We start from the raw sequence: 126889 nt of genomic DNA, 5'->3' as shown, positions 1-126889 counted from the left end.
TCCTTGCTCCATTCGATTCCTTTAGGTTTTCATAACTTACTATGAGTCACCTTTTTATGGTTTTGTCCACTTCACAAAGGCAGGGAATCTGGGGGCTGGAAGTCTGAGATCAGGGTGTCAGCAGGGCTGGGTCCTTCTGAGGCTGTGGGGGAGAATCTGTTTCCGGCTTCTCTCCAGCATCCGTAAACCTCGGGCACACTGTGGCTCGAAGATGGCTGTCTCCACACTGTGTTTCCTCATCATTTTCCCTCCATGCGTGTTTTCCGTTTCCTGGCCTGGAGACTCACCACCCCGTCTCCGCCTCCACCTTACATGGCCTTCTCCCCGTGTGCATGTCTGTGTCCAAATTTCCCTTTTTCATGAGAACACAGATGTATTGCACTGGATCCATCCCAGGGGGCTCATTTAGACTCAGTCACCCTATTTCCAAATCAGGTCATGCTCGCAAATACTAGGGGAACACAATTCAGCCCGTCATGGACACCTTTCCATAGGTCACCTGAAATCTGCTTCCCTGTGGCTTCTGCCCCCCGGGACCACCCAGGGCTGCCCCGTCTGCCTCATCTGGCCCCCACAGCCCACAGACTGCAGAGCTGGTTCCCTGAAGACCTGCTGTGTACCCACCCAGCCTGGCTCCTGCCTCGGACCTGAAACACAGGGACCTAAAGGGACACATCCAGGTCACACAGCCAGCCAGTGACTTCATCCCAGGCTGTGGCCCCGTGCCTGTGTTTCTGGCCACTCTATCTCTGCCCATCGGACAATGATCACGTCGTGGGGCACGTGCGGATGGCTGGAGGCCACGCCGCCAGGCTGCATGCATGCACACTCCTAACCTGGCGACCTTGCCAGCCTGGGGCTGCAGGGGGCCACCTGGGCCTGGGTGGCCCCATGACAGCGGTGTGAGGGGCAGATGAGGGAGCAGAGGCGAGCTAAGCACTACTAACCACACGCTGCCCCCCCCCCAGCCCAGACTGCGAGTCCCATGGTGCACTGCGGTGTTCCCTAGACTCTGCTTTGCCCCCAGTCCACCGCTCAAGCTCCCCCACGGCTCCCCGAGAACAGTGCCTACCGTTTCCGGTAATGCTGCTGGGTGGTTTAGCGCTAACCTCGGTGTCCTTCCCTCCTCTGAGCAGCATTCCTGAGCGTGGCTTGGGGTGCATCCCGGGAGAAGTCTGAGAGCTGGCTGCAATCTGAGCGCGCGAGACAATTTGGCAGGCCAAACCATCCGCACCATCCTCACCTGTCCTGCCTTAGGCAGCTGCCGCTCACCCCGCCCCCAGCCCCCACCCCCACCTGCTTAGTCCCCCGGACAGGACCCCTGGGAGGACCCCGCATCGGGGCACACAGAGCTGGGTGCTGGCCGCGGCCGCTGCCGCTTCCTCTGGTCAACTTCCGCAGGGCGAGCCCCCAGCATCTACCCTCAAGGATCCCTGGTTTCCAAACAGAACCCAAGGACGCCAACCCACCTGCAGGGCAATGCCACTCTGAACATGTCCCATCTTGTCCTCAGGTGGCAGAGGCCTCGTTCCAGCAGCAGCAGGCAGGTCCCTGCGGGGTAAGAAACCCAGGCCAGGGAAGGCTGGCTCCAGGAGGACATGCGCAGCTGCGCGTCTACCCCAGCCCCTCCCACATCCGGGTTAAGGCAGGAGGCGGCGCTGTTCCCACGGCCTCCACGGGTGGGGCTCTGGAGGCAGAGGCGCTGCCCCGAAGCGGAGGGACGGCCCGGCCGGACCCGGCCACCTCTGGAAGGGTGGCGCTGATGCCAGAGAGGCTCACATCAGCCCCACAGAGTCACTGCATGCGTCTCTTCCAAATCCACGTTCAGTGACTTCATGCTTATAGCTTAAAATCGGCCACGGTGGGATCATTCACACCACAGAAACTGGCAGATGCCACAAATCAGGGCTCTGCATTCCTAGAGAGCCAGTGGTTAAATGTTTACAAGCTGACTGCTCCATGGGTGTGCATGTGTGTGCAAATGACATCGAATTCAAGAAGGGTGGTTCCAAAGTAAACGTGTCCAGCACTAGCGAAAAGTTGCTCGGTGTGAAAGCACAACCTTAGATTCCTTACCGAATTTCCAGACAGAAGATAATTCTCTGGCTCTAGCAGTTGGCCAAAAATGTATGGCTCTAAACCGCAACAATTTCACAAGGAGGCTTCTGTGTGGTAATTAACACCTTTTCCTGCACTGATGTAAATGAATCTGGCCAAATACTACAAAACCGTAGTTGGACCAGCCTTTCTGGGGGATCAAGAAAAATTATCCAAACCTTGGGTGTAAGGCATGCCTTTAACGTCACTCAAGGGGAGTCATTCTCAAACTCAAGTGAGAATCAGAGCCACCAGAGGGGCTGGTTCAAGCTCAGATTGCTAGACCCACCCCAGCTATGTTGTTCTGTTAGCAGAAGGGCCACACGCCCCAATCCATGTAGTGAGAGAGCTCCCAGGAATTCAGCTGGCACCATCGGGAAAGAAACATCCGGCACTCAAGGTCCATGTGAACCAGGGCTACTTGGGAGCCATTTCTTTCATTGTTTTTAAACTTTTATAATTATTTAACACCCCAATTCCCTCTGTATGACTCCCTACCAACTTCAGCTTACCTGCCACTTACAGGGGTGTTAACCTGCATGTCCAGTGACTGTGGATCAGCTCTGTCCAGGCAACCCAGCAAACGTCACCAGCCAAAAGGCTGCAACCACATTTTCAGCAAAGGGGTCTGAATCCCAGCCTTGGGAGGGGAGTTTTCCTTCCAGGTGTCCCTTGGGTACTGTCCTGCAGTCCTAGGGTGGTCAGGTGATAAGAGATCGCTTTATACTTTCAAAGCTATTCCCCTCTGAGTGATTGTTTATATGAAACAGTCTAAAACTCTTCCTTTTCGAATTATTGTGTGGTTTCTCTTTTCTGATTGAACCCTGATTGACACACCTTATATCCTGAAACCATGTTAAATCACCTATTAGTTATAGTAGCTGCTGAGAGGATCCCTCGTGGCTTTCTACATAAACAGTTACATGATCTGCAAATTAGACATAGTTTTACTTCACTTTTTTCAACATTGAAGCCTATTATTTTTCTTGCCGTATTGTGATAGCCAGGACTTCCAGTATAATTTGAAAGGAAGTGGTGAGGCTAAGCATCCTTGTCTTGTTTCTGATTTTAGGGAGGAATTTTCAATAGTTTGACCATTAAATATGTTATTTTGTAGATAGAGGAAATTCTCTTCTATTCTCAGTTTGCTTAGATTTTTTAAAAAATCATGAATGGTCGCTAAATTTTGCCAAGAGTTTATACTATATCTATTTAAAAAAAAGTGGATTTTCTCCTTTGTTCTGTAAATACAATGAGTTCTATTAATTTTCAAATGTCTAACCAACCTTGAATTCTTGGGATAAACTCTACATGGTCATGATGTATCTGTTTTATATTGCTTTACTTGATTTGCTAATATTAAGTATTTTTGAACATATCTTTGTGAGGGATATTGACCAATAGATTTTTTTCTTTGCAATGTCTGTCAAATTACGGTGTTAAACAAGTTGAAAATTATTCTGCTTCTGAAAGAGCATCTTTATATTTGCTAGAATTCACTAGGGAAACCATCTGGGCCAGGAGTTTAATTGTGGGAAGATTTTTTGAAATTTCAGTGTATTAAATATGTAAGATTATTCAGATATATTTAATTTTGTGTCATTTTCAGTTAAGTTGAATTATTCAAGGAATATGTTATCTCATCTATATTGAATTTTTGACATAAAACTGCCCATAATATTTTTTATTATCATTTTACCTTCTGTAGACCCTAAAGTGATTCTTGCTTTCTCATTCTTAATTTGTGATTTCTTAATATATCCGGCTTATGAATTTTATTTACCTATTCAAAGAACTAACCTTTGGCTTTGTTCACTTTCTGTATTGTTGTCTGGTTTTGTTATTATTTCATTCTTTATCATTTCTTTCCTTCTACTGATTTGGGTTTATTTTGATACATATATCAAATTGGCCCAGTAGGGTGAGAACCCCATGCCTGGACAATCAGCTGTGGCCAGCTGGGGTCAAATATATATACAGGCAGACCTCGTTTTATTGTGCTTCCCTTTATTGCATTTCTCAGATATTGCGTTTCTTACAAATTGAAGGTTTGTGGCAATCCTTCATTGAGCAGGTCTATCAGCATCATTTTTCCAACATTTGCTCACTTCATGTCTCTGGGTCACATCTGGTAATTTTCACAGTATTTCAAACTTTTTCAATATTATTATTTTTTATGGTGATCTGTCATCAGTGATCTTTGATGTTACCAATACCACTCCCTGAAGGCTCAGATGATGGTTAATACTTTTTAGCAACAAAGTATGTCTTTAATTTTATTTATTTTGTGGGGGAGGTAATTAGGTTTACTTATTTATTTTTTTAGAGGAGGCCCTGGGGATTGAACCCAGGACCTCATGCATGCTAAGCATACACTCTACCACTTGAGCTATACTCTCCCCCAACAAAGTATTTTTTAATTAAGGTATGTGCCTTGTTTCATTAGCCATAATGCTATTACACACAATACACTACAGTGTAGTGTAAATGTAACTTTTATATGCACTGGGAAACCAAAAATTTCATATGACTTGCTTTATTGTGGTATTCACTTTATTGCAGTGGTCTGGAACTGAGGCTGCAATCTCTCTGAGGTGTGCCTGTATATACAGTTTCTTAAGGTAGAACATTAGTCATTGATTTCAGGCTGTTCTTTTTAATTTTATTTATTTTATAAGCATTTAGACTTCCCTCCAGGTACTGCTTTGACTGTTTTCCCAAATGTTGATATTTTGCACTAGTGTTCAGTTCAAATTATTTTCTCTCTTCTGCTATGATTTCTTCTTTGACACCTGGATTCTTTAGAAATGTCACTCCTTTTTCTTTCTTTACAAATTTTTTCACATATTTGAGTTTTTCCTAGATGTGATTTTTTTATGACCAATTTGATTCCATTGTAGTCTTCACATGATTTCAATTCTTTTAAATTTACTAGGACTTGTTTTATGTCCCAGAATCTGGTCTATATTGGTGATTGTATCGTGTACACTTTACAAGAATGTGTATTCTTCTGTTGTTGGGTGTGGCACCCAAATGTCAATTAGGTCAAGGTGGTGGTAGCGTTGTTCAGATTATCTATGACTTTTACCAACTTTTTGTCTAGTTGATCTTTCGGTTGCCAAGATACAGTGCTATAATCTCCAACTACAATTATAGAAATTCCTTAAATCTGTTGTGGGTTTTTTACTTCATGTATTGAAAGTTCTGTTATTAGGCACATTAGTATTTAAGATACGTATGTCTTCTGAATAAACTAACCATTTTATCATTAAAAAGAGGCCGTCTATGTCTAGTAATATTCTTTGTCTTAAAAGTCTAGTTTATCTATTATTAATATAAACACCCCAGACTTCTGATGCTCACTATGTGTGTGTATATTTTTGCATCCCTTTACCTTCGACCTATCTTTATACTTAAAGTGTGTGTAGCTATGTCTTGCTTTTATATCCATTTTGACAATATCTGCCTCTTAACTGTAGCATTTAGCACATGAACATTGAAGATAATTATCGATGGAGTTTAATTTAGGTTTACCATTTTATTATTTTTTGCCGCCTCTGGTTTTTTTCCTCCTGTTAATCGTTTCTTGCCTTATTTAAATTTTCTGAATATTTGTTTAGAAGTCACTTTTACTTTATTTTCAAAGCTCTGTCTTTTTGCATTGTTTTTAGTAGCTGCTCTAGGGATTACAGTGTACATCCCTACCTTTCCAGTTCACTTAGGACGAATATTATGCCACTTAACACAGAAGGTAGAAACCTTGAAACAAGCCCCCTTCTGCTGTACTTAGTGCTGCAACTGTCGTATGCATTGCACCTGCATATATTATAAATCCTATCAGACAATATTATACATTTTTTCCTCACACAATCCTGTTTATTTCTTTTAAATTAAGAGGGGAAAGTACTGGTCTATATAGTCCAGATAGCTATCGTTTCCAATAGTCTCCATTACTTCCTAATTATCCAAGTTTCAATCTGTTGTCATTTCCACTACCTTGAAGAAATTCCTTTGGCATTTTTTTTTTTTTTTTTTTTTTGTAATCCAGATCTGCCAGTGGAAAAAAATTCCTTGGTTTTCTTTTACAAAAAGTTTTTTTAATCTTCATTCTTGAGGAGTATTTTTGGTTGACATAGAATTCTGGAATTTTCCCTCCTCCCTCGGCCTTTTACTGTTCCTTTATTGTATTGAAACAAGATTATGTTCTACTGTCTTTTGGCCATCATAGCTTCTGCTGCTAAGTTGGCTGACTTCCATCTTTGGTCTTCTGTGTGCAATGTTTCCTTGTTCTCTGGATGCTTTAAGTTTTTCTCTTTCTCTTTTGTTTTCAAAAGCCTATATAGTGTGTTTAGGTGTATTTTTCTTTGATTTGCATCCATCTTGGGGTTTGTTGAGATTATTGAATCTGACAATTTATGTCTTTCATCAAATTGGGGATATTTTTGGCTATTAATTTTCAAAAATTTTTTGTACCCTATTTTCTCTCTTCTCTGCCTCTGGAGCTCCAAATATGGGTGAGACATTCTGATATTGTCTCACAAGTCTCTAAGGCTCTGTTCATATTTTCCCAATCCTTTTACTCTTTGTTCTTCAGATTAGGTAATTTCCATCAGTGTAGATTCAAGGTCACCAACTCTTTACTATCATCTCCATTCTTCTACTAACCACAACCAGTGGGTTTCTTTTTTGTCTTTTCTTTAAGAAAAATTCAGGTATTGTTTTTGCTCTTATAGAATTTCCATGTTTTTTAAAATAATTAATTAATTTTCTATGGAGGTACTGGGGATAGAACCCAGGACCTCGTGCATGAAGCACTGAGCTATTACCTTCCCCCTCAATAATTTCCCTGCGTTTTTAATAGCTATATTTTAATTTTTTACTGAGATTTCCTATCTTTGCATTTACTTTAAGCACATTTTCCTTTATATATTTGAAGATGTGTATAATAGCTACTGTAACATCCTTGATTGCTGTTTCCAACACCCACATCACTTTAAGGTTGGTCTCCACTGATTGTTTTAGAGTGAGTTGCATTTTCTTGTTTCTTCGTATGATTAATAATTTTTAATTGTATCCTGGATGTTGTGAATATTATGTTGTAGAGACCTTGGCTTCTGTTATATTCCTCTGAAGAGTGCTGGGTTTTGTTTGCTTTAGCAGGCATTGAACTTGGATGGACTCAAACTGCAAACTCTGTACATTGGTAGCTCAAACTTCAGTTCAGTTCTTTTATCATTAGCTGGTGTCTGTCCTGCACAAGTGTGGCTCAGGGATCAGGCAGAAGTTTGAGCAGTTTATGCACAAAATGCAGGATCTCCCTGTCTGGCTCTCTCCTGTCTGGAATTCTCTACCCACCTTCTAGGGACTGTGGTTGTCCCAAACTCTGTCCTCTGTTTTTCAAGCCAAAAAGACCGTGATTTTCTATTGGAGATATAGCCATTCTAACGGAATTGCCAGCTTTGGGATGGCTCTGGTTAAAAGCCACATAATGGAAGATCATCCCACATCATTCACTTTGCCAAGTGTGGATGTCCCTCTGGGATCTGTCCTGGTTCATTCTGCAGTGCCTTCAAGTCACTGTTGATTTTCTGTTTGTTTGTTTACTTGTGTTCCTTTGTATTTTGTCTACAGTTTTTAGATGCTGTCTATGGAAAAGTCAAGTCCCAACAGAGTCATTCAGCCATACTGGAGGCAGAACACTTAGCTATACTAAGAATACATGGAAAAATTTAGATAGATAGAAGCTATTAAAGACCTTTTGTTCCTCTGCTCCATGAGGAATTTGGTATGTCTCCTATTCACTTTTTAAAAATTCTTTCTGTATATTGTTCAAAAAGGGTAATATTTTCAACTCATAAGCTGTACATAGGACTGGGGAGTATTAAACCTTTACACAAGTGACGGCACCTGTGTTGATCATTCTGAACTTTTCTCCCTCTTAGTATTGTATTCGGAGATCTATCCATGTTGAAACATACCGACCCAGTTTCTCCGTTTGAACTGAAGGACACTATGCAACCACATGGATGTAACTTTCACTCACCTGCCATTTCTTATACTGTTGGACACTCGGGCTGCTTCTAATTATCTGCTCTGCCAGCAATGCTGCAGTAACGCTCTGGACCTACCTCTTGGGTTCTTTCCCTAGACTTACAATTGCTGGATCAGCCTTAACCTTACCAGCTTGCTAAATTGCTCTCCAAAGTGACTGAACCAATTTACCGCTCATCCAGCAGCATATGAAAGTGCCCATTCCTCAAAACAGTAACAATGGCTATCTACAGGTGGTGAAAATTTGAGCAATGCTCACTGTCTTGTTTGCACTTTCTGTCATTGAATATTTTTTCCCCTCTGAGCAATTATTTGTCTTAAAACACTAAAGCTTTTTGTTATCAAACCAACAGCAAGGCTCTCTCTGCCTCTTAAACCCGGTCCCTCTCAGGGGAGAACACTACCCTCAGGGGCCCACACAGCTCAAGCCAGAAAACTAGGAGGTGCCTGGGACCCTCTTCTGTCTCCTGTCTCCCTCCCGCTCCTGCCTGTGTCCTGTGCATACAGCCTTAGCTCTAGAAAGACTTATTTCCTGTGTTTATTTATTTTCTCCCCAACTCTTCTGCAAGCACCTTGAAGGCAGGAAATGTATCCGACTCACCTCTGTCTTCGTGAGACTGACACTGCCTGGCATAAAGCAGGTGCTTAAAGTGGGGAAGGGTCTAGCTCAGTGGTAGACTGTGTGCCTAGCATGCACAAGGTCCTGGGTTCAATCCCCAGTACCTCCATTAAAGATAAATAAATTTTAAAAACCTAGTTACCTCCCCACCAACACAAAATAAAATAAATTTTAAAAATTAAAAAAAAAAAAAGCAGGTGCTTAAAAGCACACAGGGGACGGCAGCATTGTTCTCATTTTACAAAGGAGAAAACGGTCGGAGAACTTACCCCAGGCATCCCTCCGGTGGAGGGCAGAGACACACGCTGAGTCTTCTGACTTTGGACTCCTCCCACTGTACAAAATGACTTGCCTAGGGTCACACAGCCGGGAGTCTCAGCTGTACCAGAAGTGGGGTGCCCAGTCCCGGCTCCCCAATGACAGCAGCCTGGCTCTCTTCAGGGTAGACCAGTCACTTGCTTTGCTTACAGACTTTCCTGTTCTGGGCAGGATCCATTCGTTCCTGGTGGACGCCAGGCTACAAGTTCTGGGCAGCCTGCCTAATCTCTGGAGTCACTTAAAATCTCGGCCATTTCTGCAAAACTGAATGTTTGGACAATTTATTTCACACGTCCTGTCAAGAGAGACACCCTAGAGCCCTCATTTCTACATCACGTTTCAGTTTTAGGCTGATACGCACCGTGTGTGCTTCCAACACATTATCACTGTAATCGCTCTCTCGCTTTGATCCCAGGGAAGGTGACAGGGCCACGCCGTGCTCAAGCTAGGATTCCACAATTATCGTTTGTGAAAGGGAGACTGTTATCAAAGCAGCCACAGGAGAACGTCTTGGGGCCACCTCTCGGAGTCAGAAAATTTGAAACATCTATTTCACAAATGTGCTTTGCACTGTAAACCTCTCTGCATAATGCATGAGATTTGATTTAATGTCGTTGTTAATTCTGGTGTTCGCAGTGGTGTGCTCTTCAGGGAGACATCATTTTTATTTCGTTTTTTTTTTTTTTTCCTGGCAACAGAACTCTGAGGCCGCTTTAGCGTTGCTCTGAATTGTATGAGTAAAAGACACCTTCCTGGGGGCTAGGGAGCAGGTGCCAAGCCGCTTTTCCAGAGGCTGAGGCCAGGGGAGGGGACAGACGGCGGGTTTGCCTTCGGCTCCAAACTGAACTCCTCTTGGGGGAGCCCACTCAGGCCCAGTCTGGGCCCCCTGTGCCTGGCTGTGGTTGGTTGGAGCTGGAGGATTGTGTTTTAAAAAAAGAAAAAAGGATGAAAGGGGGAAAAAAAGAAGGCTTTGTAGCAGAATAGAAAAGAAATGAAACAATCATCACTTTTCAAGTTGTACAAGAGAATGATTCTGGCTGAGATTAGCTGTGAGGGGTGGGCTAGAAGGAACGGCAAAGACAGACAAGGAAGAGAGGTGGGGGGTGCAGAGAGTGGTGAGGAAGAGGGCACTGGGAGGGGATGGGTGAAGAGAAGCCTGTAGGCCATACCGCTCAGACCAGCAGAGCCTGGGGGCTCCCCAGATGCCCAGGACACAGGACAGGAGCCCGGCACTGGGAGGGCACAGGCTGGGGCCAGACAGCTCTGAGGCTGGCTCGGAGCAAGCAGGGTCTGGGGCCTCTGACGTCATCCCGCCCGGAAGGCTGCCGGGGACTCTGACAGCCTGAGTGCCACGGGTTCTACAAACCAGTGCCCTCTGCTCAGGGCCACTGCAGCCGCTGGAGGTGTCCCCGGTGGGCCACACAGAGGGAGGGGCAGGGACGGCCCTTGGGGGGACCAAGACCTGTTTTAAACCCAACAATGTAGACAGTTCCAGTACAACCAGGAAAAATCCAAAATACAGTGTGCAGCAGACCAACCTTTTTTTCTCCAGTTTTATTGAGAAATAGCTAAAGTACATCCCTGAGTGTGAGGTGTAGAGCATGAAGGGCTGATTTACATAACTTGTGAAGCATTTATCACAATAGGTTAACATCCATCATCTCAATACAGATACAGTAAAAAGAAAAAAATAATGTCCTTGTGATGAGAACTCTTAGGAGCTGCGCTCGGCAGCTTCCATGCAGATGGTGCAGCAGGGTCAGCTGCAGGCACGCCGTACGGCACATCCCTTGTACTCATTCATCTCGGAGCTGAAGTCTGTACCTTCTGCCCAGCGTCCTCCAGTTTCTCCTCCCCCCACCCCCTGCCTCTGGTACCCACAAAACTCCTTTTCTGTGAGGTTGGTGTGTTTTGTGTGTTTTGGTCTACATAGTAAATGATATCATATGGTATTTGTCTTTCTCTGCCTGACTTATTTCACTCAGCATAATGCCTTCAAGGTCCATTCACGTTGTCAAAGATGGTAGGATTTCCTCATTTTTCAGGACTGAATAATATTCCACTGTATATGTAATCACATCTTCTTTATCCATTCATCCATCGACAGACACTTACTTTGTTTCCATGTTCTGCCATTGTGGACACGGGGCAGATGAACCCTGGTGTCCCCACTGGATGGTTCACCTGTGTTCAGATAGGAAGCAGGCGGGTGGGACTTCAACCTGATCAGACGTTTGGTGGAGCTGATCCCAGCTCAGGCCTCATGGCTTCTGTGCTGGTGTCCTCAGAGCTGGAGGGGAGTGTGCAGTGTGACCACCCCCACCCTTGTACATGTGCTGAGACTGAGGCCCCATCTCTCCCTTTGGCTCCCACAGCACAGGGATGCACAGGCCTGAATCCCTGCTCTGCTGAGGACAAGCTGTGTGACTTAGAGCAAGGTCCTTCAACTCTCTGGGCCTTCCAGTCCTCATCTGTAGACCAGGAATGAGATGATCAGAGAAGACACATAGGCCTACCTGCGCCACGGGGAGAAACTTCATCAGGTAGGATTAATACTCCCGGCAGATGCTCTCCTGCCCTCAGTCTGCCTGGTCCTCAGCACAAGGGGTCACTCATTCACTGACAGGCACTGGGAGATGCTCGCTGGGTACACGTCCCCTCCCTCAAGGAAAGCGGAGACAAGCAGAGCAGAGGACTGCACACGACAGGTCAGGAGTGGAGTTAATGTAGAGATGAGGACAGGGAGGAGGTGAATGAGGCACCTTCACCTTCCAATCCAGAGTGAAGCCCCCAGCGACTCCAAGGGTCCATGCAGACACCCAGGTCACAGCTCAGTCAGGCACTGACACCCTATCCCTGTCCTGGACTGGCTGACGGTGTCCCCACAGTGGACATGTGTCCTCTGCTCCCTGGCAGCCCCGTTCTCTCTGCAGCCAGAGCGCGGGGGGCTTGGCAGTGCCTGACACATGGCTGACACTCTGTGGAGGGTGGCACGTCACTAGGGTGTTATTGCTCAGTGTTGTGGCCTGAGTGGCTGTGTCCCTCTGAAATCCATCTGTTGAAGCCCTAACCCCTAGTGTGGCTGTATTTGGAGACAGAGCCTGGACAGAAGTAGTCAAGGCTAAATGAGGCCAGGAGCGTGGTGGGGCCTTAATCCAACAGGATCTGTCTCCTTATAAGAACAGACCCCAGAGGGCGCTCTCTTCTGCCATGTGAGGACAGGGGGAGAAAGCGGCCACCTGCAAGCCAGGACGAGAGCCCTCCGGAACCCGACCAGGAAACTGACCACGCCAGCACCCTGACCTTGGACTTCAGCCTCCAGAATGGCGAGAACACAAAGGCCTGCTGTTTCAGCCCCAGTCTGCAGTATTTGCTGTGGTGGCCCCAGCACAATGACACATCGGGGGACCCCTCTCCTTCACTGCCAGGTCAGTGTGGGGCACACGGCTCACGCCAGCCCACCAGTGCACTTTCTGGCCATGGCGTTGGTCCAGGGTGGGCACGCGACCTAAGCCTGGCCGATCAGGGAAATTGGGGGCTCTTTGCTGGGAATGGAGAACCACGACTTCCTACCGCTCCTCACTGTATTTAAAGCTGGAAACACAGGGCCCATCTTGCAAGGCTAGGGGCCAGCCTGCCTGAGACTACAGGGCCAGAGCATGTCCTGGAGCCCTTGGGCAGGCTGACGGCTGCCCCAGTTCTCCACCTCCCCGTGTCCACACCCCTTGCCAACGTGGCAGAGCCCTTCCACTGTGACCTTGGCCCTGGCCATGAGACCTGCTCTGGCCAACAGTGTGTGAGCACAAGTGAACCACGCAAGCTCAGAGAGACGCTGCACTAGTGTCTGTGCCTGAGCCTTGGCCCACATTTCACGAAGCGCCTGGATCAGCCGACTAAAGGGAAATGCGACGCCTGCAGGAGATCTGAGTGTCCCCACTGACCTTCCGCCCGACTACACTGAGCAATCCCAACAGGACCAGAACTGCCCCGCTGACCTGTGGGCAACGACAGAGAGCCGCTGTTTGAAGCCCCTGGGTCTGCGGCGTGTCACACAGCGTCACGGCAGCAGGAGATGCCTGGTACAAGGCCCAGCCCATAAAGGCCTGACCGCAGTTAAGCCAGGTTGGGTTACGGTCCTCACAGACCCATCATCTTACCTCAGCCCTCAGTCAGGAACAGTGCGAAGGGCTGGACCCTCAGGACCATGGAATTCCTACTAGAAGGTTCACCAGAAGGCCATTTAATGCAAGTTCACACAGCACGCGCATGCGCAGGCTGACAGACTTCACCATAACACTCCCAGTGCTAGAGGGGTCTCCCAGCCACGGGCAGGGGACGCGGGGGCACGGGGGGCCTGGCGGGCCCCGCAGCAGCTCTGTCTCTGGTGTGTCCATCTCGGGCGGCCCCGCTGGCGCCGGGCTCCCCGTGTGTATCCTGGCTGCGGAAGACCTTTTCGTAGTACTCGATCAGCAGTTCAGTGAACAGGTTCAGGGGCACCAGGGCGCTCAGGGAGGAAGCCCCCTGGGATGGCCAGATTAAGTTCAGCCCGAAGACACAGGCCAGGTTGGAGCTGTTCATTTTGTTAAAAATGCTCTCCCGGGACACCTGGGTGAGAACACAAGGGGTGTGACCATGGGTTCTGAGCAGTGGGCAGAGCGCAGGCAGCCACCAGCCAGGGTGGCGACCTCGGGCAGCCACTTCCCCATTCAGGCCTCGGTCTCCCGATGCCCTGATGGGGCCCTCTGGCTCTGGTCTTCTATGGTCCCCTTCTAGAATCTCCACAGCAGCCCCCCATCTCCTCTTCCACTCTGGAGGACTCAGGCAGTCCCCTCGTGGTGGGGGCTCGAGCACAGTGTGTATGAGCCCAGCCTTCAGTGTCACCCAGCCAGATGACCTCTGACCTCCGTGCTCTGGCTGGTGAGTTGGACAGAGACCAAACCGGCTGGCACGCAAGGGTTCTTAGGGGGCTGACGAGAGGGCGTAAGGAGCCTGCTTCCCCGAAGGAGCTGCCCCCCATCTCAGCCAACACTTACGGGAAGTGGGGCGCCTCAAGCCTATTTTACAGAGGAGGAAACCGAGGCCCAGAAGGTCCAGGAGACTTGTCCAAGGTCACATGGCTAGTCAGTGGCCAGAGGGTCACCTGGGCTCACCTGAGGGCAAAGCCTGTTCTCTTCTCAGCTCCCAGGTCCCAGAACTTCTGAGAATCAGAAGCCACAGATGCCAGGGGAGAGAAGAAACTGGGGTGAGGGGGACACAGCCAGGTGACCCACACGGACCCAGAGAGGATGACCAGACAAGTCCAAGCATGCCTCAGTGAGCCAGCCGGTCCCCCTCCCAGTCACTGTCACCACCAGCCCCCACAGCCCCTGCTGGCGCACACCAGGGCCAGCATGCCGCAGCGCCGAGCCCCACTGGACGTATGAACGTCAGCAGCGTGGAGGAGGGCTGAGAAACAAATCTGTCACCAGATTATGAAAACAAAGGAGAAAAAGAACGTGAGGGGAGAAACTTTTAGCTGTTGACCTCTGAGAAACGGAATCAAGTGAGGGGGAGGGAGAATGAAGTGGTTTATTTTAAAACCAAGAGGTGGCATCAGCTGATGGAATCCAGTACGTGACACTGGCTCTGCCCGGAGGTCCCCTCCACCCTCACTGGTCATCACATCCTCAGGCCACTTGCCACGGAGCAGGGCTCCCACATGAGCCCCTGAAGACCCTGGGCAGGTCTCTTGGAAATGCTGCCGCCCTGCGGGTGCTCAGAAGCTCGGGGTCCCTGGCTGGCACCCACACAGCCAGGCACGGCCCAGTCCACGCCTGCGTCCACACTCCACCCACAAGGGAGAGGGGAGGGGATCCGGAAGCGGTTATACAGCGGGGAACGTGGGTCTGGCGGTGCCGGGGGAGGACCCATTTGGGGCTGTGGACATTCCCCATGTTGGCCTCACAGACTGCCGCTCCCTGTCCCAGGAGGGGGACCCTGAGCCCGGACCCAGAGCCGGGAAAGGTGCTCCTCACTTCCATGTCCTTGTCCTGGTGCCGGGGGGTGAATGGCAGCCCCACAAGAGAGACGCCCACCCAGAACCTGCGAAGGTGGCCGTACTGGAGAAAGGGTCTTTGCAGACGTTAAGGATCTCAAGGTGAGAGCACCCTGGATGACCCAGGTGGGCCCTAATCCAACGACAAGCAGCTTTATCAGATAAAGGAGAGAGAGACTGGAGACACAGAGACACATGGAGGAGGCGGTCAGGTAAGACGGGCCTGGGGGATGCAGCCACAAGCCTGGGGCGCCTGGAGCCGCTGGGAGCTGGAGGAGGCAGGAGGACCCTCCCCTGGAGCCTCCGGAGGGAGCGTGGCCCTGCAGACCTCGGTCCTTGATTTTAGGACCTCTGGCCTCCAGGATGGTGAGAGCTCACATTTCTATTGCTTTAAGCCTCCCAGCGTGTACGTGTGGTACTTTGCTACGGCAGCTCCCGGAAACTCATGAAACTTCACAGGAACGTCCTGCTGGGCCCACACACAGCCACGAGTCTCCTCGCCATCCCTGGCCTGGGCACATATCCCCGCTCCTACACTCAGCCCGGGTGGGCGCGGAGCAGAGGGACAGGACAGGGAAGGTCTCAGCACCGACCAGGGGTCCAAGGGGGGCGGGGGCGGGCACAGGTGACCCTGCCCAGCGGCCAGGTGGGTTTCTCAGCAGAGCTGTTGCCTGGCCAGGCCTTGGATGGTGTCCTCTGAGGCCTGAGTGGGCTTCCAAGCCCGAGGAGAATGTGAACCCAGACCCTGGTCTGTTGGGGCTCCGAGCGGAGTGCCTCCCCTCCGCGGCCCTGCCCGGCCCGCTCACCTCGTGCAGGAAGCCCATGAGGTAGCGGAGGACGGCGTAGTTGTGTTCTGGAAGCCTCTGCAGGATCTGGCGGCAGCAGGTCACCCGCAGGCTGCTCTCCACACCTGCAACAGCACGAGGGTCCTTCCTGCGTCCCTCCCAGGAACAGCCATGGGGACCGGGAGGAGGGCAGCTCGGGGCCCCGCCTTCTTCCCAGCTGGGCGGCTCTTCTCAGCAAACCCCTCTTCTTCGTGCTCCCCTCCCCTCTCCACGGGCACCGTAGCTACTCCCTCCCAGAGGGCCAGGGAGCCGAACCACTTCATACATGGAATGGTCCAGGCCAGCAGCGGCAAACTGCAAGCCGAGGGCCAACGGCCTGCTTCTGGCAATAAAGCTTTACTGGCGCAGACCCAAGCCCCTTCGTCCGTGGCTGCTTCTGCGTTCCAGTTGCGTCCGGCCCACACAGTCTAAAATAATGACTCTCTCGCCCTTTACAGAAAGAGTGTGCTGATCCCGCTCTAGACCAACTTAACCTGCTTAAGATTTGCAGCTCAGGTGCCCGCGCCCACCAGGGGCCTGGGTGGAGCTGACCAGAGTGAGCAGCCCCAGACCCCCCCATAACGACATCCTCCACCGACCTCCACTGCCTTCAAGTCAAAACTCGCCATCAGCAAGTGCACACCAGGCCCCCGCGGCAGACACTGGCAGACACACCTGCGCACACACCCACACGCACACCGCAGTCCTCTGAGCGCTAACCTCCTCCCACGAAGCCCTGGGCAGGGTTACGGTGAACGCTCTGTGCTTGACACACACAGCCACTGCGGAAAGACACAGAATTCCCTGCTGTGAACATCCCTGTTGGCTTTTTAATAAAAGTCATTCTTTCCGGAACTCAAGCTGTTGCTGGGTCATTTGAGCGGACAAAGAGTTTCCTTGGGATTAATATTTCCGAGGAACCAGCAGGCTTGGAGGTGGCCACCTGGCTGCCCTGGGTCTCTGCTCTCCAGCCTCCACGTCTTCTTTCTAGGAACTGTGGTCCCAGAGCAGACACTGGTGCCAGGTCCCCCCCTCCCCCGGCTCATGGTTCCTTGGAGAAAGAGCACTCCCTGGCGAGCAGGAAGGACCCACTTGCTGTCCTAAAGCTACGTGTATGCAGCATGTATCTCATGTATGCACAGAGCAGGAACCATGCCAAGCATTTTATGCACACTTAATCCTTAAAGCAGCCCCAGTTTGAGACAGGTGAGGAAACTGAACTCAGAGAGGTTAAGTGACTTGCCCAAGGTCACACAGCTAATGTGTGGTGAAGCCCAGACTGGAGTCCAGATCTGTTCAGCTCTGAGTCAGGGCTCTCAACCTCCCTGCTCTATACTGGGTGATTGTCCCTGTAGCAGTTTCCTTTCTCCCTGTACAACACAGGCCACCTGGAAAGCCCATTTCCTCCAGAGTGTTCCCTGCAGGGGCAGGCTTTTGCCTCCCTTCAGGAAGACATGCAGCCCACCTGAGCAGGGTGGCCAGGTAAAACAGGGGACACTTAGTTAAATGTGAATTTGAGATAAACAGCGAATATTTTTTAGTACAGGTACACTCTGTGCAGTATTTAGAATATCCTTATATTAAAAAAGTATTCACTGCATATCTGAAATTCACATTTAACTGGGCATCCTGTATTTTTATTGTTCAATCTGGCAACCCTACACCTGAGTCGCAATTCAGCCAGGCTGCGTTGTCAGACGACAGCCGGAAGCCTTAGTCTTCGGTCACATGGGCATGGGGGTTCTCAATAACCAGAACTGAGACTTAAAATTAGGGAGCAAAACAAAACTGGAAGTAGTCCTAGATGTTTGCTACCTGTAACATTATAAAGTTGATGGGATGCTAGGCAGCTGTTAAAAAGAATGAGTCGAGATGCGCAGGACGAGGAAAGAACTAAAAGATGTCTCAAGTTTAAAAAAAAAAGCAAGGCTCAAAACAGCGTGTGCACGAGGAACACTCCTGGAAAGAGAGGCAAACAGGCACAGACCCACTGCTGGGGTCGATGCACGCGTGGGACCGAGGGTGCTGCCAGGGGACCCCAGCTTCATCACAGACCCTTTCGCACTGTTCGATTTTTTTTCTTTTACTGTGTGCTCGTGTGATTACCATCATGCTATAATCTTCACAAATTCTCAGTGTCTGCCCCTCCCCTGCCCCTGCTTCCTGGTGCAAAAAGACCACATATTGAGCTTTATCCCTCAGAGGCTTGGTTTTTCACAGCCTGGCCTTTCCCAGGAATTGGGCGTCCACTGTGTTCCACGGGACAGAGCCCTGCCCATCAGCATCGCCCAGGAACCAGTTAGAAATGCAGGTTTGCGGGCTGATGTCCAGCCCTATGGAGTCAGAAACTCCAGGGTGGGGCCCAGGGGTCAATGTTTCAACCTGCCCCTGGGGGGTCGGTGGGGGAGGGAGTCCGATGCCCAGGAGAGTTTGAGAACCTCTGTTGCCCAGCCAGCCTCATGGCCACAAGCTCCCAGCTCAGTCACCCTGCCACACCTTTGCCACCACTCTTCCTCCCGCCCGGCAGCCTTCTCCCGTGTTCCTTCTGGAAAATACCTGTTGTCCAGGTCGAGAAACACTTCAACCATTTAACTCTGTCAACTCAGTTCAACTCTGCACCTGGCCCGCAGCTAGCCCGGCATGCCTTCTGGGCAGGGCCTGAAGGTTTCCTCCGCTAAGATCACCGCTGCCTGGCTCGGGGCTTGGCAAGTAGGTGCCGGCGTCAAAGATAAACTGGATGGTTTATCTGGACCCTAGTTATGGAGATCAGGATAGACTGCATTCAGTAATAACTACCCTAACAGGGAAGAATCTGGCATGAATGGAACCCTGACCACTTGTGCAGAGGTGGCTGAACATTGTAAGGGGGCGAGGGAGCTGGGGGGGGGGCAGGGGCTCGAGCAGTCAGGGAAGGGGATGTTTGCAAAAGCAGGAAGAGGGGGTTAATGTGACAAGGCCGTCTGGGTTTATTAATCAGAGAAACACACTTAGGCCTCAGGACAGGAGGCAGGTGAGCGATGCCCTCCCCCCCTCCCCCTCCGGGAGGCACGGGTCTTCCTGAATGTTTGCCTTTCAAAGGGATGGCTCCACGGCCCCTGAGAAGGCAGTCCTGGGAAGAGAAGATCTACATCTCCAAGCGGGCAGAGGCGGGCCTTATGACTGCACACTGTCTAAAGTCACTGCTCTGAGACGGGGCGGGCACCTCTATCACCAGGTTCTGTCTCTCAGGCAGGAACTGACTGAGTCTGGAGTCACCGTCCTAGGGGTGCAGCCTTGAGCTGTTAGAAAAAATGCTAGTGCTTATTCCAGTCTGTGTGTGTGTGCGGGGGGCAGGGCGTGGGCTGGTGAACTATCTGTGCCGGGTGTGCAGATTTCACAGGCCAAGGCCGAGGCCTACTCGAGGAGGCCCAGAGGAGCCTCACTTGAGTGCGGCCAAGGAGAGGCCTTGTCACACGAGTCACACAGTCCGTGCCAGCAGCATAACGGCCCACGCTGGGTATGAGGTTTCTAAATGGTTTTTTTTCTAATGATGTTAATCAGAACTCCTATCTCCTGAAGGTTAAGACAGTGAGCACCCTCCCTGATGGCCATGACACTGGGGGCCAGGGCAGCAGAGGAGACAAGGGAAAATCCAACTTGGCTTCACGACCGTGTGTCCTGCTGACCCCAGGGGCTCTCCGAGCGCGGCTCTGTCATTGAGGCAGGGCCCTCAGAGGACTGGACTGCAGCTCACCTCCACTCACAGGGACACAGGCGGTCAGAGACCCCTGCAGGGGTTAGCGAGGTATGGAAGTGTCTCTCTAGGGCACCGCCATCTCCCCTGCCCCGCCATCCCTGCATGGGGCCCGGCTCGTGGGTGGACGCCGGATGGGCAGCCTCCCTGTCTGTCTCCTCCAGCCAATCACCTCTGTGCACACGGTCACGTTTCCCTGAGGCCCAGCCTGACTCCAGCCCCCCAGGCCCAAGTCAGTCAGCTTCAATGTCACCCATCCCCACCTCCCCCTTCAGGCAGGGCCTGGTGCTTGGGAGGTGCTTGGCTGAGCCAGCCAACTAAATGGGTGCAAATTTCCATGGGGTGTGGGGTGAGGGGAGTTGGGGCCTCATATCCCTGAAGGACGGCCATGTGGTTAAGATCAGCGTCCAGCTCACCCCACCCCCTGTCCTCCCCAGAGGTCAGGCTCAACACCCCACCTCTAACAGCACCTGGTTGGTCTTTCCAGATTGGCCAGCCCCATCCTGAGTCACCTCATTAGCATAAACCATCAGGCCCCCATGAACAAGAACTTCTGTCACTTGGGAAATTCCAAGGATTAGAGGTTCCCTCCCGGGAGCCAGCTCAGAGGCCAGACCTCTTTTGGGTAAAACTGATTCTTCACTGCAAAACAGAGAAGACTGGTTGGGAGCAAACAGTTCAAGATTTATCTTTAAAATATCCTAAAATAGCTGTTCTGGAATTGATATAAAACCCAAGTTTCCGTCTGGGACTGCAGGGCTCCAGGAAGCCTGGTGTAGGCAGATGGGGTAGGGGGCCCTGGAGGAAGAGAACCAGGCCTGGCTTTCTTGACGTAAGAGAAGCCATTTTCGGCCTAAGCCATCTGTGATCCAGGCCTGACCACAGGGCCTGCACCTGCAGAAGAACAGGCCTCGGCAGTTGATGATTTTAAAGGAACAAAGAACGTAAGAGCAGCTCTGACCAGGTCAGGGAGGTAACCTCACCATATCGGAGGCAATAAATCAGCTGTCAAGCCCCCCAGGTCTGTTTCAAAGGTAAAGGTGAGCCTGGAGCACACTCTTGAGCTGTTTGGCAGGATCCAAGTCCCCGCAAGCGCCCAACCACCACGTCAACCAGAACCTAAGGGACGACGGCGCTGACCTTTGCGGACCCTTGTGACGTCAGTCAGCTGGAGCGTGGGCTCTGGCAAGCTCTGCCCCAGTTCTAGGCTGCATTCTCCTCTGCTCAAGCCCCTCATGAATATGCATATACCACCCGAGCCTCTGCATGAATATGCGCGTACCCTTAGCTTAAACCATCCCCGTTTTGCTGCTTGAGGAGACACAGCTTGGGGAAGACCCCTGGTTGTCCTGACTTGCTGCAATGGTAAAATCTGTCCTTCTCTTGCCCTTTGGCTTGGTGTGTGTCTTTTGGCCTGACACCCACCAAGAGGTGAACCCAATTTTGGTCACACTGGGGCTGGAGGGAGTCCTGTTTCCCATTCGAAAGTGACAGTGTTCGATTCTGTTGTCTCCTGGCACGCCCCAGTATCTCTGATATGTGAGCAGTGCACGCGGTCCACCCCAGAGCACCCACTTCACCACGCACTGTGGTCGCAGCTCCGGCCAGGTCTCCCCGGCGTTCTCCACCCATCTGGGGAGACACATGGTGACAAAGATTCTCTCCTCAAGCTCCAGTCAGGCACCTCTGAGTTCTTTTTTAACAAGGCCCTGACTTCTGGGCTTCTATGTCTGTCTCTGTGTTGTCCAGCTTTACCAAGGACCCTGCTAAGCCAGTTTAACAAGAACTCTGATTGCCCCTGGTATCTGACTGGGTTCCTCATCCCCGGTCCCACAACCCTAGGTGATGCTGGACCACCAGGCCTGCCTGCAGCAAGAATTCTGTTGGGTCAGGTTAGCCAGAACCCCCTCAACCCCTGATGTTTCCACCCAGTGACCACTCCCCAACCTGCTCCTTGGCTGTAAGTCCCCACTTTTGCTTGTTGGATTCAGACTTGAGCCAATCTGTCTCCCCACTGACACAGCCCACTGCCGGGGTCCTGCACCTCTCACAATGTCCCCCTGCCCCCACTGAATAGAGGCTGCCCTGCTGTACTTTAACAAGGGTCCCAAATAGCTTTGTCTTTAACAGCAGGCGGGGGTGGTTACCCCCTTTCCAGACGACGATGCGGAGATGCTGGAGGTGGGGGTTCCTCTGGAGCAGCACCACGAGGGGGTGGAGGCAGCATTCTGATCTGGGTGACGTGCCCCGTCTAGGATGCCCTCTGCCACCCTGATGACGACCCCTTACCCCATGTCCCCCCACCATGGACAGTAGCGGCCTGGCTGAGGCCAGCAGGGGTCCAGGTGGGGGCGGGCCCCTTCCCTGGCCCACAGTGCCAGATGGAAACAGAAGGAGGCCGGGCAGCCCCACCCCAGGCCGGCACCCGCGGCAGGTACGTACTGGTGATCCCCAGAATCTGCTCATAGGCCTCGAAAGTCAGCAGCGGCTGGGGCAGCTCCCGCAGGAAGGTCTTCAGGATCACGGCAGGGATGTGGATGTCCCCGTAGTCATCAAAGTTCACAGGCTTCCCTGGACACAGGGCATCGCACGTCTGAGATCTGACTCTGGGCTGGGGATTCCCGCTTTCAGACAGGCTCTAACACAAAATGGCTTTAAACCTCCAAAGGGGAAGGGCCTTATGCTGGACCACGTGTCTGGGACACAGCACCTGGAAATGGGGTGCCGCCCCACCCTCCCCTGCCTCTCCAGGGCACCCGCTGGAGGCTGGGCATGCTACAGATTCTCAGCTAGGTGACTCGGTCCTGCCTGGGATGAGGGTGCTCTGAGGTCAGACCAGGCTCCACTGTCCCCGGTGCCCGGCACACGGGGCTGAGACGGGCTGGCCCTGTCGCTTGATGAGTGAATGCATGGCTGTGGGAAAGACAAGGGTGCTCGGGAGAAGAGGGGAGGCCTCCTGTCCGCAGCCAACTGCTTTATTAACGTCACCGGTGGTGGGCCAGCTGTGACACCACGGCTCCCGGCCAGCAGGTTTATCCGCGGGCAGCTGAGGGAGCCGAGCCAGGCTGGCGGGGCAGCTGCCCGAGCAGGTGCCACGGGACAGTTCCTTACACTTCAAACCACTGTCCACCCGGCTTGAGAGGAGGACCCGGGGAAGTTAAGTGACACCGTGTGGCCACCTGCCCCTCCGGGCACAGGACTCACCTGGGCATCTCCCTCCGCCCTGGGCGATTCTAGGGGCTGGGGGCTGGCCAGGCGGGAGGCCCAGAGTCCCCGGGGAGCCCCCTCACCTTGGTTGTAGAGCCGCTGGATTTCACGGATAGTCTGCACACTGGCCGATTTCCGGAACAGGCCCTCGGTGCGGAGTCCTGCAGAGAGAGAGCCTTGGGGCATCTCACAGGTCCTAGCACATGAGGTTTCTAGAACACTGTGTGACTCCCTCTGTGGCTAGCAGGAAAGGCTCTTCCCCACGCTATCCTCCACCCGTACCTGTATTTACTCCTCTTAAATCAAACTTGTCCACACTCCTCAATCCCTTGTGATTCCCCACCTCTGTGGGCCCCAGAAAGGGAGAGGGGAAGAGACTGACACTTCAGGCAGACAGAACCCAGGTCCTTCCAACTCTGCCTCGCGCCAGCTGTGTGGGCTTAGGGAAAGCGCTTAGCCTCTCTGAGCCTCCGCTGCCTCGTCTACAGAGTAAGTCCACAGAGCCTCTGCCTCTGAGGGCTGCAGGAAGGATAACCCCTGGCACATGCCCGGCCCCCAGGAAGCCCCCAAACATGCTGCTTCCCTTTCTTCCCGTGAGTGCCTGGAGCTAATCTGTCCAACACAGGGGCCACCAGCTACACATGGTGATTCAAATTTCAGTTTAATTAATTAAAATTAAATAAAAGGAAAACTCAAGTTACCCACATTCAAGCACGAGCCACATATTAAAATACTCTACTAGGTGACTGCCACAAGTGCCCAGTGGCCACCATCTTGGACAGTGCAGATATAGGACATTTCCAAGTTCTACGGGACAGCAGTGGGCCTTGGACCCCCAGCTCTCCCCTCCCCTCCTCCCTCAACTCTTCTCCATCCTGAAGCTGAATGGAACATGTCTATCCGAATCTCATCAGCCCCTGCATGGAGCCTCTCCTGCCTTCATCAGCCTGGGAGAGCTGCCCATAAACCCTTAGCACCCACGTGGTCTGGCTGCTGCTGCCCCGCCCACATGGTCTGGCTGCTGCTGCCCTACTCTCCTGTCCCACAGCCCCTCTAGCCCCTCCATCTAGCCTCCAGGTGGCTCCATGCTCTGTTGTTTCCTCTGCCTGGAGGGCTGGTCCTTCTCTTTTTTGCTGAGTGACTGTAGCAGGCAGAATTCAGAGATAGCCCCCAAATCCTTGGACCCCTGGGATCTCAGATATTCAATCAAACATGAATCTAGATGCTGCAGTGAAGGGACTTTGCAGATGGAATTCACATCCAAGGCAAGAATGTGGAGATTATCTAGGGTGGGCCTGACCTAATCAGGTGAGCTTCTTAAAAGGGACCAAGTTCTCCTGGCAACAGAGATTCAAAGCATGCGGGCAGGGATTCGAGGTGTGGGAATTTCTTCAGCGAGGGGCCCAATAGCAAGGAAAGCAGGTGGCCCCTAGAAACAGACAGAGGCTGCTGGTGGACAGCCAGCCAGGAAGCAGGCATCTTAGCTGCAAAGAACTGAATTTGGTCGCCAATTTGAATGAGCGTGGAAGTAGAGTATTGCCTAGAGCCTCCAGAGAAGAACACAGCCTGGCCAACACCTTGAGTTTAGCCCTGTGAGACCCTGAGCAGAAAACCCAACTCCTGTGTGCCCAGACTTCTGACTTCCAGAATGTAGCAAATTCATGCTGCTTTAACCCCTAAGTTTGTGGCCGCTTGTTATGCAGCAACGAAATCGATACAGTGACCTCCCACCCAGGTGTTAGCACCCTGGTTCCCCTGATTACTATGAACGGCTCATCCCCTTCTGCCTAAGTCTGTGGTTGTGACAGTTACAGCTTTACGGACACAAACATAATGGGCTGTGAGTCCCTGGAACACAGAGGCTGTGAGCTGCAGTCATCATGCAAACCTCAGTGCCTGGACCAGGGTGGGTGCCCAGTGAGTAAATGTTTAATTCACATGTTCATTCAACAAATGTACACTGAGTTCCTACTCTGGGCTGTTTCTTTGTTTTGTTAAAATTTTTTTTAATAAAGAAAGGTATTAATATGGTAAAAAAAAAAAAAAGGAAGACTCCCATTCAGTTTCTGTGAAACTGTTTACTCACTATCTTTTCGTCTATCCCTGAAACACATTACGGAACGGGAAGTACTACAAACGACAAAGCAGAAGCAAATATCAAAGCAGAGACTCCAGTGACAACCACAGCTCCGCCAGCCCGAGCGGTGTTCCATACAACTCTTCACATTTGAACTCGCAGTTCCCAGGGCAGGTCGGGAACCACCAGCAGGGACCCCAGCGGAGGTGAGTCCCACTTCCTGTCTGAGCACAGCCCCCTCTGCAGCTCCTGCACCGACATCTGCAGGTGGCCACCCCTCCCCGGCATCCTGCTCCTCCGAGAGAACAATCTGCCTCCCGTTAGGGTAAAAGTGGCTTCCGCACACCTTCCCTGTGGATCTGAGCTCTGGCTTCGGGAGTCTTGGAGGAGCCACAAGGCTCACCCCCTCCAAGCCACTGAATGTACTCGTCTCACTGGCAGTGGCATCTGCAAACCAAGTTTATCTCTTGTACCAAAGGAGTCCCTTTTATGGGGGGGCGTCCTGTGAACCAGCGCTGTGCAAAGCACTTCCCAGTCATCACCTCACTTAGTCCCCATAACAACCCTGTGAACCAGGTACTGTTATTAATCCTATTGGACAGAGGAGGAAACAGAGGGCCAGAGAAGGTGAGTAACTGGCCTGAGGCCACAGAGCTAGTGCACAGCAGAGCCAAGATTCAAACCCAGACAGTCTGGGTCAGAGCCCTTAGATGGAAACACTGTGCATGAGCCCTGCCCATCCTGGTCACCCTCCCTCCCAGGTTCCAGTCCTCCAATTCCCTGGCCTGTGGGACACTCAGGACCCTGGAGCGGCCCCCAGGGGAGGTGTACCTGGCAGCCCTCACCTCCCCTGGCTGGAGCCAGCACTCACCTTTCTCTCTCAGGTACGTCACTGTGAACCTCAGAACAGGGGGGATGAGTTCACCTTGATTTTTATCCTTGAGGCTGAGGAGAGGAAAGAAAGCAAGTTTTTCCCTGGGCATGACGGGATGACAGCACAGGGCTCTAGTCCTCTCCACACCCCTGTGAAAACACAGGACCGCGATGACACACAGGGAGAGAGAGATGCTGCCTGGGCCCCAAGGAAGCTGGTGGTCCAGCGGCCAAAAGAGAGAGAGAAACAACAAAAATGATAATGCATTGTCTGCGGGCTCCACCAGAGGGATGACGTGTTACCAGGGAGACCTTGGGTTAGGGAGGGCTCTACACGGGGAAACTTCTGAGCTGGGTTTTGAGGGATGAGTAGGAGCCTGCAGAGGACAAAAGAGGGAAGTGCATTACAGGCAGATGGAAGCACACAAAGGGAAGCCTAGAGGTGAGAGAAGATCTGGCCATGAAAGCAGAACCAGGAGGCCTGGATCGGATGCTGATTAGTCAAAAAACCTGTTTCATGAAAACCTAGTATGTTGCCTCCGACAGGCTGTTAACACTTAGTCTCTCGTTGTGCTAATTCGATACAGAGATTCACATAAGGAAACTTTAAAATATGTGTACAAATATAAAAGAATGGCCTTCCCAGCCCCACCCACACACACGTTCACCCCCCCCCCACCCCCATCTGTCAGGATCTGAAGCCAGAGCCACTCACCATGACTCATCCTATGGACCTCTGGGCTCCCACTAAACATGTTTGTTTTTCTCTTTCCTTATTTCCTGGAATTTCTTACCCCAAAGACATCATATTTGAGCGACTGTGCTGGATTGCGGAAAAAGGGCTCTGAAGTCAGACACACCTGGCTGGAATTCTGCTCTGTCACTTTTTAACTGAGCAGAATATGTTTTGCTGTTCTTAGGAAGCGTGTCCTTTAAATGTCAGTTAGACTAATTTGATTGATTATGTTGTTCAAGTTTTCTTAGATTGTTGGTTTTGTCTTCTACTGGTGCTTACGGGATGCATCTGAAGCAGGGCTCAGAGAAACTTAGAGCTGTAAATGCCTGTATTGAAAAGAAGGAAGATCGCAGATCGACAACCAAACTTCCACCCTAAGAAACTAGAAACAGAAGAGCAAATTAAACCCAAAACAAGCAGAAGAAAGGAAACAATAAAGATTAGAGTGGAAGTAAACAGAGAATAGAAAAATAATAGAGAAAAGTCATGAAAACCAAAGGTTGGCTCCTTGAAAAGATCGATGAAATCGACAAGGCTGTAGATGAAATTGACAAGGCTGTAGATGAAATCGACAAAGCTTTAGCTAAGGCTAAGAAAAAAAAGGGAGGAGATTCAATCACTGCAATCAGGAATGAAGAGGGTCCATGACTAGTGACGTCACAGGAATCGAAAAGTGTAAGGGAGCACTATGAACAACTCAGTAAACAATAAGATCACTGAGATGAAATGGATAAACTCCTAGAGAAACACAAACTACCAAAACTGACTCAAGAAGAAATAAAAAATCTGAATAGAATGGCAAGTAAACAGACTGAGTGAGTAATCAAGAAAACTTGCCTCAAACAAAACCTCAAGATCAGATGGCTTCACTAGTGCATTTTACCAAATGTCCAAAGAAATCCTGCACAAACGCTTCCAAAAAATAGAAGAGGAGGGAACGTTTTCCAGTTCATCCTGTGAGGCTAGTAACACCAAAACCAGACAAGGACATCATAAGACAAGACTACAGATCAATATTTCTTATACGTAGACACAAAATCCTCAACAAAATGTTAGCAGAGCAAATCTAGCCACATATAAAAAGATTACATACCATGAACACATGTGATATATCCCAGGAGTATAAGGTTCGTTCAACATACGAAAGGCAACCAGTGTAACCACATTAATAGAATGAGGGACCAAAGTCAAGTGATCATCTCAACAGAGCAAAGGAAGCATGACAAAATCCAACACCTTTTCATGAAAGAAAAAAAAGCAACACTCAACAAAGCAGGAACAGGAGGGATTTTCCTCAACCTGATAAAAGGCGTCTATGAAAAACCCACAGCTGGCATCAGACTTAATGGTAAAAGACTGAAACGCTTTCCTTTAAGATCAAGAACAAAACAAGGACGTCACTCTCACTACTTTATTTTTTTTAATTATTCTTAATTTAAAAAAAAATTTTAATGGCGGTACTAAGAATTGAACCTGGGACTTTGCACATACTAAGCATGCATTTTACCACGAAGCTATACCCCCCATCCCCACCGTCACCACTTCTATTCAGCATTGTACTGGAGGGCATGGCCAGTGCAATCAGACAAGAAAAGGAAATGAAAGGCACCCGGGTTGGATAAGAATAACTATGTCCATTTGCAGATGACATGACCTTGGATGTAGAAAATACTAAAAAAAAAAAAAACAAAAACAAAAACACAAAAACCTATTCAAACTAATAAGTGAGTTCAGCAAGGTCACAGGATATAAAATCAGTATAAAAAATCAACTGTATGGCTATATACTAGCAATGAACAATCAAAAAATGAAATTAAGAAAACAATTTGATTTACAATAGCATCACAAAGAAAAAATACTTTAAAAAAATATAGCAAAAAAGTTCAAAACTGGTCCATTGAAAACTATAAAATATCACTGAAAGAAATTTAAAAGATTCAGATAAATGGAAAGATATCCCCTGCTCGTGAACTGGAAGACAACACTGTTAAAATGGCAATACCTCCCACATGGGCCTACAGAGACAGCACTGTCCCTCCTGAAACCCCACTGCTTTTTTGTTGTTGTTGCAGAATTGACAAGCTGATCCTAAAATGAATACGGAAATTCCAAGGACCCAGAAGAGCTGAAATCATCTTGAAAAAGAACAAAGTTGGAAGAGTCGCATTTCCCAACTGCAAAACCTACCACCGAGCTCCGGCAATAAAGACTGATGGCACCAGCACGCAGATCAATGGAACAGAATGAGAGCCCAGAAATTAACGCTTACTTTCATGGTCAATTAGTTCTTTACAAGGGTGCCAAGGCAATCCAGTGGGGGAAAACCTTTTCGACAAATCCCCATCTGTGTGGTGCCATCAGGGAAGGCTTCCTGGAGGAGGGGACTATGAGGGTGAATAACAGCAAAGCACAAATATGAGGGCAGCAGGAACTAGCTCGCATTGTCTGCACACCCTGTTAAGATCCCGTGGCCCTGGAGGGTGCGGAGGGCAGGGTTTCACCTATAGTTACAGGGAAAGAGACTGGTGTGAGAAGTTACACGCCAAGTTCGACTTCCCAAAGCTGGAAAGTGCTGGAGCTGGACTGGGACCTGTGCCCCTCCTCCGCTGACAGAGGCCCCTCCCTCTTCCCAGCCCCCTACAGCTGCCCAGACAGGGCCGTACTAAACACACACGTACGTCTTCCCTGTCTCTCTTCGGGACGGCAAGCAGGCGAAGGCCTCTTTGAATCTCTGACTTCCCCTTAATATGTTAACTTAATTAGCTTGTTCTAAGGTGATAGCTTCCTGTCTGTGCTTTTGAACTTCACTCAGTGAATTAACATTTGTGAATAGGATCTGCTTATGAATTTTAATGACATTCATTCATTCATAGTTCAAACAAATTACATATTTGGTGCTTTATTTAATGTGTTTATTGCCATTTTATTATAGTCATTCGCAATGAAACAGCATAAAATATTCATTTAAAGAGGCAATTGCATGGATTCTCTCTCAAAGCGGCACGTGCAGCATGTTTTTCAAAGGTTGCCCACTGGTACGCCTCACTCCCTAAAGACACAAGGAACTGATGTGCACAGTTACAGCCAGTCCTGGGACAGGGGTGAACCACAGCCTTCATAACAGACATCTGTACTATGTGCCTCCCATCTGCTGACAGCTCTGGGGTTCAAATGCTGCGTCAGCTGTTTTCAAAAGGCACCTGCTCGAAACACAAGGCTTAAGGTGCCCTGGGGAGCTTCAGAGGGCTGGGTTAAATTACAGACAGCCCCCTGCACTGTGCTCAGGTGGATGGCTTCAGAAGTCCACGAGTTGGGTGAGTTTCCTTTTTTTTTTTTTTTTTTTTCATTTTTTAAGCTTTGTTAGACGGTAAGGGGACAGAAGTGGTTCTGAAAAGGCAAACCAGAAGGCACCGCTAGTCCTCGGGCTAAGGGATTGATGATAGAAATGCCAGCGGCTTCGACACAGCCGCTCTGGAACCCCGTGTGTCAGGTCACACCCGCACGCAGAACCCATATTGGGCTGAGCACACAGGGCCGACAGCAGGAGCCTAGGAAACTCTGGGAAAATGGTCACAGGTGCTTGAAAATTCCGGCCCTGCCGACTAAACCTCCCTAGAACCCGCCTCTGAGCGCCGCGTTCTCGCCAGCGCCCCCCAGAGGGGCCCAGGGTCACTGCAGGCGCGTTCCCCAGTCACACCACACAAGTGGGTCACGCCAGCACATTTTTACAATGAGTGATAAAGGAAAAGGAAGTGCTGTTCGGTAAACTTCTCCTCCAGACACATTTAGGGAGATCATATTTGAACATACACTATACTCACTAAGCGCTTACAAAAAGCCTCTCTGAAGAGACACCAGACCCCGCAGTCCAGGGCCTCACGGACCCCCAGGCAGCCAGTGGGCATCTCAATTCAAAGCAGTTAAAGCTAAATAAAGCTAGACATTCCGTGCCTCACCTGCACTGCTCAAAAATTCACATGTGGACAGTACAGATCATGTCCACCACTGCACAAAGTTCTAGAAAGTGACAGTCCATCTTTAGCTGCTGGGACACACCCAAGGTGGCACTCCCGCCGCCTTCCCTGGCCTGGGCTCTCCCAGAGCCGCCTCGGTTCATAACCCTTCAGTGTTACAAGAACCAGCCTAGGTCTACAGGGCACCACATGCAAAGCACATGCAAGGTTCTGACCAGAAACAACGAACAAATGAAAGCGAGCAGACTGCTCCCTGGGATCCACGACCCTCCAGGCCCCGGTTTCCCTCTGCATCAGGCAGCTCAGACCCAAGTGCCTGATGGTGGTTGTGTGGTTAAAACAAGCCCTTCACCTTCCGTCATCCCAGATGCTGGAAGAAGAGGTGAGGAGGATGGGCAGGAGCTCGCCCCTGGGCAGGGGAGTCAGCAGGGGAGACTCCCCACGGCAGCCTGCTCAGATCGAGGCTGCCACAGAGGAGGGCCCTGTGGGCTGTCTGGAGCATCAAGGGAGGGCTTCTTGGAGGAGGTACCGTTGGGATGTCTTCAAAGAGACGAAGCTGGCCTGCATAGGTGGCCCCAGAAGCCTTAACAAGAAGTAAAGATCACATCATCCAGCTCCCTGACTGCAGAAATAAGGAAACAAGCTGAGAGGGGGAGTGAGTTCAAGGTCACATGGCTAATGGCTAAAAAGGCTAAGGTTGGTCAGGAAGGGGAGGCTACACTGCGGCAACAACAGTCCCTAAATGCTGGCAGCTGAGCCCAACAGAAGTTCACCTGTCACTCGTGCTCCCCATCGGTGTAGGTGTCAGTGGGAGACACTCTGTAGTCACTCGGGGACACAGGCCGGCTGGGCACCATGTCCAGCTGCTTCTGTCACCACGAGAGGCAAACCATGAATTGGTCCCCAAAGCTCCCTCCTGGATGTGACGCGCTCCATGGCCACTCCTATCTCCTCGGCCAGAGCAAAGCATGTGGCCACAGCTCACGTGGAAGGTGGTGGGAGGTGTCCCGGGCCATGGCCTGGGGGTCACAGGCCAGAACTGGCCAGTGAGCAGTGGTGACAAAAGCTGGACGAGGACCCCAGGTCCCTGATGCCTTCCCCGCCCACTGCTGGGTCCTCTGCACAGACACACATGGACACGCACAGCAGCGACGGGCACTCCAGCCTCAGCGACACGCTCACACTTCAGCTCCCCTGCAGGGTTAAGCTTGGCTGCTGGAGGAGAGGTCGGGAGAAGCTCCCAGCAGGCGGAAGCTCTCCGCGGTTCCAGCAAGCAGAGCAGACCACGTCCCAGCTCACTCACTATTTCAGACTGACTCCAAACTGCTGCGTGGGCAGAGGGGGCCGCGGCGGCGGCGTCTTGGTGGGAGGGGGCAGCCTGCCCGTGTGCAGGTTCCGAAGCTCCTCGTCGTGCCTGGGGACACAACAGAAGTACAGCTGTCACCATGTCACGTGCAGGGAGAAGCCTCGGGCCACCAAGGGCCGCCTCCAGGGGCTGTCTGGGGCCAGATGTCCCACAAATGTCTGCAGGAGACCTGAGGGTCTCATCTTCCAGGCCTGTGTGTCATACTGCTGTCTCGCATGTGCACACACAGACACACGCACCCTAGAGATCCCCGTAGCCATGGGGTGTTCACACAGAAGCCAGCAAGGGTAATCCAACCTCTATCCAGCATCCAGTCTCTCCTGCCAACCCCTGGCCAATATTTCACCCACGTGTCTACACAACAGCTTCCCTCTGCTAGAAACATCCTTCCCTGGCCTCTCGATCTAGCCAATTGTCCCTCTGAAACTCACTTCAGGAGTCACCTCCTCCTGGAAGCCTTCCCTGATATCCCTCCTCACTAGTCCCCTCCCCAGCTGGGTTCAGTGCCTCTTTCAGCTCCTACTGTCACTGACTCGTGGCCCCACTACCTGCAAGTGTCCTGTGGGCAGACACACTCCCTAACACAGCTTGATATCCCCAGAACCTGGCTGTGACCTGGCACCCAGAGGGAGCGAAACACTGTTACTCCTCCTGCAGGGCTGTGGATTCACCCGCATGCAGCTTAGCAGGGGCCCTGCTCCTTCAAAGAAGCCCCCCCAGAGAGGGAGATGCAAAGGGCGGAGGGCACTCAGGGAGGGCTCAGAGATCCGGCTTTGCCCGGAGCTGACAGTAGGGGGCCAGGGCCGACCACACGGCCCTCTGGGCCCTCTCAGCCCACATGACCCTACCTGAGAGACTGTCGCTGGGGGCGGGGCGGGTGGTGGACCACTGCCATATAAAACAAAGTAGCAGACACGTTAGACAGGCTTTCAGCCAGAAGCACCAGGTGGGCTGCTCTCCAGAGCACCTGCGATGTGCCGGAGAACATTCCATTCTGTACACAGCATTATCCACACTCCCTAGAATTAGAAATCCCCCTAATTTTCTGCTCAAAAGCAAAAATGGTCAACTCTAAGGCAGCAAACAGCATTCCCCATCGTGGCTTATTTTTTTTAATCAGTTCTGCAACGGTGGGTGAGGAAGCATCTCCTCTGTGTACACAGCCGTCCGCAGCCTCGTCTCCCTGCGTCAGCAGTTAGCATCTTTTACTGCGAATCTTTGTTGAGGCTGCAGATTTCACAACCAGATCTGGCTGGGCACACATTTGGAAATTAAGCCTTCAGTGTTCACAGGATGGGACGGAGGCTGCGGAAGCCCGGGGGCCCAGTCCCCGCCTCCTGGGACAGGGTCTCACCGCAGCACCTCCGGGGGGACGATCAGCTGGTCATCTCTGAAGGTGTTCACGGAGCTCACTCAGATAGTTGAAATAGGTGACTTTTTTCCCAAACTTGTGACTGAAAAAGCAGAAGCAAGAGAATGAAAACAAAAAAAAACAGAAAAAAAACCCCGATAAGATGGCGAGAGAGAGGCCGGGGGCCGGGGGAGGGGGCTGGCAGCGGGAGCACTGGAAGAACAGAGATGCTGGCATTTTTCATATTAAGAAAATGTAAATGCTGACACAACCTAAAGCCAGGATGTAACAGAGGCAGCGCACGTCTGCAGATGTTCGCTTTCATAAGATCTTGGATGCACCAAACACTCTGGAGAGTCTCATCTGCATAAAAATAAATATGTGCCTCCAGTTTGAATTGCGGTGAATTTGCACAGATGGAGGAGAGCGGGAGCCCTGCGCCGCCGGGGCAGGGAGGGGCACGGAGAGGGGCTCGTGGGGCCTGTGGCCTCTGGGGTCGCTGCTGGTTGCACATTTGAACCCCTCAGTCCCCCTCTCGGCGAGGGTGGCAACTACATCCAATTCCGTGTTACTGCAGGGACTGAACAAGACACACTGGGTCCCCCCAGGGGTCCACCATGGAGCAGGCATGACGCAGGTAAGTCCTAGCGGAATCCACTCGCCCACCTTTCAGGACCCCTGCCCCCCCTCCCTGAATGCGGTCGGTTCTCCTGCATAAATAGGAGGCTACTTAAAACAGTCCGCTGTCTGACACCTGGCAGACATCACAGTCCATGACTATCGTCATTAACGAGCCTCGGTTTCCCCAGCTGCAAAGTGGGGCGACCAGGAGGCGCAGATGGGTGAGAAGTTAAATGCCAGGCCCACGTCGGCACGTAGTGAATGATCACCACCTGACGGCTCCGTGGTATCCAGCTTTGTTGAAGTCTGACTGATATACACACAATTTGATGCATTCACAATTTGATCGTGAAATCGTCCAAGCTCGATGAGTTTGGACGTATGTATACACTGGGACACCAGCACCACAATCAGGTAGCAAGTATAACCATGCTCCTACAGGTTTCCCTGCGGCCCTTTGCTTTTTTTTTTTTTTTAACTTAACATGAGGGGTACCCTCTTAACGAGTTTTCAAGAGCGCGATACCGTATGGTTCACTGCAGGCTCTCCGCGGTCCTGCAGGTCTCTAAAACCTCTTCACCTTGTGTAACTGAAACCGAGCTGTTTTATCACTGACCTGGCGTGAGCCCGGAGCCCACGGGAGGCCGAGTAGCGTGCACCGGCTCCCCCTAGTGGATGAGGGGGAGTCAGACAGGGTGCCTGGACCCCTGGCCACCTGCACTGTGGGGGCCTCCCGTGATTCGTCTGCAAGGATACAGGTCCCTTGTGCCAACTCCTGTCATGCAGCAGCCCCCTTCAACTTTCTCTCTGAGTTTCTGCCTGCCCTCCAGCCAGCCAGGCATTTGCTGGATGGCAGGCTCTGCAGAGCAAACAGGGCCCTCCCTGCCTATCACACCCAGGAAAGGGCCTCTTGGCAGCCCATCCAGGGGACCCCAACGCGGGTGTGTGGTGGCATCGCCAGGCCTCACCTCCAGAGGGTCAGAGTCAGGCAGCACGTGGGCAGTGGAGAGCCCCTGTTCTTGTCCATGTCCTCCACTGTCAGTTGAGGACTCCTGGGCTCAGGTGGGCAGCCAGCCAGGTGATAGCCATCAGGCCGGGGAGTTTTAGGGCCCCAAGCCTGATCTCTGCAGACCGCTCATGGTATCTGCTTATGTTCCTGCCTGAGGCAGGATAAGGGGCAGGACCAGACAGGCTTGAGTTGGAATCCCAGCCAAGCCCTGACTTGCTGTGTGACCTCAGGCAAGCTCCTTAACCTCTCTGAGCATCAGCCTTCTCTCCTTTGGAATAAGGAAATACAGCTGACTTCATAGAATTGTTTGGGGGTGCCTTGCACATAAAGTACCCAATGTATTGTAATTAATTAATTAATCACAAAAGGATAATTAAAAAAATTTTGAACAACCTTAACAGCTAATAGTGAGTGCCAGCAGCTGGGCAGGCCCTGCTCAAAACACTGCACGGGTATTGAGTCAGCTCTTGTTACAGCGGCAGAGTGACTGAAGTAGCATTGTCAGCCACAAGGACACCGAGGCAGAGAGGTGGCATCTATTGCCGAGGGTGACAGATGTTCAAGGCAGCCCAGTCAAGCCAGGAGGTCCGGCTCCAGAACCACCCTGTCACCCGGGCGGCCATGCCGCCCACAGCAGGAGCTGGGGGGTGTTCTTCCAAGAAGGACTTTAGAGGTTTCTAGAACCCTTAGGGCTTTCCCAAGGTGAATGATGGCACCAATAAGCAGAGGAACATCTGAACTGTCCTCCCGGGCAGCGGGCAACTGGCACTGGCTTTCTCTCTCTGTCAGCTGTGGCCCCAGCATGCTGGTCCTGGTTAAGCAGCAACACAGAGGAACAAGACGCCAACCACGTGGTTCATGGCAGGGGCCTCGGACTGGCCTGTCTAAGTGACTGGACACTAGGCTCGCGCGAGTTTCCCTGGGTGCGACACTCTGCTGGGGCCAGACGTCATGGCTGGGAGACGGGGGGTGGCCTGTGAATCCCCCGGGGCGGACAGAGGGGGGCTTGGCGTGATCTGCCTGTTCTCCCCCTACAGGCCTTTTCCAGATCCCACCTGGCTCCTTCTCTGCAAAGACCGTATCTGCGAGTATAACAGCTTTCCTGGGTTCTGGGAGTCTTCGTGGGGAGTCATTAAACTTGACTGGTGGTCTTGGGACCCAAGTCCACAAGATGGGTGCTCAGGCCAAGGGGGGATTTAAAATATCAGGAGCAAACCTCACTGCGGTCGAGAGCCGGCACGCCTGTTCACGACCCCGGGCTGGGCGGGGACCCCAGAGTCAGGGCCTCCCCGGCGCCCGGACGGTGAAGGCTGTCCCACCCAGGGACATCCAGGCAGAGCGCACCCCGCACCTGATGAGGGGTCTGAGGATGTTCCACAGGACTCTGATGAAGTTGGTGGGGTGCACGACGTACAGGGCCTTCAGGTTCTTCCTGTGCCTGTGGAGGGAGGGGAGACGGCTTCAGAGCACGAGACGCAGACACACACTCTAAGCTGCAGAACCGCAGAGCCGTGGCCTTGACGGCAAGTCTCAGAACCTTCCGTTTTCTGGCCAATTTAAGGACACTGAACCAAAAGTAGGAGACTATCAGGACTCCATGGCCACCACCGCCAGTGTACACGCTGCACTTCACAGTTTGCAAGATCAGAGCTCCCACTGACAGGTGCTCACTCTGGGGCTGAGGCTGGGGACACACATTGGACAGCAACTTGGCAACAGCCCCACCTCTGCTGGGAGTCGGCCCCGGGTGGGGGACTTAGCTGTGTGCTCACATAGCAGGGACAGCCGAGCCTCAGCACAGCCACCCGCAGCACGAGGCGCCCATGTAAACGAGGCATTTCTCAGCTTGCTGCCCTCCGTCCTTCCTGAGTAATTCAGTCCAAAGCCACTGGGCTGAGCCCGGAAGGCTGGCATCCCTGTGCTGTTCTGCCTGCTGCATCTGAGGGGTGGAACGGACACAGAGGTGACAGCCGCCTGTTTCCTCCCAGGCCTGTGTCCAGCGGGGACACTGGCCACAGTGGCAGGAGTGTCACCACAGAAATCTGCAAATGTTATAAATCAGTCTCCCCAACCACCCGCCTCCTGGAGTCAGTGACTAAGCCGGCCTGGGCGGGGTGGGGACAGGAGCGAAGACAGCCCGAGGGAGGTGTCTGAGCCCAGGCAGGGTGGGGACAGCACCGGAGCCAGAGGCATGAGAGGAGACCCAAGGTTTGCAGCCAAGTGTGCAAGCCAGGAAGGCGCTGGGTGGGGGCAGGGCCGCCCGAGCAGTAATGGAGCCTCAGTGAGTGACAGGCGGCCACACAGGGTCGTCAGACACGTGGCAAGTCGGACAAGCAGGGGCAGCAGAAGCCAGTCTGTCACTGTCAGAGAGGAGACATTACAAATAGAGAAAGTGAGAAAACTAGAACAATCCGTGGGGTAGGGCTGGAATTGGTGTAGATGTCGGTGTGAAAGCATGGGTACCAGTAGGAATAGGTAAGTGTGAATGTGAGATCGAGGTTGACTGTGTGTGCGTGCATATGTACACACCCCCCCCCAACTGTCTACCGACTGGCCCAGGAGCCGTAACACCCCAAAAGCAACTAGCACATTGCTTCCAGGGCCCCAGGAGCACCCTCCGCTAAGAGGAACGGCAATTCCCAGGCTGGGCAGAGCATCTCCTGGTGCTAGAAAGTAATGGAAGTGCTCAGAGGGACGGGGCGTGTCTGAGGGACACAGAGCTAGGCTTAAGCCCGCTTGGCCAAATTTGAACAATTTGAGCATCAAGATAAATATAGTCATGGATTATAACCCACCAAATAAAATGGGAAATCACAAGTCCATACTGACATAAATAAACCAGAAGAGAAGGCTCTTTCTTACAGTAAAGTGCCAACCAGGAATCCCAGTCACCGTTTGGCACCCATCTTAGTAATAATCAAGCCGAGAAATGGCAACGGAGGTGAAAGCTAGCCCACACAACTCCCATGAGGAGCAGGGTATTTATAGAGTCTCCAAGTGTCTCCCAAAGGAATACTAATTAATTACAAAAAGACAGGCTTGCCATTCGGAACAGGGAGGCTACGGTGACTTTCAGGTGGTCCAAGGACCCAGAACACAGCTGCCATGAAGTCCATCCCTACTGGAAGGTGGCTTCCGTGAGATGCCCCCATGGCAGGAGCTTCTTGGCAGAGGTGAGTACTGCTGGAAGAGGGTCACGGACACTCCTGTGTGAATGGTTCTTCCTTAAAGGAGTAACCTGGCAGAACAGTCTGGAAGATGAGAAGTCAATAGCAGAGACAACAGAAAAGAACCCAGGAAACCCACTGGGGTGCAGTGATGGCAGATGGAAAACCCTTGTGTATAAATCTCATCTAATTAGATCTGGAGATCCACTTACATACCTCCAGTGATGGGGAACTCACTATCTGATAGCAGACAGTCCACTGTTGGCTGGTTTTGAAGCCTAGGCTTTCCCTCATTTTGGCTTCCATCAAACCTAGCTCTGTAACCCTATCCCCACCCACAGTCCACCTTTGAGGGGAGTGTGAGACACAGAACAAGTTAACTTCCTCTCATTTGACAATTTGTCTTTTTCAGTTCAAGACAAAGGTATAAACACACATCCTTGTGCTGTCAGCCTGAGCTTCTGAAAAGGGCTACTCTGAACATGTCATTTGCTTCTCCTCAAGAACCTTGCATGGCTCCCCACTGCCTCCTAGACAAAGCTTGGCATCCTTAGCACGCTCCCTACCCTTTGTTGCTTCCCTCCATGGTTCCCATGTGAGCCCACCAGTCTAGCCCTCCCACCCACGGAGCCTCAGCCCACCATCCTTTCTTGTGTCTGCCGCCTAGCAACAGCCTGCCCATCACTCCAGGAGCCACTCAGAGGCTGCCTCCTCCATGCAGCCTCTCTGATTGCCCCAGTTGGAAGGCTGGTATTTAGTGCTGGTCCACCTCCATCCTCCCTCCTCCTACCCAACATTTATGAGAGCCTGTCATATGCAGACCCTTTCCGACAGGCAAGGGATGCACAGATGGATCAGGGGATGCAGCCAGGTGCAGGGGGAAGACCTGGCCACAAATGCATGCTTTGCAGGTGTATCATTGGCTCAGGGACAGTGAAGCTGCAGGGGAGGGACTGCTGATTCTCCTGGGCCAATCCAGGAAGGCTTCATGGGGGAAGGCCAGAGCTGAGGCCTGGTCGCCTCTGACTCCCCTGCATTGACCGGTACATATGGTGCCAGATAAATGACTGCAAAATGTAGCAACAAAACTTTCCCCAAGACCCAGGGCAGGAAATCGAGAAATCCCTCTAAATTAGCTTCTCTTGACAATGGCAGCAGGACCCAAGAGGCAGTCGGGAGGGAGGGCTTTGAGAAATCAGGCACTGCCTGCCACCGTCCCACCGACTCAAACATCTGTTAGGAAGATTTAATTATAGGTTTGAAAGGACCTGGAAGAAGGAAAACCCGGAGTCGTCCCGGATTTCAACATTAACGCCCAGCAGCGCCGTCTGTGAGCCGAGTGCATTGCGAAGCCCACTGTTAACGCAAGACGTGGCAGGAAAAAGTCCACCAGCCCCCGGCAGTCCCCAAACAGTGCAGAACGTGGGTCTCAGCTGGGGTCCCAGCCCTGCCACGTGCCAGCTGAGGGACCTAGAGGGAGACACCCGTCCTCTGGGACCCGTGTGTCCCTGTCTGTAACACCCGTGCCCACCTCTTCGACACGAGACACCAGAAAGCCCCCTGCAGACTGAAGCGCTCTGCAGGTGGAGGGCACCGGGGGGACGGTTACGTTTCCTTGCCAACAACTCACTAGACCAGGGTCGGTGCTCTCGGGTACGAGTCTGGCCTGTCGCCTGCTTTGTACAGCCCGCAAGCTGAGAATGGCTCTATGCTTTTAATGGTTGAAAAAAATGAAAAGAATAATAGTTTGTGATATGTGAAAATGACATGAAATTCACATTTCCATGTCCATAAATAAATAGTCCTGCCTGTTTGTTACCCACGGCCACTTCCAGACTTTCCAGCAGAGTTGAGAGGTTGCGACAGAGACATGGTGGCCCACAAAGCCAGCATCCTGACTGTCTGGCCCTTTCAGAGTATGTGTGCCCACCCTGCCCCTCTGTGACAGCGCTGGGCAGAGGCCCCGGTCCTGAAGAGAGGCGCCCCTAACACCCCGCCTTCCCCTGGCATCCCGTCCTCCCCCACTGCAGACACGTGACCCCTCCTGTCACCCGAGCCTCCTGCACCTGAGGCTCCCCCCTTGAAGGCTGGAGGACACGCACCTCCTGTCGAATTCCTTGTAGGCGCTCTGGAACCAGCCCAGGGATGGCTTGTTCTGGCTGTTCAGCCCGTAGTGGAAGTAGACGATGGTGTAATCACTCTCCACGTACTGGTCCAGCGTGTACTGCAGATACCTGGGCGCAAAGCACAGGGCTCAGTCTCCCGCTCCCCATCATTGTAACCAAATGTGCTCTCCCCGTAACAGAAGCTATGGGCACCCAGTGGGAACATGTCCAGGACAACACTGAGAATCCACAGGCTGGGGGCCTGGTCCTCGTTTCTTAGATGACGACTGAGGCTCAGACACGTTAAGTAACTTACCCAAGGTCACACAGACAGTAAGTGGAGGGGGTAGCCTGAAAATGGCCCCCCAAAGACATCCATGTCAAATCCCCGTACCCATGAATGCGGCCTTACATGGAAAAAGGTCTCAGTGAAAGTGATTAAGACAATGACCTCGAGAGGAGGAGTTTATCCAGGAGGGCGCTACATGCAATACTGTATCCGGATAAGACAGACATAAGAGGGAAAGCCAGAGCGGGGAGACGGCCCTGTGGAGACGGAGGCAGAGAAGAGAGTGACGCAGCCACCGGCTCCGGGCAGGTGAAAGGTTGCCGACAGCCCCCAGAAGCTTGAAGAAGCAAGAGGAATTCTCTCCTGGACGGGGAGCATCTTCTGGTGGGTAGGGGGCCCTGCCAACACCACGCTTTCAGACTTCTGTCCCCCAGGACCGGAAGAGAATAAATTCATCGTTTTACACCACCTAGTTTTCGGTAATTTGTTATAAGAGCCATAGGAAACCAACAAAGAGGATGAACTGGGATGCAGCCCCGGGACTCGCTCGGCCCCTCCACCTCGACTCCCTGCTGCTCTGCTGCATCTCCAGAAGCAAGCAACTCCTTCTGCCCAGAATAGCTCTCAGCACCTTTTCTTTTTACTGTAAAGCACAACCCTGGCTCTGCTCTGCTTCAGTCATCTGACCACACCCCTAGCACAAGCTTCACAAGTCCCGAGATCACGGATCCCTCCCTCCTGGACACACCCATGTGGCCCACTTAGAACGGCCTCGTGTGGCCGCCAGTAGACGAGCTGCAGAAAGCCCATCCCTGAGCCCACCACCACGCTGGCGGGGCCCCTGACACCCAGCCGTCAGTACGAGCTCTCACACGTCAGGCTGCCAGAGTCATTCGTTACCTAGAAGTTCATCCCACAATTAACCCAGCCGGGCACTCCAGGAGCTCAGACCCAGTGTCTCTGAACACAGCGGCCCTCACTGTGAGCTGTGCGAACGCAGCCCACTGGAGCCCGGAGGTCCACTGTGCAGGCCGGTTCTCAGGTGGACAAGTGTCCCCAGAACCACTTGAGGCAAAAACCCAGGTAGTCCCCGCCACCGGCAGGCATGCAGCTGCCCCGCACGGCCGGAATACCGCAGGGGGTCATTTCCTTGCCCCAAAGGATGGCAGTTTCTCCTCTGCTTGTGTGATTCCAAACATCAGAGTGCCCTCTGCCCAAAGCACTGACCACATGAACTGCAGGCCCTTACACGGATTTGCTCGTTTAAATCTCACAACGACCCTTTGAGGCAGGCACCAATATGCCCATTTTACAGAGGAGTCAACAGAGGCTGGCAGAGGAGAACGGGTAAGGGGCCGAGACAGGATCTGAATGCAGCAGCCTGGCTCCGGAGTCCACTTTCTGACCCACACTGTCCTGCCCCCAGAAAGCCACAGGCCCCCACCTGCCATCTGCTCTGATGTAAAAATGATGCGAGTCTGACCTCACGTGGTACATGGTTTGGGCTCAGCAGCCGCGGAAGCAACTCCAACGCCCAGACACTCTCCAGTGCACTGTCCCCCAGATCCTCGGGACCAAGCCCTCGGGCATAATTCACAGATACCATGCTGCCTCGAGTTGCCCTCACTAACAGGACCAGATGGAGATCTCTGACTTCCCGCAGAGAGTCCCTGAGCCCGAGAACGCCCTCTCATTTCTGTAAGGATGGTCACTCTTGCATTTCTCAACTTTCTTAAGAAAGGAGAAATCAGAAAGCTGTCCTTACCAGCTCACGTGTCCACAGCGGACACTTGCAGTGAAAGCGGGCACGTTTTCCCCAGCCCAGTGTGCCCCCGGTTCCTTCCATAACGTGTCAAGTTCCTCTCAGTGCCTCAGCACATCTGCACGCCTGCTCAGCATAGGAAGTCATTAACTAAATCACTGGTTGAGCTTCAAAGGCTCGGACTTATTTCTTCCCTCGTTTCAAAATAGGAGCACACATCTGGCCACAGGAAAGCCACCCACTGGGATGGAGTGATGGAGGATAATATACATGGTGTTGATTTTTCCTGAAAAGCCACGGAAAAGACTATGTATTAGGGCTTATCAAGGCCGAGAAGCCTACAGAGCACTTCTGAGCAAGTGAGAAAAGGACGCTTCTTCCTCCAGGTAGACGCCTGCCAGCACTGGGTGAGGGGAGCACCTGCTGGTGCCCTTGTGCAGTGGACAACCTACACAACTGTTCATGGTGGCCATGCTTAACACCTCCATCCGGTAATGACGGTTTCTGAGGCAGGGCAGAAGAGCACAACATACCGATTGTTGTCAGAGGTACATTTTTTTGGATTGAGGTGAAATGCGTGACATTAACCATCTTAAAGTGAACAATTCAGTGACATTCAGTCCATTCACAATGCTGTGCAAGCATGACCTCAGCCAGCTCTAAAGCATTCTCACTGCCCCCAAAGAAAGCCCAGTAAGCAGGCGTTCCTCCTTCCCCTGGCCCTCACCCCCAACCACCAACCTGCTTTCTGTCTGTCTTTCCAAGAAAACACATCCTGAACTCATTCCTGGCACAGCAGTGGTACCCTTGGTGAGAGCTGACCCACAGGTCACAGATTACTTGATGCCACAAAAGGAATAATCTGGCAAGGGAATGTGTTTGATCTCGGAGGACCTCAGGATACAAGTGCTCTGAGTTCGGGCACCCCTCCCTCCCCACGTGCCCTGTCTACACAGAGTGGGCGGCAGACTGGCCTGGCTCCTCAGGGAGGCCAGCACCTCCTGGGAGGGCCGGCTTGCCGTCTGGAGGAACCCACTGCCTGGCACGCGGGCTCCCCTCGAGAACTCCACAGCCGATCCCAGCTCAAGACAGCAGAACTGGCTCTCTGGCAGAAAGACTCTGGGCCCCAGTTCCCAGCAAAGATTTTTGCCATCGCCATTATATCTTCAGCAGCTACTGGAAGATTCTTTAACAAGCCAGAGCGGACGCGTGGGTCAGGGGGAGCCTCACAGAACAACCAGCCCAAAGCTTCCAGGTGCTTCTGGGACCCAACTGTGCCTTTGTTCACTTCGAGTTGTGGGCTCCAGGCCCGGGGTGGACTGGTGACCTGGCAGTTGACGTGACATCCACCTGGGGACCTGCCCGTCAGTCTGTGTATGCTAGCCTTTGACCCCGAACATCCACTCGGTGCTGAGAGTCATGGAGGCATTTACACGGGGGGGGGGGGGTAGCCTACAGAGGGGATGTGTGCACAAGGTGGTGGGGGTGCGTGGAGGGGACAGGGGACAGGACTTACTCCAGCAGCCGCCTGTGGTTGAGCTCATGAGAGGGGGGCATCCGGCAGCAGCTGAACGTGACGACTCGTCTTCCAAGGCGGTCCTCCCCTGCAGGGGAGACAGCGTGAGCCTTGCCTCATGGCACTGACACCCAAGGCTGCCTTCCCCCACCACGCCCGCAGGCGATAACAAAGACCGGTAGCCTCCTGACCAGCCCACTGGGGCACAGGTGCCCAGGGCGCGGTGGATGCAGCACCTGAGGACGGGCACCCACCACCCGACGCTCTGTGCACCTGTGCCAAGTTCACCTTCACCATCTGCATCCCCAGAGCCCACGCCTGCTGCCCATGCCTGTGGCTCAAACGATGCCCGACACCATTCACTGACTGGCTGAGGGACTGACTGGGGAAGATCACCAGGACCCTGAAGGAAACACAAGGGAGCCCTTCCAGAAACGTGCCCGACTCTGAACCCACTTTAAGCCCCTTTAACAAGTATTCACAACTGTTCTCAGAGGTTTGCTTAAAATGAGAAGAACGGCAGCCCCGCCTCCTCAGCCCCGCCCCCAGCTCTGAAAGGCAAGATCCTACGTCGGGGGGAGGGTCGAGCTCAGAGGTACCGCACGTGCTCAGCATGCACGAGGCCCTGGGTTCAATCCCCAGCATCTTTGTTAAAAAAGAAAGAAAATGATCACACACGTGCCCACGTTCACACGTACACACACATGTGCAGGCACACACACAGGCGCACACATAGCACGTGCCCCTTGAGGTCCCCGCCCGCTGTCCGGCCAGGGAGCTATTTGTTATTTAGGGCACGTCTGATTCTCCCAGGAGCCTGGGAGCCACTCTGACGTTCAGAATTCGAGAGTTGTTTCGGTTTCCAAATAAAGCGGCCTTTTCACAGGTTGCTTGAGAATTCTGGTCATGGTTTCCGTTTGCTTAGAAAGCTCCCGCTGGGAGGGCTGCACTGGAACCCACACATTTATCTGCTCCCCTTGCCAGATGGGCGTTTTCCAGCACAAAGCCTTCCACGGCTCTGCCTGGACTGTTTTCCAAACAATGTTCCTACCACCCTGGAGGCCGGGGCTCCGCAGGAGGAAAGGGAAAAGGACCAGTCGGCTTCTGAAGATGTGAACTGTCTATGCGGCTACTGAAGGAGCCAGGAACTAAAAGCTGCTGGGGCTGAAACAGAAAGTCAACAGCCACCATGAAGTGATGGGGAAAATGAGCACTAACATCTGAATCGGACTGAACGGAAAGTCTTGGGGATGCGCTACTTTGGTGAACGGAAGATCCAGCCAACAAGCGCTTGCTGCGGGCCCACGTGCACTCAGCTCTGGAGAGAAGAGACCAGACACGGCTCCTGCCTGGCTCCTCAAGGGGTTCAGGAGAGACTAGATCGATAGCTTGAATAGTCTTGCAGAGCTGGCACACAGCATGTGCTCAACAAATGTGACCCATGACCACGTGCCAGGCGGGATGCTGGGCGGCTTCCAGGTGTGCTGTTCATTTCCAGGTGAGAAAACCACGGCCCGGAGAGGCCAGGGAGTGTCAGAGCTGGGTTCACCCCCGCAGCCGGCTGACTCCCAGGGTGGCACCCCCCCGCCCGGCCTCAGCAGCCTTCTCTGCTGCCAGGTCACCCACGTTCCCGGGGAGGAGGCCTTCTAACCTCCACAGCCGCCGGGGCCCAGCCTCCTCTGCAGCCCAGAGGAATCCCCGGACACCCAACCCTCCCGCTGATTGCGCAGTCGCTGGGCATTGGCGTCAACGACATCAGTCAAGATGAGTGAACACCCTCGGCTGCCCTCCGCAACACGGGCCAGCGTGTCGAGAACGGGCTTCCACATGATATAATACGGCGGGAAATGAAAACTATCAATAAAACGCAGACTGGACACGGCATCGGTTTAATTCATGACCCTTTTCCTCCCCTGGCTGTTTACAGCACAGCATCGTTCACTGTCTCCGAGGCGGGAGAAGCCCCGTTTATGAATAAAGAAATGATCCCCCGAGCCGCTGCCCTGCCACGCCCGCGTCGATCCATCATCGCTCTGAGAGTGAAGGATGATTAAAATGCGTAATAAAGGCAGCAGCAGCCTCATCGGGACCTACGTGGGGGCTTGTCTGTTTTGGTTTTTGTTGTCAGGTTGCTAACCTTCTTTTGCAGAAGTGAAAGGAGATCTGAAGACTCATTTTGTCTTCATCCTGCAGGGAAGGCCAGCTGGAGTCTGCATGGGCTGCGAGGAAGGCTCTGTCCTCCAGGGGACCAGACCCGGTGTCCCTCTCCCCTGCCACGCGCCTCAGAGATGACATGTCCCACCTCCTCGATCTCTCGGGACCCCCCTGCTCTCCGCAGGCTCATCTCCCCTCTGAGCTCCAGCCCCAGCCCCAGCCCGGAGCTTCAGATGACGACCACTCCTCAAAGTATTTAAATCAACTGTATTTACAGAACACTGCCTTAAGAGTTAAAATTCTACAAAGCTTCCATCTGGCCAAATATACAACCCCTAAAGTAATGAGAGATCCTTCAATACTATTTTCAAGAAGACTCTTTGGTTTCTGGCTGTGGTTTGGACGTTCAGCGCTGGAGGAGGTGACATTTGGGAGAGGAAAATTAGAGGAGCCCCTTCGCGGAGAGGGATGCCTGCTTACCCCTGAAGGGGATCCCAGAGTGGCCTGTGCCACCTCCTGGAGGAGCAGGAAAAAGGGTTCCGTCCCCACATCGCAGACCCACCAGACACAAAGGAGCATGGCTGAGTTGGGATGAGGGGACAACGCTGGACCAGGTGAGGCCTGGGAGGAGGGGTGGAGGACCAGCCCTCAGGGAGGGAACCCCGGAGCCTGCCCTCACCGGGCGCTCCAACTGGAAAAGCCACGCGCGATTTCAGGGACACTGATTTTTGCTCTGATGATTTTCTCCATCTTTAGCCACTGAGTCACCCAGGTGAGGCCCTTCATTCCCCTTGCTGTCGATCCATGACTACAAAATCCCGTTCGCTGAGTGTGGAGTTGGTCCTGCTGATTTCTTCTCCAGCTATCCACGACCTCTGAGGAGGGCCGGCGTTCTTAAGGATGGCTCGAGGCTCTTAGATGTTCTTTTTAAGACACTTAAACAGCTCAAGAAGTCGGTGTTTGAACGAGTGAGAACTCTAGTCCAAAAGAACCATCCGGAATCCAAAGATTACTGCCCAGCCTCCACCCTCCCAAGGAAACCTGCAGGAGTGCGGACACAGGCTCACGTGTTCAACTGTGACGGTTCTATGAGGTGTCTCTAGAAGGGCCTGAGCACAACCCCACGGCAGCTACAGTCCCTTAACGGTGCTGAAGGACCCACCACAAACCTTGGGGATGCCCACAGCCTCCTGCCAGGAAGGAACCGTGTCCCGCCGGCCCCCACCAGAGCAGCAGGTGGAGGTAAGGCACGTGAAAGAAGAGCCAGGGGGAGGGAAATAGCTCAGTGGTAGAGCGAGTGCTTGCCATGCCCGAGGTCCTGGGTTCAATCCCCAGTACCTCCATAACAGAGAAAAATTATTTAAAAAGAGAAAGAAAAATAAATGAATAAAAGAAGAGCCAGCCCGAGTCACTGCCCAGAGACCCTCGTCTCTTAATTCCACTTTTCCTTTTGCACCCAGGAGCCTCATCTCGTCTACGAGGGCCCGATCCCAGGTGGGACTCAGCAGGTCCTCAGCATAACATCTTAGAGTCTCTCTCAGCTCTAGCCGCTCCCCTCTCGCTGCTGCCACGTTCTTGCTCCCGTGCGTCTCCTTGCCTCCTGCAGCCGCCGTCAGCACCCTCCACGCCGAAGGATCCCCCTAAATCAGACCGGATTACGTCGGTCCTGTTCAAGCTTCCCCAGAGCCATCGTGACCAAGTGCAAACTCCCCAGCATGGCGTGCAAGTTGTCGAGAAGGTGGCTCCCCGATACTCAGCCCCCTTCTCAATGAAAGGCAAGAGCCAACGATCAGCTGTTTCTAAGAGACACGCTGCCCACGCAGAGACTAAGACAGGCTGGAAGGGGAAGGATGGAGAGGGCGTATCTACCAACAGCAACACGGAGAAAGCTGACACGGCTGTCGAGACGACTGTAACATCAGACAAATCGGGCAAAGAGGATGAATAAAAGAGTATGACGCACAGAAGGAGGGCCACTCCACAATGACAAAAAGGTCAACAGGTCAGGAAGCCATAAAAACCCTAAGTATATATGCCGCCCCTAAAACAAAGCATCAAAACACAGAACAAAAGTGGGCAGAACCAAAGGGAGAGGTGCGCAAATTCTAATCGTGGGAGCTTTGAACGCTCCCATCAGTAACTGATGGAAGCAGACACAAAAGTGATGAAGAAGACAGAAGATTTGGACAGCACTATTAACCAACCTAACCTAATTGAAATACACAGAACATTCCGCCCCAAAATGCAGAATATAATATACATTCTTTTTAAGTGCACAAGACAGATCATAGACAAGGCCACTGGTTCCCAGACTTTTAGGTCTCAGAACATGTCAATACTCCTAAAACTCACTGAGGACTTCAAAGAGATTTTAAATAACTTTTTTAATGTGGGTTATTTCTATAGAAATTTACAGTATTAAAAACCTAAAACAGAGAATTTTAAAATATTTAGTTAATTGCTCATTTTAAAAGAATAATAAACCCACTGCACATTAACACAAATAATGAATTTTTTACATCTTATTAAAAGTAACTAGATTTCCTGCTTTCCTGTGGTGAGCACCTGATCTGTGGGTCCACGTCCCTCACATCTGGACCAGTATCCCTCCCCACTACCTAGACATTAAAGGTTTTCTAAAGAGGACATTTGGGGTTACGTGAGGAGCCCGTCTCGTGCCACAGGACCCACGGAAGGCTGGCCCTGTCGGTGTCCTGGGGAACCACCCAGCTGGGACTCACCGGCCACCTGCAGGATGCCGTGTCTGGCCACGTCGTAGAAGGGGTGATTCATGCTCAGAGCAGGGTCCGGGCCAGCCATGGGTGCCACCGGGGTCCTTCTCACCGCGCCCAGTGCCGTGGCCTCCTCCTCATCTCTCTGCAGCTCTACAGCAGACAATGAGGGGGAGAGGAAGTCAGCTGTATTCCCGAGGATGGAGGACAGAGAGGGAGCCTCCTGAGGTCTTTCTAGGACACGCACCTTGTCTCAGCTGTGCACCCACTATGCACCCACCTCTGCTGCTCACCCACTGTGCAGCCACTCAGTGCATAGTACCATGGAGGGAGAAAAATGAGAGCCAAGGACTGGATATTGTCCTCTGCATGGTCAGGGGTGGAACTGAGGCTCAGAGCAGGGAATGACTCCCCAAGGTCGCACTACAAACTGGCAGCAAGGTGTGGCCGTGAACTCAGCTCCCCGGCTCTACATTCCAACGTGGGCCCTTCTTGAGAGATGCTGACACTGGCGGCCCCGTGATGTCCGCATCCCAATCCCCAGAACCTGAGACCAGGGGACTTTCCACGGCAAAAGAGACTCTGCAGATATGATGAAGCACCTGAGATGGGGAGATCAACCCGGAGTATCTGGGTGGGACCAACGTCATCACGAGGGTCTTTGTAAGAAGGAGGAAGGAGGGTCAGCATCCGAGGAGCTGTGAGGACAGGACAGACAGACAGACAGACAGGAAGATGTGGAGCTGCAGGGTGTCGGGGAGCCACAAGCCCAGGCACGTGGAAAAGCCAGGAGACAGCTTCTCCCCGGGAGCCCCCAGGGAGTACGGGCCTCACTACAGACCCGCCCAGTGAAACGCACTTCAGACAGCGTTGTGCCATGACACGAGCTCTGTGGGGCTGTTTCGGGAGCTCTAGGGAACTCATGCAGTTTCTGCCCTCGAGGACCAGCCTTCGTGCGGGGTCAAGAAACAGACACCAGAGGGATGTCAGGTGTGGGGGGCAAACGGAAGATTAAGCAGCCTAAGGGGGACACAGAGTTGGGGGCTGCATCAGGTTTGAGCTGGGGACCTCTAAGCAGAGGCATGAAGGAGGGAGGGAGGGAGCCAGGCGGCTGGAACCTGCCGGAAGGGAATCCGGGTGGAGGGAACGGCGCACAGAGGCCATGAGGTGTCAGCAGGGAGTCCCAGGGACAATCAGAGAAGATGGGTAGGAACCTGTCACCCTGAAGAGCTCCATCCACGGGTTTTCCCAGGATCCCTGGGCAGCTGAGTGGCCTGAAGGCTGCAGGGGGCAGGGGCGAGGGGCTGGCCCATCCCAGGCGGTTGGAGCAGGCTTCCTGGAGGAGCCGAGTCTATACTGAGTGCTCATGATGGACGGGTATAAAATAACAGAGGGGTGAGAGGGTAAGTGGTCCAGAGGGAGGAAAGGGCCCCAGCGGGGGAAGGGTAACAGACAAGCGTGGCCAGAGGGAGAACAGGGGGTACGCAGGCAGGGTGAGGCCTGGGGGTGGGCAGGCCAGACCACAGGGCCACGAAGCTACGGTCACGAGTCCAGGAGGAAGAGCAGGAAGACGGGGGCCGTAAGTGATCATCCTGGTCAGCCTCACACCAGAGACAGAGGGGAGCGTGCGGATCAGGCTGGAGCTGAGCGAGGCCACGTCCTGGGGACCTTCAGGCCGTGCCCCGGAGCTGGGCTGACCCATGTTCACTGAAAGTAGCCCACCTCTAAACCCGCCACATCCTACAGACACAGCCCCATGGAAACCCCCACAAACGCCCCACTTCTGGAAGTATCTTGATAGATGTTTATGACACTGGGGCACGTCGTGGAAAAGTCTGCTTTTCCTCAAAAGGTAGAACGCAGAATTACTACGACCCAGCGAGTCCCCCTTTAGGTGTGCACACAGGGAAAGGAGCACAGATCTTCAGACAAATCCACGTACACACCACGTTCACAGCGGCACCACTCACCAAGCCGAAAAGCAGAACCAGCCCAAGTGTCCATCAATGGATGGATAGATAAACAAAATGTCATCTGCCCAGACACAAAAGACCATAGAATGTACGATTCCATTTATATGAAATCTCCAAAATCGGTAAATCCATAAAGACAGAAAGCAGACTGATGGTTGCCAGGGGCTGGGGGGAGGGAGGGACGGGGAAGAGATGGCTTAACGGGTTTGGGGTTTCCTTCTGGGGTGATGAACATGTTCTGGGACCAGAGAGAGGTGATGGCTGCACAGCATTGTCAGTATCATAAAGACCACTGAACTGTTCGCTCTAAGATGGCTAATTTCATGTTAAATGAATCTCACCTCAATTTAAAAAGAAAAGTAAAAGCTGCTCCAGCACGTGGCAGGGACACCTGTAAAGAGACGACGAGCTGGAACCCTGGACCCCTTAAGGACGGCGGGAGAGGAGGGAAACAAGGACCCCTTCCGGGGACAGGATGGCCCGTGTCTCAGAACTACGTCACTTCCCCTAAAACTGGCACTACCGTCGTGCTGCCAAATCGACCCGAGCGAGAAGCGGTCTGAGGCTGCGTGCTTCTGCGTTAAGGGGCAGAAACTAGAAGGTAAAACTGCGGGTTCTCGGGAGCAAATCAGGCAGCACATGTAAAACCCGTCAGGGTTCCTCATCTGGGTGTCAAATGCTGACGCAGATGGAAAATCACTTATTTCAGCAGGTCCTTAGGTTCTGCCCTGGCTCCTGCAAACCTTGAAATCTGCACTTGAGTGAAATGAATAAGATAGTCTGGCGGCGCTGCACACAAGAACAGAAACAGCGCCTCACCTAAACACGCATATGCACGTGGCCTTAACCAGCTCCGTGAGCTGATGCCACGGAAAGGGGTCTCCCCACGCACCTGGATGACGGGCTCTCCTCCCATCTGGGCCCTGTCCCCAGGGGACCTCGGTATGCTTTCCAGTCACTCAGTCTCAGGCTGCTTATCTGTAAAATGGGGGTCTAGAACCCGGCACCCCAGCAGGGAGCGGGAAGCAGTGAATGAGGGTATTTTCCCATTTGGGCCTCACAGCACCCCAGCAGGATGGCCGTCATCACCCATGGGGGTGCAGGTGAATCTGTATTAAAAATTCTGGAAAGAAAAAAGTCCCTAATAGTTGGCCGTTGAGGGTGGAGGTGGGGATCCAGAGATGGGGTAGAAGGACAGCTTCACAGAGCACCTTCTTAGAGGGGTAGGGTTTTCTGAGCCATATCAATATATTACCTATTAAAAACAAACGCGCCCCAGGGATCTCCCAGGATGGGGCTGGGGGAGGATGCGCGTTACCTATTTCGGCCAGCTCCTCCAAGTCCAGCCGGGACATGCTCTGACGGGGGACAGGGTGGCCTGGGCACACCATCCGGATGCCACCGCCTGAGGATCTGGGCGTGGGGTCCTTCCGACGCCCTGAGGGAGAAGCACACGGAACCCGGGGGGCATTTAACACACAAGTGCACCGGGCTTAAGGAGTAAAGGAGCGCCCTTCATGTGACCTGCTTACTGTTTAATTTTCCTCCTTGACATTAAAAACAAAACACCTACATCTGATTCGCCGAGACTGCAGATCACTCTGGTGTTCGGGGTTCAGCCTGCCCAGCCCTCCCGCACCCCGTCCCCCCAACACGGGAGAACTGCCCCTCGATGAACAACTCACGGTCCAGCTGCACGGTGGCATCAGCCCCATGTTTGGGCCTCTACATGTGACCTCCTCCTCTGCAGGCACTGCCCACCGACCAGGGCACCCACGGGGCTTCCCCTCACCAACCAGCCCCACATCCCAGGAGAGCAGGGTGGAGGGCGGTGGGATCAGGGACACATGGAGTGGGGACAGCACTACAAGGACAGTCTCATTCCTTCCGAGCCACCCACCTCAGAGATACGCATACTCACTCCTGTACCCACTTTACAGATGGGGTGACTGAGGCCAGCAAAGCTCCATCTCAGCTACTCATGGCTGCATAGGGCTGGCAATCACAATCATAGCTAAGAGTTACCACATGGTCATTCTGTGCCTGGATGCTGCTTCAAAACCTGTACACATCTTTACAAAAATCCCCATTAGTAACTGAACAATGGAATATTATTTGTCCACGAAAAGGAAGGAAGTGCTGACACCTGCTGCAACCCAGGCGAGCACTGAAGACATGATGCTTGGTGAAAGAAGCCGCCACAAAAGATCACACGATTCCATTCATATGAAACGATGGCCTCACCCCTCACCTGCCACCCGCTCCGGGCAGGATCCCAGGGCCCCGACAAAGAGCAGGATGGATTTGTGCCTTCAGAAGCGCTCAGGCTGAGACAGGGGCCCAGACATGAAGTGACCAGTGTGAGGAAAGGACTGGGTGTCTACCAGACGCATGTGGAGAATGACAGAGGTAAGGGGCTTGCTGAGGCCACACACGGGCAGAGAAGCCGGTGTCAGGAGACCCCAACAGGCATCAGAGGCACGGCCTCCCCAGTCAGCACTGCTCACACTTGTGCCCAAAGGGACGATGCCACACACACAGGCTCCGGCCAGGGTCCAGGCCTGCGGCCCCACAGGAAGAGGGCTCATGGCTGGACTGAGTGGACACCTCTTGGCCACCGGCATCCTTTCCCCCTCTGCCCGTAACTCACCCACTTTCTCCCTCACACACACACACACACACGTGCAATCTTTCCCTCACCCACATGCACACACGCACACACACAGCCCTGCGATGGCGAGGGAGGCTCCACCCCCGGGACCTTTGCCTGGCCAATCACAGCACGAAATTCCCTGAGCCACAGGGAACGACTCAGGAGCGATCACACGAACAGCCAGTCCAATCAGAGTGACGTCTAAGACGTCCACAAAGCCACTGAAAGGAGATGCTTTTAAAATTTCTTCTGCTGGACCCAAACCTGAGAGGATGTGAGCCTTGAGCTAGCCAAGGTCACCACATGAACTTGAGGAAAATGAAAACAGAATGGCAGAAGAGAAATGTCCCTAAAACGCTGTGCACCTGGATCCAGCTGTACCTGAGTGTGAAGAGCCAATAAATCCGCTTTTCTCCTTAAGCCAGTTGGGGTTGTAGATGACCTGTCACTTCCACCAGAACTATTTTTTCCTTTGAAAAATCAGTGATACTGAAACACTTGATGAAATCTGCCTCAATATTCTCTTCTCTAAGAGAATGGAATGATCAAGCCCACTATTTTCCTGTTGATGGTGGTACAGGTAAACAAACTGCATTTCTGAAAACGCTCTGGGGGAAATCTGACTCAGAACAGAGCTACAACCGATGCCAGCCCTGGCCCTGCACACGACCCCATCTCTCCACTCCAGGACACAGTAAGAAACGGTAGCACCAGCGCTGACTCAGCAGGGCGCCTGAGGACGCTGCTCTCCCCTGATCCAAGCTTCTCTGTGCCAGGCAGATAACACAGCCTTGTAAGGAACCTGCTCTGCTCCACGTCGCTGTGATTAAGTCCCCCAGACCTCCCTCTACTCCGCAGTTCATTTCTAAACAGCAAAATGGTGTGACAAGCACACTGAAGGACTGAGTTTAAGGGGTTGGGGGGATGTCGCTCATGACCCTGTGTACAACTTTTATTTCTGCACATTTCCCTCCAGTCTTTGTCCGCACGCACCCATATTTTACAGCCACAATCAGACTGCACGTACATGTATGTTTTATAATCAGATCTGTCTGCTCACCCACCACCACCTCCATCAGCCCAGAGCACCCCAGACCCTGGAATATTCAGCCCAGTGCCTGGGCCACCAGCGGCACGGCCATCGCCATCTGGGATGGGAGTTGGCGCCTCTTGCTGCAAAGAGGAAGATGTGGGGGTCAGGAAAGGAGTGTGGACAACATAGATGGGTGCTGGACAACATGTGATGTGCTGGTGGCCACCCCGCAGTCAGGCAAGCCCAGCACCACGACTGCAGGACAGCCTGACCTCCGCACCTTCAGATGCATTGCAATATTGCCCAAAAGGTCCGACCCGAATCTAATTAAGCCTCCAGCTCTATTGTTCTAGAGGAAACACCCCAGGGAATCAAAGAACACAAGAAATAACACAATAATGGGGGAAAACAAGCAGAGAAACCCAGAATGAGAGCCATCCTACCAGGCAATTTATTGGCCTGGCCTCTTTAAAAGTTGATGTTATTTTTTAAAAAGGCAGGGGAGGCGTGGGGGTGGGGTGGGGTGGGAGCACTGTTCTAGACTGAATGGAGACGGAGAGACAGAACAAGCAAACGCAGCATGTGACCCTTGATGGAATTCTGGTTGATAAAGGAGCGGCGAAAACATCCCTGGGACAACTGCGGAAGCGTGAACGCGGCCTGAATGGACGATGATATTAAAGGAATTACGGCTCATTTGCTGAGCTGTGGGAATAGTATCAGGTTGTACAGGAGAACGTCTTTATGTTCAAACAGTCGGCAGGGAATGAATGGCGGGGGGTCCGCCACTTCCTTTCCAAGAGTTCAGCTCAGAGAGAGAGAAAGAGACAGAGAAAATCCATAATGAACGGTACCAACTTCCAAACCAAGGCAAAAAGTGTGTTTTCTTACATGTTGCTGTTCTCTGAACAATTTTCATAACAATGGTTGGAGACAGAAGGCGGGAAGGAGGGAGCCACTCTGTAGCCTCCCCATTTATCGGAGAACAAGAGGAAGGCCAGTGAGGTGCAGACAGTGGCTCAGGGTCACACGGTGACACGGCCCCAGGATGCCTCCTATTACTCCGATCCCTTTACAGTCTCTCTCACCTTGGCACAGATACACCTGGGGGTTTTGTGTGTCCCTTCTGACAGCTCTCCACTGTCTAGGGGCCATGTCACCAGTGACCATTTCCAGTTTCAACCAGCCTCCACCCCCTGCTGTGTCCCCCACCCCCACCCCGCCAGCACTCCCTGCAGCCCAGGCCACCTGCTCCCTCAGGTGGGCTCTGCGGCCACTGATAGCTGTGTCGCCTCGCCAAGAGTTGTGCCCTTTGTGCCCTCTCTGAGTTGAGATGGACCAAGAGCCTTGCTGGTTGCTGGTGGAAGACGCTGGGCAGAGCACACGGAGGGAGCCCAGGATGGGGAAGGCAGGGAAAGACGGGCAGAGACCCCCGGAGAGAGGGACCCCAGGGACAGGCAGGCGAGGTCTCAGGAGTCACCTGCACCACCTTCTCCACTTCTCTCTGTGTCTCTCACACACTCGCTCACACTCACACTCACACACACACACACTCTCGTCCTGGCTCCCCTGTGCCTACAGTTCTGGGCCACCACCTCCAGCAAGCGCCCTCACAGACAATTCCAGATCGGCCCCCTAACCACCCACACGTCTCACCCTCACCAGCGACTGGATCTGCCACCACCCCCGCCCACTGCCCCCGTCCCCAACCCCTGCACCCTCTGTGTTCTCCAGAGGCTGCATCTCCTGAGGGCAGGGGAGGCGGACGGGATGGCAGCTGAAGGCCGGCGGGCAGGGCCAGGTGCACACACAGGCTGGGGTTTGCTCCCTGCGGGACGTAGGGCACCGAGCACCAGGCAGGGAGGCCCGGCGCTGCCCCACCGCCCACCTCCTCCGCATCAGGACACAGCACCGTTTTCCACATCCAGCCTTCCCCAAGCCAGGGACCCGGGGGCAGCGGGGTAACACCCAGGCCTGGGACCCTAGAACCTACGCCTGGCAGGGAGCTCCCCTCTATCTGCAGTGAAAGTGAGAAAATAAACTCAATCATCTACACCCACAGCCCTGCACCAGCCCTGGGCAGCTGGTCCGCGAGGAGACCAGGCCGGGAGCCCGACGAGCTGCGAACTTGGCGCATGTCTGTCCTCAGTCACTCCAGGCACAGGGGTGCGTGTGAAGACCGCTGCCACCCTTGGGGGGCACTCAGTCCTGTGGGGGACTCACAGCCACCTTGTCATTCCACTGACCCCTCACGACAGGCAGGAGGGGCTCCTGAAGTTTGAAGAAGGTGGGAAGCCATCCTGTCCCCACTCCACCGCAGCTCCCCCCGCCAGCCTTCAGCCCCATGCGCCCCCTTTTGCTGGGCTACCCTGGAAAAGCCTGTTAAAGCTGGACAAAGAGCTTGGAGGTGACCTTCTGAGGACACCAGGGGCCCTGATTGGCCCACCTCCTGAGGGACCCACCCACCCAGGGGAGGGAACATGCCTGGAACATTCTTGCTTACAAGCCTCGCAGGCAGGCGGCCCGACTACCCGGGTAAACAATGGAAGGGCCCAGGCCTCGTCCTCAGCAGAGAGAGGACTCCCACCGCAGAGGGAGGACTCCCACTGCACGGTCCGGCAGCACCGCCCGGGGCCGAGAGTCTCTGAAGCCAAGAGGGCTTTGTTTTCCCTCCAGACTCTTCTTTAACCAGACAGAGTGATTTTTTTCCTCTTTTTGTTCTCTGCAAGCTCAAAACCTTTACTCCATCGCCTATCTCAAACAGCACAGGCAGCACGATTTGTTTTGAAGTTTGTACATTCAGGCCTAAGCGTGTCATCCATAATCTCTACTTTGTTGTGGCAACGGATGGCGAGTTAGGGGGTAACTGCTGGGGTGAGCCCTGTGAGCCCCCCACCCCGCAGGCCCATAATCGAGACTCACATGAGGCTCCCCCTTCTGCTCCTGCAGCTCCAGCCACAAAACCTGCCCATCTGAGCCTCTCCCAGACTCCACGCTGCTTCCGCCGCCCCAGGACCTTTGCACAGACTCTTCCCTGGGCCTTGTTCTTTCTGCTCCTGTACAGGGTTTTCCTCTAACAACAAACACGTCATCCCAACACCAACTCTCTGATGCCAAGTCCGTGTCCCACAATCTTATTCTTACGTAAACTACCCAGAGTTAGCAGCAGATCCACAAGTTAAGGGCTCAGTCCCATAAGACTGCCCCTGCTACACACACCAGTCCAAGTCCTAGGTCCCCAGCCAGGTGCACTTCTGTCTGAGTTGGCTACAAAGTCGGGGGTTCCCATGACCAGCCCTGCTCTGGTTCAATAATTCGCTAGGATGACTCATAGAACTCACGCACCTCACCTGCTTCCAGAACCTCTCACTGCCCAAAATCTTCCCTCTGGGCGGGGCTCTGTGGCCCAAGTGTGGGGGGCATGGGCACCGAGGAGCCACCAGCATCGTGAGGCCACAACGACAGAGACGTGGACCAGAGCTAGGGCAACGTGACGTCACGCAAGAGAGGTGTCGAATCACCCAACGGCTCTATTTGTAACTCACAGCAAAATGGTTTGTTGCTATAAAAACATACTTGCACGTTACCCAAATAGACCCTCACAGCAATCATCCTAATGTTGTACAAATTATCACCTGCTCACCTCGGGCAAATCAGCACCAGATTTAACTTGAGTGGTGCGGGCGCTGTGCAGGGCGTACAGAGGAAGAGCTCGCTGCTGTATCCGCCCGCCCGGCTCCTGTCTGTGAACAGGGCGTGCGGACAAAGGGCTCTGCGGGCAGGAGGGGCTGGGCTGCCATCCAGGCCTGGCCCCGCACTTTACAGGGAGGGCACCGACGCGAGAGGAGGGCGCCGGCACAGGGTCACACCTGAGGCAGGGGCAGGAACTCTCACTCCTGGCTGAGTAGGGGCCGCCACTGAGCTGGATGCCAGGCTCTCCCAGGTGCACCCCATAAAGAGTAATTCTCACCCTTTTGTCTCAGCCGTTTCACAAATTTATTGATAGAAACCCCTATGACCCACTCTTTAACACAAACACCCCTGGGTCCCCAGTGTTGGCGAGAAGGCGTGTGTAGACCGTTTGGTTTGTCCAGGTACCGGGGCCAGAACCACTGGAACCTGGGCATGACACCCGGGTGAGACACCCAAAGGTGGCAGCAGCAAGGTCCAGGTGAGCTGTGAACTGCTACACGGTTCTGTCAGAGGCCTGCCCACAAGTTCCCTGACACTCTGAAAGGACAAGGGGGTCTGTAAAGAGCTGCTGGGACCACCCACTCGCTTCTGTGGTTCTGGTAGACACCAAGCTCAAGACTCAGGGCCACTCCCCTCCCCAGCATCCCTGTGGCCCTGCCCGTGGTACCCAGGTGCCCCTCTTACCTGCACAGCCCTCCAGCTGCAAGGAGCTGACCCACCCCACCTCCTAGGACCTGCCGATTACCTAAGGGTAAGCCGATCTCCCTTTTCAAAGGTTTATTGGGGAAGTCAAGTTGAACCAATCAGCACCTAGCAATTTTCCTGGCCAATCGGATAGGTTCATTGAGGCCTGTGAGGGACCCTGGAAAAGTTTTCCAGAAGATCATTTGCTATCAGGAGATGGCCAATAGAGGAGTTTCTCACCACACAGCTGTGTATAAAGATGTGGCCTAGAATGGCTGTAGCCAATCACTGCCACCCTGAAGAGCCAGCAGCTCACAAAAAACACAGGAAATTGCTAAGCCTTGATCAAGCCATATCTGATCTCCATAGAATCCCCAGACCATTTTGGCTACACGGGCCAATGGGTCCCCTTTGACTTTGGGGCTAGTTCAGAGTTGGGTTTCCTGTTTGTTACAGTCAAAAGTGTTATGATGCCCCCAGATCCCCCACCCACCTCAGGCCGCAGGAACTTCCTCTAGGCTCTGGCAGCCCTCACCAGCCAACATCGCATGTCCATGCATCTCTCTGGACCCATGACTGGGTGTCCCCTGACAACCGGGGCCATTTCTGACACACACTTGAGTCTCAGCTCTCATCCAGGACATGAAAGGAACATGGGGTGCCTGCTGAATAGGAGAACAAGCAGAGCGCAACGACAGCGCCCGGCATTCAAGGCTTTCCCAGGCCCGTCTCACCAACACTCTCAGGTCACTCCCAGGCCACTTCCACTCCCACTGGCTCCACTGTCTGCCATCCTAGGCTTCTCTGTCCCAGAAGAGGACACAGTTGTGGCCCCTGCCATGATGTCCATCATCCACACTCAGACCTGTTGGGTGGGGGACCCTGGGCCCTCTCCTCTCCTCCCTAAGGGATATTAAATCCCACGCTCTCCACCCCTACACCCAGATCTCAGGCCCAAACCTCTCCCGGAGTCCTGGACTCGAATATCCCAACTGCCTACTCCACACCTCCCATGACACCCTCTGAGTGCAAGCAGCATCCTGCAGTTCTTGGAATAAAATTCGAACCCCTGCAGACACCTGAAAGACTTTTGTGGCCTGGCCCTGCTGCCCTCAAAAACTTGTCTCATATCACCTCCCCTCCACCCTTGTTCTTTCTGCTCCAGCCACACAGGCCTCAGGGCTGCCCCTCAAACACGCCAAGCTGTTCCCACCTCAGGGCCTTTGCACATGCTGTCTACACTACCTGGAACACATAGCTCCTGCAGGCGGTCAATGATCCATAGGTGGTTCCTATTACTAGCATTGGCTCAAGTCCAGTTCAATAATTCAGTCTGAATTCAAATCTACCTTCCACACTGGCCTCCTTGGAAATCAAAGTGGGACCCACAGGGCCCAAAACCCCTCTACCTTCAGATGTCTCTGTATGGAAAGATCTGGTTAGAGCTTAGCTGAGTCAAATAAAGATTTTCCCTCCATGTAGCCAGAGAGAAAAGCACCCCAGGTCCCTGGGGGAAGGTCAGGCCACCCATACCTCCCAGAGCCAGGGACCTGGTTCTGATCCCCTCTGCACCCCACCCAGAAACCCCTCTGTACCTCCACGCTGGCGCCGTGAGCAAACAGCATGGACGAAGAGTCAGAGGAAAAGGTTCCAGCCTGGGTCACCCCTACTCAGGGTACCTCCCTGCTGAGGTCAGTCTGCCCCTCTAAACCCCACTTCCCCGTCTGTGAAATGGGCACAAGCTCTGTCTGGCCAGTGCCTTGAAGAAGATCAGATAAAGTGACAGGTGTGACAGCACACTGAAAGGTCAGGCGCTCCAAGGCTAATGCATCGTAAGAGTCACCAGGGCTGTGGGAGCCAAGGACAGACCACTCCTCAAGAGGCGAGGCATGGTCAGAAGACAGATTAACCTTATTTTTATATTTGATGCAACTGGGAATCTGACTGCCAACTGGGTATTGGCTATTAAGGAATTACTGTTGTTTTAAGTGTGATAATAGTATTGTGGTCACGTGATATAAGGGGAGGCACACTGCAGTGTTTATGGAGAACAAGTATTACAATGATACGGGAGCAGGAGGCGGGGCTGAGCTGGGTGGGGGGTGAGCAGGTGGGGGAACGGAATGGGAAGGCGGCGGGAGGCAGTGGTTGACGCTGGGACGTCCTGCTCACTTCTGAATATCTGAAATTTTCCTTAAAGAAAAAACTTTGAGTAAATCCCCAAAGCCCCCCACCCTAGATGCAAGGTGCTATAACAGCACAGAAGCAAATGCGGTGACCCTGCAGCTTTAGGGGCCCGGGGGGAGCAGAGACCCTCACAGCTGCGGGGGTCTCGGAGGCACCTACGACTTGACAGAGACCACGGCCCAGAGAGGAGGCGCTTTCCAGAAGCCCCACACCTGCCCGGCTGGTTCAAGCCTCCGCCTTCTGCCTTCAGCCACCTGAAATGAAGCTTTTCTGTAGAGGACAAATGGCCCAGCCCAGACAGCCTCCTGCCTGCCAGTGTGTCCCTGGCTTCAGTTCCACGACCGGGTGGGGGAAGGGACGGGGCAGTCCCCAGGAGTTCCTGGACTCCTGACCTGCCAAACCAGTTCCTTTGGATGGACAGTCACCAGTCACGGGCTCTGACTGAAGCAAACTTCTCAAGCCTTACTCTGCCCAGGGGCACTGAAGAGAGAACCACTTGGCCCCAGCCCGGGCAGAACAGGCTACCCACAAGCTCAGTCCTCACCCGTCTCCCCTGGTTGGGGGTGATGGTGGGGGGGGGGATCTAGCACAAACAAATGTAAACACCTGTAAAGATGCCACAGCCTGTTTTAGGCACTTTATGCAAATTAACTCATTTGTTTCTCCCAATAACCCTATGATAGGAGATAACGTTGTTCATATTTTACAGTTGGGGAAACTGAGGCACAGAAGTAACTCGGGTCAGCAATTCAAAGTCGCATGGTCAGGATCCTGGCTGGGTCGGGGAGTCAGGCTCCAGTATCAGCTGTTAACCAGCGCACCGCTCGGCCTGCACTGAGCACCCACGTTATTTCCTCTGAGCCTCAGGACCACCTGCTGCTTGCGATGCCTGTCTGAGAGGTGAGACAACAGGGACCTGACTCAGCCAGGTCTCCTGCCTTTCAGGGACCCAGAAACCTGGACAGTGGCCAGGTCCAGCTGCCAGCAGCTCCACAAGCCGCACACGAAGGTGGCTGGGGCAGGACCCGGGAGCATCGTGTTTGCCTGCAGCTGAGCCCCACACGGCATCTCTGAGGCCATCCCTACTCCCACAGTGCCTGGGCCAGAAGGGGACCCTCAAAGGCACGCCTGGAGGCCTCGAAGCTCTGGATGCGTGGGGCACATCTTCTTTGAGCATCAATTTTAATCAAAGGAATTGAGGGAAAAGTTGAAAAATTGGTCTGAAAAAAACCTCTAGACATTTCTATATCGACATGCTAACTTCACAGAGATCTGAAGGCAGTCACTGGCAGGCTTGGAATGTCTCCACCCAGGAGGCAGACCTCAGTGCCGGTGGGGAGGGTGTGGACACTGCGGCTCTCCACTCACTGGCCGTGTGACTTCGGAAAGTCACCTAAAGCTCCCTGCCTCAGTTTCCTTATCTGTAAAAGGGGACTGTAACAGTTCCTGCCTCATGAGGATGGCGGGAGTGAGGAACGAGGCAACCAGTTGTGCAGTTGGAGCCTGAGAGCCATTAGCAAAAGGTGACCATGACCCTTTGGGGGAAGTACGGCCAAGAAGGTCACTTTACAGGTCAGGAAGCTGAGTCCCCAAGAGAGAAAGTGACCTGCTCAAGTCTCTGACTCTTCCTGCGGCTCTCACCTTCCTGCTGCCTGTTTCCCCATCAGTGAAAGAGGGCAAAATCAGAGAACAGATCTGTACCTTGGGCACCTCCACGGTGGCCTGAGCTCTTGCTGTCCTCTCTTTAACAGAAGCCACCATCTACGGCATGCCCCCCACCAAGTCAGCTGGAACTAGCTTGTCAGGGAGATGCCGTGTGTCTGTGAGATGTTTAGCCAAGTTTCCAGACCTCAAGACATCTCACTGAAGTGCCCATCAACAGATGAGTGGATAAAGATGTGGTTTGTACATACAATGGAATATCACTCAGCCATAAAAAGAACAAAACTTGCTATTTGCAACAACATGGTTGGACCTGGAGGGTATTATTATGCTTAGTGAAGTAAGTCGGACAAAGAAAGACAAATACCGTATGATTTCACTTTTATGTGGAATCTAAAAAATAAATAAATAAATATAACAAAAATCTCACTGAGGTTGCATCTCAATGACTCAAGTCATTGAGTCCAAGTAAATTCCTACCGCTCCTCCTGTCGGGTACTCCACAGGCATTTCCAACCCCACCTCACAGGTGGTTTATCCCCAACCAGCCAACTAAGCCAACCAGCCTGTGTGTGACCTCAACGTGCCACACCTCCTCTGCCTATCTCTCATCCATCCTCCAGCTCAATGGTCGCCTCCTCCAGGAAGCTGTCCCTGATCTCCTATAAGCCCCTAGTTTCCTTCTGTCGCACAAAGGCTAGACTCTGGGTCCTCTGTGGGCAGGGACTGGGGAGGGGGCTGTCCTCAAGGACTAGCTGGGCTCAGGTGGTGCCCCGTGTCCCTCTTCACCCCTTGGCCCCTGCCCTGGTGTTAGTTTGAGAAATAGTCATTGCATTAAAGGAGAAACTCATAAACAAGACCCTAAAACCACCAACAGAGACCGACCAAAGGATATTTACTGCTGAGTCTCATGTTCTGCGTTCTCACCCGGACAAACGTCAACACCACACTTCACGGACAAGCAGCGCCGCGCTCTCTGGAATCCACACAGCCTCTCACACAAAACTTCAAAGTCTGCACCACCAGACAGCCAAGGCCGGGTCCCCACCCTCCCAACTTGGCCAAATAAGGACTCAGGAATTCCTCCCCTCCCACCCTGCTTGCCTCTCCAGGGGCCTGAGCTGCCACTCTTCACACACCTGCCCGGCCCTGGGCAACCCTCAAGCCTGTGCTGTTGACAGTGGCCCCATGCCTGGTTTTGGGAAAAGTGAAAGCAGTCAGGGCCTCTCCCCTAACTAGCGATTCTGGAGGTTGATTAGCCTCCGGATTGAAGTTTTCGGCATATTTGGTCTTGGTGATAAATGGGCCAGCGCCCGCAGCCAGAACCTCTGAGTGAGCGCAGCACCTGCTGTGCCTCAGTTTTCACATCTGTGAAGCGGGACGATGCCTCCCGCCTCCCAGGTTCGGGATGAGGGAGCTGATGTGTCGGCCGGATCGGAGACCCCGAATTAGAGGAGGGAAATGGGCGGCCGGCGAAAGCCTGGGCTGAGACAGCCCACCCGGACCAAACCAAAACGCGAAAACGCGGGAGAAGGGAGGCAGCAGAAAGGGAGGGGACGGGGGTGCAAGGAGGGGGCAGGGAGCAGGGGCAGGGGTAAGGGGGAGAGGAGGGCGGGAGGAGGGAGAGGAGAGCGCTTGGGCAAAATGGGGAGGGGGAGGGGCCGGGCCGGGGCGAGCGCAGGCACTCGGGTCCCCGCCGGTCATCGCACCGCGTCGTCCTGACGCCGCGCCCCGCCTCGGCGTGTCCACCTGAGCAATGGGCCCAACCTCAGAACCCGCTCTGCGTTCCCACCCGGGTACAGGCGGGCTCCCTCCCGCGAACCCCAGGCCCTACCTGGCTCCAGCCCCGCCGGCTCCTCACCTGGGCTCCGCTCGGCCCGCGCCTCACCTGGCCCCGCCCCGGACGTGGCTCCCGCGCAGGCCCCGCCCCTCGCCCCGCCCCGCGCGTTACCCCTCCGGAGCTGTTTTCCTGCAGCACCGGCCCCGAATGACCCGGGGTCATTCGGGGCCGGTGCTGCATTTCTGCGCATGTGTGCAGTCACTGCCCCAGCCCTGAGGCCGGGGTCATATAATCAGGAAGGCCCTGGCTGGGGTCCAGTTACCCTTGGAGGTGCCATTGACTGCCCGGAGCCCCAGGCAAGCAGATGGCGGGTCCTCCGATATGGTCACATTCCAATCCTGAGAGCTGCTCAGGAAGTGGGGTTTTAAGGGTGGATTTCCATCAGGCCCCTTGTCTATCGCGCCCCCCTCTCTGGTGCAGCTCTCAGTCTCCCCCCCATCTCCCCAGTTTCTGAAGGACACGTCCCAGGGCTGGGTCTGCACCTCTTCCCTTCTGTAATCACTCCCCAGCCTCCTGCTTTCAATACAGCCTATACCCTGACGGTCCCCAACTAATGTCTCCTGACTCCAGACCCCTGCCTCCGACTGCCCACCTGCTATCTCCACGGGGAGATCTTGGCAGGCAGCTCAAGGTCTGCACTTCAACGTCGGCTCTTCTCCTGGGCTTCCCATGTCCATCTCCACTAGCCCCATCCAAGCCTGCGGGGCCATCCTTGACTCCCCCATTCTCTCACACCCCGTGTGTGGTCCCTCAGTGCTCCGCAAGCCTGATAGCTCTTCCTTCAAAATGTGTCACAGTGCCACCACTTTCTCTACCCGCACTGGCGCACGCGGTCCAGGCCGCCAACATCTCTCGTGGCTCAGTGCAGCAGCCTCCGAAGCCATCTCCTTGCTTCTGCCCTCGCCCCCTTCCATCTGTGTCAACACAGCAGCGAGGGGAATCCTTTCCTGAGATCCTGTCTTGTCCCTGCTCAAGTGCCCCTCCCCCTTCTCCCCCCTGCTCTCGGGGAGAAGGGTGGGGGGGGGGTGAGAACAGCCCCACAATCCCGGGCTGCCTTACGTGGGAGGTGGTGTGGCTGCTGTCAGCTCTGAGGTCATGTGTGGCAGGCTCTGTGGTCCCTGGTGGCCAGTGTACAGCAGCTAGGACAGTCAGATGTATTGGCCCCTCCCCATTTCTAGAGATGAGGTCTGATTGCACAGGCCAGTCGGTGTAATATCGCTCCACTGCTCCAGCAGCTGGTTCAAGCTCTGGAAGTTACTGGGCCTAAGCCAGTCATGCAGGCCTTCAGGGGGCCGTAGTGAGCCCATAGTCAAGACAGTCAGCTCCACACCAGTTGTGCTAAAGGTGACCATGAAATAAATGAATATGGTTTAGTATGAATGGGGACCAGTGCCTGGTACTAAACATTAGTTGTCACCCTTCTACTTCAGGCCAGCACCAGGAGACTATTGCTCACTGAGGTATCCCCAGGGGCCTAGCCCTGTGCCCAGTATTGAGTAGCCACTGTCCCCAGTTAATATGAATGAATGGGAGTGGAGGGTGTAGCTCAGTAATAGAGCGTGTGCTCAGCATGCACGAGGTCCTGGGTTCAATCTCCAGTGTCTCTGTTAAAATAAATAAACCTGATTACCGCCCCCTGAAAAAAACCCCAAAAAACAAAAAATATGAATGTATGAATGACCTCAGTTTCTCCCTATCGTCACCCATGCAGTTGCCTTTTTCTGTGCAAAGAATTTGTAACCATCCTAGCACTTGGGCCTGTTCACCTCACACAGCACCCTTGCAAGTTATTAGTATCTGAACTTTCCTTGATCCCGAAGGACATGGGTGGTGAGAAAGCGGACGGAACTGTCTGACCTCTAAGCCCCGCAGATCTGAGCCCGAGGCTGGATCAGGAAGGGGGCCTATTTCTAGGACAAAACTCATGCCGGTGACTCACACACTGGCTGGGTTTGTCTAGTGCTTTGTGCTGGGTTCTCTTTTCCTTTTCTGGAATGTAAACATCTTTTTTTATTCCCAGTGTAAGATCAGTCTCATGAAAGCCGGACAATTTGCAGGTTTTCTGTTTCAAAAAGTGACTTTGAACAGAAATAAAACAGCCCCCGGTTGGTCTGCGGCTGGCAGCATTAATTTCAAGGTACTACGTACGAGATGTCAGGGGAAGGCCACCCTCCTCGCACTTGTGTTTTGCAAAAATCTCATACAAATTCCATGACCATAGCTTAGTGATATTAAAATAGGTACAAATAAAGCGATAATACAGAAAGATAGTAGGGGAAAAAATTGCAGGTGTATCCCGCCATTCATAATAAAAGGAAAAAAAGTTAAAAAGGAACTGTGAGACCCAGGCCGGCTCCCTTTTAGGGACTTTCTTCTGTTTTTCCCCAAGCACGTCTAATCAGTAACCCACCAGTCAGTCATTTCCTTTTGTTGCTGTAACAATAACTCCTTGCATTTCAAGCACTTTGCGGTAGCAAAGCAAGAATAATAATGCAAAATGAAGGAATTACATCTGAATGGTATTATTCCCGGCTTTATTAAATTTGCTCCGTGCAAATGTTTATGAAGTCGGAGAGTTGCTTCTCCCCCAAGCAGCAAATTCCACGTTAATAAGCACTGGGGGATGGGAGCTCGAAGAAAGGAGGAAATAAAGACCCACCCCCACAGCCGATCCCGGCCTTGGGCTTCTCATTTGTTTTCTCCCAAATTAACTCTCCCCACCAGCTGCTGGAGCCAAGATTTGGTCTGCTTTGAATTTTATTAAAACCATGAAATCAAGGTTTTCCTGCTAAGCGTGGGCACGGGCAGGAGGGCCACGTTCCCACTCTCTCCCTTGTGGACCCGGACCTGAGACCCGGTGAGGTAAGAGGCTTTCTTGGTGGCTGTGTAGCCAAGCCAGGAACCCCAGCCGCATTTCCTGACGCCCTGGCCTCCTATCCTGTGCGCTGGTCCGTATTTCAGAGCAAGTGCATCTGGTTGCTAGCACTGCCTGCCAGCCGAGTCTAACCCATGTGCACGCTCCACCATGTCTTCTGGGGTTGTCTGGACCTGACTGTCAAAACCCTTTTGACTTGCAACTGAGCAGGTCATGTTCTTGATGCCTTTTTGACATCAAGGTGGAACGTGGTTGTGTCCTCTGACACCCTGCACCTTTCAAATGCCCTTGCTCTATTGGGATTCCCCACCTTCCCAGTCTCTCTGCCCCGGGGGGCCAGACCGCGGGTTTACCCAGAATAAACCCAGGGCCCAGACAGTGACCAGGCTCCGCCACTGTGACCTATACCGTAAGAGAGGAGGCGGCCCTGCAATTTATTATGCAGGAAAGGGCAGCCTAGACGGGCAGCTCAGGCGTGGGGGGAGGCGAGGGAGCTGCAGTGGCTGCAAGGTGAAGTACCTGGGACGGGGGCTGCTGTCGGTGCTGGTGGCAGTTTGAGTGACGGGGACTGTTGCCGGTGATTACGTTCCTGTCCCTCATCCCTGAGAAGAGGCACGGAGGCCTAGGAAGCAGAGTGAAGATTTATTAAGTGTTGGAGAGCATGCTCCCAAGGGGAGAGACGGCAGGCTCAGGGGAGCAGCTGCAGAGTCTCTTCGGCAAGCTGGTTCCACAGGGTGTAAAAATGAATGGGCGGAATACTCAGTGGGGAGGGAAGGGCTTGGGGTCCTATTCCCTGATCTCCACCCAGCTCTACCTTCCCGAGGGGAGGAGGGATTTTTGTCCTTATTGAGTCTGGATGGGAAGGGTCATGGCGTCGGTGCCTGACGGGCACTTCTGATCTGCAAGGCTGATTTTATTGAAATGAAGGCATAATGAGCAAAAGTTGCATTCGGACACGGGGGATCCCCACCTTTTCCCATCTTTCTTTATTGGCCTCCAGACCACTTGTCACCCCCAAAATGCGTGATTTCGTATCAGTCCAGAGGTTCCCACTTTTCTCTGTCTGCCCAAAGGATCCCTGTTGTTCACAAGATGTAGGGGGCCTGGGGAGGGACAGGGGACTGAGCCCACCCACAGGCAATGCCAGGGACAAGGGGCTGGCTAACCAGGCTGGGGCAGGGTTGGCAGACAGCAAGCGGCCCCAGAAGTTCCCCCAGATGCTGAGTGAGGCCCGGGGGACGGACAGCCCCCTAACACCAGCACCCAGGATGGATCCCCAGCACTGAGGAAGCCCCTTGGGGTGCTGGGAAGGAAGTGGGGACCCTGGGGCATGGAGAGACATTCTCTGATAGCTGTTCAGGGGCAGGCGGCAGTCCAAGGACTGAGGACAGACGTAGGGACATGCCAAAGGTGAGCCCTGCAGTGCTTCGAGGACACACCAGCTACTGCCGGTATGTCCCCCACCCCCACCCCCACGTGTAACCTGCGTTTGTACCATTTCCCATCCAAGAATGAAGCCACAGAGCACATCAGTGCCATCTGGAGCTGAAGTCTGGGTCAGAGAAAGGAAATCGTAGCTGAGAGGAGGGGACGGGGGGGAGTTAAGAATATTACATGATTTTGGTTTATCTTTTTCAAGGGAAAAAACGTAAGCTACATCCAGCCTGATCTTTCTTCTGAAAGGCTCCTCTGAGATTCAGTTCATCCAGCAGACACCTGCGGGCACCCTCTGAGTACAGGTCCCAGCCACGAGTCCCAGGTACCCCGGCCCCCGGATGCTCTCAGGCCAGAGGGCCAACAGCGGTCAGAGTGAAGCTCAGAACGAGAGTCCTGCTGTCAGACAGGGCTGAGACAGAGTCCAGCTTCACCACTCACAGCGGCGGGGCCTCAGTCTTGTCATCTGTGAAATAGGACTGATGGTAGCAGCTAGCCCTGGGGAGAAGGGGTTAGAGGAGGTGACGAAGGGGGAATCTGTGGCCAGGTGCTGGCCCGGAGCAACAGCAGGCTGGTACCGGTGGGGCAGGAAAAAGCTGTTTATAATTCCTTGCTCCGTCCCAGAAGTGACCTCTCACACACAGTTCTCTTGCCTTCGAAAGCAGGTGGAGCCTGGTAGTTGAAAGGGCTTTTGTTTGTTAAGAAGGATATGATAGCCTCTTCCAGGCCTGGATATGAAAGTTTAAGACCAAAGGGACAGAGCTGGACTTTTCTGCAAAAAAAGACGCTGAGGGGGTGGGGGCCCTGGATGGCTTTAGGGGCACTGCTGTCAGGAGACAGAGACAGAGAGAATTCTCTCTGCGTGGACGAAGCGTGATCTCGAGGGGGTTACCGGTGTCTAATGAGAGTGACAAGGATGTTTGCTGGGTGAGGGAAGGCGAAGCCCTCACCAGCAGGGCCCCCCAAGGATGGCCCGTTGACCCCCACTGCCAGCTGGCGCACTGGCCATTCATGGAGAATGTGAGGCAGGGACTGCTCCGGCTTTGGGTCCTAAGCTGCGGTCACCCGCTGTCCCTGTCCTGTGTCCTCTTCCAGGAGGGAAGTCTCATTTAACCCTCCTGTCTCCTGGACCCCAAGGGTGCCATGGGAACCTGACAGGCCCTCGGTTCAGAGGGGCGGGGGTCAGGACAGCATGGCTGAGTCTCCCTGCAGGGAAACCAGGGAGCACTTTGCAGTCAGGGGACCCTGAGTGAGTGTTTGCCAGGCAGCCGGGTGGTCGGGAGAACCTTCAAGGATCGGCGGGAGCAGGTACAAAGCAGCAAAGGGCCTCTGGGAGGTGAGCTGTGTGCCATGTGCACACGTGTGTGGGTGTGCATGCATGTGCATGGAGTGTAGGGGGAGCCAGGTAGGGGAGGCCAACAGGCCCTCCCTGAGAAGGGCCTTCCATCCAGGCTGCAGAGCGCGCCCTGGCCCCCGAGGCAGGGGCAGTGGGAGGGGAGCTCTTGCCTGCAGTGCTGACCCGCGGGAGGAGCCAGGTGTGGAGCTGGGAGCCGCGGACGCCGTTGGAGTGACTGGGGAGAGAGGCAGCCTAGGCGGGCGGGGGTGGTGGGCACAGGCAGGAGGGTGAGGAGGCCTCCGGGGACACTGAACTGGCTGAGTCCCAGCTCCTCCGGTGGGAAGGGGCAGCCAGCAGCCCCACCAATGGGACCACACAGTGCCTGGAACAACTGGCCAGCAGACACTATAGGGCTTACGTGACCCCAGGGGAGGGGAGTCTGGAGTCCCTCCTGCCCCTAGAGGTGGGTGGGCTGCGGGGTCTGGACTGCAGCTCCTCAGATTCTCTGAGCTGCCCGCGGATAAGATCCCAGCTCTGTGCTCACGCCCTGACCTTGGAGTGAGGGTCAGGCCGTCCTCGGATGAAGACCAGCCCGCGGGGTGAGCAGCCCTCGGCCAGGTACCAGCAGAGGCGGGGGATGTGAGTTTCACCACGAGCACCCCCACTGCAGGCGGCTGGACGGACGGGCAGGTGAGCCACCATCTGCTTTTTGGTGTGTTTTGCCTGCAGTGCTGTTGACTGACTAGCCTGCGGGACTTTCCGTCCAGACAACCCTTGGAGCAGCCGCCCCGGAACCCAAGCGTAGCCAGTGTGTGGAGCAGGTCACAGCCCGCGGACCCCCGGGTGTGGCCGGGATGCAGATCCAGCAGCAGCAGGTGCGGGCCAGCCGGAGACTCTGCATTTGAGAGGTGAGGGGGTGAGAGGTCACCCTGGAAAATCTACAACAAATAAAGCAACAAAAGACAAAAACAGTGAGCCGGTCCTTGGAACCCCAGCCCTGGAGATGCGGATGCAACGTTCCACTGAGGATTCCCCGGCTGAAGCCCAGGCCACACCAACGCTTAGTTAACCAATAGCCAACACGTGCTGGCACTGGCCTGTGGCCCAGGACTTGGGGGGAGCGGGGCGGGTGAGCCTCCTGGCCGCACGGGGCTGCCTTCTGGCTGGGGAGACAAGCTAACGACAAACTCATTTCTCTTGGGGGGATGTCTCCCCTGAGCTCATGAAGCTAAAACCCCTGGGCTCCTCTTGCTCCAGTCACTCCACGGCCCCGGCCCCCCCGTGTTCAGATGTAAATTTGCAGATGGAGGAGTTTCTCCAGTCTCTTTCCACTCTGCCCTTAAAGCAAACTGCGCTGTATGCGATTCTGACCCCACGATCCCTGTTTCCACCCCTGGATTTCAGAGTGACAAGTGCTGTGAAGCGATTAGGTGCGGAATCAGGAGGTGGGGTGTAGGGTGGGGAGAGAAGACCATGCCTTGGGGGTGGAAGGCAGGCAGGCTGGTGGGGCAGACATAGGGCCATAGGTTGGCGTTGGCCACAGCTAGCTTGGGGCTTGGCCTGAGCTCCCTGGCGGCCAAAGGAAGACATGGTCAGTGATGTGACCATCACTGTAAGGTTTGGTTCTTGGAGGAACACCTGGGTTTCATCTTCCACCAAGGCCCATATGGCTGTATGTGAAAGCTTCTGTGGACCAGGAGACCAGGAGTAGCTGGTCTTCTATCTTAATTTGTGTGTTTCCTAGTCCTGATTTTTCACTTATGATTTACCAATTATAACGTTTTGATGTAGATCACCTCAAACATTTTTCAGACAAGGTTGGGTATAACACATGGACATGCTCGGCCCACCTCTGGGGAGCAGGGGCAGCCCCAGCTAGAAGCCCCAAATGAGTGTCCAGAGCTGCTGTGGGACCTGGGACTCAGCACCCACCCTCCCTGGGCTGCAGTCTCCCCATGGCAGGCGAGGCACAGCTGGCTGGTGTCTGGGGCCTCCTTTCGCCCCAGGGTGGAGGGATTTGTCAGAGCTCAGGGGCCCTGTGGACAATGGTCACACCTGGTCCTGGGCCTATGTACCAGCAGGTGCCACCAGAGTCCCCAGGGATCAGGCCAGGCCCAGCAGCCCACGGGGGCCTGGGATGCTCAGACCTTCATAATGGAGCCCCAATATCTGAAGGTGAGGGCAGAACAGGGCCCAGCCCCTCGGTGCAGGCAGAGCCCAGCTAGCCAGGTCCCCGCCACAACTTCCACCCTTTGCCTGGTCCTTCTGCCTTGAGGGGACCCTGCTGATAATGCTCCCCACCTCCCCCGTCACCCTCTCAGTAGTGAGCTGGCCCCAGGCCTCCCCGGGTTCCATAAGGGAGCAGGGGAACGGGGGGCAGGTCAGGGATCTCAGCCCCACCAGCCCAGCTGAGTGGCAGCATTCTTGTTGATTCTCAGACCAGGGACAGGCTTCTGGCTCTGTCCCCACCCCCCAAACCTGGTTCCTCTGAGGCTGGGGTTACTTCTCTCCAGGACACTGTTCCAGGGCACCTTCTGAACGCTGAGTGCTCGTGAGGCCCTGTGCAGTCGGTATGTTTCCCCATCACAGACCACAGGGCTGAGCTCCCACCCTGCCGCCCCCACACCCCACCCCGGGCTGGAGCCGGGGCTCCTGGCCCATTCCTCCCACGAGACAGGAGAACCTCATCCACGCAGACAAATCGCCCTGCAGAGCACTGGGGGCTGATGCTTCCCACCGGGCGTCCACCTCCCTCCCCCGACCACCTGGCTCCAGCACCCTGTCACACTGCTCACCTGCCCTGGGTCTGTCCTTTACTGCTCAGAGGGCGCCCCCTCCCCACCTCCAACAGAAAATTAACTCCACGAGAGGGGAGCACTTTGAAGGGGGTCTGGGGTCCCCCACCTAGCCCAGAAGGCTCCTGCCAGAGGCCCAGAGCTGGCCCTGGGAACCTGCCCCCTCTGGGGGAGGGGAGGGGAGTCCCCCGTGAGGGTGAGGACCCTGGGAAGATGTCCTTGGGGCCTGGCATCGCAGACACAGCTCGGGGGCCAGGTATACAAGTTTTATTCCACCTGCTTTCTGCCCATGGCCACCTTGGGCAAAGAGAAGACACGGCGCTCAGAGAGTCTGGGACAGAGTCACGCACAGGAGATTACACTGTGGCCTGAGGTGAGTTAGGAGGGAAAAGGCCAGTCTGCTACTGACCCCATCACTCTGGGGGCCTGGCCAAGCTGAGGGATTCACAGTCTCCAAGGTGTGGACGTCGGAGGGCTGGGGTGGGCAGGGGTGGTGGGACGGCCATGGCAGCTCCACACACACGAGGCTGCCCCGGGCACCTGGAGAGCCCGGCACGCAGACGCCCCAGGACACAGTGGTGCTGGACCCGGGGCAGCGACGGTTTTTCCCGCCAAGGCTCAGGCATGCCCAGGTGGCTGAGGCCCACGGGGGTCAGGATGGGACAGAGTAGAAAACTCCCGCACTCACGCACCAGATACATGGGGTCAGTAAAACACGAGGCGCTCACACGATGCTCTGCCGGCCCCCGGCCCCCTCAGACTCAGATGTGCCAGAGCCAGCGCCCCGGCCAAAGTCAATGAAGATCCCTTCTGAATCCGAGTCGACAGATTCCAAGATCTGGTCCACCAGGTTCTCGGGGCTGGAGGAGGCTGGGGAGCCACGGGCCGGGCCTAGGCCGGGCTCGGGGGGCTGGGCGGGCGGATACAGTCTGCTGGGGCAGGGCCCCGACTGGGGGGCCGGGGAGGATCTGAAGGTCCCGGCGGGGCCCTGGCTGGGCGTGTCGGCGAAGCCTTGGGGCTCGGGGCAGGATGTCATCTCGGAGACGGAGTGCCTGCGGATGCCCGCGCCGCCGGCCGCCGCGCCCTCAGCCTCGTGCTCAGCCACGGGGTTCAGCAGCGGCGTGTTGTAGCTCTTGGAGCGCACCACCGGGTTCTTGGCCAGGACGTCCCCCGAGCGGGAGCGGCGCAGGAAGTGCTTCTCTGCAGAGAGACAGGTGGCAGCGTCAGGCACGGGCCACTCCGGGCACTGCCTGCTCCAGGCCCTCCCTCTGGCCAGACGCTAGGGAGCACCTACTGCGTGCATCTGCTGCGTGCCTGGGTCTGCACAAAAGGTCCACTACAGGCAACAGCCCGACTGGTGCAGACCCTGCCGGGGCGGAGTGGCCGGGCGAGGGGAGTTGGGGCTTCCACCCCCGTAAGTGATCTCGTCTCAGCCTGGATGGGCGGGGGTGTGGGGGCTCATCAACTGCTGGGTTCAGAGGTGCACCATGCCAGCAACCTGTGTGCCTGCTAAGTGCCCCACCTGTGGAAAGTCGCCAGTCTCAGCACCTGCCAGGCGCCAGCACTTTGCTAGGTATGGGGGCCTAGATATCCCTCTGGGTGGGCACGGGTCAGGCAGTGCTAAGTGCCCGGACGGGGCACCACCTGAGGTCGGGGCTGGGGTTTATCCTGAGTGTGCTGGGAGCTCTCAGGGGTCAGGGGTGGGGAGAAGAGGATAGTAAAGGGCAGGTCTCAGGAGCCCATTCAGGGCCATGCAGTTCTGCACCATGACCACCAGGTGGCAGGACAGAGCACAGTGAGTGGCTCAGGGGCCGCTCCTGGACCAGAGCAGAGGCTCCAAGTTCTCTTCCAGGGGCTGGGGTCCCGCCTGAGCTGAGACATGGTGCCGGGCAGGTTTATACCTGAGGTGGGTGGGCACTCTGGACGAGGGGACACCGCTGACCAGCCCCTGTGCCACTGTCCCCTTGGTTCTCTTTGTGCACCTCTCCCTGGGCTGGGCCCTCCCTGTCCTTCGGCTCAGTGGTCACTTCCCAGTCTGGCCTTCCCCGACCTCCCTGCCCATGGCCCTCATGTCACCTGGGCAGGGGTCACCTCGGGCACTCACCTGGGGATGGTTTACTCATTAGCCTGCCTCCCGGGGGGAACAAGAGCCCGTGAAGGTGGGGCTTGGTCTCTGCTGAAGTCCCAGGACCAAGAAGAGGGGCTGGTGCTCAGCAGGTGCTCAGTCTACAGCCCCGAATGAGCCAACAGGGCCAAGCCCATCTGGTAAAGGAGCAACGCCAGGCCACGCCCACCCCACAACCCGTCCACGCCCCCATGAGTCCCCAAAAAGGCCGGATTTCTTGCGCTCCAGGCCTTTGCATGTGCTGTGTCCTCTGCCTGGACAACTCCTGACTTTCAGGACTGAGTATGGATGGGAGCTCCTTGGGGGTGACGGGGCCTCTGGGGGCTCTCAGGGGAGTCACTGCAACACCACTTATGGTGTCTGCCCACCGAGTCCTCCTCAGCCTTTGAAGGAAGGATCCCAGGTGACCCACCCCCGTGTGCCCAGTGCCCAGCACACAGCCAGCTGGAGGATGCTCTGGACAGGTTAGCTATGTAGCTGGAACGCAAATCCTGCTGGGATCCTGGTTCTGCACGTCTTTTCACTGGGAGGCCTGGGCCCCGGGGGAAGAGGTGGACGAGGCCAGTGGTCAGCCCGCTCCCCACCCAAGACCCAGGAGACCCCTACCCAGGATGCAGGAGTGCGTGAATGAACCCTCGCTGGAGTAGAGGCCGTAGGTGCCCAGGTAGGGTGACACCACCTTCTGGATCAGCGACTCCAGGCGCAGGTAGTCCTTGGTCACTCCCCGGGACTCATGTACCCCCTGCAACAGGGAGGGAGGGAGGCGGGAGGGTCATGGGACAGCCTGTCCCCTGCTTTCCTAGCCCAGCAGGCTTGGCTCAAAGGCCACCATGATCAGCCCCGCCCCCCCAATTCCCAGGGGGCCCTGGCCCCCAGGACAGTGCCCACAGCGCCCTCCCTCCCCGGCCCTCTCTCGAGCTGGGCCCTCTGTGCCCCTCTCCTCCTCTAACGTCCTCGTGGCTGCCTGCTGCACACAGTGGCTGCCGTGGTCCAAGAGACGGTGATGCCTGTGGGAAAGGGCTCTGTGGCTAAATGAGGCTGGGTTCCCTGCACGCCCCTTCTCAGGACATCGTGTGTCCCCTTCCGTGAGCTGGCTTCCTAGGAACTCTGGGCAGTCCTGTGGGGCCAGCTGCGTCAATGGGCCCTGACCCTCACTCCCTTGCCTCGTGGACTGCCGTGGACAGGAAAGGCTGTCCCCCGGTGCCGGGCCCAGGCCCAGGTCTGCATCCCAGCTGGGCAGTCAAGGCCCACCCATCAGACAGAGCCCTCCCTCCCCGTCCCACGTGGCTGCCCCCACCAGGTCTCATCCAGCTTCCCCCCTCAACACCTCCCCTCATCCAGAGCTTCAAAGGGAACCCCACCTCCTCCTGTTTCACTTGAGCCAAAGCCTGAAGAATGAGGCTGCCCACAGGACAGCCTTGGTCTTGCCCACCCAGTCATGAGCTGCTCAGGGGGAAGCCCTGTGCTCCCAGCACCCCAGCAGCGGGTGGCACACGGCAGGTTTTTAGGGAGTGCTTGCTGAACAAATGATGTCTCAGTGGATGAATGAATGAATGAATGAAAGACATTGCTCCTGAAGGAGCTGCCAGCAATTAAGAAACAAGATTCATCCAAGTTAATGTCAAATGATGGTTGAAGACAGCAAGAGAACCGTTATACACAGCCTACAAGAGACCTACTTAACCTATAAAGACATACAGATGAGGAGTAAAGGAGACAGTTACACGTGGTAACACGGGTCACGGATCACAGACCAGAGCAGGAGTGGCCACGTCAATTTCAGACAGGACGGGCTTCAGACCAAGGAGAGTGATCAGGGGCGAGGAAGGTCATTACCTAATGGTAAACAGGTCAATTCTCCAGGATGACGTAACAAGCTTTACTGCGTATGCACCAAACAACAGGGCAGGGAAGTATGTGGGGGAAAGAGTGAGGGGGAGAGAGAGAAATCCACTCTCACAGCCGGAGACTTCGACATCCCTCTCAGAAACAGATCTCGCAGGAAGAAAGTCCGTACGGACACAGATGAACTCAGTAACACCACTGAGCCATTGGACAGAATCAGCATCTATAGACAACATTGTCCAACGACAGCAGAACATGTTCTCCTGAAGCTCACACGGGACATTCGCCAAGAGAGACCACATTCTGGGCTGTAAAACACCCCTCAACATGGTTAATAGAACAGAACTCATACGACGTCTGCTCAGACCACAGAGGAATTAAACCAGAAGTCAGTAACAGAATAGTAACTGGAAAATCCCCTAATACATACAGATTAAACAACTCACTTCTAAATAACTCATGGGTCATAAAAGAAATCTCAAGAACTATTTTAAAATATTTTGAACTAGACGAAATGAAAACACTACATCCAAATTTATGGCATACATCGAAAGCAGTGTGTGGAGGGGATTTTATAGCATCGAATGGATATGTTGGAAAAGAAAAGAAAAAAACAACAACAAAAAATAAAAGGTCTAAAATCAATCATCCAAGCTTCCACCTTAGGAAACTAGAAAAAGAAAAGCAAATTAAGTCTCAAGTAAGCCGAAGAAAATAAGTAAGAATCAGAGCAGAAATCAATAAAACTGAAAACGGGAAATGGATAGTGAAAAATCAACAAAACTGAACGCTGGTTCTTTGAAAAGATCAATGAAGTCAACAAGCCTCTAGCCAGGCTGAGAGAGGAACAGAAGACACCAGTGACTCACACCAGAAACGAAGGCGGGGACATCGCTGCAGACCCCGCGGACCCAGCTGTGCCTGAAAGGAGGCAGTGGACCCCAGGGGTGCCCCCCGGATGAACGGGAAGGAGCTGCCCCCGCTCCCAGCGCCAGTGCCGTGCGGGTGGGACAGCGTGAATGCCGAGCTGTGCTGGCGTTTCACAGACTTCATGCTGTTTCATTCCCAGAAATTGTCTCTGAAGTCTGGGCTCTGCTCCCCACTGTGCAGTGAGGAAATGGAGGCCCAGGGGCTGAATTATTTTTGTGCACTCAGAGGAGGGGACCGTTACCCAGCTTCTGGGCCCCGTGAGACAGAACCCGTCATTCGGCCGGTGCAGCAGGGGGCGCACAGCAGGTCTTCAATGCACAGACCAGGAGTTGTGACCTCAGACCCATCTGACACTTGACAACAGTGGGGACAAGTTTACTGTGAGGCTGGGACAAGGCCATTCAAAGCAGAGGCCAGGGAAGGGCAAAGGGTTGTGACTGGGGGCAGGGGTCACCACCAGGACGGGGAGACATGGGGCCAAGCCCCAAAGCTGCATGAGGCACAGTGGCCACCAGGGGGCAGCACTGCCCAGCCTGGCCGCCACCCAAGTGCTGTTCCTCAGATCAAGGGGAGACCTTCCTACTCCTGGCTCCAAAGCCCAGCTCCTTCACTGCCTGCCCCCAGGAGCGAGCACCACGGAGGACTCGGCGTTGATTTCTCTCCATCAACCTTGTTCCTGCCCTCCCAGGTACGCGGTCTTACCCTATCACACAAATGAGAAAACAGGCCGAGATGCAATGTCCCTCCAGCCCCCCTCCCCTGCCACAAACTTCAACCCAGCTGGGTCTGGCCTAAAGCCCCTAGAAATCCAGCTGCAGGCCTGACACCCTGCTTGGCTGCCAGGGCGACCACCAGCCCCCGCAGAGTGCAGCCCCTTGGCCTTTCAAACCTCCACATTCCTCAGCTCCTTCCTCGCCCTGGAATCCTCACTGGCTGCCCTGGGCCCCAGGAACAACTTCACTGACCCTAATTCAGAAGGACTTCCAAGTGCCTGGGTGGGTTCAGGACAATGGGGAGGCCAGCCTCCTGGCCTTCTCAGCTGCAGTCAAGTGAGGACTCTATTTCCCTGCCTGTAAAATGGGGGTGCTGATGGTGCCCTCTCTTGTCCTGTGACAGTGAGAGAAACTGGCAAACTGTAGGGTGCTGTGCCCCTTTGGGATGCAGCCATTTGCAGAAAAGCCCATCAGAGTCCCCGTCTTGGGCGGGGCCACTCCCTCCAGCTGTAGGAGTGTGGCTGCCAACGTCTCACAACTGCCCCCTCCTCAGAGCTGCCCTCACAGACAAAAGCCACCGGCACCAGGCATGTCTGGAACCGTGGTGGGGAGCAGGGGGAGGTGGACCCAGCCCCAGAGACTGGCAGACGAGGGGTGCATCGGCCCAGCACCACTGCAGGGAGGGACACTCCGCTCACACTCCTGGGCTCTCCGAGGAACCCGGAGGCCAGCAGTCTCCTGACCCCGTATCTTTGTGCGGCTCCTTCTCTAACCCGGCTGCTGCTTCTCTCTCCATGCGTTCTCCTGACAGCAGCCCCGGTGATAAGCCACGTGGACCCAAATCCTCCTCTCAGGTCACTGGGGGGCCTGGCCCGGCCAGCGGCTGCCCCTCGGGCCCCACCCACCTGCAGCACCAGCAGCATCTGCACGATGGCGGGGGGCACGCGGGCGTGCGCGCGGGCCAGTGCATCCTCCAGCTTCACACTGAGGGTGATGGTGTTCCGGAAGTGCAGCAGGGCCAGCTGGCGCACCGACGGCTCCTTGCCCTGCGGACACAATGCCGCCTCGTGAGACCCTCGCTCCCCGCCCCTCGCTGAGTTCTGGGGTCAGATACATGGGACCCGCTGAAACCTCAGGCCCCCTTCCTCCCTGTCCTCTTCCCCAGATGACCTGTGTCCTGAAGAAGGGGGGCCCCACACATCCTCCTTACTGTCACCGACAGAGACCCTACTGTGTGCAGGGCATGGCCTACTGTGTGCTGCTCGGGGCTTCCTAGGGCCCACAGGAGTGAGCTGTCCTGGCTCCCACCCCGGGGGAGGGAAACAGGTTCTCAGAGGCGCAGGGATGTGTGCAGGCGCAGACAGCCCACCCGTGGCAGCGATGGGCAGAGGTGTGCCCGCCCCCAGGCCGGGGGCCAGGGAGTGAGGCCAGGACGGGCTGTCACCGGGGCCCGGGGCCGCTCACCTGCACCGGGTAGAAGACAGCCTGCAGCGTGGGCAGCACGTCGCTGAAGAAGAAGTCCCAGGTCTCTGCCAGGGAGTCCAGCAGCTTCTGTCCTGTGGGCACAGGGAGCATCACCACTGCCCCAACGGGCACCGGCAGCCGCTTCCCGCCCTCCCCGGTCATGAGGCACCCCTCCCGTCGGTGGAGGATGCAGGAGCTGAGGGCCGGGCTCCAGGCCCCAGAGTCATGGGATCTGGACCCCCGTTCACCCACCCGTCCCCTGCCTCAGCTGCCCCACTTAATAAAACGGGGCTGCAGCAGGGTGACCCCCAGAGCTGCCGGGAGAAGCCAGACGAAGCGGGACCCGGGGCAGAGAAGAAGACGTAGGTCCCCACTTCCTCCACACACGAGCCCCATGGCCCGGCCCCAGTGGGAGCTCCTGCTCACACGCTTGCCTCGCCCACTGGTCTGTCCCTCTGTCCCCGGGACAGACACTGACAGAGCGCCGCCACTGTGCCAGGCCTGGCATGGGGGTCCCAGCTGAGCCCCAAACTCCCTGGTCCCATCACAACAGGGCAGCAGGACAACCCTGGCGAGGGGGGAGTGACCCCGCTGGGCAGACGGAGAGGCTGGGCCTCCGAGAGGCTCAGATGTCTCGCTCGAGGGCCCGGGGCCTCCCCAGCCGGGCTGCCTGAAGTGGACTTGGGAGGCCGGGGAGACCACATCCAGTAACAGCAACGTGTCCCGGGTAGAGGGCGTCAGGCAGGGAGGGACTCAAGGAGGAGGTGCTGGCCAAGTGCTTCTGCCTGGTTGACCGACAGCCTTGCTGCATGAACCGCGGAAGTGGAGTGTGAAAAACAGGCATCTGGACAAGCTCCGCAGGCCCTTCTGCTGGCTCTGAGGAAGGAGCGGCCCCAGCCACGGGGGACAGCCCCTAAGGGCGGGGACAGCTGAGACACCGCAAGACAGCCCTGGGCTCCCCTGGGAAATGCCAAGTGCTGTACCCTCAGCCCTTCTGCCTGGAACAAGCAGAAAGCTGGGACGGAGGGCCTCTGCTGCTTGGCGGGACCCCCACCTGGAAGCCAGACTAGCAATCAGCTGCAGAAAAATGGGCTTGGTGGGCGTGTCAGGTGGGGGCCGGGGCGACAGGCTGGCCAGCCTCCAGGACCGCACTGCCCCTGCCGACTTCTCAAGGTTTCCATGGGAACGAGGAGGTCGGGACTTCGCCACCCCTGCTCACTTTCCCTAGGCTCTGGGCCCCACGCTCCCACCCGGCAAGCCCCTAGGCCTGTAAAGGGGCCGGATTTGGAAGGGAAGCCTGGGGCGGTGGGGTGGCGACCGTGGGGAGGGCAGATCGGCCTTCAGTGTGGCCCGTCTGCTGGCCCTGAGGTCCCTGCCCAGTGGCCGGCTCTGGGTCCTCCCGGGGGACCCAGGCCAGGCTCTGCGGAACCTAGGACGAGAGGTGCCCGCCACCCGAGCTCTGCACACAAAGGTCCCTTGAGGTCCCTGCTGTCGCCGGCAAGAAAGGCTGCTCAGTTCCCTGGGCGGCCGTGGGGCGGCTCTGGGCGCGGGCCAGGCCTGGCGTCTGCTGGGCGCAGGCTGCTCTCCAGCCCACGGGGCGGAAACGCGGCGGAAAGCAGATGTTGTAAAACACAGAGTCCAGTCCCGGCCAGAGCCGCACGCCCACCAAGGGGCCGGGAAGCTCGGTGCTGTCCCCGGGCCGGGCTCTCTGCTGGGGATCCGGGGTGGTCAGGGGTTAGAGTCAGGCAGCCCGGCGTCAAAGCCTGGCTCTGTGACCCCGAGGAGTCCCTCAGCCCAAGCCTCAATGCGGTCCCTGTAAAACCGGCGTGATGGAGGCCCCCGCGCTCCTCGGGCTAACAGCTGCCAGGTAGCCAGGGCTTAGCCTGGTGCTGCCCGGGACCGCGTGTCCTGCGTCCTGTGTCCGTGCTGAGGCTCAGCAGGACCCAGCCAGGGCAGCGGCCGCGCCCCTGAGCTCTTTCTCCCCCGGATGGTGGGGAGAGGTGGGCCAGCCTGTCTGTCTTCCTTTCTTCAGTCTTAAGTGTGCTGGGGGCTGACCGTCCAGGCCCTGGAGACTGGAAGGGACCAGGCCAATCCTGGCTCCGGGCTCAGGGATGGGGAGACCCCAGGGACAGTGGAAAAGCCCACAGCAGGGACTCCGAGGAGGACACTCAGGTGGAGTCTGGCAGGGGCATGTGCACAGCCCAGGCTTGGAGGCGAGTGTGTGAAGGCTCGCTGCGGTGTTTGGTGGCCTGACCTAAACCAGGCTGGGATTCCTGCAGGACAAGAGGCAGAGCTCAGGGCCCAGGGCCCACAGGAGACCCTGGGTTCCTCCCCAGAGTCCCCAACTTGTTTGGCTGCAGCCACGCCCACTCCTGCAAGCTAACAGGCTGAGACCACCAGTCCACTACCAGTAACGTGGCCCCAGGGAGGGGGCCTCCATCCCACGGCTGTCTGCCAGGCTTCCCAATTCCAGGAATCACTCTGCTCAGGAGCCGACATCCAAGACCTCACTGGAGGCTGGAGGGGAGCAGGTAGCAAGGTCCTGGGGCTGCCCCAGATAGGGCCATCCAACCCATCCAACAGAGGCATGGGCTGAGGACATGGCTGGCCACAGGGAGCAGTCTCAGGGAAGAGCTCTCCCTGGGACCTAAACCAGGGCAGAAGGCAGAAGGGGGAGGTTCCCAAGGCCACCCCTTGGGGTGTGACATTAGCCACTGTCCCCAGTGCATGGGCTGAAGGGGGCAAGATATCCTTCTGAAATGACCACATTTTGCGGCCTGGCTCAAGGGCCGCCGCTTCCATGCAGTCCTCCCTGACTGCCAAGGTGGAACTAACCTTTCCTTCCCCAGGGCTTCCCTTCACCTTGACATTTATCACACTGGACTGTCACTGTCTGCTCCACGTCTATATCCCTAACTGGGCTGTGAGCCCCTGCCAGGTAGAGCCTGGGTATCCATATCCAGGTCCCCAGAGGCCACCAGGAGCCTGACCTTTAGTGAGAACACAGATGGAGTCCATCTAACCCCACAGTGCTAAGGTGGAGACACTGAGGCCAGAGGTAAATGACGTGTCTGTGGCTGGGTAAGAACTAGAGACCAGGCCCTCTGGCCCCCTGCCTGGGGCTCTGTGCCTGTCCCTGAGGCCAGGGGAGGTTGGAGGGGCTGGTACTCCCAACTGGGTGGCCTGGCGGATACGGCCACCGTGGGCAGGAGTCCATGAAGCTACACAAAGCACCTCTTCTCTGAAGGTCCCAGCTCCCCTGGGCCGGAGCTGGTGGGAGGTGAGGCACTGCCGGAATGTGCCGAGTCAGGGGATGGGTGTGGGAGGGCATCTCCACCAGCAAATCCTTCTGCCGGCTTAGGTGCCGCCTCCTCCAGGAAGCCAGTCCAGACCACCGGTGGCCTGTGCCTCCTGCGCCAACGTCAATGGTTCTCACAGCCCTTCTCAGGCTCCTGCCTCAGCTGCTTCTACCCAACACACACAGAGATGGTGCAGAAGGAAGACGGGACACACAGCTCCGAGTTCATGCTGAGCACCCCAGGCCTCAGACTCTGCCTCTGTGAAACAGGCTAAGACTCTTCCCGAGGTCAGCAAGGACTCCAGGAGGAACCTGGAGCAGCAGAGAGAGGACTACGGGCTCAGAAGCCAGGCTGCCAGGTGGGGGCTGTGTGGCCCAGGTGAGTTACCGAGCCCCTCTGTGCCTTGATTTACCCAAACGTTCAGTGACTGCAACGTCAGAACTTTCTTCACAGGGTCGCTGGGCAAGGCAGTGAGTCAGGAGATGGAAAACACCTGGGACAGAGTCTCGCACAGAGCGAGCATGTGCGGGGGCCTGGTGCGCGGCACACAGTGGGTCCTGCCCTGAGCGGGGCCTGGCACACAGTAGGCCCTCAGCAAGGCGTGTTGGTTTGAGCTGAATTCCCCCATAATTTGACTTTTGTCTACACCAGCTCACTCCTGCGAGGAAGTGCCCACGCTGTGCTTGTCACCGCCCCCTGCCCTGGTCTGCAGACACCAGGAGCCCCAGGATGTCCTGTCAGGGCTCTGGGCCCAGAGAGGCCAGCTGTGACTTGTGGGCCCCCCCCCAGAAGGGTAAAGGGGGTGTGCTCTGGAGTTGGGATGTCCTGGGTTCGAATCCCCCCTCCATCCCTCGCTTGCAGTGCAGCCACGGACAAGCCGAGGGACATCGCTGCATAGTCCCCCAACTGCGAAACAGGCACAGTGACCCAGAGGCCTCACAAGGTGGGCATGAGCCCTGAAGGAGAGAACTTGCCCAGCAGCCCCGGCCATGCTTGGGCCCCAGACCCCAGCAGGGAGCCCACATCAGCTGCTCCCTCCAGGTGGTGGGTCCCTGCCCTGACCCTGTCCCTCAGGAGAATCAGGGCCACTTGGGCCTAAACCAGTTCCCTTCTGGCCCTCAAAGACCCTGATGGGGGTTCTCCCAGGCTGCTGGGACGGGCTTATGGGGACAGAAGGTCTTCTGGGCAGTGAGGTGAAGCAGGGGCCTTCTCCCAGTCGCCTCTCGGCCCTCCTGGGCTCCAGCAAGGTGGGGGACACTTTTCCCTACAGGGTCCCCTCTCGGGTCAGACCTCAGCCCTGCCGCCCTCGAGGCACTGCTTCTGCCCCTTCTGAGCTCCCTCAACCAGGAGAGCCACACCGCCCACCCAGCTGAGGGGCCCGGGTGAGCTGGCAGGGCCACGGTTCCCAGCAAGCAGTGTGGCCCGGCACCAGTCCAGCCACAGGGCCACCAGACTCACCCTCGTAGAAGCGGATCTTGTCCCGGAGGATGACCATGCCTTTTGTCAGCAGCTGGTTCTGAAAGGCACATGTGGAGATTCGGTCACTGCTCCGTGGGGTCCCGGCAGGCAGGACCCCCAAGAGTCTACCAACAGGCAGCCAAGGCCCAGAGCGGGAACCTCAGCTCCCTGGGTGGACGTGGGCAACTGACCCAGCTGGGCTGTCCTGAGACAGGGGGTGGAGCAGGGGCCACCCCCACCCTGAGACCGGCCGGGCCCGGGCGCTGCCATCACCCACGAGAGGCTCGAACGGCAGACCCTGTGCACACCTCCTGGGTGTGGCAGAGTGACACCATGTGGTCTCAGCACCAGTCACAGCAGCCAGGTGACCCAAGGGCCACCAACAGCGCAGTGGATAAGCAAAACGTGGCCCCTCCGTATAAGGGAATGTTATTCAGCCATTAGGAAAAAAATGAGGCTCTGACACAGGCGACACTGTGGATGAACCTTGAGATTGCTGTGCTCAGTGACAGGAGCCAGAGAAGGCCACGTGCCGTGTGGTCCTGACAGAAACGTCCAGAGGCAGAACGGAGACCAGCGGCGGCCTGGGGCTCGGGGGAGAGCGGGATGGGGACTGTTTATATAAACACGGGACCTCCTTCCCGGTGACGATGAATAAAGTCCTGGAGCTGGACAGCAGGGACGGCTGCACAGCTCTGACTACACCAGACTCCCCTGAAGTGTCCCCTTCCAGCAGGTGCACAGAACTGGGGGTCTGTGAATTGCACCCCAGTAAAGCTGTTAAATGAAAAACAGCCGACCGTAAACCCACAGGCTGGACCTCGCCTCACCCTCTCCTGGGAGGGGGCGCCTTGCTCCGAGCCTGCCTGAGGATGTCCCTGCACCACTCGGCCCTCCTGGCTGCGCCACCTTGGCAGTCCTCTCGCCTCCCCGAGCCCCAGGACCCTGCATGTTCTTCGACTTTGCAGGCCTGGAGCTGCAGCGTCTGGGACAGAGTGGCCTTGGCGATGCTGGTGACACGCCCACACCGTCATCCCACAGCTCAGGGCGCTGGGGTATGTAGACACCTACACACGGACTCTGGGAACCTATACTGATGCTCCGGGAGGAGGCGGACGACCGAGAACTGGCCTCAAGCCCCGGCCTGTGCCGGCCACGGCGCTGGGTCTTCACCTGCACCTGATCGTGCAACCTTCCCAACCAGCTGCACTGGCTGGATGGGGAAACCGAGTCACGGCAAGGCGGAGACCTAACGCTCCCTGCACCCACCAGGAGCGGGTGCCGCCGTCCCTCTGGCCAGCTCAGGAAGCAACCCCGGCCCAGCTGGAGAGCACAGAGCACCCACCTGCAGGTACTCCGTGAAGAAGGACCCCAGCTCCGTCTTCAGCAGCTGCCTGTGGGCGGGAAGGGAGACCAGTGAGGGAGGCGGGAGTCAGGGACCGCCTGGTGCCGGTTAGGGCCGGGGGCTGGGGTGGGGGCCGCACAGCCCAGCCACGTGAGGGGGGCACATGCCCGGCCCAGCCCTGCGGGGAGGCCGCGTGCTCCCTGGGCCATGGCAGTGGCTCCCTAGGACCCTTCCGATTCACACGAAGGGAAGTGGAGGGGTCCGCTAATAGAAGCGAGGGCCACAGGCATCCTTCAGGTTCTTGGGAGACACCCGGCAGGCCGGGCCTCCAACACCCAGCCCCACCCCTTCGTCCACGCCTAATCTCAGAGCTGGCAGCCCGCCCCCGGCCCCGGCTCACAGCCCCTGCTCTCTGCCCTCTCTCCCCTGCAGGGCAGCTTGAAGTGTTTCCTCCCTTACTCTAGAGAAGCTTATTCTGTCCTCACCAACCCAGCAGCAGGTGTTGACTGCTGTTCCCTTTTACAGGGGAGATGAGAGAAGCTCAGAGATGTCAAGCAACTTGTCCAAGGGCACACAGGACACGCCGAGCTAGAAGCTGAGCCACGTCCTTTGTACTCATGTGGACAACTGGCAGTGCACACTTCCGGGGGCCGAAACGATGATGGGTGTTGTAGTCCAGACCCTCTCGGGGCCAGGCTCCTGGATACGACCCAGCAAGTCCACCCGCAGGCGCAGACCCGACAGCGTGAAAGCACAGGTCCACACGAGGTCTCACACGCAGGCGTTCCCGGAAGCGCTGCTCACAATGGCCAAAAGGTGGAAGCAACCCAGATATCCATCATCAGATGACTAGATGAGCAAAACGGCGTGTTCTTCATACAACAGGATATTAAGTGGCAGTAAAGAGATACGAAGGACTGACAGACCCTCCAACGTGGATGAACCCCAAGCAAGAAGCATTTCGCCGAGAGAGAAGCCAGATGCAAAAGGCCACACGTGTTGTGTGGCCCCGTCTATGTGAGACGTCCAGAAGGGCACATCCACAGGGGCAAAGCTGACTGGTACTTGCCGGAGGCCGGCGGAGGGGAGGAACTGGGCATGGCTGCTAAGGGGCTTTTTTTTGGGAGGGGGCATGATTAAAACGTTCTGGAATTAAATAGTGGTGATAGTTACGTAACCTTGTGAATATACTAAAAACCACCGAACTGTACATTTTAAAAGAGCAAATCATATCTTAAAAACACACACACACATTTATATAAAATGGCAGAAAACGAGAATGACGGACGGACACCAGAATCCTGTGACGGTGAGCTGACCCTGGCCCCGCCCGTGCCTGGGAACAGCTGAGAGAACCCCGGCCCTCACCCGCACCGACCATCCTCAGAACTGAGTGGAAAACATCAGATAACAGGACAGTCGGTGGCTCCAGTCACAAGGCTCTCTCGTGGCATCAAAGCTAATGACCAATAACGGATTTACTGCACAATTAAACTCAATTTAATGTGGCCACGTGATGCAGATGAGCTGGGGGGCAGCGCGGGGGAGAAGAACCCACAGGCCCTGGAGTCGGGGGCCTGAACCCTAGCTCTGCTGACGAGTCCTGTGACCCTGAGCAGCCCATGCCCTCTCTGTGCCTCAGTTTCCTCATCTGTAAAATGGGGACCATAAGGTGCCCGGTCCTCAGGGCCACAGAGAGAGCTCAGGGCATGGAAAAAGCTCACGGCACAGAACAAACCCTCAACAGAAAGGCTCTGTTATTACTTAACAATTGCCACCATTTAATTTTCGACTGGCTAGAAAAACATTGCCCCAAACAGCCTAACTGGCCAGGAGCTCCAAGCCTCACATCACCTGACCTCTACCTGCTTCTTAGGAAAGGACCCTGCGGCTGGCGAGGGTGACCTGGAGCCCAGGGCAGCCTCTGCCCTCTCCATTCCCAGCACACGCTCCTGAGGGAGGCCACCCACTGTGCCAGCCCCCCCAAGGGCTGGGCACGGGGACACTGGGGCTGCAGTCACAGTCCCCGTGGAGAGGAGGCGGCTGGAGGCCAAGCGATCACGCCTGCTGCTTCTGCCATGGGATGGGAAGGATGTACACACTGCAGGAGGGCTGTCCTTGCTGCTTCGTCCATGGATTTAGAAATACTTCCTCTTTTGTTTTTGTTGTTTAAACATCCAGCCGATTCTTCAGGTAAAAGAACTCCTTTTACCCTAAGCAGAGGCGTATTAGGAAAATGGGGCTGCTGTGGGCCCCACTGAGACCCCCTAGTGGCTCCTAGGGCCCCACCCCTGTCTGGTCACATGAGCCCCAGAAAAGCAGGACCCCCCGGAATTCCGGTCACACACATCGGGTCTGGGGGAGGCAACAAGCCCTTGTTCTCTGTGACTTCAGCCAGCCCCTCTCCCGGCCTGGGTCTCCGTTTACCGTGTGTAAGGGCCGTTTTAGCGCTGCCATTGCGGGGGTGGGGGTGGGGGTGGGGTGACCCTGTCCCCAGCACCCTTTTACTCCTGCCCTGGCTGATGAGGAGGTTTGCTGCCTATTTTTCCCAAAGAGTCTTCTGATGCGGGGCCAGGGTAGCACGGGCTGGGGCGGAAGGAAAAGCACAGAGGTGGGAGACACACCTCCGCAACGGCTGTGTGACCCTGGACAATTCACTGCACCTCTCTGAGCTTCAGCCTCCACTGCAACGCAGGACTAACACACTGGCCTTGCAGACTCCCTCGGAGCTGGGCCGTCCTGGGCGCCTTCACAAGCGCTCAGTTCTCGGCTATGCACAGGAAATGAGGGGCGTTCGGCCGGCTGTAATTGCTTTTCTGGAAACGACACTCCCATCATTAAGCAGGTGGGTCCTTCCTCTTTTAACAGAATAAATATCCTCTGTGATGCTCAACACCAGCGAGGAATGCGGGTGTTATCTTGAACCACTGTCCAAGTCCCACCCTGCCTCCCTGAAAAGGAGTTGTCAGGCAGGGTGGGGATGAAGGGAACAGCGCCTGCAGCTAAGGTCCCCGCGGTGGTCACTGCTACCTCGGTCCTAATGGTAGAACCTGAGGCTGGGGGATGGTGGTGGGGAGGGTTCAGCCTAGGCCCTCCCCCCACTCCCAGACCCAGGCCCGGGACAGGACAGACGGCCACTCACCGGACGCCTTCGTTGAGGCTGAAAAGCTCCTGGTCGGGCAGCCCCTTGCGCTGGAAGACGGCGATCACCCCGTTGTGGATGCTGTAGGTGGGGAAAGAGGAGAATGTCTGTCCAGAGGCCCCGAGACCCCTCTCCCCGGGAGCCCCTCCTGCTCTGCCTGAGGAACAGAGGGGGCCCGGTCAGAAGCAGGGGGCCCGGTCAGAAGCAGGGCACCCGTCCTTTCTCTCAGGAGGCAGGCCCTGGAGCACAGGGATTGGCCGTCCCCGTGGGGCCCTGTCCACACCAGAGCCTCAGCTCCCAGCCCCAGCCTCCCCATCATCTCTCCAGGACATCTGTGTACTCTCCACACCCTGCCTCCCCTCCCGTGTTCTTGAACCCTCTACACCCAGGGCAGAAATTAGGGGCCACCCTCTGATCGCCTTACACCCCCAAACATAACCGAGTCCGACTGGCTTTCCCTCCCTGTGCTTCAGGGCGCTGTGAGCTGGCCCCCGGTGCCCCCCGGGCTGTGCCTGTGCCACGGGAGCCCAGCTCCACCGAGGGAGCTACCCTCACCACAGGGCCTTTACACGCGTCCTTTCTCCTGCTTGGTCCCCCCTCCCCTGGATCCATGTGGATCCTTCCTTCAGGCCACAAGTCATCTCAGCATTTACAAAACTTGTCAGTGGGCACCCGCATGTTTATACGTGATTTGTTTCAGCGGTTGGTCTCCGCTATTATCTACAAACCTCAGGCCACAGGGCCGTGTTGTTCATGACCGTGTGCTCAGCGCCTGGCTCAAAGAAGCCTGGCTCAAAGAAGCCTGGTTAAGCATCTGATGAAATTTATCCTGACTCTCCCTCACCCTCCAAATCCAGTTGATCCTGAAGCCCCAGCCACTTCTACCCCGTGGTCTCTGCCGCACCCTGCCTCTCTCCTCTGTGCTTCCCTAAACCTCCGATCGCCCCAGCTACCTCCTTAGTGCGTCCACAACCCACTGCAGCCAGAGTCCCTTCCTTGCCCAGGGCCCTGCAGATATAGCCCAAGGCCTTGGACATGGCATTTGACGCTCGTCCAGAATGGTCCCTCCCTGCATTCCTGCGCATCCTACACTATAATCTCACAGAGTACTGGACCTGCCAGGGGCTGCCATACGTCAGGGTCTTTGCACCCACTGCCCCTGACCTGGCAGGCCTTTAATGCTCTCTATCTACTAGGGATCTATATTAGAGCCTTGGCTCCAAGGCCACTGCCTCCAAGAAGCCCTCCTGGCCCCCTCCCTTCCCTGCACAGACTCATACCCTAGCACTCCACCGATTTACTTTCATGTCAGTCCCTGCCACCAGCCATGAGCTCCTGAGGGCGAAAGCGCAGTCTGGGTGGCTGCACTGCTCCCCCCAGGGTCCGGCTGCTGTTCTGAAGCTCACCGACTGCGGACAGGCAGTGCAATTTTTGGCCTGGAGGGACAGCCGGACATGTGCTGCTATTCGCAGCACGGATTAGACGGCAGTGACCCAGCTCTGGGCGCCCTGGTCCACTTTTATCAGCTCTGCCCTTCCCAGCAACGTGGACTAGCCGCCCACTTTGCAGATGAGGAAACTGAGGCTCAGAAGAGCCAAGTCCCTCTGGGAAGCCACAGAGCTCACCCGACAGCTGCCTCCTCTCCCCACGCAGCCTCCTGATGCCAAGTCAGCTGTGCACCCTGGAGGGGGCAGGGCAGGGGCAGGGCCCCACACCCCAGGTGGGTGAAGGCTGCTCTGAGCAGGGCAGGGACCTGCCTGGGCTCCACGGCTGGTCCCGACCTGGCCAGGCCAGAGGCCTCGTCACCTGACCCGGAGTGCCTGACTCCGGCGCCTGGTGCTGGAATGTCGCTTTTTTCGTGCATCCAGGCACATGTCCTCTAACTTCTGTCTCCTGTCTGTGAATGGGGGTCACGAGTGCGCCTGCCCCAGGTTGCTGGGAGGATGAAGGCCTCAGTGGGAGGTCATGGCCGGGGTGGACTCACCTGTTAAGAGGTCCCCGGTAGACCCAGGCCCACAACTGCGTCACGGTAACCTGTTCCCTGTCTACAGACTGAAACAAGTGAAACTCTGACGGGAAGTCTAATGGCCGCCAGGAAGCCCGCTGTCCAAAGCAGCTGCCACCCCGAAATCCAAACAGCTGGGGACTCACTCCTAGCCCATGAGGCTGCAGCGAGCGGAGGAGGGACAACCACAGAGTGGGGTCAGCCCCTCCCAGTCCTGTCAGCGGAGGAGCCTGGGGGCTGGCAGGTGGGGCGTTCCTGACCCTGGCCCCACGGGCCCAGCCACTCCTGAGGTCTCCCTGGGGCCTAGGCCTCCATCAGGCCAAGGGGACAACATGGAGGGAGCCCTGGTCAGCCTGCCAGACCCAGTCCTGCTGCCTCTCCAAGGCCTTCCTCCCCCTCTGGTAAACCTTCCAGAGGACTCCCAGCCCACTCTGGTCGCCTGCTCAGAGGGGACCTTAACCACATGGCTCTGGAGGGTAAGACAGCTCTTTGGAAAAGTCTTGCCTCGAGGCCCTCAGGGGTCCAGCGCCTTGTGTCACCAGAACCACCCCCTACCACTGTCCACGCCCGGGTCTGAGCAGCAGCGGCCTCCTCCTGCCTCAGGGCCTTTGCCCTTGCTGCTCCCCATTCTGGAGGCTCACCATGAGGTCAGGCCCACCCCTCCTCACTCTGGTGTTGGATGAGGATTTGACCCTGGCTTCTTTCGGGGGAGCGGAGGTCTATTTGGTTTGCTATTTGGCCCCCCTTCCCAGCCCAGCATCGTCCCCACCCTTCCACCTTTCAACCCGTGTATCTGAGCAGTGACCTGCCCAGCCCTGGGGTCACCCTGGAGTTCTCCTGTCCATACCCCACCCCAGCCCAGCCTCCTACCCAGGTGGACCCTGCTCCCACCCATCCCACCTCCAGCCCTCAGGCTGGTTCAGGTGCAAGTCTAGGTTTGAATCCCAGGTCTGGGCTTCCCTGCTGCACGCCTGGGCCAAGAGATAGGACCATGTGTGCCTCAGCTTCTCCGTCTGTACAATGGGTACAACAGGGTCCAGAATTACAGCTCCTGTAGGAGACACTGGGGAGCAGAGAGCGCCCTGCGGGGTCATGCGTGCTATGGTATCATCAGCAGTGACTCCAGGGGAGGGAGTGCCCCTCAAAGTATCCCCCACAGCTCAAGCATCCCCACCTCCTTCTAACCACGGCATGAAGTGGGGACTGTTACAGCCCAGGTTGCAGATGGAAACACTGAGGCTCAGAGAAGCCAAGGGACACTGCCCAGAGCCACACAGCTTGATGCCTGGAAGGACCAGAACAGAGCCCCAGGCCCACAGTCCCCCGACTCCCACGCGGCTGCTCAGAAACTGCCCCCAACCAACCCGGGGCGGGAAGGTGGACAGGCAAGGCCTCTCCAGCCGAGGTTCCACGCTCTTTCCAAAGTCCGAGTTCGGTAAATAACAAGACCTTGCTAGGAGCCACTGGGGGAGAGGGGAGGGGTGGGGAGAGGAGAGGCTTATACACCTCAAATAGAAGTGAAACCCTGGCACGGGCCCTCCCAGGCCAGAGGCGGGCAGGCCCAGCCGGGGACACTGGGGCACTTCCTGGTGAGGCCGGAGCGGCAGCCGGCCCAGCACCTCCCTCCACTGCTTCCTCTCACTGGGCAGGCCCTCTCCGGCCCATCCCTTCTCCCCATGCAGGGAGGCAGGAGGGCAGGGACAAGACTCAGCCTCTCACCTGGGTGGGGAAGGGGCAGGGAGGTTCCACGGCACCCACGATGGTGCCGAGACGTGCTGCCACCAAGGCTGCCTGGGACAGGACGGGGCCCCCACGGTCAGGCTTGGGGAGGAAGGGCAGATTGTGGGGCTCCTGGGGGAGACCTGCCCGTGGCTGCCCTGGCTCAGGCTGGGGTCAGTATGGTGCCGAGAGCAGGTGGGACACCAGCTGGGTGGGTCCCTGGCCCACTGTCACACGTCTCTCAGTGTCGCCTGCCTGCCCATACAGGAAGCCCTGGCAGAGAGTGAGTGAGTGGCAGGCTAGGCCAGTGCGCCTTCAGAGGCTGAGGCCCCGGCTGGGGGCCTGGAGGTAGAGCCCTGCCCTGCTCTGGAGGCCCAGAAAACTGGCCGACCTGGACCCGAGAGGGGCTGGCACTTCCTCCAGCCCCTCCCACTGGTGTCAAAGCCTGACTCTTCTCAAGACCTATCTCCCCGCTGGTGGACGACGGTGGGTGTGGGTGCTGGGCTCCACTGGGGCCCCACAGTGCCTGCCTTGGCTCCCAGCCCACCTCAGACAGACCAGGTTCTAGCCTTCCCTCTGCCCTGTCCATATAACGGTGACCAGAGCCTCAGTGTCCTCATCTGTATCCTGGAGGGTCAGCCCAGCCCTGAGATGAAGTGGGGGGGCTGCGTGGCCCTGTTCCAGCCGCCTCTGGAGCAGCGTCCACTGGCCTCCTCTTCAAACCCCGGTGAAAGGCACAGGGAGACAGGCGACTCAGAACCCGACCTCGCCCCCATGCGGGGCCCCCATCTGACCCGCTGGAAAGTGGGGCTGAGAATACCAGGTTCACCTGCTCCTCAGCAACCAGCATCACTCTCGCCCTGCTTTCGGGGCACCTGGTTTAAATAACCCCCAACCCTGGCCCGGGGTCCTGGCCGAGTCGGAGGGGCCCCACGCCCACCACTCCTCCTCCCTGGGCGCCAGGCAGGAGCTTGGAACTTTACTCTAGAGGCTCACCTGCCCAGGTAGGCAGATGCCTGGCTGTGGGCTGACCTATCCATCCTGAAAGGCTGCAGGGGACAGTGGAGCAACCACCTCCTCCCACAGCTGCCTGATTTCACGTCCCCACCGGCCAAGTGGGAGGCCAGGTTCAGGGACTGCAGACGGCTCTGAGCCCGAGCTGGGGGGCAGAGAAGTGAGCAGGGTTGGGAGGGAGGGAAACCCAGCGTATGAGTGTCCTGCCACTGCTGTAACAAGAGACCACACGCTTAGTGGCTTACAACCAGATCAATGTGCTTTCTTGCAGTTCTGAAACCAGAAGCTCTAAATCACTGTCATAGGACTAGAGTCAAGGTGTCACTCGAGCCTCATTCTGGAGGCTCTAGGGGAGAATGTTTCCTGGCCTCTTCCAGCTTCTAGAGGCATCCACGTTCCCTGTCCTGGGCTCCTCCCTCCATCCTTAAAGCCAGCACCGTGGTGTCTTCAACCAATCTGCCTCCATCCTCACGCCTCCTTCTTGAACCCTGAGCCCCGGTCTCCCTCCTGTCGAGACCCTTGTGATAACACTGGGCTCGCCTGGATCACCTCCCCACTTGAAGATCCTTTACTTAATCACATCTGAAGAGTCCCTTTTGCCGTGTAAGGAAATGTATTCACAGGTTCCGGGGCATCTTTGGGGACCACTGCTCTGCTGGCCACACCCAGACTAACTCAGAGGGGCATGGGCTCAGGACCTGGGGCCTCACCCAGAGCGAGTAGGTGGGGGTGGTGGGGAAGCCACGCACAGGCCCCCCACTGCCCTCCAACCCCCTACTCCCAACCAACCAGTCACCCTGAGGCTCCAGCCAACTTCCTCTGGCTCCTCAGAGACCCCTACGAGGTGGTGGCAGAAGCTTTGGAGTCAGAGACCTGGACAGTCCCTGCACCTCTCTGAGCCTCAGTGCTGTTATCTGCAGGATGGGGGCGATGAGAACCACCTGGAAGGTGCTGCAGGGATGAAAGCAGCTCCTCCACGTCCGGGGTTTGGACAGGGCCCAGCATGGGTCGGGGTGAGTGTGCACCACCAGCTGGGGGGATGGGATGCTCATGGTCCAGGAGGAGAGCTGGGTACAGGACGCTCTGTGGGGGTTGGGCCAGCGCCCCCTATCCCCGCCTTCCCCGTCCAGGACCAGGGATGGGCAGACAAGGCGGGCAGCCACAGCCTCTGGGCTCTTACCAGCAATACTGGCCTCACCCGGCCAGCAGACACGAACTCCCATGGGCGCCTGGGCAGCAGCTTCAAGTCAGACCAGGGTTCAGACCCAACAGCTGGCCGAGGCTCTTGATCAAGTCCCTCTCCCCCATCTCAGTTTCTCTATCTCTAAGCTAAAGACCATCATCTCAGCCTTGGAGGCGAACCTGTGGGGTGTGAGAGGGTAAGGTCGCTCGCAGCGCAAGGGCACAGGCTACCTGCTGGGGGCCTCCGCTCTCACATCCAGAAGGTGGGTGGGCACTGGGCTCTCCAAACCTCAAGCATCTGGGGGGATCCAGGCCAGGCGAGGAGTAGGGCGTCATGATGGTGACACCTCTGGCCCAAATGCAGGTACAGGGGACTTGTGCTGAGATTTGGGGAGTTCCTGCCCCCTCCCCACTGGCCCCTTAGCCCAAGAACAGGACCTTCATGGAGCCAGAGGCCCTGAACACGCATGGGGCCCAAGCCCAGCAGGGAGCTAACAGGGGCGAATACAGGGACAGACGGTGACATGACGTCCGGGCCCTTGGGGAGGGAGGGGATAGGGATCCCAGGTAGGAGCGACAGGTGAGCCTTCTAGGCCGCCCTGCACCTGCCTCTGCAGCGCCAGCACTGGGCCAGGCGCAGGGGAGCGCCCTGCCCTGCCATGCAGCAGCAGGTGCTTAGGAAGCAGTTCCGGTTTACGGTTTGGGAGGGTGGCCCAGCCAGCTGGAAGCCTGGTATCCGGACCTCAAACATCCCCCACACAGCCGCAGGATCAGCGTGCACAGAGGAAGAAGGGGCCGCAGGCCCTAGCCGTGTGTGCTCAGCACCGCGCTCACCCAGTTCATCCCCTTCCCCGCACTGAACGCCACCCGCACAGACCCCGGGGGTTTACACGCATCCTTGTTTATCTCCTGAATCCCCTCATCAACTCCAAGCCCCAGGATGTTGTCTGCTTGATTCTATGCCCCGGGCTGGCCCAGTGCCAGTGAGGGAATGAATGAATGAATGAATGAATGAATGCTAGGTGGGGACATGGATTCCACTAACCCGGAGTGAGCATCCAGGTGAGGAAACGGATGTCACTGAGGTGGGCTGAATAGTGTCCCCTAGAAATTCATGCCCACTTGATACCCTAGATCTTAATTGGAAACAGGGTCTCTGTGGATGTAATTAGTTAAGGAACTTGGGATGAGATTGTCCTGGATTTAGGGTGGGCCCTGTATCCAGTGACTGGCGTCTTTATAAGTAAGAGCGGGACAGGAGGTGTGGACATAGAGGCACGGCGGAGAGGCCCAGTGAGGACAGAAGCAGAGAGTGAGAGGTGTGGCCACAGGCCAGGGAGCCACGAGGAGCTGGAAGAGGCAGGAAGGGGCCTCCCCTAGAGCCTCTGGAGGGAGCGTGCCTGGACACCTTGATTTGGGACTTCTGGACTCCAGAACTGGGAGAGAATAAACTTTTGTTGTTTTAAGCCACTCAGTCTATGACAATTTGTTACAGCCACCCCTAGGAAATTAATGTGGTCACATGGGAAAGGGGGTTCACCTTGGACTCAAAATGAGGTGTCGACAACTCAGCAAGGCAGGGCCTGCAATGTCCCGACCCCCAAGGCTGTGGTCCTGAGGGGCCCTGGCAGGGAGCGCTGCCGGGACCGGGGAGGGGGCGGGGAGGCAGGCAGGCAGTGATCAGAAGAGGCCCGACCCCTCAGTGGTCTCTGCGGGGCGCTGCGGGGGAAGGTACTGCCCCTCCCCAGCTCAGTGCTCCCTCTGCTCAGGGGGAGCGCGGGGGCTCTGCTCTGCGGCGTCCACATGGGCAGGTCTCCTGGTGGTGTCCCCCTCTGCACCCTCTAAATGGGGGGTGGTAGTCATGTCTGCATCCTTGGGCTATGACGGTGACGAAGTGAGCCAAGGGTCATGAAGGACAGCCCAGCAGGTGGGGCTGACGTGGGTCCAGGGGCTGGGAGGCTCAGGGCCTTACAGGTGCTGGCTGGGCTGCGGGAGGAGGCGCTCCCCTGCAGTCAGCAGGCCGAGGCACAGAACAGAGCCGAAGTTCTGACACTCCTCTAAGTGAGAAGCAGTGGAGGGGCTCAGGGGACCTCGCTCTACAGCCACCCCCTGAGCCCCGGAATGCTCAGAGCTGACCTCAGGCTGCCCCTACCTCTGCCCAGACACTCCCTGGAGACCCCAGCAGGGGCAGGGGTGCTCAGACAGTTGCTGTAGGTGAGAGCTCAGGAAACAGCTGTCTCCTGAGGGGCCCCTCAAATCCCTGCAGGCTCACCCTGACACGAGTTTGTCCCAGGCATGAGTTTGAACTTGAGTAATGAGTTACAGAGGACCTACTACGTGCCAGGCACGTGCTAAAGGCTTTAATACAGATCTTCACATTTAATCCCTATGACAGCCCTATGATATGGGTGGGCACTCTTATTAACCCATTTTATGGACAAGGACATTGAGGACCAGAGAGGTTAAACAACTTGCTCAAGCTTACGCAGTAGGGAAGAGGCAGATGTAAGATTTGAACTAAAATCTGTCTGGCTCCTTCTGCTAAACCATGGCAAAGACTGCTTCCATCACCTCAATTCTGTGAGAGGAGAAAATGCCTCTTAAGACAGTGTACAGTCACTGGGTAGATAAGATTCCCCAAGGATAGGCCTTCTTTCACTGTTCTCACAGCAGTTCCATAAGAAGGAATGTGCGTGCCCACTGACGGACAGGGAAACTGAGGCCGACCGGTCCCAGCCCTCAAGCAGTTTTCATCCCTGTAGGGGGCAGGAGAGGAGCACGTGACGCGGACAGCTGTGTCCTGCCTGGTGCACAGACGAGGGTCTCAGGCTGGCAGCCCTGTGCCCATCATGATGCTCATGAAACGACTGATGAACTGAATAAACGAGCATCCACATTGACAGTCAGCTTCCTGGTGGCCGAGACCAGACAGTGGAGTATCTGGCAGGATTTCACTGCCAGGTGTGTGTGGTGGGGGGACAGCATCTATAGCCCCCTGAAAAGTCTGCCCCACTCTCTACTCCCCTCTCATTTTCCTTTGGGTGGAAACACCTATTTTTGAAAAGAGCTCATGAGCAAACACGGTGGGGAATCCCACTGAATAAACCGTCTCTTTTTCCGGATCCCAGCCTTGCTCTTCAAACAAAGCTGGGGTGGGGGCGGAGGGGTGGTGGGACTTCCCACGCCCCTGCTAGTCTGGGAAGGGCTCGCGGGGGGAGGGTCGTCTAAGGAATGCCAGGCAGCTGCAGCACCCCTGCTGACAGCTGGGAGGACAGGGGGCCCCTCAAGGGAAAGCCACCCGCCCACCCCCGACCAGAGGAACCCTAACGCAGAAACAGGAAGCGCAGAAGCAACCCACCGACTGCGCCCGCGAGGCTCATCTGCTCATAGGCGAAATGGGATAAACACTTCCTGCTCTATTTACCTCCCAGGTTGCCATGAGCACTGGAGCAGAGGCGTGGGAAGACCCCCGGGGGAAGGCGGGCTCGCGGGATCCAGGCCCACCCCGCCACCCACCAGCTGGGGGCTTTGGAACCAGCCCCGGGTCCACAGTCTCGTCTCTCCGTTCTAGAAACACGTTGCACTAAACTTCCCTCCCCGCCCGCACAACTCTGGAGGAGCAAGTTCTCTACAAATTGTTAAGTGCCGTGCTGCCCCGGCACAGTTCCTCGCTGGGGGCCCGCCTTCGCCCGCGGACCGGCTAGAAGGCTCCCCCTCCCCCGGCTCCGGGACCTGGGGCCCGCGGGCCGACCAGGAGGGCGCGGCCTTACCTGTTCCAGGTGGCGTTGGCGCAGGCCCGGCGCTGCTGCGTGCCCCGCTCGTCTGCGGCGGCGGCGGCCGGCTCTCTCTTGCCCAGATCACTGAGGCTGGGCGAACTCATGAACTTCAACCTGCGGAGAGTCCTCATGGTGACCCCGGCAGCCGACTCGGCGCCCACGCGCGCCCGGCGCCGCGCCCTGCGCCACGCCGCGCCGCGGGCCCCTGCGGGCGCTGCGCCCTCTACGAGGAAACTTCGGCGAAAGCAGGAAGCCGAGCGGTCCTCCGGGGTCCCGCCCCAGCCCGCCGCCTCCGCCCCGGGCCCCGCGCCGGCCGCCCCGAGGGGTTAATCATTGCTTGGAGCGGCCGCAGCCTGGAGCGCCAGTATCGCGGCGGGTAGCGCGGACCCGGCGCAAACGGAGCCTGGGCAGGAGGGGGCGGGGCCCAGGGCCGAGGGCGGAGCAGGAGCGGCCCCGGGGGCGGAGCTTAGGGGCCGAGGCGGGGCCTCAGGGTAGGGGGCGTGCGCAGAGGCGGGACCAACCTGGGCGGGGCAGTGAGTGGGGGCGCGGCCGGCGCCTCCGCGGCCGTAGCCACCGCCCGCTTAGCGCCCCTTGAGCTGGTCCTCCTGGGGTCGCGCTCTGGCTCTTCTGAGGGCCACACGTGCCCACAGGAAACGACTACGCACCAATGCACAATCCAACCCCAAGAACAGGCCCTGCTCCGTCCCCTGCGGCCACACCCACACGATGCTCAGCTTCCTGCCCCCTCCCAGATCCCTGGTGCAAAGGCTTACGGAGTCGCCCCCACCTCTCCATCCCTCCCCACAAAGACTGTGCCAACACAGATTTCTCAAGACCCCGGCGTCACATGGACACACACTCCTCCGCAGTTCTCATTTTCCAGCTGAGGAAACTGAGGCAGAATGGGTGAAACAACTTGTTCAACCTCAATCGACAAACGACAAAGCTGGGCCTAACCCAGCCTCCTGAGCGCACGGTAGGACCCTCCAGCTTCTGGGATTCCCACGGGGCTCACCTGCACCTGCCCCCTCCCTCAGACAGGGCAAGGCACCCTTGCTGTCCTCCTCTAGGCCTTTCCTGAAGCAACGCCTGTGCTGAGCAAGTTCTGGCGTCACCAGAACCCCAGCCCTGGTCTCCCTATAAATGCTTCTGGAATGAATCAGTCAGGGAGAGGAGGGGCTGATCCTAGAACCTCAGAGCAGGAAGGGTGCCCAGTGGCGCCCCCTTCATATCATACAGAAGAGCCGACTGAGGCCCAGAGGTCACTGGGTCCCCTACCTACACCAGGGTGTGTGCATGAGACGCTTCCCCCCTCAAGCGCACAACCAAAGCGACTGTCCGCTGGGAGAGTGGGGCTTGCTGGTCTGGCGGCATCGGTCAACAGTACGAGACAGGAATCTGGGCCTCAGAGTCAAGGAGGCGGTGGAGGGGGCCTGGCTCAGCCTCCAGGCAGGGTTGTTTCTGCCAAGTGACCCAGGCAGAAAGGGTTGCTAAGGCCAGGCCGAGCAGCTAATGAGCTTCTGTGAGCCAGGAGAGCCTCACAATCAGGTGTATGAGAGCCTGGGGAGGCGATGTTGCCCAGAGAAATTCAGCCAGCACTTCCTGAGCACCTGCCACGTGCCAGGTGCTACCCTCATCCTAAGGAGGCAGAGTCGTGCCTGGCAAACTCCCTGACCCTGGACTCAAAATCCAGGGAGCAGAGATCTTTGAATCCCCCAGAGCCCATCTTCCCCAAGGCTGAGACTTACATTAGCTCTTAGTCAAGCCCCCAGTGGTTTCTATGTCCTTTAGAAACATCTGTGGACCCTACCTGCACTCTCCACCTCCACCATCACCTCCCCAGGCCAGGATAACAGACACTCCCTGCCCCCTCTCCCTGGGCCACACAGGTCACCTGCAAGCCCCTCCTCTGCGCGGTGGCCAGAGTGATCCTTGGCACACACGTGCACAGCTGTGCATGAAGGTCCTGCGGGTTCCACTGTTCCGAGCCCAGAAGCATTCCCTGTCTCTTCCTGCTCCCTCTTCTGACTGCTTCGCCCTGAGTTAGGCTCACTGCTTGTCCTCTGGTCATTTGGTGACTTTTCTATCCAATGGCATAAGTCAGGGGGGCCAGGACTGTACTTAGCTCACCAGTATGTTCCCGAGCCCAGCACACAGTAGGCAAGCAGTAAATATTTGGTTAAATGGATGGATAAACATGTCTCACAGGAGTGAAGAAATTAAATGCTCTGTAAAAGGTGCCCCACTAGACAGAGACAGAATCCCTGAAACTGCCCCTTGTGGGGAATGCAGCAGAGAACCCCCGGATCGTGTCAGACCCTGGGTGGGTGGGGTGAAGGAGGGTTTCCCAAGCTGGAGGCTTTGTTTGCTGCGCAGACTCCATTGGGCAGACCTCAGCCACCAGCAAGGCCTGGCTGGTAGGAGGGTCGGTGCAGAGGGAGGCTGGATTGCTTTGGATAAGAAATTCAAGCGAAAATGGGAGGAGAGTGGTAAGGGCAGCGCCCCCGTGGGAGGCTGGGGGAGGCAAGAAGAGGAGGAGTTGCGAGGGGGTCCTGGTGGAGAGGGGGCTGGGAGAAGTGGCCAGCAAGAAATGCCGGAGGTGGGGGTGGCTGAGGGATTCCAAAACCATCTATAGTCAGTGCTAAGGAATTAGCTGTAACCGCCCCCTGGCCCCAGCTGCCGACCTCTGTTACATGGTCCACACCCAACAGCCCGTGTGCGGGTATACTGGAGACTCAGCTGAAGTTGCTGTGCCCCGTGTTTGGGCTGGTGACAGGCGAGAGGGATGCGGGGTGGGGAGGGTGCTTGACAGCCAGGGGAGTGGCCAGCCCCCAGGGCCGGAATCGGAAGCAGAGGCCAGCAGGAAACAAACCATTATGCCCCCCAGAGCAGGGGCAACTGGGTGGCCGATGGCCAAGTCCAGCCTCTAAATGTGTTCAGCACAACCCGCAGTGTGGGGGAAGAAACAAAAAACCCAAACTGCGTGCAGCCAAGGTTTGACAATGGAGAGACTGACACAGAAACCCTGATTTCTGGCTTCCTGGGAAGCATCAGATGACCGGGCCTCCGGGGCCCGGGCCCCACGTGACAGCTCTGGCTGAGTGGCTGCCCCCGCAGGCAGGCACGGGGCTGCAGGTGCCCTCCCGGTCCTCCACTCACTGATGGGGTCTTCCAGGCCAGATAAGGGGTTGGTATTGGGGGAGAGGGGTCCTGGTCGGGGCTCATCTGTGCGGGGGACTCAGGGAAGGAAAACACCCGCTCAAGGGAACGGGAGGCAGAGGTACACGCTCACACACCCTACAAGCTGCTGGAGTGACCTTGCTCCAAGATCCACGCCAGCCCGGATGGCATCACCCGTGTCCTCTCCTCCTTCAGGATCCAAACTTCATTCCAACCCCTGCCCCCACCACCAGCGGCATGTCAGGAGCTGGTGTGAGACCCTGGTCACTATGGAGGACCCCCAGGGTTTTTCCTCATTTTGGGAGAGGGAGCCCTCAGTTGGGTGGCCAGAACCGGGGTCCACTGGCCCTGCTATCAAGTCAGGTGACTTCTGGGGCCTCGGTTTGCCCATCTGTAAGACGGATGGACGGGGAAATGGGAACCCATAAAGCCCTTTAGACGCCACATGCTCCCTGTAGATGTGACAGGGGAGGCGGTGACCTAGGCGTCTTTGATCCCTGAGGCATGATGGTGCTGAGGGGCTGGGCTGGAGGTTTTGTCCTCATGGGCGCAGCGCTAGGACTGGCAATGACCTTCAGGATGGGCCCAGCACCTGTGGATGGGCTCAAGGCACTGGGACTTTGCATTGAAAACACCTTGGGGCTGGTTCAAAATGCTGCTTCCCAATCCCTGCTGGGAACCCCATCAGGATCTTTGGGGGTGGGGCCTGGGGAGGGTCGCTAAATCTCAGGGGACTCTCGTGACTTCCAGGGGTCTGCAAAACCCTGAGCCTGGCTCGGCCCCTCACTTAACAGATTGACAGCCTGACGCCCAGAGACTGGACTGCAGTAAGTCTGTGCAGCTCTGGAACCCAGGCCTCCAGACTCCCGTCCACCGGGGTGCGTACAGGAGCTCGGCAACAGCGGCGCGTCCCCGTGTGCCCCCCAAATCGGGGAGTCAGCCCACCCCAATGGGGCTGGGTGGGAAGGGGGCCCAGGGCACGGCAGGGGCAGGGCTGCGTCAGTCACACTGCCTCATCCAGTCCTTGCAGGTTGCCAGATGGGGGTTATAGACAGAGAAACTGAGGCCTGGGGAGGCCAAACACAGGCTCAAAGTCAGAGTCAGCAAAGGGCGGAGCGGAAGCTGGAGCCAGGCCAGCCAAGCAGGAAGAGGCAGCCGCCAGCACCATCACTCTGGCTGGCGCTGACCTCAGCCGGCTGCACCCTGCCCACCCTGGGCACTGCCCGCTCTGAGGGGCACTTCTGCCCCCTGGTGGCGAAGGCTGGTGCTCCCCAAAGCTGACTGGGAAAGTTCCCCCTGCATGCTGGGGAACCCCTGGGGCAGTGGCTCTGCACTCTGGGGGCCTGGACATTCAGGGGCACTCCCCCCATGGCTCCCTGTGCCCAGCTCATCCTTCCCTTCTCTGGGATGGACAGGGATGTGGACACACCTGCCCCACGATGGGGAGTCATGGGGTGCACGCCAGGGCTTGGTCGCCGCTAGCCGTTACAGTCACAGTGCAGAGAGATTCCCGAGTCACAGCTGCGACGCTGGGTGAGCCCGCGTTACCCACGGTGACTCCAGCACCAGCTGTGATTAGGCTGGTCGTCTCCGAAGGCTTTGCAATGTGCTGGATCTCAGTGACTGTCCCGAGGCTGGACAACCTGTCATCATGCCAGGCTGGATGGGCGTTGGGCCCATCAGAAGCCACGTGTGTTGTATTTCATGAACAGGCGCACTTTACAGAGGCTCCCCCGTGCCGGTCTGGGGTCGGGGCAACAACCTCAAAGGTGGGTGGGTCCTGCCCTCAGAGTGCTCCAGAGGAAATGTCCCTTCCAGTGGCTTCAGAGCCAGGACCGACTATGATTGCCCTTCTTTCACAGACGGAGGAAGTGAAGCTGAGGGGGTGCAGCGGCTGGCTCAAGCTGTCAGCTAGAAAGTGCAGGCTCAGGGATGCTGCACCTGCTGGTGGGGGGCAGTCCGCCTCCCTGGTGTTTTAATAAACCCCGGAGACATATTCACTGAGCACCTACTGTATGCCTGGCACTGTTCTGGGTGTTGGGAATACAGCAGGGCAAGAAAGACAGGGTCTCTGCTGTCATGGGGTGAGCCCTCTGTTCCACCCCAGCTCTGCCAGCCAGCATGTCCTAACATCTTCATGTTCCCCCCACGTCTCTTTGCCAGCTGAACCCCCGCTCTGCCCGCTGCCACCAGGGCCCTTCCCCTGGTGGTCCCTGCCCTCTGCTCTCAAAACATTCCCCCTCCGTTGCTCTGGGTCCCAGTTCTAGAGGTGGGTCAGGGGTTCTGATCAGCAGAGGCCCCTTTTCTGAGATCCCACAAATGCATCCAAGAGAGCTTCTTCCCCAGCCTCAGTTTCCCATCTGAAAACAAGGTCGTGAACAGCCAGTTCTCGAGGCCCTTCCCGGGCGGCCGTTGTATAACGCTGACTGGTTTATAAATAGTTGCTGGGTGGCGCAATGAGGGGTGCAGAGCAGGAGCGTGGCCCAGCTGGGATTCCAGGCTCCAGACTAAAGCTGCTCCCTGCTCGGCCGCCTCCCCTGCCAGCCCCTCAGCCCCCGAGCCCCAGTCTCCTCTGTACAATGTGCCTCCCAGCATGAGTGTGAGGATGAAATGTGGGTAGAGGTCACAGCTGATGCTCGTGGAGTCCCTGACTATGATCTGGCCACGCCACCGCATCCACCCCTCAACTTCCAAGCTTCCACAAGGAGCTTGCGGGGGCCCCGGGAAAAGTGACTGGTCCAAGGTCACACAGCCTGGCCGGGATTCAAACCAACCAGCTTCAGTGTCTGTGTGTGCCCTCAGCAACCTCCTACATGAATGAGGACGCGTGTGCCAGCCCGGGACCCAGCGCAGAGCAGGCCCTTGAGTAAACAGGAGCCACTGCTTCCTTCATTTAATCAAAGTCACGAGTAGAGGCAACATTGGCACAGTGGGGCCACCGCCACCAAGGTGTCTGTCCCTCCCAGTCTCCTGTCCGGAGAACAACCCCACCTGCCCTGTCCAGCCCCACATGCTCAAGTTGGAGACAGAAAAAGCAATCTGCCTGCTGGGCTGAGTCCTGGGGTATCCAGACCGCTCACCTGTTGGGGGTAGGGCTGACCCCCAAAAGACCTGCCGGAGCCCTAACCCCCAGTGCCTGTGAATGTGGCCTTATTTGGTGTAGGTCTTTGCAGACATGATTGAGTCAAGATAAGGTCACCCTGGAGTGGGGTGGGCCCTGCATCCAGGGATGGAGGTCTTTATGAGAAGACACAGATACAGAGACACAGAGGAAGACAGCAATGTGGAAGCGGGGGAATAAACAGGAGTGATGCAGCTGTGAGCCCAGGGACTCAGGATGGCCAGCAGAAGCTGGAAGAGATGAGGAAGGACTCAGGACCTGCTGAGACCCTGATTTCAGACTTCTAGCCTCCACAGTTTCTGTTTTAAGCCACCCCAGTTTGTGGTCATTGGTTAGGGCAGCCCTAAGACAGCAGTGCATCACCTTTGCCCAAGCAGGGCTGCACTCCCCCAGACCCTGGCTTTGACCTCCAGGTCCATGAAATCCCATGTCCCAATGGGGAAAGGTCAGGCCCCAACGCTCAGTAAGCTGGAGACACGTTCACCCCCCCTCCTCCACTCCCAATTACTTTAACAGGAAGACGAACTCCAGGCGGCGGAGAGGTGAGCAGTAATGTCGGCCAAAGGCATCACGGGTGTGGCCCCTGAACATGGACAGTGCCGGTGCCCCAGCTGCATTTCCTGACCTGCATCTCTGCAGCGGCCCTGGGAGGCGGCCCCACGACCATCCCCGCTGCGCAGACAGGCAGGCTGCGGCCACACAGGGCAGAGCTGGACGGACTGGGCTTGACACCCGGCTCGACTCCTCCCCAGGCACTTTCTTGGCCAGCAGCCTTTTCTTGGAAGAATCCTTGGAAAGAACAAGTACCACTCGGGACATGAGACCTCACACTGATAATGAAAAGCCCCGGGACAGGGAGCCTGGGGTAACGGGCCAGGCTGGTGGACGTGGGGGCTTTGGCAGTGCCTTGCTTTCCGAACAGCCCCCTGAGGCACGAATGGCTAGTTCCAGTCGGGAACCTGTGTTCTTGACTTTGTAAATAAAACCCAAAGAGCCCAGTGAGGAGGTGATGCTGGGTTTCTGCCAAGTCTAAGGCTTCGCTCCCGGAGGAGGGGCGTCCACCCAGGACAGAGCTCCACCCACCACCCTCCTGCTTCTGCAAGGACGCAGTTCACAGACCATGAAGGGGTGGATTTAATGCAGGAGAAACTGCTGCTGGGAGTCGCTGGAAGGGTTGGGGGGGTTCCCATCTCCTGGGGGCGAGAGGTACCCCTTACTGAGGGCTTGCCCCGGCCAGCCTGGCCCACAGCCGGGCAGACCTGTCCCCCATCGCAGGTGGACACTGAGGCCCCAGATGCTGATGGCACCTGCCAGGTCACAGGCTGATGAGGGGCAGGGCCAGGATGGATGCTGGGTTCCCATTCCAGTTCCTGCCTTCCTCCGTGGTGGGCTGTGGACTGAATCCAGGCAGGCTCCTGGAGGAGGCTGGGACCACCCCCCGACCTCAATCTGAAGCCTGGGCAGATAGCGCTCCCGAGATGTCACCTAGCTCCTGCTGAGCCAGCCAGCGCAGGCTCTGCCCTGCTCCCAAGCCTGCCCACCTCTGCACCCCAGGGTCCCTGCAGGCTCCAGACTTCTCCACCACCTCCCCTTCCCCAGAGCCGGCCTCCTAGCCTGCCAGCCTACCTGCGGCCAACACACTCACTCTGCCACCCAGCTGTGACCTGCTCCAGCCGAGGCCCTTGCCCTGCAGGATGAGCTCCAAATTTCCAGCGTGGTGTCCAAGACCTCTGCAGTCTGCGCACGGCCTCTGTTCCTCCCGTCTCCCCTGCATCTCCCACTAAGCCCCTCCAGGCCCCGTCCTGCCCACCCCCCACCCCGGCCCCGCCCCACCCAGGAGACAAAGCGACCACTGTTCTCCAGCCTTTCTGCCGGATTCCCACCTCCAGGCCTGCAGCCGGCCTCTGCCCGGGACGCCCTTCCTCCCTCCCCTCCAGCGAGTCTCTCTCAGCGATGGTAATGACAGTAAAAGGCAGCAGACAGTCGTGACTCAGCGTGTGGGCTGGTTTGGGGGGTGGCTTCACCGGGTAATAGCTGACCACTTTGGGCTGATGACTTCTGTTTAACTGCGCCTCAGTTTCCTCATCTGTAAAATGAGAATCAGAACAACGCCTTCCCCCGGGCGACCCCAAGGCTGTATTCAGAGACGCCAACTGCTTCAGGGGGGCTTGGCACACAGTGGGTGCTCATCGGCCTCAGCCATTTTTACCAGCTGGCCTCCCGCTCTACATGCTTTGTCCTCCAGCTTCCCCTGGGCCCTGGGTCCCCACCTCGGCGATGTGGTCCCTTCTCCCCTAGACCCAGCTCAGCCAGCAACCCCCAGGCTGCCCTCCCTCTGCCCAGTGTTGGGGTCTCAGGACTGGGCCTGCCTCCTCCATCAGGTGTTCCCCGAGGACCATGCCCAGTGGACACTGACAACAACTTTCTTCTTGACCTAACTTGAATCAGCCTCCTTGGAGCTCTCGGCTGGTTGAGGCCTGAGCGTGAGCTTCCCTCTCTGTCCTTATAGAATCCACTTTGAGCAAGAATCCTGCTAAGTTGGTTTAGGAAAGTCCCCTACCCCTGGCATCTGACCACCCTGATACCTTATCGCCCAGCCAGCCTGCAGTAAGAGTTCGGCTGAGTAGACTAAGTCAGCAAGAATCCCCGTTCCCCAGATGGCTCCTCTTCCTGCTTTCCCATCCACTGACCCCCGCCCTGCTCCTTGGCTGTAAATCCCCACTTGTTCTTGTTGGAGTGGGAGTCACATCCAATCTCCTGCCCCCAATGGGAGACCCCGTGTGCAATCTGGAAATGCAAAGGGCTCTGAAAATGCAGAATTTACAGGGCTCATTTGGCTACAAAATCTGATGTGACCAGAAAAAGCGAGGCTATTCAGAGTCTCTGTCCACCCCACTTAGTGGCGATCTTGTGTAAAAACTGTCCCCAGGATGCCACCCTGATCCCTCCCCCAGAGTTGCCACAGATTGCCTTATCATTGAAAAATAATAGGAATTCCAAAGTCACATCTGGCCCTGAGGGTGTCAGCCAGATAAGGGATGGAGCATGTGCACAGATGGCAAGATGTGTCACGGAGCCGGTAGGTATGTGGCTGAGCTGGATTCCACCAGGCTCCAAAGATGGCCTGTAATTTAGTGGGAGAGTTAGAGATGAGCTACATACAGGCTCTGAATGTGCTTGTGAGAAGCACTAATACACAGGGAGCATTATTATTATTCTGCTTTAACCACTTACAGGTCAAGAGGTTGGACAATTTAGATCACTACACAACCTGAAAGCTTTTTCTTACGTATCTCCTAGAAATGTGAGATGAAAAAATTACAAACATAGAGGGGAGGTTATAGCTCAGGTGTTGAGTGCCTGCTTAGCATACACAAGGTCCTGGGTTCAATCCCCAGTGCCTCCATAAATAAGTAAGTAAATAAATAAAAATAATAAACCTAATTATCTTCCCCCTAAAAAGAAAAAAAAAATTACAAGCATCTTCTAAATGCATCACTGAGCTTGTAAGAAAGAGGAAAATCACCAGGGACCAGAATGACAATATTAATATCATCATTAAGATAATCTTATTACTATGTCTATATGATATTTAATACTAACTTCTATAATGCTTGCAATAGGCAATAGTTCAATATGGAGCGATGTTCACGCATCAAGCCCTTGAGAAAATGAATAAACAGAAACCTCATTTAAAATGGAGTCAGGAGACCAGAAGAGGGAGCTCTCTACGCCCGACCACTCCCCCATCAACTGCAGACCCGGCAGGAAGAGATGAACCTTTGGGACTCCAACAGGAAGAAGGTGACTACTTTACTATAGAGCAGGAGGGAAGAAGAACTTCCCCTTGCCTGGCAACAGCCCAGCCAATGAGAAACTGTTACAACTCAGCCAATGAAAAGCCACTACACTTTGAACTCCCAGTTTTCTCTAGTGGACACTTTGTTTATAACAGCCCCTCCCAACTCCCCTTCTCCCTTATAAAAGAATGGTACCCAGGACGTGCCTGTGGTGCCGCATGCACTGCGTGTCCTGAATTGTAATTCTTTGCTGTTCCTGAATAAACCCATTTTTGCTGGTAAAATAGCAGGTGTTTTGTCGTTTTCCATCAACACCCTCTAGCACTTGCAGCAACCCCACCTCCCCATTTCACAGATGAGGAGACTGAGTGCAGCCCATGTTGGTGGAGCTGGGATTCAAGCCCAGGCAGTCTGGCTTCAGAGTCTGTATTCTTAACAGTTACACTCTACTAAGTTGTATGCTGATCAGTATTAACAGTTAAGTCACAGGAACATGGTGAACTGAGAACCTAGATGTTAAATGAGTGTAGGGCAGGCTTGTGGGGTCGGGGGAGGGGTGTTGAGGCAGAGGGAGGTTAAAACCAGCAGTCGGGAGATGAGGCACTGAGCAAGCAGGACGATGGGAGATGCAACTGAGCTCTGCACAGAAAGCCGGGGGCTGGAGGGGCTGCACCCCTAATGAATGGGTAGCCGAGATATGCCCACTGACAAAGAGAGATGACAAAAAAAACTTGTCTCTGCCCACCAGAACTCGAGGTAGGAAAAAGCTTGCATGTCTCCTGAGAATCTGTAGCCATGCATCTGCCCTGGGGGATGGGGAGTTAAGTTAGGTAAGTGGAGAGAGACTAAAGCAATTAACATAAAAGTGGCCCTATGCTGTGACAACCCTAGGCTGCCAGGCAGAGCAATTCTGAAGATGCTCTGGAGAAGCAGGTGCACAAGCCAGGCCTCCTGGGGTTCCCACAGATAAAAGCCTGGCTGGAAATAAACTCATGATCTCAAATTATACAATACGCAAGGAAACAGGCCACCATGAGGGAAGGAGAGCAAACATTTCAAATGTCAGGATGAAAATCCTAGAACTTCAGGCAAGAAACTTTTGGAAAGAGACTGTAAAATGAATTTGCTTAACATAATCAAAGACAAAAGAAAACATGACTAGAACAAGATGGTATAAAAACCAGGTACCAGCCTCCTGGGCACCTACCCAGGTGTAAAAGGGGACAGGACCCGGGAGAAGGGAGCATCATATGCAGTCTCAGCAGTCGCCAGTCCCACATCCTTGCTGTTCCGTAATCAGTGTAAAAGTCCCCACCAACTCAAGTGCCTGGTGTAGGAGAGTGTTAGGTACTCAGCCCGCTCCTGTCTGGGTCACAAGGAAGACATCTGGCTCTGTGCAGAATAAACAACTTCAAGATAAATTTGAGCTTTCTACTGCTTCACGTCTAACAAAAGCCCAGCTGGGAGAAATAATAATCATGAGCTTGGTCCAGAAGATGTGCAGTTCCCCCATCATCCAGGTTGGAGCCTGTCCAGCCAGGGTCCTGGAGTCCCTGGAGTTCTTCAGGATCTGTGAAACCCTGAAATCATCTGCGTAATTGCTTTAGGCTCTCTCCACTTACCTAACCATGAGTGTGTCTTTTGTTGGGGCGAGGGATGTGGCTGCCATGAGCTTCTCTAAAAGGGCTGGGACCCCATGATAAGGCAAAGCTGAGGAATGACCGTGGCCCATCTGTATGGAGCATCTGTGGTACCCAAACGTATGGAGTGGAGGAGGGAAAACGTGATTTTTGTAGTTAAATACACACGGTTCAACTATAGACTGAGGGGAAATCCACTGTGGATTTTGAAGATAACACATGAAACTTCAGACATCTCAAGGTTATGGGCCTCACTGGGTTCCCCTTGCAGAAAACCTGAGGACACCCCCTCCCTCTCCCCTGCGGTTAGGAGAGCCTGAAGGTCCTGCTCCAGACACAGGTCCATGGATCAAGCCAGACCCCAGGAGCACTGAGGAGGCTGCTCACACATCACACGGGGAATCCTTTATGGGGGCTCCCAAAAGGCTCGTCCCTTGGTTTCATTACCAGCAAAAGCTGTGTTTTCATCTTTGAATCTAGTGAGTGATCTTTCCCTCTTCACTTTTGTTGCTAGGAGGCTCAGGATAAAAAAATCAGTCCATATCTTACATGTGTACTAGATCTCCTGGCATTTTTTTTTAAAGCCAGGAACATCTTGCTAATGATTGTAACAATAACACAACCACAGGTATTACATTATGAGCATTTTCTAAGAGCAAAGCACAGGCGTGAAGGACGCACACACGGTCATGCAGGCCCGATACCCTCTCATGTAGGTGGTGCCCTCCTGCTCTGCAGTCATGGCTGATGGGGCTACAGGAGGTGCAGTGATGCCCCCACGGCATGCAGGTGGCGAGATCAGGGTAGTGGAGCATCAAACAGGGCATTTCCCCCGCGGCCCACATAGCAGGGTAGCAGCAGCGATCAGGCTCAGCTTCCTGGGGGAGGGGGAGGGGGCCAACGGGGGATGGGGGAGCAAGAGACTGAGAGGATTCCACTTCCAGAGGCGTCTGAGGGAAGGGACACTTGTCCTAGGCCCCTGGGGTCCCTGGCCCCTCCAGCTCTCCTTTACTCTCCCCTCCTCACACGTGTCTGGAGTTCCTGTACCTTCCTTCTCCGTGAACTTGGTTTACGTTTGGGAACTGACACAAGCAGCTAAGAAAGGGCACTTAGCAAAACCCGCCTGGCCCTCCTCTCCCACAGGAAAGGCTGTTCAATACCAGAACAGCAGGCGGAAGTCAGAGAAGGGGCCTCCCAAGAAAGGACACTGGGTGACCTCGACCCGATGCCTCCCACACCCTCTGCACCCTGTGTCTCCCATGGGATGCCAGGCCCAGAGGCCCTGGGAGCTCAGGTAGCCCAGTATCCACATTGTAGACAGGGAGACTGAGGCCTTGCACGGGGTGGGACATGCAGGGTCGCCCACCCAGACTGTCCTAACAGATGAGGAACAGGAGCAAGTGCTGAGGTCCTACTGGGTGCTGGGTCCCCTAGTTATAAGTTACAAGCCACCTTACAAATCCGGTTCTCTGTGTCCTGCTTGCCCGTGACCTGGGACGGGGACTGCCCTTCCCCAGTCATTATGCTCCCCACTCCCATTTCTGGGATCTGTAAGTGAGGAATCTTGTGACTGCGCCCTCTGTCTGAGTGTACTGGAACTGCAGCTTCAATCACAACGACCCCGGGTTTCACCTCCCCCAATGGGAGCTCAGATGCGGAGGGGCTCCCTGCTGACTCCGTGTGGATGGCTCTTTTGATCTGCAAATTCTTAATTGAATACGCCAGCTAAAGCCCCCTCAATACACACCACTGGGAGTCCAGACCTCCTGACTCCGCTGGGGCAACTCTGCTCCCCAACCCCACCCTCCACCCCAGGCCTTGCTGCCCCCAGGCTCTGCCCCGTTTGAGTTTCCCACCTGGTTCCACCGGTGAGAACTTGGGGATGACACGCTTCTCAGGGGTGTGACAAGGGTGGAAAGGACCATGGATTCGAAATGAGAGGTGAGGGCCTTTGGGAACCCCCTCTTCACCAGGATGTTACGGTGAGGCTGGGCCACAGCTCCGGCTCTGTGAGTTCTGGGTGGGGAGGGGATCACATGCAGCTCCTTTAGCTGAAAAGTGCCAGGCCCCGTCCCCAGCTTGTCCCTTTGACCAGGCCCTCTCGGACCTGCATCCATTGGGGAACCCTTTGTCTGGGGGCAGTCAGCCAGGCTGGCCTCAAATCCAGGCCCCCTGGGGCCCCAAGAGCATGGATTGCAGTCATGCCTCCGCTTCCCCCCACCTGCTCACTGCCGTGTCCTCCAGAGCCTGTCTCTCCCCCTGTGAGCTGGGGTATCTGCTGCTCACCTGGTGGCCCTGCGGGGCGGCACGGGGTCCAGGGGTGTCCACCCGTGTATTCTCCTCACTTTTCACAGTGTGCATGAAATTGTTTCTGCAGAGGGTCACCCCACTTTACTCAACTCTGACTGCGATGGCCGGTGGGGTGTACCCCCGGGCTGGGCAGGGGTCCTGAGGCACGGCTGGATGACTTGCCAGCCGCATGAGGCTCAGGGAGGGGACTCCCCAAGGGCCACAAGTCACCCACGTGACGGGGCCTGGGCAGATCCACAGCCTGGCAGGGTGGGGACTGGGAGACCCAGCACCTGTTCTCCCCGAAACCCTCCTCTGGGCGCTGGGTGTGGGAGGGCGACCCTGCCCAGCCCCTGCCTGACCCCCAAGGGGCTCCTTATTCAGGTCTTCTTGGCAGTTTCTCTTTCTGAGTCACCGAGGCCTGGGCTCTTTCTCTGTGGTTCCCGGTGTGGGCGGCAGATGGGGTGAGGACAGAGGTGAGAAGTTGGCCTAGGGGCAGAGGCGGTTGCCCTAACTGCAAGCGGCATCGCTCCTCCGGCCCTGGCCTCCTGCGCAGGGTTTCCCCAGGCTCGGGGGGCAAGCGACAGAAGGGGGTTCTCCTGGGCCTCGCTGCACGGATGAGACAAGAGGGCGAGCTGTCAGTCACAAGCTCCTGGCCCCTTACAGGGAGCCCAGGCTGTCAGCCCACAGGCTGTCTGAGGGGAGAGGAAGGGAGAGCCAAGAGCCTCCCTGGAGCACCCTGAGCAAATGAAAGCAAAAGTCAGCTTACAAGCGGAAGGCTGCTGTCCTGGAAGGCCAGGCCCCGCTCGTGACCACATGCTTGTCCTTCACTATCTGGGATAAGCTTTCCCTAAGCCTGGTCTGGTTGGCCAACTCCTATTCATCTTGCAAAACCCCACTCAGGGTGACCTCACCCACCAAAGTCTTCTCCCCGAGCCCCACCCTACCGCCCACGCGCCTGCACTTGGAGGACAGCGCTGCCCAGGCCACCTGCTGCAGTGGCCCACTCCCCGGGAGGCTCAGAGAGAGAGCCCTCACTATGACGGCCATGCTGCTGGCTTTCTCCTTCACTGTCTCCGGCTAGCAGCCACAGGACTCCCCACGCGCCAGGCCTGTCTGCACGACATTGCCAGGTGGGACGGGCCGTCGGCAGCTCCCTCCACGGAGGACACGGGGGCTGTGAGGGCTGCACAACTTGTCAAAGGCTGTTTGTAAAATAAGTATTTCTTGAGAACCTAATATGCGCCAGGCCTTGAGCTGAGCGCTGGCTTTGAATCTGACCTTGGCCGAATCTTTTATCCTGTGGCGCACCAGTGGCTGTTTGGCCTCATAACTGCTCTGATAGAAAGACAGAGTGTGGGACGAGGGGGAGGGGGCATCCTCATTTTCCAATGGGGGATGGAGGCCTATCCTGTGCACCCAGTGGAAGCTGGAGCCCAGCATCCAAGGCTACGTCCGGGCCCCCGGGGGGCCCAGGCCACCTCACCTCCTCTGCCCACCCTGCCTGCTCAGCTCAAAACCCACAGGGGGCAGGGAAACCTCACCATCTCCTGGTGAAGCAAGGTTAGGAGAACGGAGCGCCCTGACAGGGGCCGGGGCGGGCCTCCCCGTCCTCCCTCCTGCCCTCTCGCCCACCCACCGCCTACAGCAGCCGTCAGAGCCCCTTGCGCTGGCAAACATGCGAGAGGAAACACACCTGAGCTCAGTGACATCCCCCCACCCTCACGCGCCCTGCCTGGTACCAAGGGCTGCGGCCTCCTGGCCTTGGAGCGGACAGACCAAGGCGATGGCTGGCGACCTTGACCATCAGCACGGAGGTCTCCCTTTGTTGGCTGGTTCAGGTAAAGCAGATGACACCTTTGCGGCACTGGCCCCACCTGCTCTGTGACCCCGGGGCAGCTGTGTTCCCCACCTGCCTCTGAGTCCTCAGCTGGCCCGGGGCCCAGAGCACCGAGTCGGCTCCCTCTCAGACCTGCCTGCTTTGTTCCACCACCCTTAGGGGCCCGCCAGCCACACGCCCTCGGGGCCACACCTGGGCGTGTCAGCATTGACCTCCTTTTGGCTGCCTGACGCTCTTTCGGGTTGGTCTTGTGGAATCGAATTCATTTCCCATTTCTGTGGGTTCTCCTTAGAGCCCTGTCCCCATGGTGCCTCTGGTGCTTCTATCTGGTTCCCCTAACTTGCCCCCCTGAGTGATGCTCCAACCACAGACAACAGAAATCATGAACTCAGAGAGAACTCAGGGCATGGGCTTGAAAATTAGTCCCATGAATGGCACTCACTTGTCCTATGATGTCACGCTCTAATCCCCTCTCCACAAATGACAGAGCCGAGGCCCCGGGGCTCAGTGAAGGAGCAAGGGCGGCAGGAGAGGCCGGCTGTTATGAGTTGGGCTCTGGGGACAGATTTGAATCTGAAACTCAGCTTGGTCACTCACTGTACTTGGCCTCAATTTTCCCATTCTGTAAAATGGGGACATAGCAGTGCCAGCCCCACAGGATCCCCCAGGGGTAAGGGTCACATGGGCTCCTGAATGCCCCGGTGGCCCCCAGGGGCAGGCTGGTGGGTGGACACCCTCAGGGGATGCAGCTATTGGGATTCTAACAGGAGCACCAACCCCCAACATCACTCAGGATCTGGTCCAGCCCTTCTCTACGCAGGGTCTCCCACCACGCCCACCTCACCCTTCTCTAAGGCTCCAGCCAAACACCTGCCCCAGCCCCAGCACACCTGCCTCCCTAGCAACAGCCCCCTGCCCCCCGGCAAGGTTCCACCTTCACAAGCCTGCAGGCTGGGCCAGGGGCCCCTCTGGGCTTCCCTCCGTGACAGCTCCATCACAGCACGGGCCTAGTCTCGGCAGCCTCCCCCATCAGACCGTGTTGGGACAGCCTGATGGACAAGTGTCTGTCAGACTAAGTGTCCCAGCGGCAGGGGCTCTATTTTCACATCATAAGGCTCTCAACACCCATGCAAAGTCACTGAGTGAACTCAAGAAAACTGGACAAACACAAAAAAGTTGGAAGAGGAAACAAACCACCAGAGAAACTTACTGCTGCCCATCCTGGTCTTTTTTCTGTGCTGGGCTCTGAGTGCTGGTCGCCACCCAGAGCAGCCCCTGAACGCAAGCCTGCCACCCGCCTCCTTCCCTTGCACGGAAAGACGCTGGGTCTGCAGAGCGGTCGTGAGGCCTGACAGAGGAGCTGAGTCACACAGGCTTAGGGTCACACAGCTCCAAGAGGAGGGACCCAGGCTGGGAGGCCAGCCCTCCCAATCCCCCCAGACACTGCACCCCCGTCCCACAACAGTCTCGGCCCCAGAAGTCCTTACTTCCTGTTGTCTGGCTGAGTGTCCATCATCTGGGAAGGTCCTGTCTGCAGACAGTTCACAGAAACACAGGGAGTTCACACATGGAGCAGATCTTACAGGTCCGCTCCTGTCCCATACCACAGGTTCTTAAAACTCCAACCCAGCCCCTATGTCTGCCACTTGCTCTCTCGTTCATCAGACACTCCCGGGGTCCCACTGTGTGCCAGCTCCGAGCTCAGCCCTGGGACCCAGAGATGAATCGAGCTCTGCGCTTGGACCCCAGGCTGGAGGGAAGGAGACTGGGGAACACATCCAGTGCTGGGTCAAAGATAGGAGCGAAGATTCCAAGGTAAAGAAGCATGGGAGGGGCGTCTACCCACCCTGCTGGGGTGAATGCAGGGCAGCCAGGAGGGCTTCCTGGAGGAGGAAGGTATCTTCCAGCAAGGACTTGAAGAACCAACAAAAGCCACCAGTGAAGAAGGGAGGAAAAGAATTCCAGACAGTGGAAAGGCAGGAGGAGGCCCAGAGGAGGGAAGGGCAGAGAACGAGTAGGAATATGAAGTGACCTTCAAGCAGGGGCAGGCAGTGAAGCGGAGGTGACCCCGGCCACCCACAGGGCTCCCTCTCACAGCTCCTAGCAGTGAGTGTGGTTGCAGGGACCAGTTCCCTTCAGAATCAAGCTTAGAAAAACTCCCACCTTCCATCAGCATATCTGCAAGGCCCCCAGGGCACTGGCTTCAGGTTCTTCCCTGGAAGAGCCAACCACAGGCCTGCCGGGACCTCTCTGGAAACCAGAGCCGTCCAAAGGCCTACTGATGCTCGTCAGGCTGATGTGAAGATGTGATGGAGAACAAGGACACAGGTGTGATCCTCGCTTGATCCTCCGATCCACAAACCGGAGACCAAGGCTCAGAGAGGCAGAGGAACTTGCCAGAGGTCACAGAGCACGTAAGTAGGCAGGAAGTGGGCTCCGGGGCAGAACCCGCCCTTTCTGGCTCTGAGGGCTCCCCCAGCCACAGCCAAAGTGTCCCTCACTGGTCCTGGGAGCCTGGGATGCGGGGCTCTGACCAGCGCACCCAGAACGTGCTTTATGAATGAGTGAACAAAAGAATCTGAAAGCCTCGTCCCTCTGTCCACGCTGGTGGCAGCAAGAAGGAGCCATCTGCTACTGTTTTTTGTTGTTGCTGTTCCTCTGAAAATCAAAATCACAAACCCGAAGTCGCAGCTCCTGGTCACACCAGGGCGGGCAGACCCCCCGCCCCCCAGGCCCTGACTCTGGGCTAGGACAGAGTGCAGCCCCTCCATGGCAGAGGTCAGGCAGCCAAGGGCCGAACCTCTGCTCGGCCCGTGACAGCGTGAGACCTGACCCGTCGTGCCCCGACTCTGAGCCTCAGCGTCTCGTTACCAAACAGAGGTGCGAGAAGACCTACCTTGCTGGGTGCTGTGAGGACTAAAGAGGTGGGGCCCTGCAGGGATGGGTCTGGGGGGATCCCAGCCTGCTGGCCTCCTCTGCCAGTGACCTTGGCTGCTGAGTGAGCTCTGAAACCCTCAGCACTAAGCGCACTGGATGCCCTGGCCCCGTGGGCAGCCGAATAGCTTACATATTACAAGGCATCCACGTGGCCAAAGGGCAGAGGGGCCGAGGAGGGCGCGGGCAGGTGGCTCACCGGGCTCTCCTGTGACTCAGCGGGACTCATCCAGGCTGCAGGCCCAGGGGTGGGAGCTGCCCCCTTTCCTGTGCAGGGAAGCCCAGCTGCCAGTGCTTCTGATAAATATTTTATCACTGCTCACAGAGCAGGCCCCAGGAAGGTGCCTGCAGCCTCCAGTCCCGCAGAGCACCCCTTCCTGCCCGGACAGAAGGAAGTGGCTGGGTGGGGTGCAGCTGGGGCCAGGAGCCCAGACAGCTAGCTCATTCCTGCCCTGCTGTCACTTCAGGTCAGCTCAGCTCAGCAAATGCCCCCAAGCCTCACTCACACTCTGCCCCACACTTGCTGGGCCCCCCGACAGCTCCCAGGCGCCTCTGCTCCGCCCCCAGAACACCAGCACTCTGTCCCTTGGCCCAGTCAAATGCCCCATCCTGTCAGCCCTGTGCCATGCCGCCTCCTCCAGGAAGTATTCCTGGCTGTCTTCTTCCCACTGTGATGGACCTTGGGCAGGCCCATCACACTCTCTGAAACTGTTTCTAAAATGGGGCTGATGATCCCGACTCATGGAGACAAGATGAGACCTTGTCAGTGAAGGGTCTCCCAGGGCCCCACCCGCACAGAGACTCATTCTATTTGGAGGGACCTGAACGTGAGGAATCCGATAAATATAACGGCGCCTGTGGGACACAGGAATGCACAGAGCCTGGCTCCTGCTTGCAGGCTCCACAATCTAACTGGGGAGATAGGAACCAAATAATAACAACGACAGTAACAGTAATAACTTCCACCTTCCAAGCCCCCGCCACAGCCAGATGACTGACATCACATCTCCTCGTTTACTCCTCCCAGCAGCCCTCTGACGTCAGGCTCTTACCCCCATTTCACAGCAGTGCAGGCGCCTGAGACTCAGAGAGGGGCAGGACCCTGCCCGAGGTCACACAGCTTGGCGGGGCTGACCAGCTGTTCCGTCGGACGTCCGAGGTGTGACCTCGGGGGCAACACCTGCTTTTCACATCATGGTCCATGTGGCGGCTCCACTGAAAGGGGGATGGTCTGGGGCAAATGAAGAACAGCCACAGGATATTGTGCTGCCAGTAAAAAGTCCTCACTGCTCTTCAGGAACAACCGGACCACTGAAAGAACGCGGGAGGTGCTCGTGGTACTCACAGGAAGCGAGAAAGGTCAGGATGCGAAACTACACGTGGTGTGATGATACGTAAAAATGGTTCTACATCGGGATGCATTTACTGAAAAAAGTCTGGAAATGATACACAAAATGCTGATGTTCTGGGGGGAGGTTACAGGTAAAACTGGGCTCGATTTTCTAGAGTTTATATCGTATGCCTAAGTTGATTTTATAACTTAAAATTTTCCTTAGAAACAGGATTGATCCCCCCCAAGGGTTTATTGGACACCTACTGTCTGCCCTCCTGTGCTGAGTTTTCTCCTCTCTCAGCCTCAGATTTGGTCTGTGGGACAGATGAGATGGACATGACTGGGAGAAACGAAGAACTGGGGACCACCCTCCCCACCTCTCCACGGTTCAGCCTGCCAGCACCTCAAACCCTGCTCAGCCTACACCAAGCTCAGAATCTTCTCCCACACTGAGTCTACTGTACCAGGGACCATCACTGCCACCTATCTAAGTCCTAGACTAATCATCACAGGAGCTCATGAGGTAGTGAGCTCCCTGTCAGTGGGAATAATCAAGCAAGGGGTGTCATGCCTATCTACCAAGAAGTGGCCTCGATGGACTGGCTTACCAGACTCAGAGTCTTACCAGCTGTGTGACCTTGGATAAGATACTGACCTCTCTGTGCCTTGCCTTCCTCACCTGCACAGTGGGATGATACAATGACCTCATAGGGCCTCAGAGGGTTAAATGAGGGCAAATATGTAAGATGCCTTCCAGGTACCTGTCCAGGGCTATATATGTGTTGACTATTATTACTTCACAGCTTTACCTACCCTCCCACCAGAGCAGAAGTAAAAATTCCCATTTCACAGATTTGAAAACCAAGGCATAGAGAGTAACCCCTCTTAGACTCAAAGGGGTGGAAGTGGCGAACCAGGACCTTCTGGTGCTGAACGGGGCCCCCCTCCCATCCGGGGTCTTCCCTGTGAGTCTCTCCTCCTCTGCTCTCTTCTAGGATCTGGGCAGATTGGTTTTGCTGGAGAAACTGCTTTGGATAAAAGAACGAAGGTCTTTAATCAGCCCAGCTGATGGCACAGAGAGCAAAACCTTAAGAACCTTCCAGAAAATGAGCAGGACTTCCACTGGGGTCAGAGGAGCCCACCACGGCAGCTCCCGATGGGGAGGCGTCACAGTGACAGTCCCTCACCATCAGGCACGTAGCGTCGTGGACTGGAAAGTGGGCGTGCACACCTCCCCTCTTGCTGGGGACCTGGCGGTTTGAGCCCCAGCCCTGCTCCTTGCTGCCAGTGTCTCTGGGCAGCCTTTGGCCTCTCTGAGCCTCAGTTTGCCCTTCTGTTAACTGGGCAGGGCCATGATCACCTTCTGGGCTGGCTGGGAGGAGTAAGTGGGATGGTGGCCGGGGAAGTCTTCACACAGGGCCTGGCACACAGTAGGTGGTAAATCGACGCTTGGGAGTCAGAACCGAGGAGAGCAATACTCGGTACTCCTTTTAAACGAACTACATAGATTTTCTTGATAATCTTTTCAGAAGGGACCTGGCCCCAGCCCCTCCTCACTCGCTCCTGGGTGTAGTCAAGGGTAAAGCAATTGCAAACATCACCTATGTCCCCGCTGCTCTGCCCAGAGGGTACAGACCGGCACCAGCATCTCCTGAGGGATTCCCTGTGCCGGGCACCGAGGGGGCCTGCACACGGCTCGTCACTCATAGTCATCGCGTGAGCCCAGAAGTGGGTTTTAACCCTGACGTTAACACTGACAGGAACTCCAGGGCCAATGCCAGGCCAGCCTGACTGCAAGCCGCTGTCACTGCAAGACCACTCTACCATACCAACACAAGGCACTGTCCTTCCCAGGACCTTACATGAAGCCACGTGGTCCTCACAAGTGCCTTAGGTGGTAGGTGCAACCACCATCACCACTTCACAGATGAAAAAGCTGAGGCACACAGAGACGTTTGGTGACTTGCCAACATCACACAGCTGATGAGAGGTGGGGCCAGGATTCGAACCCAAGAAGCCTGGCTCCAGAACCCAGGTTTTGGTCACCTAAGCTGTGTTTTCCAATCTACACTTCTCAAATGAGCAAACTGAAGCTCGGAGAGGTTAGGCCACTTCCCTACGGCCACACAGCTATCAATAGTGCTGCTGGGATTTATAGCAGGTGGACCCAACTCTGGGGTCTCCAGCCTTTGCAGCCCCTCCCTGGCCCCTGCTGGCTTCTCCTCCAGGCCACAGGGTCTGAGGCTGGAGCCAAGTCCTATTGGCAGATGCACCCGGGCTGCTCTTGAGACGTCAGGTTTCCTGAGTCACGAGAACTGTGTTCACACACAGACTTCAAAGTTCCCACCCCACGAGATGCTCCCTCACCAAAATTCGATTTTGAGACATAAAAGAGGGATATGGTTAAAAAAGGTTATACTGTCCTCAGGAAGTCACCTCCTTGTCCCACTAACCCATGTCTTCATTACAGCCCACGGTTTTAATCCATATCTCCGGACTCTAACCCTGGTCCTTCTCAGTGTCTGTACCCTGAGGGCCACCCCGGGCTTTGGGGTGAGCCCTGAAGCAGGATGTCCTGACCCTGCTTTTGAACCCAGGGACCATGGACAGCACGTCTGACCCAATAGCTCCCCACCCAGATTGTGGCCTCCCCTTTTCTGCATGGGTCTCTCTGCCTCCCTGGGGACCCTGGCCATCTGCAGGCCTGGAGAAGGCCTGTGGGGAGGAGTGAGTGAGTGAATGAATTAACGACTTTCCTTGTCCCTCTATGGGTTTCTCGAGAGCTCTGCTTTTCCCACGGATGTCCCAGAAGATGACTTTGTTCGCGTCCACGGACGCTCACAACTCGGGGCACCTGGCAAGGGCCCGAGATTTTCTCTGTCCTTCCCCGACCCAGGCCCCTCCTGGGTTTCTGCTCTCTTGACTCTGCGGGGAGTCGCCCAGGAGACAAGGGTGTTGTCTCCCAGTGCTTGGGGAGCTGGCGGTGGCACCCAGCGGATCCCATAAGACGCCACCCGAGCTGCCCAGGCAATTCTGCGTGGCCGTCCTCAGGGCTTTTAAGCCATCCATTAGAAAGAAAAAAAATCCATTAGCTAACAAATGTTTCTGTACAGACCACTTTTCCTGCTGATGAGAAATTAAGTCCACGCGACTGTCCCCATCACCAGACAGTGAAAACTGCAGAGTGCTAGCCTCTCTTGTGACTGGTACCCCCATGTTCCCGGTGGGCTTGTGACGTGTCAGGCGCTGGGCCTCTGTGGCTCCTCACCACCCGTAAGGAGTGGGTAATGCTGTGATCTTTAGTTCTCAGGTGAAGAAACTGAAGCCTAGAGAAGCACAGTGACTTGCCCAGGGCCACACAGCCGGCCAGTGGTGGTCCTGGGACGCCGACCTGGGCCTCCTTGACTCTGTAGCCCTCAGCCACCCCCTATCCCCACTGAAAGCAATGGCTCAGAATCCCAGACCATTTGGCAGGAAAGACCCTTGGGAGGCCTTGATCTCCTTTGACTGATGGGGGCTTAGGCTCAGAGATAGAGCGGCTTGCCCAGGGACACAGTAAGGCCTGCTCCTCTTGGGTCCGCCCCACTGCCTGCCAGTCAGAGGAAGCTATATGACCTTGTCCCATAAGCCGATGCCACCACTCACACCTGAATGTGCATCAGAAGAGGGGGGAGTTGTAAAATGCAGATTCCTGGTACCCCATCAGAGGCCAGGACAGGAGTCCAGGAATCATCATTTTATCAAGCACAGTCGTTAAAGAGGACAGCCTGGTGGTCCAGGCTCCACTCCCAGAGCCCCGAGCTTACCCCTCCAGGAAGGGTTCCTGGGTTGGCCCTGCAGCAGGTCTGAGAGGCTGCAGGGAGCTCCCCCTCCCCCTCCAGATGCAGTCCAGGGACTGGTCTTTGGGATTCCGGGGAGCTCCGGCACAGCCCCGTTCTCTCCAAGAGCATCGCTAATCACCTGGACATAATGGCCAGCCCACACGGTTCTCAGGCGGCTGCACAGGGCTCTCGCTGCTGCCCCATGCCATGGATGGGGAGATGGAGGTCACCCTCAGGAAGTGGCCTGGCCAAGCCGGGCTGAGACCACACCCTGTGACCTTCAGGACAGGGACCCTCCCCCAGCCCAGCAAGTTCTCCCTACCTTGGCTCCATTGGAAAAAATCTTAGAAAGCGTCAGGATCTGCTCATGTGAACAGGGTCGAGTGCATGATCTGATTCTGCCAGAGGCCCAGAGCCCTGACCAGGCCAGTGTGCCACCTCTCAAGGGAGGGGAGGGGGGCTCCCCAGGTTGAGGGCACAAACCTCTGCAAGCTCCAGCATTGGGGCCTCTGCCCTCAGATGTGCCAGCTGTCCCAAACCCACCCCCACAGCTCTGCAGGGCCAGCTCCCCGCAGGAAGGTGGCCCGAGGCCCAGGCCAGAGGCCAGAGGGGTGGGGCCCCACGCTGAGCCAGGACAGGGCTCAGAAAGGAGGTGTCTCCCTCCCTCGACCATCTTTGTTTGCTCTATTAAGAGGGGGCAGTGAAAAGCGAGGAGAGAGACCCGATGGGGAGGGGGCAGTGTCGCGGAAGGAAGATCAGGAAACAAGGCGGCTGGACAAGCGGCTGGACGGACACGCAGAGACCCACCCACAGAGACAGAGAGAAAGTCAGAGATAGAGAAGGGAACGGGGGAGGGGGCGGGGAGGGGGCCAAGAGAGAGACTGCGAGAGAGGATGAGCCCGGAGGTCCCAGGAGACGGGGGGGTGGGAGACGCTGGACACCCCCAACGAAGGGGACCGTCCGACCCTTACCCCACCCCATGTCCCCGCACTCGGCGCGACACGCGCGCGCGCGCGCACACACACGCCACTCCGCCGGCGCAGCCCGGGCCCCCGCCCTCCGAGGGGCGCGCGTGCCGCCCCCGGCTCCCCCGGACCCCTCCCCCGCCGGGGCCTCCGGGACCCGTCGCCGCTGCTCACCTTGGTCCCCGAGCCTCCTCCGCCGCCGCTGCCACCGCGCAGAGCCGGAGCTCGGGCCGGGGGAGGGCCGGGGGAGGGGGCCGCGGAGGCCCCGCCCCGCCCCGCCCCGCCCCCCCCGGGCCCGCGCAGGGCGCCCGACGCGGCCGCGGCCACAGGGAATCCGGAGCTGCCGGAGACGCGCGGGAGGCGGCCACCTGGGCCGCGGGCACGCCCACCCGCCGGGGCGCCGGGGCCCGGCGCCGCCCGAGCTGGGGGCTGGGGGCAGGGGTGCCCTCCCCGGGGGCCCCCATCCCGGTGCACTGCGCAGGCTGTGGGTGGCGCCCGCCGGGGAAGGGGGCGTCCCGGCCACCCCGGCGGCCCAGATCGGCTCTCCGGCCAGTAACCCACCCCTCCGCGACCCTCTAACGCCCGCTGAGTGCCCCCTCCCCAGCCCTGGCCTGTGCGGGGGGGCCCCGGGAGCCGGGAGGAAAGATCAGACGTTCAGACTCTATCCCTGCTCTGGGGCTTGGGGTCTTTCCGGTGGCGGCAGAGAAGGCAGGGATGGGGCGAACAAACGCTTCCAGCATCTAAATATCCCAAGGCTGTGATTGTCAAAGTGTGTCCCGACTGCTCCGTTGGCATCACCCTGGAACTTGGTAGAAACAAATTCTCAGGCCTCACCCCAGACTTAAAGAAACTGAGGATGGGGTCTAGGAACCTGGGTTTTAACAAGTCCTCTGGAGATTTCCAAGTTCCCGGGCAGTTTGAGAAGTACTGCTCTGGTGGAATAGCGAACACCTCGCTCCCCACACCCACGTCCACACCCCAGAGTGTCTTAAAGGGGTGCTTTTCACCCTTCACTTTAAAAAGGCTCACCCGGTCTCCTTTTGACACTGTGCTGGGGGTGGGAGGGGCTCCTGGACAGGCATTCTCTAGCAGGATTAACAGTCAGTGCTGGTCCGAAGCCAAGCTGCCTTGTGCTGCCAGGGGCCAGGCGGCCCCGCTGGGGTGTTCCAGCTGGGGTGTTCCGGCGGGGATGGTTAGTGACTGGTTCTTATGTGTTTTCATGTGTAGTGATTGTTTTAAAGTTTTGAAATTCAGTTGTGCAAATATTTATGTTCATATTTGGGACTAAAACATCTTTCCCTGCCATCATTGTGCTTGTTTGCAGCGAAGCCCCCTGCCCCCCAGAAACAGTGTTGAAACGGGACAGATCAGGTGGCAGCCTTCCTGGTGACTAGAATCCAGGAGGGGGTGTGTGCTGGGGGTGATTCACCAGGGTCCTGGGATAAGCACCTCTGTCTGGGCAGCAGGCCATGTGTCCCAGAGGGCAGAGGGGCATCTGAACAAAGGGACCAGCTGGAGCCAATACATGTAATGGTGTGTCCTGGGTATTGCTGGCACGTTCTCTGGACGATCTAAAATTGCCTCCCCTCCACTCTCTTTTCTCTGGTCCTGCTTCCTTTTTCTCCTGAGTTCTTGCACTTGGCGTTACATTCTACAGTTGGTTATTTCTTTATTGCTTAGTTTGTCTGCTAGGATGTAAATTCCCTGCGGCGGGAGTGGGGAGCTTGCCTCTTTTCTTCCCCTAAAGGGTCTGTGGTGTGTTTGGCACTTAAAAGGGGCCAAATATATGTCTGTTGAAAGAGTGAGTGGATGAATGAGTCCATAATGAGCAGTGCTGGTCACTTTTCATTCGTGGCGTCCCCCTGCCCCCTGGTTCCATCCGCTGCCTGGCTCTGTGCCTGATGGACTGCATCCCCCGCTGGTGCCTGGTTGGGTCTGGCCAATGGGGACAGCAGCTGGAGGTCAGGGGGGGAGGGAGAGGATGGGGCATTTCCTCCCACTGCCCATGTGCTGTAGCACCGGCACCGTCTGTGCCCCTCCCTGAGCACAACTCCCATCAACTTCCGCTGGAAACACCATTTCCTCCACTTGTTCCTCTAGCCCCAGGGGACATAGCAGCTTCCAGAGACCTCAGTTGTCAGTCTCTGGGTGCTCCTGAACCTGCCTGCACCTCTGTAATAGTCTCTTTAGTTACATTCCCTATTTGGACCACCTGGGGTAAATTCTATTTCCTGCTGGAACCTGTGACTAACACAGATATATATTATTTTTTGCCATTTTATAGAATCGGAAACTGAGGTGCGGAGAGGTAATAAAACACTCCCAGCCAAAGTTCTTAATAGACACCTCACCAAAGAAGATACACAAAAGGCAAATAAGCATATTAAAAGATACTTTGCATCTAATGTTATTAGCGCCATGCAAATTAAAACAATAATGAAATACCATTACACACTTATTAGAATGGCCCAAATCCAGAGCGCTGACAACACCAAATGCTGGCAAAAATGTGGAGCAACAGGAACTCTCATTCACTGCAGGTGGGAATGCAAAACGGTGCAGACACTTTTGAGGACAGTTTGGCGGTTTCTTACAAAACTAAACATCCTCTTACCATGCAATCCAGCAATCACTGTCCTTGCTGTTTACCCAAAGGAGCTGAAACTGACTTCCACACAAAACCTGTGCAGGAGTGTTTATAGCAGCTTTATCATATAATTGCTAAAACTTGGAACCAACCAAGGTGTCCTTTAGTAAGTGACTGGATAAACTGGTACAGCCATATGGAGGAATATTATTCAGTGCTAAAAGAAATGTGCTATTAAGCCATCAAGTTGTGGAGGAAACTTAAATGCACGTTACTAAGTGGAAAAAGCCGATCTGAAAAGGCTACAAACAGTGGGAGTCCAACTCTATGACATTTTGGAAAAGGCAGAACTATGGAGCAGGTAAGAGCAGTGGTTGCCAGTGGTTGGGGGGCAGGGAAGGATGAACAGGCGGAGCACAGAGGATTTTTAGGGCAGAGAAACTTCTCATGTGATACTGTCATGGGTATATATCATTATACATTTGTCAAAACCCATAGAATGTCCAAGAATGAACTCTGTGTCAACTGAGGACTTTGAGTGATAATGATGTGTCCAATAAGGTCAGCAGTTGTAAACGATGT

The 126889-nt window shown here is 55.9% G+C and overlaps 2 protein-coding genes across 4 annotated transcripts; both read right to left on the bottom strand.

The window, feature by feature from the left end:
* Window positions 1-10639: 10639 nt before the first annotated feature.
* ARHGAP8 (Rho GTPase activating protein 8) lies at window positions 10640-64388 on the bottom strand. The gene is given in 14 exon segments (XM_032492412.1): window positions 10640-13690; window positions 15926-16029; window positions 22119-22247; window positions 22967-23044; window positions 25832-25905; window positions 31847-31957; window positions 33264-33301; window positions 33303-33363; window positions 36242-36328; window positions 40160-40291; window positions 43730-43817; window positions 48625-48768; window positions 51907-52026; window positions 64335-64388. Coding segments are annotated over 13 exon segments (1419 nt in total). The 5' UTR covers window positions 51980-52026; window positions 64335-64388; the 3' UTR covers window positions 10640-13390.
* An 8642-nt stretch (window positions 64389-73030) lies between these two features.
* PRR5 (proline rich 5) lies at window positions 73031-124029 on the bottom strand. Of its 3 annotated transcripts, none has more exons than XM_032492414.1 (9): window positions 123895-124029; window positions 98792-98911; window positions 89102-89182; window positions 85960-86008; window positions 84615-84672; window positions 79858-79949; window positions 79299-79439; window positions 75512-75647; window positions 73031-73980 (listed from the first exon to the last, which is right to left on the bottom strand). In XM_032492414.1, exons 2-9 carry the CDS (start codon window positions 98899-98901, stop codon window positions 73505-73507), a joined length of 1143 nt encoding a protein of 380 aa, XP_032348305.1. In that variant the 5' UTR covers window positions 98902-98911; window positions 123895-124029; the 3' UTR covers window positions 73031-73504. The 3 variants fall into 3 exon arrangements, with proteins under 3 accessions (XP_032348305.1, XP_032348306.1, XP_032348304.1); XM_032492415.1 differs by lacking the exon at window positions 123895-124029 and adding an exon at window positions 117564-117670; XM_032492413.1 differs by lacking the exon at window positions 123895-124029 and having other exon boundaries at window positions 98792-99198.
* Window positions 124030-126889: the final 2860 nt, after the last annotated feature.

The sequence above is a fragment of the Camelus ferus genome, chromosome 12, assembly GCF_009834535.1.
Source record: "Camelus ferus isolate YT-003-E chromosome 12, BCGSAC_Cfer_1.0, whole genome shotgun sequence".
Taxonomy (NCBI): domain Eukaryota; kingdom Metazoa; phylum Chordata; class Mammalia; order Artiodactyla; family Camelidae; genus Camelus; species Camelus ferus.
Note: the sequence above shows the minus strand (reverse complement) of the source record. Positions and strands in the feature narration are given on the sequence as shown.

Bases quoted from the DNA above. Each gene is read 5' to 3' on its own strand.
- PRR5 (XM_032492413.1), bottom strand. From the start codon at position 98,928: ATGAGGACTCTCCGCAGGTTGAAGTTCATGAGTTCGCCCAGCCTCAGT. The intron at 84,673-85,959 runs GTGGGTGCTCTG...TGTGCCTTTCAG, and splicing joins TCTTCACGGAGTACCTGCAG to AACCAGCTGCTGACAAAAGG. The intron at 79,440-79,857 runs GTGAGCGGCCCC...TTGTGTCCGCAG, and splicing joins CTGTCTTCTACCCGGTGCAG to GGCAAGGAGCCGTCGGTGCG.